At 49.7% G+C, this 143,843-nt stretch overlaps 1 protein-coding gene across 1 annotated transcript; it reads left to right on the plus strand.

The window, feature by feature from the left end:
• The first annotated feature begins 28,677 nt into the window (after positions 1-28,677).
• Positions 28,678-90,265, plus strand: DMBT1 (deleted in malignant brain tumors 1). Its single transcript, XM_075533476.1, has 28 exons — positions 28,678-28,738; positions 40,144-40,167; positions 41,136-41,459; positions 44,516-44,539; positions 45,354-45,379; positions 53,922-53,979; positions 55,659-55,985; positions 56,914-56,937; positions 57,330-57,352; positions 57,469-57,483; positions 58,480-58,498; positions 60,604-60,927; positions 61,857-61,880; positions 64,807-64,956; positions 68,257-68,580; positions 69,708-69,731; positions 70,465-70,788; positions 72,681-72,834; positions 73,247-73,449; positions 74,152-74,472; positions 76,952-76,981; positions 77,257-77,407; positions 80,035-80,240; positions 80,839-81,023; positions 87,144-87,532; positions 88,397-88,662; positions 88,892-88,899; positions 89,936-90,265. Exons 1-28 carry the CDS (start codon positions 28,678-28,680, stop codon positions 90,077-90,079), a joined length of 4,152 nt encoding a protein of 1,383 aa, XP_075389591.1. The 3' UTR covers positions 90,080-90,265.
• The last annotated feature ends 53,578 nt before the right edge of the window (positions 90,266-143,843 follow it).

Genomic DNA, 143,843 nt, shown 5'->3' on the forward strand with positions numbered 1-143,843 from the left:
TGGAGAGAATGGTGTAGGATGCTTAGTGGGGCTTAATCAAGGGCAATATAGCAGCAAGGAATTACTAAATCCGAATGAAGGCTGAACATGATGGTGGGACAAGAGGAAAGTAAAAGGAAACAGAGGAAAGAACCAGGAGGCAAAGGACATTTATAGAGGCCTAAATACAGGCATGTGCATATGTAAATATATTTATATATAACAAGAGGGAACAGATCTATGTACTTATATCTATATGTTACGAATTAAGGTTTCAGATGGACATCAGGCCTCTACTCAAGTACTTCCTCAATGCAAGAACACTTTGTTCTAACAATGGGCATTCCGTGATGCTCATCTTCCCGACACGTTTATTTTTATTATTATTATTTTTTTTCCCCGACACGTTTAATCGCTAAAGACAAAGTGGGTACATAAGCAAATGTGGTGAAGAAAGCTGATGGTGCCCAGCTATGAAAAGATGTAGCATCTTGGGTCTTAAAGGCTTGAATATAAACAAGCGGCCATCTAGCTGAGAAGTAACAAATCCCACATCGAAGAAGCACACCAGCGTGTGTGATCATGAGGTATCATTGGAATCAGGTATCAGGCATCTAAGACCTAGAAAAACAATCATACCCAATGTGGGAGAGGGGGCATGTAGTGGAGATCCCCTCACAGAAGGGTCACAAGGAAGAGATAAGCCAGTCAGGGTGCAGTATAGCACTGAGGAAACATACAACTTTCCTCTTATTCATTAATGTTTCCTCCCCCACACTATCATGACCTCAATTCTCCCTAACAAATCAGAGTAGACCAGAACATGCACACTGCTACAGATAAGAGCCCAAAGCACAGGGAATCCAGGATAGATAAACCCCTCAGGGCCAACAATGAGAGCAGAGATACCAGGAGGATAAAGGGCAGGGGAGTGAGAAAGGGGGAATCGATCAACAGGATCAACATATAACCCCCCTCCCAGGGGGGCAAACAACAGTGGGTGAAGGGCAACAGAGGATGATGTAAGATATGAAAATAATGATCTATAATTTATCAAGGGTTCATGAGGGACAGCAGGCAGGGGAGGGAGAGGGGAAATGAGGAGCTGATACCAAGGGCTCAAGTAGGAAAAAATGCTTTGAAAATGATGATGGCAGCATATGTACAAATGTGCTTGACACAATGGATGAATGTATGGATTGTGATCAGAAATGTAAGCGCCCCCAATAAAAGTATTAAGAAAAGAAAGAAAATGGGGACCCAGGGAGGAAGTGCGGATTGTGACCAATGTCACAAAATAAGGTGAGCATCCCGTGCTGATGTGAAGCCCAAACTACATGACAGAAGAGGAAGGTGAAGAAGATTATCTATCTATCTATCTATCTATCTATCTATCTATCTATCTATCTATCTATCTATCTATCTATCTATCTATCTAGCTATCTAGCTATCTAGCTATCTAGCTATCTAGCTATCTAGCTATCTAGCTATCTAGCTATCTAGCTATCTAGCTATCTAGCTAAATAACTAGAGGTCCCAACTCAAAACCTGTGCAAAAAATGTTGATCAATAATTAGCTAGGGATTGAGGGTCCCTTCACATCAGGAGTAAAAGACATATAATAAAAGAAACCAAGCCCACTGACCAAGAGTTTAGTCCAGTTTACAGGGACCCTGTGTAAGGTTTCCGAAGCTGTAACTCTTTAAGGGAGCAGATGGCCTCACCATTCCCCTTCCCAGCAGCCGGTGGGTTTGAACTAGCACCTTTGTGGTTTGCAATCCCAACAATGATCTCCCAACCAGTGCCATACAAAAGAAAACACAAATACATTTAGCAAGCTTCTGTAAGGAAAACTGAAAGTAGAGGTCCCTGGCTTTGAAAAAAATGAACAGTGGTGGATATATATAAACTTTTCTTTAAACTGAATTTAAATCCCAAAGGACAAAGACCAAGGGTAAGAAGAGGCAGCAGGACCAGAGACTGGGGGGAGGGGGGAAGGGGAGTGTGGCAGAGGCTGAAGGGAGGCAGAAGGTCATGGCTGAGAGGCCAAGGGACTGGGAGGCTTAGCAAACAACTGTGCTCCTTGCACTTGACTCTAAGAGCTGCCAACTCTGATCTCTTTGCATTTAAACTGCTAACCAGCAGTGGCCACTTTAAATATAAGAGTTTGCTTTAAAAGTAGCAAGGTTTAAATGGCCTTTATCCAACCTTCACCACTCACCTCAGGAAAGGAGAGGGAAGAGGGAAGGTAGGAACCATTGTGATGATTATTTCTCCCACCAGGATGAAAGTAAAGAGGACTTGAAATACCTCCTGATGGAGCTCCAAGGCTGCATTTTCATGTATGGTTTGTGCCGTCACGCAAAGATGGCGACATTGCTTGCAGCTGGACCAGTGAGCAGCCTCACGAGGCACAGAGCAATGTACCAAGGGTTCCGTTGTGTTCTGATCCACAACCAACACCCCTGGAAGCAGCAGTCAGAAGAAATCGAATGGCATATTACGTTAGGCCAGTCTGATCTCAAAGACTTCTTTGAGGTGTTCAAAGGCAAAGAAGGGATCTAGAGGACTAAGCTGTGCGTGACCCAGTGGTGGCTTTTGTCTTCCCCTCCCATGCATGGGGATGTCGGACAATGGATGAGAAAGGCTGAAGAAGCAGCCATGCCTCTGAGCTGTGGTGCTGGCAGACTCCTGGATACACCGCACACTGCCCGAAGAACAGACAGAGGTGTCTTGGAGGAAATCCAGCCAGAATGTTCCTTAGAAGCAAGGAGGGCAGAATGCTCTTAGTAGCCAGAGTGACAAGACTTTGTCTCACTCACTTTGGGCATCTTTGCAGGTGGGACCAGTCAGTCCCTGGAGAAGGACATCATGCTTGCTAAAGTGGAGGGTGTGCAACGAAGAAGAAGATCCTCAAGGGGACGGGTTGACACAGCAGCGATGTAAGCATGAAGCAGGGGTGCGCAGTATGTCATTGGGCTGTACACAGGGCCACTGTGAGTCAGTGTTAAGTGCAACAACTGCACTAGGACACGGAGGAAAACCATGGTGTTGGCTCAAGAGCACCCTGCCTGGGGGAGGGGACTTCCCAGTACTGGACGGTCCAAGGACATCGCTTGAATATGTAATCATTTCTCAAAAACCACCTGAAGCACAAGGTCCTGTGAGGATATGAAGGACTTCTGAGGCCAACTCAGACTCCTGGGTAATGCCCAGGTGTGTTAGTCTAGGTAGACTAGAGAAACAAATCCACAGAAACTCATATGTATATAAGAGAGAGTTTTATATAAACGGTAAAGTGTGCATTAAGAAAGCATCCCAACCTAGTGCAGTCCAAACTCCTGTGTCCAAAACCGATTTACAAAGTCCTCAATCTCACAAAGCAATGACGCCGGAATCAGCAATATCAGTACGCAACTGAGTGTGGTTTGAAACACCTCACAGTGGACTTTGGCTGGAAAGCTTTGGGGCATTAGTTATCTGTAGTGATTACAGAACTCATGGAACCAGGTGCTTTCCCACCACCCAAGTGATTGATGACCTAAATGTCAGCCACTTGGATGTTATATAACTTGATAGAACATAATGTTTTATAGCCCAAACGACTGGTAGATTAGTTTTGTGTGGCATATTCCCGGCATATCTTGGCTGTGAAGAAAGTTTGTCAATGGTTAACTGCAAGCTAATGAAGGGCATGCTCCCTCATGTCCCTGCCCTGGGGGACAGGAGGCAGGTACACTTTCTATGTTCATTTCCAGGCAATGGCAATTAGCTTGGTCTGCAAGATTAGACCCCCACCCCCTTCCCCCAGGGGCTAGCTTCTCTGGCTCTAGGTCTGTCTTGTGGCTGAAGATGGAAGTTGACCGGATAAGATGAATGAACATGATGGATGGTAGAATTCTTTTGTAATGCCATCTTAACCAGGTCTACCTTGACAGCTCACTGGCATGGACTCTATTCTCCCAGCTTTGAGTGTTCTTGCTGCCCTCTCCATACCCTTCTACCACCATGAAGGTCAGCTCAGTGCCCCCTGAGCAAATCTCCCCCTCTCCCCTCGACGCCCCTCCTAGTAACCACTCATAATTGTAATCGGCGGTGTCTCTGTATTTTCTTATTTCCTATCAGTGAGGCCGCACAGTCTTTGTCCATGTGCAGTGAACTGATTTCACTCTGTGTGAGGTTCCCCAGGACCACCCGTGTGTGGCGGGCGTCAGGACTTCATGTCTTGTGTAGATTTGAGTCAGATGACACTGACCAGCAAGGCCAGCATGTAGACTCGAATCCTCCCCAGACGGTGGTTCTAGATCACGTGGTGCTCAAATCTAGAATCAAACGGTACATTAAAAACACTGCTTTTTTGGATTTGGAAACAGTTCAGGGCGATGGTTGGCGACTGCCACGAACCTAATTAGAGCCCGGCGGGCGTAGTGGCCAACACGCTGGGCTGGCGATTGCAAAGTTAGTGTTCCGAGTCCGCCAGCCACTTGCCACGAGAGGGATGAGGCTTTTTTCTGCTCCTGTAAAGATTTATAGCAGTCAGTTGTTTTGGTTGCTTGTTTTTTTTTTTCGGTCCCTGTGAAGAATTAAAGAAATGGAAAATGTGCTGTTACCTCTACATTGATTGCAATACAAGAACGGAGTATTTTGAACAGTGGCCTTGGAAGATCACGTCCGTGAGAGCGAAACCAGGTGCTACCATCCTGTGGTGTAAAGACCCGTGAGCTCACAGCAGGGGCAGTGCAAGGAGGAAGGCCTCTGATGGGGGCCATCCAGGCGGGTGCTGTTGTTGGGTGCCACTCACGCCACAGAAGCCCTAGCAGGTGCACCTGAACTGCCCTGGAGGACTGCCAAGGCTGTAAACCTCGATGGGAGCAGACCACCGCGTCTTTCTCCCAAGGAGCAGCTGACCCGTCTGAATGGTTGACTTGCCAAGTAGCAGCTGTACTGCTGCTGCTGCTGCTGTTAGTGCCATTGAGCAGGTCTGACCCCTGGGGACCTTGGGCACAAGCGAAGGAGAGCCTGCCTGGTCCTGCGCCACCCTCACCGTTATTCCTAGGTCGGAGCCCTTTGCTGCAGCCGCGGTGGCCACCCATCTCCTGAAGGGCCTTCCTCGTCTTCCCTATTCCTCTACCCTACCTAACAAACAGGGACTGGTGGCTCCTGACAACATGGCCCAAAGTCTCTTAGATGAAATCTCTGTCCCCTGGCCTCTGAGGAGCACTGGTGGGATTTCTTCCGAGACAGATGGGTTTGTCTTTTGAGCAGCCCGTGGCACTTTCAATATTCTTTGGCACCACGAGTCAGATGCACCAAGTCTTCTTCAGTCTTCTTTCTTCAGGGTCCAACTTTCACAGGCATCTGTGGCACCAGGTCTCCTCAAAGTCACACGGGGAGTGTTGCTTAGGCACAACAGGGAATGAAGTACTAGTACATGCTACACTGTGGATGCAGCTGGTAAACATCCTATTAACTGAAAGAAGGAAATAATATACAGTCCTTAAAATGAAATCAAAAGAAGAGGCGAGTCTATAGAGGCAACAAGTAGATTAGAGTTGCCAGGGCGGGGGGCAGGGGCAGGGGAAGGAGGAATGAGTGCCAGTGGGTGCACTGGCTTTTCTTCAGAATAAAAGAAGGTTTGGGTTAGCAGCCAGACAGTTTTAACCACTGCTCTGCCATGGCTCTTTGAAGTCAACAGATGTGGTCTCAGACGCTTGCCTGGCTACTTACTTCTCAGCTGTATGTCGTTGGCCAACTGTCTCAACTTTAAATAATCTGTAAAGTAGGATTATTTATTTTACAGAGGGCCCCTACTCAGAATTGTTATGGGAGCTCAGCCCTGCATAAAAGACACCAGACCTGGAGCTGGATCTCACTGAATGGAGCTGGCCAGAGTATAGTGCTCTTACACATGGCTGTCATTCTTCAACCAGGTCCCTTAGAAACATTTTGTGGTGTGACATAATCTACTGTCCACTTGAGGGAAGAGGTGGAGTCTAGCCTGTCAATCAGGTCATAGCCAATGAGGCCTCAGTGTAGGCATGTTCTTCTGCTGAGGATTCTAGCAACTCCTGTGTTCTTCCCTGGAGGCGGGACACACACTCACTCCCTGGGAGACATTCCTGTTGACAAGCCACATGGAGCCACGCTGATGAAGCCAGAGCCCTGCAGCTGGAGGAGCCACTTGGAGACCCACACCAGCACTGAGATGCTTCCACCGTCACTGGATCCATAAGACTTTCCACCCACTGGCCTGTGATCTTCCTGCACTCAGTGCCATTGCATGTATTTCATGAGTCTGAAGAGGAATTTATAGACTGGTATCAGAAATCTGGGCTAATATCAGACTTATGGACTTGGCCTGGACTGGGATGCTTTCTCAATATGCAATTGCCCTTTCTTATACACATATGAGTATCTATGAATTTGTTTCTCTGGTCAACCGGACTAACACACATTTAAAGCAATCAGTTACATCTAACTGTATATCCAAGAGCACAGAATGTCTTTTGCCATCTTTACTTCTTACTGGGGGAATGAAAGGAAAGACTATCTTCATCTTTCAGACTATCCGCCCTCCCACAGTTGCCAGGGCCTGTTGCCTTGTAGGTAGTAGATGGGGGCGTTGTATTGAGGTAAATTACAAGCCTTGGCCAAGCAGTGTTGACAGGGGGTGGGGAACTTGGATTTTTACCTTTGAGCAGAACACAATGAAATCGTTGGGTGGGAAACGAGTCAATAGAGCCTATTGTGTTCATCTATTTACCTGCAATTAAAATGAATTATTTGAAATATCACACACTTGAACTCAGAATGCCCAGCACTGAGGGGTGTTGGAGACCTACCTGGCATTCCCCTTTTGTTAAAATCAGATATTGCTAGAGACACCTTTGACATCTTCTGGTTCCCAGGTTTCAACTTGATTTTAGTAACACAGGTGCTTCTTGGTTCCCATAAAATCAAGACTCAGCTCACCGGCATTGAGTTGATTTTTAGGCATAGCGACACTGAAGGACAGGCAGAATGGCCCTGTGGGTCTCCAGGACTGTGACTTTGCATGGGAGTGGAAAGGCTCATCTTTCTCCCAGGAGCGACTGGGAGCTTGGAAGCAGCTGGCCTTGAAGTTAGCAGCTCTGTGTGTAACTTACATGGTCACCAGAGCTCCTCCTGTCCCGTCGAGCATGGCACATACTTCTGGCCTTGAGAAGAGCAAACACAAGGAGTGGCTAAGCCAGTGACCCTGAAACTAATTTAATCTGGGGTTAAGTCTAAGCTCTGTCATTTATTGTTTTTGATAATAGACCAATTATTGAATTTCCCCAAGCCTCAGATTCCTGTCTGTACAGTGGGAGTGATATTAGTAATCATTTACCATCCAGTCAATTCTGACCCACGGCAACGGGGTTTCAAGAGAGAGCTGCCCTTTATAGTATCAGCACTCGCCTTATCAGCTAGGGTGCGGGGGTGGGGGAGGGGAGCATGGAGATAATTAAATGGGACGAACACACGTAGCACCAGCATGACACTCGAGCAAGTTGATGTCCATCATTGTCTTCTGTTAGCGTGTCCTCCCATGGATGACCACAGTGCTTCAGAACATGAACTCACTGTCCCACATCTTGCTTGGTGGGCCCCGACTCACCATGCTGGGTAGAGAGCATTGACCTTTACAGCGCAGACCCTTCTGAGGATTGGAAGGAAGCCACGGATGCTGTTCCCAGGACAGGACACACATGCTCATATACACACTTGGGTTCGTGGAGCCATGGCCGGGCTTGAGAAGCCTGGACAAAGTGGACAACGTAGCTGGTATGGAGCTCTTGTACTGCTCGAGGTGTGCGGTTGGTAGGATGGAGAAGTGCATGGTGCTCACCGCTTCTCACCAGCTATGAGCGTTTCATAGGCTGACCTCCCTCTTCTTGCTGGAGCTGCCCATTCTGTCAGGGTCATCATCGAGGGCCTCGTGCAGAGGAGTTGCTCTCGGCAATTCCCATGGACTGAACGATGTTCCTCTAATTCATGTGTCAGCTTGGCTGGGCCATGAGTCTCAGTTTTGTAATGAAGCGTTTTGTTGGTTATGCCATGATTCCCCATGATGGGATCTGATGGGATAAGCCAATCAGTTGCATGAAGATAAGGGTGGAAGGCAGCCCCTCAATCCGGTCCTAACTCTCATCTGATGTAAGGGGTGTTGCTCTGTGGTGCATTCTGGGACACCTTTCATCTTGCTATTTTATTCTTATTTTGTAATACCCTTTATCTTACAAGAGACAAGAGGAGAGAGACTCGAGCTGAGAAGAGTGAGCTGTTATCACCAAGGAAGAACTGGACACAGAGTGCCTCCTTTGGACCCAGATCTCTGTGATGAGAACCTTCTAGACCCAGGGGCAGATGGGAACCAGGCCACGGAGATCCCCGGGACACCAAGCTCACCTATGTTGAAAGGAGGCAAGGGCTTTCCTCAGGACTAACCCAGGGAGAGAGCCTTCCCATTGACTCCTGACCTCAGAAACGATGAGCGAATGTTTATTAAAGCCATCCGTGTGTGGGCTTTATTATCACAACGTCAGAGGACAAATGTCAAGGGAAGCCACCCCCTAACACATCATTACGGGTCCAGTAGGTGCAATTGTACAGCGATAATAAGTAAAGATCATAGTAAAGTTACAGAGAGCATGAGAGATAGAAGTATAGAAATAAATGGGAGTCAGTCACGATTCATGGTACCATGCTCACCTCAGCTCCACTCAATGGTCCACATGGAGGGAGAGAGAGTTTAATGGTAGCCCCAGCCCCTTTTATATTCTCTGGGGACATGCAAGCCCCCTAATTACAGGTGAGGACATACGTCACAGGAAGGGGCTGTACTATAGGTAATACAGTAATCAGAAGGGGTGGTCTAGGGACATACACGCAATAGGAAGGGGAGGGATTGGGGTTATATATGTGACAAGATGGGCGGACCCTAGATTCAAGATGGTGGCCTAACCTTGGTCATCCTTGGACTGGTTTGACCTCTCTGGGGTCTCCTACAAGGAAACAGACAATTACTATCCTTATCAGAAGGGAGTGGGCCCCATTTGTTGTGGGATAAACAGTGGTAACTACTTGCTCTAGATGGCTGATAGCTCTCAGGGAGAATAACCCCTGACCTACTTCTGATGACCTCCAAGTATAGTCATTCCCAAGCAGCTGTCTGGCATATATTTGGGGGAGACAGTTTGGGAGAAATCCTTCTGTATCCCACAGACAAAGACAGCCGTCTTCCCAGCTTCCCATTGGAAGGGTTTGACTTTCCCATCTGAACATCCTTTTTAATGACCCGAAACCCAAGATCGTGAGCGTGGCACATGATGGGCAGTGTTTCAATGTGCACCCGAGATCGTCAGGAGAGCCAGCTGACAGCAACAGTGACCTGGTCGCTGCCTGGTGGCTCTGGGTTGAAGTCAGGCATTCTTCTGTGATCAAGTTTCAGCATTTAGCTCAACAAGTCGCTTAAGGGAAAGGTAGACACAACCCCTCAACGGCTTATATGATTCCTCCCGCCACCCCAGCAGCTGTTGGATAACTCTGGTGACTAGAGCAGAACAGGGGTTCAGCGGTTCAGGCCTTCTTCGCCCAGGTGTTTGCCTGCTTGAGCACCTCCGTTAGTCTGCAAGCCCGAGGAAGGCAGAGCGCCTTTGCTGCGTGCCCCCAGCCCACCGGAGGGACAGTCACTGCTTGTTGAGTCCACGATGATCTCTGAGCCTCAAGCAGCTCATCCACGGAGGAAAGGAACCATCATCGACCCCGTCTAAGAGCGGTGCTTCCCTGGACGTGTTGGAAGAGCCTAGGATCTGGGAGACGAGCATGGGCTCTCCATTCGCTGCCAGGAAATTTAGTCAGAGAAAAGCACTAGGTTCGTAGAGAGCACTGAGCCCTCCAGTACACTTTCCACGGAGCCTTGGTAAATTCTAACGAGAACAACACAGTTGATCATTAGCGTGCTTTCTTCGTGGTTACAGTTGCCCTGGTGGTGTAGTGGTTAGGAGTTGGGCCCACATGGGCAAGATTGGCAGTTTGAAACCACCAGGAGAAAGAGAGGGCATACTCCTCCTGTAAACAGTTACAGCCTCGGAAACGTTCTCTCCTGTCCTGGAGGGTCACTGGGAATCAGAGCAACGCGATGGCAGGGCATTGAAGACTTCGTGGCTATGATCGGCAACTTTGGTTTGTGCTCCACTCAGGTCCCAGCACCATGGTTGCGTTGGTCTTCGTGTCTGGACACCGTGGGACACTCTGCCTTGAATGCCTTCCTGTCCACACTAGCTCCTCTCTTGCCTAACTCTGCAGGTCCTCCTGACCCGGTGTTCTTCCTCTGTGCCACCCCTGCAGCAGGGTCTCCCCTAGGGGCTCCCACCGCATCCCGGGTGACTCCCCCTTCGGCCCTAAGTCTCCAAAGACAAGGCCTTGCCATTATTCACTAGAATCCATGATACTGGGCTGGGGACTGACACGGGGAAGGCATTCATTTTTGTTCAATGAATAACTGGCTTAAGGAACCCTGGTGGAGTGGTGGTTTAGCACTCGGCTGCTAGTCAAAAGGTCAACTGTTCAAACCCACCTGTCACTCTGCTGCAGTAAGGATTCCAGCCTTGGAAATCCCATGTAGCAGACCTACTGTCATACAGGGGGCCCTGAATCAGAGTGGACAGGACAGCGGTGGGCTTAATGGGCTTAGGAACTGGCTTACAGTAAAGCGAAGTTTGTTTTTTGGCTTTGTTATGTTTTTAATAATTAAATCATTTTATTGGGAGCCTGTACAACTCTTATCACAATCCACACATACTTCCATTGTGTCAAGCACTTTTATGCATTTGTTTCCTTCATCATTCTCAAAACATTTGCTTTCTACTTGAGCCCTTGTAGTCAGCTCCTCATTTTCCCCTCCCTCTCCACTCCCCTCTCCCCCATGAACCCTTGATAATTTATAGATTATTATTATTTTGTCATATCTTACACCATCCGATGTCTCCCTTCATCCACTTGTCCCTTGTCCATCCCCCAGGGAGGAGGTTATATGTAGATCCTTGTAATCTGTTCCCCCTTTCTCCCTCACCTCCCTCCATCCTCCCTGTATCGCCACTCTCACCACTGGTCCCGAGGGGTTCATCTGTCCTGGATTCCCTGTGTTTCCAGTTCCTATCTGTACCTCTGGTCTAGCCAGATTTGTAAAGTAGAATTGGGATCATAATAGTTGGGCAGGAAGCATTCAAGAACTAGAGGAAAGTTGTATGTTTCATCATTGCTACACTGTACCCTGACTGGTTCGTCTACTCCCTGTGACCCTTCTGCAAGGGGATGTCCAATTGCCCACAGATAGGCCCTGGGTCCCCACTCTCCACCTCCCTCCTCTTCCCAATGCTATGATTTTTGTTGGTCTGTGATGCCTGATACTTTATCCCTTTGACTCCTCGTGATCTCACAGGCTTGTAAAGCAATGTTTTAAAGAGAAGAACGTCTGAGACCCAAGGAGAGTGCAGCCTTAGAACAGTGGTTCTCAAGTATTGGGCAAGACCCCTTGGTGTGTTCTGAATTCTTCTCAAGAGGGTTGATAGACGTAGCTAAGCACTCAGCATGCGTCTTTGTTGCAACTGGAAGTGCATTTTGTTACGGTGCTGTTGACCACGGGTGGGATCAGCTTGAAGAACGTTGGAAATGAGGTAGCGCTCTTGTTGATCTCAAGTCAAGGAAGGATCAGGAGGCTTAGTGCAAAATTGAGTTTGAGTCAAATGTATGTCAGAGAAGTTAGGGCAATAAGCATTCCTAATTAAGCAAAACACGTGATGGTAAAGGGTTACCCCTTGGAGGCCACATGAACTATAGGTGTTTCCATACAAGCCCGGGGATCCTCTGGCATGCTACTGCTGGCTGTTTTTATCTTCCAACTTCCTGCCAAGGTTCTAGTTAGAAACCATGGCTCTAGGGAGACCACCCAGTCACTGGCCATTAGGCAGCGTGTCCTAAGGCAGAGACCAGGGCGGTGTCCCTGCTTTATCTGTCTCTAAACTTGACGCCATGTTTCCCAAACCAACAAAACGATTTATCAGAAAAATGATAAAAAGCCAAGGACTTTCTACAAAACTCTTATTGTTGCTTTGTAATTGCCCCCTTTATAAAGGTGTTCTATGTTCCGCAGTACATCATTTCCCCGTAGCAATGAGTTTTTACTACGCATGCTGCTCCCGACTAAATGATTCTGAGGCTGATAAGAGAGAGGACGTAGCCAACGGACTGTATTGTGAAAGAGCCTACCTTGTATGACTTACCTCCATTTGTACTACAGCGATTGGGCTTTCATCATATTTGGGGACTTTAACATCTTCCATAGTCTTACTAATTTTGTGTTGGCTTGGGCTCTCAGTCTCAGACAAAAACCTGCCCACACTCCCCTCCATGGTTGTGATTTTACTAGCTTCTCCTTGTAATCGTGTCCACTTTTGCTTCCTACATGTCAAGATTATTTTGGTAGCTGCAAGCAAGTTTCGATGGAATGCTCCCCTAACAATGTAGCACTCCCTTGGATCCCTATTAATTTTTTGCCATCTTACATTGCATTTTATAAGCTAATACCACCATTGAAGCTTCTGCTGATCATTTCCCAATCTTTACTTTTAATCTTTCTATGACGTTTTAAATGTGTCTTGTGAAAAACTTCGTGGCTACGGTGTTTTGGTTTGTTTTAAGGAGAAATGTCTAAATCTATGACTTTGAGAAAAAGGAGGTTAATCCATTTACATTTATTATGATCCCTCCCTATCGAGCTTATTTCAAACATGGCCACGATCCTTCTTTTTTACCTCTCTCTTTTCTCCTCCCTTTATCCGAGTTGTTGCTGTTGTTGGATGCTGTTGAGTCTGTCCCTGCTGACCATGACTCTCGGCACAGGAGCAGGACACGCTGCTTGATCCTTGGTCCTGCACCGGCCTTGCAGTCATTGTGATGTTTGAGCCATTGTCACGGCCACTGTGCCATTCCATCTTGTCAAGGGCCTTCTTTTCTTTCTTAAACATTTTATTAGGGGCTCATACAACTCTTATCACAATCCATACATATACATACATCAATTGTATAAAGCACATATGTACATTCTTTGCCCTAATCATTTTCAAAGCATTTGCTCTCCACTTAAGCCCTTTGCATCAGGTCCTCTTTTTCCCCCTCCCTCCCCGCTTCCCCCTCCCTCATGAGTCCTTGGTAATTTATAGATTATTATTTTGTCATATCTTGCCCTATCCGGCATCTCCCTTCACCCCCTTCTGTATTGTCCGTCCCTCAGGGAGGAGGTCACATGTAGATCCCTATAATCGGTTCTCCCTTTCCAACCCACTCACCCTCTACTCTCCCAGCATCGCCCCTCACACCCCTGGTCCTGAAGGTATCATCCACTCTGGATTCTCTGTGCCTCTAGCTCCCATATGCACCAGTGTACAATCTCTGCCCTATCCAGTCCTGCAAGGTAGAATTCAGACCATGGTAGTTGGGGTGGGGGGAGCATCCAGGATCTGGGGGAAAGCTGTGTTCTTCATCGGTGCTACATCTCATCCTGACTGACCCATCTCCTCCCCTAGACCCCTCTGTGAGGGGATCCCCAGTGGCCGACAAATGGGCTTTGGGTCTCCACTCTGCACTTCCCCCTTCATTCACTATGGTATATATATGTATATTTTTTTGATGATGCCTTATACCTGATCCCTTTGGCACCTCGTGATCGCACAGGCTGGTGTGCTTCTTCCATGTGGGCTTTTTTGCTGCTGAGCTAGATGGCAGCTTGTTCACCTTCAAGCCTTTAAGACCCCAGACACTATCTCTTTTGATAGCCGGGCACCATCAGCTTTCTCCAACACATTTGTTTATGCACCCATTTGTCCTCGGCGATCGTATCATGGAAGTGTGCAGCCAATGATATGATTTTTTGTTCTTTGATGCCTAATAACTGATCCCTTCGGGACCACGTAATCACACAGGCTGGTGTGTTCTTCCATGTGGGCTTCGTTGCTTCTGAGGTAGATGTCCATTTGTTTATCTTCAAGCCTTTAAGACCCCAGACACTATCTCTTTTGATAGCCGGGCATCATCAGCTTTCTTCACCACATTTACTTGTTCACCCGCTTTGGCTTCAGCAGTTGTGTCGGGAGGGTGAGCATCATAGAGTGCCAATGTAATAGAAGAAAGGATTCATGCATTGAGGGTGGCCTTTTCTTTTGCTGCCCCTCCACTTCTAAACGTGATGTCCTTCTCCAGGGACGGGTCTCTCCTGACATGGCCAAAGTACTTGAGATGAAGTTTCACTATCCTTGCCAGGAAGCAGCATTCTGGCTGTACTTCTTCCAAGACAGATCTGTCTATGCTTTTGACCATCCATGATACTTGTTGAATATTCAATATTGTTTGGGTTAATAGAGATTATTTTTAAAAACATTCTTATTTTCCTTGACCCGCGGGGAAGCTTTATCAATTGTGCATTTATGTTCATTCTTTTTTTTATTTTTTTGGTGTACAAAAAGAAAAAAAAAGAAAGGGCTTTATATACAAGAGCAATTGAATATAGAGAAGCCATCTCAGCCCAGTCCAGATCAAGTCCATAAGTCTGACATTAGCCCCTATGTCTGATACCAATTTATTTTCATTCTTATTGTTCACATGTAACACTTAGCTGTAACTTTTTCTAGGACAATCTGAAGCTATCAAGTGGCTACAGATTACCATCTTCCTGTAATACCCACTGGTATTTCAGTGATTTCTTTTCAATGTACTCATTGTGTGTAAACATGCCTTTCTAGCTCATGGTGGTGCAAATAGTTATGTGCCTGGCTGCTAACCAACAGTTTGGCAGTTTGACCCCATCTCGAAGCTTCATGGAAGAAAGATCTGCCATGCAACTACAGCCCAGACACCTGCACAGACAGTTCTGTTGTGTTACACATAGGTAACATGTGTAGAAAACTGCTTGGTTCTCACCCAACAGCAACGTGGTTCAGTAGTCATGTTTCATGGGCCACCACACCTGCACCCAGACCTACAAATATGAAGGGGTTTCAGAAAGTCCATGGGAAGAGTCCACGATCTTTTGTTTCCATTTCCACAGACACTTTTTGAAGCCCCCGCCCCCCTGTGCTTTATTGTGAGGGAGCCCCTGCTCAGTGAAAATGGTTAAGGGCTTAACTACTCGCTGGGAGAACACCAGAGGCCACACCCTTGAAGCCCCCGTGGAGCAGCTTTGCTCTGTACACTTGGTGTCCCCAGGAACTAAAAGGGAGCCTTGGTGATGGGAGTCCCAGTGGCATAAAAGTGACGTCCTGGGCTCCTAAGAATTTGAAACCACCAGTCAGTCCTTGGGAGAAAGACGAGGGTGTCTATTCCCCTGCAGAGCCCCCGTCTCGGCCGCCCACTGAGGCAGCACTAGCCCATCCTGAAGGGTCCTTAAGAGTCAGATCGACCCAATGGCAGTGAGGTTGAGCCTGAGCTAATAACGACAACCATGCCGAAAGCACTTTGTCTTCAATTCTCTTCACAATAGTTTTCCTCTTGCTCATCTGGTTCCTGTAAAGCATTTCCAGATCCCAAATTAGTTGCAGGGCTGGGGTGGGAAAGCCTGAAGGGACATGGCAGTCCATAGCAACACAACAATCCAGCATGAGAAGGCAGACATCAGCTTGTGGTTGAGTGGGCGTCACCTTGTTCTTAGGGACCCCCAACCAAGGTTAACACTTGACCCCAGCAAACCAACCAAGGTCTTCCCTTGAATTTTCTGACTCAGAACAGAAAAAAAAAGTGGGCCGGTGTAGTCTAGTGACATGCCGAGGGCCACCCAAGCACTGCCAACCCCCTCTCCCCCCAAACCACCCTGGAAGAGTGACGAAGACAGCCAACAGCACTGTGCCAAAGGGCTCTCAGCCTGCCTCCCACCACCTCAGCCAGGAAACAGACCAGGAGAAAGAGCTAGAAAGTCTGGGCAGGTGGGGGGGGCAGTGGTGGCTGTGAGGGAAGCAGACAGGCCTAGGGGATTGCAGGGGGCATCTTACATTTCAGGAGGGTGGGTGGGATTCTCTTAGCACAAAGGATGAATGCTTTCCACGGCCATGGGGAATGGAAAGTTGTTTCCGAATGTCAGTCGTCGGTCTTAAGGAATGGCTTGACTGGGTGTGAGGTCGGGAAGTGGAAAACGAATGCATCCCTGCATGCAGCACACCACCACCTGGAGGAAGATCAGGCACTCTGGGGGCCCTGCAGTTAGTGCATTTGGCCGCTGACTGAAGGAAGGGTCACTGATGGGAACCGCCCGACCGGCGTTCCGAGAGAGACAGAGGTGGCAGTCTGCTTCTGTTGAGATGCTTCACAGTCTTGGAAACCTATGAGACAATTCTACTCTGTCCTGCAGGGTCACTGGGAACCGGAACTGACGCCATGGCAGTGGGTTTGGAAGGTCAATAAAGAAAAAGACTAGAAAGAGGAAGGCTGGAGGGGGATGGGACGTGGATTTATAAAATCAGGAAAGGGGAGGGATAGAGAGGAGAGATTCCCAGGAGCCCGTGAAAGCAGTGAGAACAAGAAAGCCCTGAGAACCAGGGAGATAGCATGAAACAGGTTAGGTGACAGGAGGTCCCTGAAGATAACACGTGGGCCCGAAAGAGGACGCTGCCTAACATGAGTATGTCTTGGAAAGTTTCTGAACAACGGGCTCCATTTGATATTAGACTTTCTTCTGAGAGTCTTCGGGACTGCATGTGTCTGGGTCTGTACACACGGACACATGTGCTTACTTAGAGGAGGGGGGACATCTGGGCCACGCAAGACCTGGAGGAGCCCTGGGGTCTGGAAGTCTCCTGAGAGGTCAAAGGGAGATGGTAGCGTTCCCTTCTTCGTGTTTTAGACAGTACTTGTCGCCTTTGTTCCTCCTGATTTCTGGGCTTTGCTTCCACGTGAAAAGACGGTGAAGGACATTTTTTCAGTGTGACCTTCAAGACAAGTAGTTCTCAGGTCTAGGAGTGGTTTGAAGAGATAACCTGCTCTAAGACTGAGAGTCAAGTGAGTGGATGTCGTAGTGAGTCTATTCTTGCCCAGAGAATCCCCAGGCAGGACATGCATGAGTTCTGAGATCAGCATGGGTGGTGGCCAGAGAGTCCTGGCCTAATACCCTCACGGCGAGCATTTCCCATGCGCACCCCGGAGCTCTGAGCGTGCGTTCTTAAGCCAGTGACAAAGGATGCCGCCACACCCTGGGACACATCCTGGAGGCAAAGGGACACAGAGTGGGATCTCCTAGCAGGTGGTCAAAGGGGCACCTTCCTGGTACATGCCAACAGGAAGGGAAGTAGAACAGAGGCTGGCAGGCAGCAAAGAAATGAGCAAGCCCCAGGCTCTCCAGCAATGCCAACGCTAAAGCCAAGGCGGGCCTGTGCCAGCCGCAGCCTTGGCTGGTGAGCTGCCGAGGAAGGGGGTCTTTGTGCTGGCCAGGTAAACAGAAGATGAGGAAATCCACCTTTGGCCCCAGAAGAGCACGTTGAGAAGAAAGATGGGTCACTGCTGAGCAGGAAGAGGGTGGAGTAAAGGCCTTGAAGAGGAATCACTAGCTATCAGGCACCGGCTGGGACGTAGCCAGATGCCAGGGAGAGTTGGGCAATCGGAGTTGGCAGCCTGAACAGGAAGTGGTCCTTTGGTGGAGACCCGATGGGCTTCTCTGCTCCCAGACTTGGTCACAGCCCCAGTGCTAAGAAAATCCTATCTCAGCCACAGCGCTAAAATACACTTGCCCCTTGCACTCTTGGACCTGGGGTGCTGGGGTGTGGTGGCTCTCGTTCCTAGACCATTTGCTCAGTCATCAGTTAAACAGAACTACACCGCGTGTGGTTCTGAAGGTGAGCAAAATGCTTGCCTCTCCCGGGCTGCCGGGGCTCCACCTCACCTACCTCTCTAGCCTGCTCTACCCGGCCCCCGGCGTTCCCCTCACTGAACTCTCTGGTTGCAACGCAGATTCTGGGGAGCTGCCGTTGGGTCTGCCTTTGGAAGGACGAGCAGTGTGAGCCTCTCAGAAGTGGGATGCTGGGGTGGGGTGCGGGCGCTGGGTCATCGCTCCACACGTGGCTTGGCCTCCCTGGATCTGTTTGCGCATCTGTGACATGAGGACAGCACAGACCTGAGCGGTCCCGGGACCCGTGCTGGCTCGAGGACTCTCGAGTCTTTAAGCGGGACTTAAGGCAGCTCTAAGTCCACACGGACCCTTCCCAAGCAAAGGGGTCATGATCCCTTCCTTGAAGGGGCCTCGTTTGTTAGCAGTTTCCAACTGCCCCCCTGGCACAAGGTCAACCCATTTGTCACTTTGGTTTCTATTTTCTCAGCTTACCTGATGCCGAAGTTGGCAGACGTAGCTTCAAATAGTCATTTTTGTTCACGTCCAAGAGGCGTCCCGATGGCTTCCTCTAAATGGCCACCTTCCTTCTTGCTGTTGTCACTTGTCACCATGGTGACCCCACGTACAGCAGAACAGAATGTCGCCTGGTCCTGGGCCACCTTCCCGACAGTTGATGGATGCGGGTCCTTTGTCGTGGCTGCTGTGTGTTTTGGGTGACCTCCAGGCAGGGGGGCTCTCATCTAGCCCCGGGTCAACGGTCCACCGGGAGCCTGGGAGCTTTCGTTGGCTACTTTTCAGAAAGTGACTTTCCACCCGGGCCTTGCTTCCTCGTTGGCCTTTGTGAGGAAGCCTGGCTGAAACCTGCTCAGCGTCACCGCCACGCACACGCATTCATGGGTGGTGGGCATGTAGCAGGTGCCTCGGCTCCGAGTCAAACTCCGCTGGCCCACATGGGAGGCTAAGATTTAGCCACAGAACCGCCTTTGTGTCCGTCAAGACATTAGCATTTTTAGAAGTGGCTTGTGATCTAACGCAAGACCTGGGAGATGTCAGGGATCGTCTTGCCTCCTGTATCTGGAGGCCCAGCCAGCAGAGGGTCTCAGAAAGGACCCTGAAGAGATGAGGGGGGAGGAGAGAGAAGGGGGCAGCATTGTACAGGGGCTTCCTGTGTGTGACTGAGCTCTCTGTCGGGGTAGAAGCAGGAGAGGCTCCCGTGAGTTTGGTGTGTTTCAAAATAACCGCCAAACCCAAACCAAACTCGCGCCCATCAAGTCAGTGCTGACTCATAGCAGCCCCCTATGGGATTCTGGGACTGGAACGGTTGACAGGAGTAGAAAGCCCAGTCTTTTTTGCGAGAACCTGCTGATGGTTTTGAACTGCCGACCATGTGAATCACAGCCCAACCTGGAGCCACCACACCACTAGGGCTCCGTGTTCCAAAATAGGATGATGTATTGTAATGCACTTGAGGCTGACATTGTGGTCTGACTGTGAAGTGGAAACACAGCTCCTGCCTGGTTCAGACCTGCCCACCCTCAGCATTCTAAGTGTCTCAGAGGAAAGAGAAATGCCTTATGCTGGATCCGAAGCTGATTGTGGCAACCCCTCACCCAGAGGGACCTCAAGGATGTGGGGACATAGAACAAACGCCACTGTCACTCTCCGGGCTGCAGCCCATGAGGCGATCTATGAGAGAGTTCTCCTTATCCTGACTCAGGAGCAGGGACAGGATCGCCTCAAGAACAACGGATAATCTTTCTTCCTCTCCTTTGCCTTCTAGGACACTTCAAACCAACTCACGGCCATTAAGCCGACATCAATGCAGAACAACCCTCTAGGACAGGGTCGAACTCCCCCGGGGGTTTCTGAGACTAACTCTTACCAGGAGGAGCAGAAAGCCTCATCTTTTTCCCCTTAGGAGAGCTGGTGGTTTTGAACTGCTGACCTTGTGGGTCACAGCCCAACGCTTAACCACTATGCCACCAGGGCTCCTCGCTAGGAGGTTGAGCACCACGGCTTTAGTTGCACTCAGTGATACAAGTTCTTGGAGGGAGAGCCTTCTTGCTATCAAGTGCAGGTGTCGAGCGAGGGTCACTTTGTGCTGTGAGCTGCCTGGGGTCTGGCTGGGTGTGCCCTGCCCGGCGAAGAGAAGCGGAGACCCCTGCTCCTGTAGGACCCAACAGGGTGGCGGTGCTCAAAACAATGAGCCCACTCCACCGCGGAGGTACAGTGGGTCACTCCTCGGACGGCTCACCACCAGGTCAGCATTTTGTAACCACCAGCCGATCCTCGGGGCAAAGAAAAGGCGAGGCTTTCTACTGTTGGAAAGAGTCCGGGTAGACTAGAGAAACAAATCCATAGAAACTCATAGGTGTATAAGAGAGAGCTTTATATAAAGGGTAAGTGTACATTAAGAAAGCATCCCAACCCAGTCCAGTCCAAGCCCATAAGTCCAATATTAGCCCATATGTCCAATAGTGATTTATAAAGTCCTCTTCAGACTCACAAAACACATGCAATGACACCGAATGCAGGAGGATCACAGGCCAGTGGGTAGAAAGTCTTTGGCTCCAGTGGTGGTGTAAACATCTCAGCACTGGCAGGGGTCTCCACGTGGCTTCTCTAGCACCCAGGGCTGCATCAGGGTAGATCTATGCAGCTTCTCCTCAGGGATGTCTCCCAGGGAGTCAGCCTTGTCAGTAGGGAGTGAGCAGAGAGAGAGAGAGAGTCTCTCCCGTCTCCAAGGAGGAAAATGCTGGAGTTCCCAGAATTCTTAGGAGAAGGCCATGCCCACCCAGAGGCCTCATTGGTTGCATCTTGATTGACAAGTCAGACTCCACCCCTTCACATGTAATCCTCTCAAATTGACGCCAGATTATGTAAGGACCACAGACACCCACTGGGCAGTTCCACCCTGTCCTGTGGGGTCGCGATGAATCAGCACAGACTCCGTGGCGCTGGATTTGGAAGTGAATGTTCCAATTTTATTGGAACATAATTCAAGAATCATGCAATTTAATAGTTCAATCATTTCAAGAAGAGTTGTACAGCCCTCACCACAATCAATTTTAGACATTTTCTTCTTTCTTGTACTCCTTGTTAGTAGCCCCCCTCCCTGTCCCCGCTGTACCCCCATAGATCCATGAATCCAGGCACTGCCTCTCTAGACCAGTGGCTCTCCACCTTCCTCATGCCACTGCCCTTTCATCCAGTGCCTCATATTGGGGTGACCCCCCCAACCATAACATTATTTTTGTTGCTACTTCATCACTGACATTTTGCTACTGTGATGAATCAGGCGACCCCTGTGAAATGGTCGTTTGACCTCCAAAGGGGTTACGACCCACAGGTTGAGAACCACTGAGCTAGATTCACCCATCCTGGATCATATATATATATATATATTTATGCAAAAAATAAAGCTAACAACAATAACAAAATAAAATAAAGAAAACCCCAGTGAAAAAGAAAATAGACAACACTAGAAACCAGAGCCATTTTAAAATGAGTTGAACTGGAGGTGCAATGACAAGGTGTTAGATTTTTACCTCAGCCTCGTCTGCCACAACCCACTTTCCAGCATGCTCTGTCTGACAACGGGGCTGGTTACATCCTGGAACAGATTCAGAGGGGATTCGCCCAAGGCTTCATCCACCTGTATTTGCCCTTCACATTTTGGGGGGTTGTTTTTGTATGACATGTGAGCTAGACCCCGAGTGAGGGTTGTCTGCGGTGACCAGAGAGGACGGGCTGGGTGGAGGAGAGGTGAGAGGGAGGTACCAGCTGCTGAGCACACGCTCGGCTGTGGCAGACACCAGAACTTGGAATAAGTATCTCCCCATGAGCACAGGAGCATGCCAGGCTCCAGGTGCCTCGGCCCTTCTGCACAAGGAAGGGGCGGGCTGGCACCCCTCCCAGCCAAGAGCCCCTCAGCTGAGCTCGCACATGATGTCTTGGGAAGGACCCCAGTCATGGTTGAGGGCACGGCTATTGCTGGGAGGACCCTGGCCTTGACCTCCTCAGGCAGAGCAAAGCCACTGGCAAGGCTGACTTTTAAGGCAAGAGGAAAAATGTTCTTCTGGCTGCCAGGCCCAGTTGCTGTCAAGCTGACTCTGACTCCTGGCGGCCTCATGCCTGTCTAAGGACATGTGTGCACGGTGGAGGCTTTCAGCGGCTGATTTTTCAGCAGGCGGTCACCAGGTCTTTCTTCTGAGGTGTCTCTGGTGGATTTGAACCTCTGACCCCATGGTTGGCAGCTGGATGTGTGAACTGTTGGCACCACCTAGGGACCCCTTCTTTCAGTTACAACCTCTGAACTGGTTGGTCAGGGGTGGGGGGTGTCTCCTGGATGCTACAACTGTGTGTGTGGAGAGAGAGAGAGAGAGAGAGAGAGAGAGAGAGAGAGAGAGAGAGAGAGAGAGAGAGAGAGAGAGAGAGAGAGAGAGAGAGAGAACACATTCACACGCGCACATGCAGTGGACAGGTGTGCTGGCTCTCTGTAACCCATGTGATAGCCAGGAAGGAGAATATGTTAGATTGGGGAGTGGAATGTGAGCTCACCTTGGGCGCATGGAAGAATTATGACCAGTTGAGATGCAAAAACAGCAAAAGGAGTTTATTTGCTAGCTCGAGCTAGGGCTTCCCACCCTCCACTGCCCAGCACAGCGGGGACCCAGTGTCCAAAGGGAATCAGCCCCGAGTTCTTGTTCTCCAGGCTTTTAGAGGGATGGGGGGCAAGGGGAAGTCCAGGGTTATTATTCTTTAAATTTATTGTAGAATATTTCTGGTGCCAGTCTTGTCCAGCAGTGACTGGCCAGTAGGGTCGCGTGTGTCCTCCCGATTGGTCTGCCGAGGGTGGGTGGTCGCCTGTTGGACACTGCGTCCCATTGGTCAGCTTGGGTCAGGCTACATCAGGCGGTGGTTTATGTCTGTTCCAGGAACCTGAAACTGAACCTTAGACCCTTTCCGAGAAACCGAAACTTAGGCCCACCTCAGACTTTGGTTTTCCACAGCCTCTTCTAGCCCTGACCCAGCTGAACTGTATTTGTGCCTCACAAATATATGAAGAGAAAGTCCTTCACCAAGGACCCGGCCTGCTGGCCCGTGATGGCCTGTGGAACCTTGTGGCGCGGTTTCCTCCTTCTCTGGCCACATGTAAGCACCCGCGAGGGCCAGGCTACTCTGCAGTTGGGGTGTCCTGAGTGGCACTCTTGTCTTTTGCCACAGACCTTGACCAGGTGTTGACTGCTTGTCATCACCCTGTCACACATTTCAAATGCTTCCAGGTTTCAGTTTCTTTGGAATTGCTTTTGTTGTGTTTTCAAAACCACCTGTCAAACCGATGACAAAGCTTGCCCGGTGACTCTGGGCGAACAAATCTGCACAGCCGACTCCTTGCCTTCCAGTCCGAGCGACCAGGCTCTTCCCAGCAGAGGGGCCATCGCAGTGGCTTCCAGGGCCACCCCTCCAAGCTCACTGAGGGACAGCAGTGGGCCTGCAGCCCAGATGCCGCCGCTCTGAAGCATCTCAGTCTTACAAAGCTCTTTCAACCAACATTCTGCTGTAGAGCAGCTTTAGGTCCACAGAGAAATTGTGCAGAAAGGGCAGGGCCTTTCTACAGAGTCCCTCCCTCTGCACAGTGCGTCTCTCTCCTAAGACCTTGTGTCTGTGTGGTTGTCGTGGTTGCTGCTATTAGGTGCCATTGAGTCGGTTCTTACTCATAGCGACCCTGTGTGCGATGGAACAAAACACTGTCTGCTCCTGATGGAGCCCCGTTGCTGCAGCCACGGTGTCCACTCATCTCGCTGGGGTGGGGGACTTCTTCTTTTTCACGTTTGTCTACTGTTCCCACCGTGATGTCCTTCTCCAGGGACTAGTCTCTCCCGCTGACGTGCCCGAAGTACATGAGGCCAACCCTGGTCATCCTCAAGTCCAAGGAGCATTCCGGTGGCACTTCCTCCAAGACAGGTTTGTTTAGTCTACTGGCAGTCCATGGGGTAGTCAAAATTCTTCAATAAGATCCCAATCCAAATGCATCAATTCTTCCTTGGTCTTCCTTCTTGCTCTTGCAGGCACATGAGGCCAATAAAAAAGCAAAAAACACAGCTTAGGTCCAAGCAAAATCAGATTCACTGCCATAGAGCCAATGCTGACTCATAGCACCCATGAGGGTGTCTGAGACTGTCACCCTTGACAGGAGCAGAAAGCCCTTTCTCCCCTGGCGCTGCTGGTGGTTTCGAACTGCCGACCATGTGGATCACAGCTCAACACGCAATCACACGCCACCAGGGCTCCTTCATGGCTTGGGTAGGCATAGCTTAGTCCCCACGGAGACATCTTCACGTGTCAACACTTTCAGGAGGGTCTGTTTATGAAGACTCTGCCTAATACAATGTGCTCTCTCATTTCTTCTTTCCCCCTCAAATGTTGGAAATGAACTTGTCTGGCCTCTAGGACTTCAAATCCACTTCTGTTTCACTTGTCCTCCTTTTTAAGCCACTCTGGCTGATATTTAGATCTGAGGGGTAAGGAATCTGGGGACGGGGGGAAGTTTAGGGTGCAATTTTTACTCAATTTCATTTTTTTTCCAGGTTAAACTGTCCGTCTCTTTTGGTTCTGTCCTCCATGTCTTCTCTCTCGCTCTTCCCCCCCTCTTCCCTTGAGTCATCAGAGTCTTGTCTCCTGGGGCCCAAACCACGTGTGGTCTTCTCTGATCTTCCTCAATAATGGTGATACTCAGTATTATCTTTGTAAGATTGATGGCGTTGGCTAAGCACACCGTTCTCTAGTTTTGCCTATGTCTGTGGCGTCTAGGAGAGTTAGTATTGTGTTTTCAATGACGCATAAAATTCTATCGTATGAATGTCCCAGAGCTTGTTTCTCCATTCCTCTGTTGTTGGGGGTTTGGGTTGTTGGCGTATTTGGGCGGTTGTAGAAATGGCTGCAATAAACACAGGTGTTCCTATGTCTGTAACTGCTGCTTTCTCCATCTCCCTCCTTTCCTCTCCGAGGGCTGCTTCCATGGGTGTTGATTGCACATTGCTGCAACTGATGAATCAATTCTGTTGTTAGAGTGTTACTAACTGGTGCTCATTGTTTGCATTGGGGTCCACTCTTGGTGCCTAATGCATCATGCATGTCACGTGTCCAAGATTGGAGCACCGTAGACAACAGTCCCATGGCCTTTGACCTCCCTGCGGTCCACCCATCAACTTCCCTGCTTACTGCCTATCATTGCTGCTAGGAAGTCACCCGAGTTGGAGTTCTCCATCTTCCAACTCGTCTTCCCGTGACCAGTATGCACCTATGCCCCCCTCCCCCATGAAAAATAGCTTTCCTCTGGGGGGAGGAGTATCCCTGGGGATGCTTGGTTGCCCAATTCACTGTGGGCTTGGACTAGAACCATGGCCATTTTTTGGAGCTCCATTCCAAGGGCCTCCTATTACGTTTATAGTCAGTTGTAAGCCTGCAGCTGAGCTTGCGTGGGCTTTGATGAACCCCCCCGCCCCCATGCCCCACCATCCATCCGGGACTCTCACAATTACTTTTCAGGTGTGCAGACACGTCTGGTTTGGCGTGTGCTTGCTCCTCTTTGACTTGGCCGGTTGTTTGGGTCTATCTAGATTCTACATGGTCATGATTCTAGTGGGTTCCTTGGCTCCCTTTATGCCCTTCAGAGTCAGAATACACGTGTCAGCTGAGAGGGGAGGAGGAGATGTCCTCTGGGTATATATGAACCCACGATCAGCCCCCTTTGGAGCATAAGCAAGCCCTACTGGTGCAGTGGGTTATGTGTGGGGCTGCTAACCCCAACATTGGCGGTTCAGCTCCCCACCTGCTCCTCCGGAGGAAGACAAGGTTGTTCTTATAGAATTTACAGTCTCAGACACTCCGTGGAGCCGGTCCACCCTCTTCTATAGGGTTGCCACAAGTTGGACCCAACTCCATGGCAGCATGTGGGTCTGGGTTTGGGTTGGTGTCTCTGACACAAACACAAGGGGCTGTGGGCTTGGGGCTGGAGAAGGTGTCATGAGGACAAGTATTGAGCAGTGGCCAAAGCAGTTCTTTACGCAGAAACACCCATGTCAAGACAACACAGGCCACATTATCTGATAACAGTTTCTTTTGGATGTCAGCCAGCTTCCTTGTACTCATACTTTGCTCCCCAAGCAAATCATTACTCTATAATCTGATGTCTTGAGAAGACAAATCTCAGAGCCAAAGTATACTCTGATTGTAAATGAATGCACTAGCCTCCTAATTGACTAATTAGTGTCTACTGGGTGTAATTAGGGGAACTGAATTCCCTCAGGTGAATTCAGTCTTGATGAGCGATAACACGCATGAGGCTGAAACCCTACGGGAGGTCCTGCCTGTGACAGCCACCCGTCACCAGCCCCTAGGGCCCGAATTGCACCCAATTCCCTTCCCTCAGTCATTGGAATGCCACTTCTTGGGTTGACCAGTGCAAATTCAGTGACCCCCTTGGAAAGGCACCATCCTGGCTCCATCAACCTCATACGCCTTTGTGTGAGAGGGGAAATGACCTTCAGAGGGTGAGATTGCTGGCGGAGGCCTGCCTCCTCTGCTTCTAAGAGGAGGAAAATGGAAACAAGAGAAGCAGAGAACAACTGGGGCTCCTCAGCTTCGCTCCTCCTTCATGACCCCACTCCGAGTACCAACTCCAGACTGGAAACTGCCCATGTGACTTAGGTGCACGGGATCTTGCAAGTTCAAATCTCAAAAAAGATACTTCCAGGCCCTACAAAGGAGACACTCTCCAAGACAATGACAAAAGACCCTCTGTGAGGCGGTTGCCTCTTGGAGCTGCAGCAGAGCGATGGCTGTGGGGCCGGCAGTGCCACATTCAGTCTGGTGTACAAGGGTCACTGTGAGTTGTGTACCTGACTTGATGACACCTAACAAGTACAATAGCAAGGGTGCAAATGCGACCTCAGGAACTCAATGAAGGAGCAAGGCACAGCCAAGGAGGGCTGAGGGGGCTGGGTAGTGGGGTCTGCACCTGTCTGGAGGGTGGTCAGGGAAGACTATACTGAGGAGAAGCTGGGTTAGAAAAACCTCTGCAGGAAGGGTGGGAGCAAGGGGACAGAACGGGGAGAGAGTCTTCAAGTGGAAGGTTCAGCTGTGCAAAGCCCCAGGCGCTGGGCTTTATTACAACGGGCCAGGCGGCGCCGTCAAGGGACCGATTGTGTGTGTGTGTGTGTGTGTGTGTATGTGTGTTAACAGGGTGCAGGCTCTCCCTGTTACTTTGAGGAGGATGCCCGTCGCTTCCTATGTTGGACCTCAGTGTCCCAAGCTGGAGGCTGCATGTTGGTGGCCCTAGAAGGCCTGGGCAGGTAGGTTGTCCTCAATGGAAGCTAACAACAACAACAACAATAGCAGCAGCAGCAGCAGCAGCAAGTCCATGCTATAACTGCCACCATACAAATCTGTCTTTAAGATGAGGCAACATAGTGCTATGGAGGAAGGACACTTTTTAAGCCCCCTTCTGCTCTGGTGGTGTAGTGGTTACGCATTGGGCTGCTAACTGCAAGGTCAGCTGTTTGAAACCACCAGCCCCTCCTTGGGAGAAAGATAGGATTTTCTATGCCTGTAAAGAGCTACAGTCTCAGAAACTCACAGGGCAGTCCTACCCTGTCCTATAGGGTCACTATGAGATGGCACAGACTCAAGGGCAGTGAGTTTGGTTTGGGCTTGGCTTATGGATATCTAGTATTCTTACCACTACTCTGCACTGCTGTGCTCAAGGCAGACATGGTGAATCTATCATGGTGCTCCCATGACAGGAGGATCCAGTTTCCTACGCATTCCCAGTCCTGCTCTCCCAGGAACCCAGCACCTGGAGTTCCCTTAGGAGAGGAGTCCACAGTGCTCCTCTCCTCTCGGCCTTTGCTGGCCAGGTGTGTTTTTCATTCTAACATTGGTCAATTTTGAGTCTCGAAAAGAGAACAAAAACCAGCGAGCCCGTGAAGAGGAACTGGGGACCGCGAGGAAGCGATGTCGGATCCAAGAGGAAAGCAAAGCTTCCATGCAGCCCAGGCCTCCACCCTGGCTGGGGGCTGACAGCGGCAAGGGCGTATGGGATCCTTCGGAAGGAAGCACTGAGATTCTGTGGACCAACTGTGCTTGATGCAGAAGCCAACCTGCCATCCGCAAAGTTGAAGCTGGACGGAAGGGCTAGAGATAGTTAGGCCACAGTTCCTCTGTTCCTGTGTTGGGAAATTGGGCACGGACTCAGAAGACCTGGCCAAAGCTAGCATGGGCCCAGGTGCCCCATGGATCATCCCTCACGCCTTCTGTTCTCCTGTCACGATCACACTACCGCCGTCTTCATTCCCCCAAGACAAGTCTGAGGGCAACAAGAGAATGCCCTGCCAGCAAAGTAGTCCCCACAGATACTGTTCCCTTTGGCAGCCTGGGCCGTATTTGCCTAGCAGCCCACATCCTGCTGAACTCTGGACCTTGGGGCAGGCTTCCCACAACTTTATTCAAATCCTGCAAGATTCAAACCAAGCCCACATTCAGGACTCACTGAGGAGGAAGTTGGAAACGGTATCACCAAGGCCAGTGCTCTTGCACTTGGGGAAAAGCCAGGTCATCGATAGGACAATCAATCAAGCACACCTAGATGGTTCCCACAGGGGCCACGGACTGCTAGCAAAGCGTCCCACTTCCTTTAGGCTGATTTATTGCGGCAACAGGAACAAACCACCCATAGGCCATGCCCTCTTTGGTCTGGGAACCTATAAATCGTCCGGTGTTTTCGCTGCACTCATGAAGAACCCTGCACCATGGGGCTCTCCCTCCTCATCCTTGAAATGTGCCTTGTATGGAGTCAAGTTCTAGCCACAGGTACTACGTCTACTCCTTTTAGGCCTGAACCCCTAAATCGTTGCAAGTTCTTTGGACTTATTCTTTGGCACTAGACTTTTCATTTTGAAGGGGAGTTTTTTATTTTGTTGGTTTAAAAAAATCATTTTATTGGGGGCTCGTACAACTCTTATCACAATCCATACATCAATTGAATCAGGCATGTTTGTCCATATGTTGCCCTCATTCTTTTCTAGACAGTTACTTTCTATTGAGCACTTGGTATCAGCTCCCCTCATAGCCCCCTGATAGATTGTACATTGCTATTATTTCCATCTCTGACACCGACTGCTGTTTCCCTTCCCCCATGTTTTCTCTTGTTCTTCCTGCGGTAGAGGGGTGTATGGTTATGTGCAGATCATTGTGATCGGTCCCCCCTTCTCCCTTCCTCCCCCCTTCTTCCCCCTACCCTTCTGGTAGCATTATTCCCACTCCTGTTCCTGGATACTGTGTGTCGTGAGCTCCAATCCCTTTTTATACCTTTGTTTCTAGTTCCGGTCTAGTCTGAACTGAGAAGCAGCACTGGGGTCATGGTAGTTGTGGGTGAGGAAGCCTCAAGGAACCAGAGGAATATAGTGTGTTTCATCGATGCTTCACTGCACCCTGGTGACTCAGCCCTTCCCTGTGAAGGGGAGTTTTGTATCTAGGAGGGCTCATGTCCGGGGTCACTGTAACTGTTTGAAAATATTTAGAAGGGACGTCTCTGGTTGCTATTGTTGTTAGCTGTGAAATTCACAAGGATATAGCCCCACCAAACCCATCACGATGCCAACGTCAGTTGTCAGTGAATCAGGAGAGTGACGAAAGGGTACCTTGGTCTCTGAATCTGGGCACTTAAGGAGTGGGCTTGTATTAGTGAGGGGTCCTGAAGCTTTGCCCTGACGGGTGAAGTACACATGCGACCATGATGGGCAGACAAGACCCCCGCCCATCAAGGCTGGCTGCTGCCTTGTGTCTGAAGGTGCATCTGGCTTGAGAAATTGCTCAGGTCCAGACTGAGAGCAGACATGCTCCTGGAGAATCTGAGACTGTGTCTGTCACTCACTGCCTTAGGCTGGTGGTTTGTAGCTGAGAAGCTTATCCCTGTCTGCATGTTCTTGGGGTGTCAAGTGATAAAAATTATAAGGAAGAGCCGTAGGCCCTTCCCTGGCCATTGAGCGGCAATGCCATTTCATGGAGAGCCTAAACAGATGGACTGCGTTTTCCCTCAGTGCTTTGTCCATCCCATCAATGACAAATATCTCCCCAGTTTGTTCTTTGCCTTTCCACTCTGGGTTTTTGTTTTTGCTTTTGTTGTGGTGGTTGTTGTACAAGCATTTTGACGCTTTTATGTGAGTAAATGTATTGTTTTGTCACTTGGAGATTGGACTGATTTAGAATCTAGAAATGCTTGACAGAAATCAGCTACACTTCGAACTAGCTCCTTGACGTTGTTGTTTTTCATTTAACTTTTGGTTCTGGAAGCCGGTTTGCTTTCTTGTGTGAGGTCAAGATCTAGTTGAAATTTTTCCCGATTTTACCTTCTGTAGCTTTATGATATGTGTGCTGCTTTGGGGTGAAGTGTGTGTTTTTAAACATGCCGAACCCCCACTGCGGTCTCGTCATTGTGACGCCTAGGGAGACTCCTGAGCTGCCCCTTAGGGTTCCCGAGGCTGCGCATCTTGACCGGAGCAGACCGTCACACCTTTCTCCTGAGAGGTGGCAGGTGGGGCCAAGACACAGACTTTCTGGTTAGCAGCCTAGTGCTTAACCACTGTCCCACCCAGGCTGTTTTGGAATGGCAACTACATGGAAAATCTGCACTGAACACTTACCGAGCCCATAGGTAGGAAATTTCCCCAGGGACCTCAGTCCCCTGTGCTCTAATGGGTGCCAGGTATGTCTCACCCGCTCGTGGCAAATTTCCCAAGGGCTGTGATGGCTAGAAGAGTCTAGAGCGTCATCTTGGCTGAGGGTCTCTAGCATTCAGCAGGTGCTCACCAAGTGCTTGTTGCAGGATGTGAATAGGTGCTCACTAAGTGATGGCTAAAAGGCTTTAATGGACACTCAGCACGTGTTTGTGAAGGACGTCAGTAGGTGTGTACAGAGTGCTTGTTGAGGAATTATCGTGGATGGTCAGTAAGCGCAGCTGAAGGACTTTAGTAGGTTCTCAGTACGTGGTCTTTGCAGGACACTACAGGTGCTCCGTAAGTGCTTTGTGAGGACCTTAATGGGCGCCAATGAGTGCTTGTTGAGGGCTTGTTTCTGAGCACTGCCTTGCAATGGCTGGCACCTGCAGACACAGGGTCTTCACGTGTGGATCATCAGACTCATCAGCGCCTCGTAAGGACACGTGTTGCTGGCACCACCTCCAGAGGTCCTGATCTAGGGCGTCGGCCTGAGGCGGAAGAAGTGCATTTTTTAACAGGGTCACACTTTCCAGCCCGAGGCTGTTGCTGCGCGGAGCCCACTCTTAAGAACCCTTGCTCCAGAAAAAGCTGGTTACGATGACGGAACAGGTGGCTGGCTGGTGACTCAAGAAGGTTTCAATTTTTTTTTAATAAAGTGAAGTGTCACAAGCCATGATTGATTCTCACCTCAAATATTTCATTTTAACTAAAACCATAAAAATGCAGAGGGGCCCTCACTTGGTGTTTGCTTTTTGTTTTTTCAGAAGCAACCACATCATATACCGTCACCACAAATGACGTTTCTCCGGAGACACAGACCTTCCCTGGTAAGGCCCTTCATTAAGTCCTCTCTCTAGCTGCTGTGGGGTTGGTTCCCACCCAGGCCATCAAATCTTAGTGGGAGCAGAAAGCCTCCTCTTGCTCTGGGGGAGCAGCTGGTGGATTCAAACTACCGACCTTACAGTCAGCTGTTCAGTGAACTGCTCCTTCTGCCCCACAGGGCTCCTTCTTAGTCCTGAGTGCTGCGCTAAGCAAGGTGGTTGACTTTGACAGACGGCAGCATGGTCCTTCACAGTTGGGGAGGCTGGACGTCCTCAGGTCAGGGTTGGCAGGAAGGGAAGGCGTTTTCTCTGTGTTGGCTCTATGCTTGCTCACTTTCTTTAAATCTCAAAAGAGAGTGACTTAAGATAAATTCTCCAAGTAATCCTTCTCCAATAAGAAACAAAGGCAAGCCACTCCCCAAAGAAAGGAGATCCCTTAGGCAACAGAATTCAATCCATGTTGCCATTGTTAGGTTCCCTGGAGTCAGTTCTGACCCATGGTGACCCAACACAACAGAAGGAAACAAGTCCCCAAATGCTGTGTCCTCCTGACAATGGATCCTGTTGTTGAGCTCCTTGTAACCATGGTATCAAGCCATTTCCTTAAAGACCTCCCCCTCCTTCCATCCGTAACACCCTGGAAACCCTGGGGCAGGTAGTCTGCTGGAGGTCTCCCCTAAGGAGTCAGAGAATGGGGCTGGGTTTCTTCATGGCACAGGACAGGGCCCACCTGGACCCTGACCCCCTGTGGGGGTGGCTGGCTCGCTGCCTGAGGCCTCCCTTCAGAGGTCGCCCCACTGGCCACCTGACGGGTCTCCATCCCAGCCTCTGATTTTCTCCAAAGAAAAAATATGAGCGAAAACTATGAAGGGGAACAATGGGCTCTCAGTCTGTGCGTCCATCAGCCTGTATTCCAGTTCAACATGGACAATAGTCTAATCTTTAGCAGGACATGTGCAGACACAAAGGCACCGATTATTAAACGTGGTTTCATTGAACTTGATGCTAAGAGATTGAAAGTTTTCTTTTAAAATATCTCATTTCATGGGACTAGTTTGTTGTTGTTGCTGTTGGTAAGTGCCATCGAGTCGGCTCCGACCCACAGCGACCGCACGCGCACAACAGAACGAAACACTGCCCGGTCCTGCGCCATCCTCATGGCTGTTCGCAGGCCCGAGCTCCCTGATGCAGCCACTGTGTCCATCCAGCTCATGGAGGGCCTTCCTCTTTTTCACTGCCCTTCTACTTTACCAACCACCCTGAACAAGAGTTGGGGAAGTGGTGCCTGCTGTTGGTGAGAGGGGCTGTCCGTCTTTCAGGGCCAGTGGGTGAAGAGCAGGGGGGTGGATGGCTGCAGTCAGATTGGGCTCTGGTTTGCCCTCAAATCTTCACTTAAATCAGGGGTGGGGAACGTGCAGCCCACGGGTCAGGCAAGACTTGCGGAATCCTCAACACCAGCTAACCTCCCATGTCCCACCAATGGGAAGTGGTTCTGGCCGTCGCATTAGGGGTGAGTTGAGAAGTTTGGCCCGTGACGTTAGAAACACCCGACTGGCCCTTGGCAGAAAAAGGGCCCCACGCCTGATCTAAATCAAGATGGAAGCGGGAGAAGCAAGTCTCCAGATGCCGTCTACGCATCAGCCCCTGGAGGAGACTGACCGGGCCGTGAATGGACACCGTAAGCAATGAGCAACCTCTGCTTTATGGCATCCTTCGCTCTGCCACCGTCCGCTCACTCTGACCATTGGTTTGGGGGCAGTGAGACGGCACAGTGAGAGCTCAGATGCGGATTCTATTTGAAAGCTCTTCAAACCCCTCCAAGAGGGATGGGGTCCTGCCCCACAGTGCGGCAGAGTCATGGAGAGGAGGGAGAGGAGGCAGGACCAGGTGCCGATGTGTTCTGTTCTACGTAAGGCCCTGACCAGCAACACGGCAGCAGAGCACGTCCCTGGGATGTTGCGAGAAACTGTGAGCCACTGATACCAGCGTAGAGGTGGACTCTCGGTGACGGATGGCAGAGAAGCCAGACAGCCTTTGAAAGCCACCACGATGAAGAAGTTATCTTGTCTTGGAACAGAGCCGTCCCATTGTTAGAAAGGACAGACAGGATCACCGTCAAGGCATCCGTTGATGGTTACGGAAAGCAGCGTCAGCAAGAACAGAGAAGGACGGGTCCTTGAACATCCGTTTAGTTCAGCGCTGTGGATGAGCTTGGTGCTTCAGAGCTTTGATCTAGTCCTGGCCTTGACCACCAAGGAGCTAAGCCAGAGGCCTGGAGCGTGGAAATGGGATTTGTGGCTGGGTGTGAAGGGCAGCTTCTTTCAGGCATGTCCTGAAAGGACAGGGACAGGGACGGTGTGTCGGAGCAGCTGACCCACATGTTTCCCTTGTCTGTGGTCCCTGTTGAAAGGATGTTCTGAGTCCATGACAAATGGCTTCTGCATTTTCAGTGTGGTGGTGTGTAGCTACCGGCAACCTTCTCCTTCTGCAGGGCAGCTGGGCCGGCATGGCAGACCACACACCTCTTGTGGAGACAGGGAGCAGGGAAGGGGACATCTCTGATTTACAGAGTAAGCCCCCCTCCCCTGCATTTGGAAAGAATTCTCTTGGAGAAATGCTAAGTTCTGAGCCCTGACTGCTGCTCCTGACGGGCCTTGCATTTACAAAGAATCGTAGACGGTCTATCAAATGCCTTCTTCCGGTGCTTGCCCAGAAGGGAATGGGGGCGTGAGGAAAATGGCTTTACGAAAACGTCCCTGAGATCTGTAGCAAAGCAAAGCTCTTTGCGTTCAGCAAATTTGGGCCATAAAATACCACAAACGGTGAGTGCCCTCACCCATCAGCCCTCCTTTTAGCAAAATGTGATGGTTCAGGTTCTTGCTGCCAAACACTGCACGTTGAAGTGATAAGTGACCGAGAGACCCACACCTCCCTTGTCTCCTTCAAAAAGCCCGTCCTATTACTCTTGGAGTCTCGATTTAAGAGACTGTACAGAGAAGATCATTACCTAATGACTCATGGTTTGAGATTCCAATTGTACAGCCAACTCCACCAGCACCGACAGCATCTAGGTTCCTGCACAAAGTTGGCAGCAGAGACCAGTGTCTCTCACACCCTGCCATCGGGTTGATCCTGACTCACAGCGACTCTATGGGACAGGGTAGAACTGCCCCTGTGAGTTTCGGAGACTGTAGCTGTTTATGGGAGTAGAAAATTCCCCCTTTCTCCCAAGGAGCGGCTGGTGGTTTCAAAGTGCCGACCTTGCAGCTGGTAGCTCAACACTGGGCCACCAGGACTCCCAAGCATGTCTAGTCATGTCAGAAGCTCTCCTTGAATTGCAATGCAATACTGGGGGCAATGCCACCAGAAAGCTGGGGATGCGGGGTCATTCCACCATGCCATCTTTACTTCAGTCAAGTCCGCCTTTCTTCTCATTCCCTCTTGTTATTCTAAGTCTGTCTTTGCATAGTTCATAATAACATTCAATGAATAATGGCCCCAAACGATCCTTCCAAGAGCTAGGAAAACCAAAGTCTCTGTGAGCTCCTACTGTATCTCGGATATTTGAAAGGATCCAGTGGATCCAGTGGGGTCCTGGCAGCACATTGGGTCACCCAGTTTGAATTCACCAGCCACTCACTCCTTGGGAGAAAGATGAGGCTTTCTACTCCCGTAAAGAGTTACAGTCTCCGAAACCCACAGGGATAAGCTCTACCCTGTCCTGCAGGCTCTCAGAGTCAGAATGGACGCTGGCCATGAGTTTGGGTTTTTGTCAGTGTGTGAATGGACTCATGTGGTGATGGCAAGAGCAAGTGAGTTTTATTCTAACACGAACAGTGATGGCTGTTCTTTGTAAGTGCTCAAGAGATGCAGGACAGTAGGAACAGATGGACACCCACCAACAACAGTTAGTGTGACTTGACGTCCCGTGGACTTGGGTGTCCTTCTGAGACAGAACCTGAAGGGAGGAGATGCCATTTGGAGAGTTTTTGCCTGACTTCACCTATGATAAAGGGCCAGGGTTCTGGAAATGTCAATTTGCATCAACATCGAATGGAGACTTCTCTGGGTATGAAGCAGAAGGAACGGATATCTCTCATGCAAATGTTTACCTCGGGGTCACCTCCAGCTCACTCTGTTCCGTGTGGACTCTACTCTATCCCAGTTTCAGATGGGAGGATACATGAACTTTCCACCCAGAATCCTTGACAAGAGTTTAAACTGTCTTCTGGTGTCCAGTGCTCTCTGTCTCTCTCTTTTTCTCCTTGCCTCTCTTAGTCCAGAACGATTATTATTTCCTGTTATTTGAAACTGCAGTGTGAGGGGCTCAGTAAAGAGGCATGTACTTTATTACATCTGAAATTATTCAAACACTGCTAGTCAATACACTTGCTTTACTCAACAACGTAAAAAACAAACAAAAAATCAACCAAAAAAAAAATCCAAACCCCAAGTGTGCTAGAGTCACACAGCCCAAGATTGGACCGCGGTGCCCCCTGGTGTGAGTGTCAGGTAAAGCTTAAGCCTGGTTCTGTGGGTGCCTGAGCCTAGATTTAGACCCAAAGACACCTGATGACACCGTGATGGCTCATTGGGCTGCTGATCACAGGTCAGGAGGTTGAAACCACCAGCCGCTCTGAGCGAGGGTGACGGTCTCAGAAACCCACAGAGACAGCTCCACCCTGTCCTACAGGGTCGCTGTGAGGGGACATGGACTTGCTGGAGTGAGTTGGTTTGAGTTAAAGACCTCTTGTGAGGATCAGAGATCATTTATCCACAACAGAACCTCTCTTCTAAGATGAGTGTCACTGAATCTGCTCCTGTATAAGCCGAGTTTTCAGCACATTTTTTGGAGTGCAGTTTTTGTGGAATAGTTAGTTGCCTCTGCTGATAGTCAGGTCGGCTTAGACTCAAGTACATGCGGTGCCTCTTTCTAGCTTGCTCAATGCCCTAGACTACAGACGATGGTAAGACCAGCATTCTTTCCTTCTGGAATTTTCATCCTTTGGGGCAGTGAGGCCCCTTGAGTCTTGGGGGGAGTCTTGAACCACAGTCGGAGTGCCTGCCTTTCAGGGAGTGCAGATGGAAAAGGCACAGGAGAGGGGAGACCCTAGGCGCACCCCGGATGTTCACTCAGCCAGCCCCACCTGACCTCAGTCTGCTCTGCCACTCTGCATTCAGCAAATAGAATTAGCTTCAGCTTGGTGTTGGGAGAGGGGTTATCACGAGGGGAGGAACCAGCCAGGGCCGCCTTTTCTCACCAATAATGACAGATACCTTATTGTGACAAACATTGCCCAAGCACTTGCTATAGGGCCCTGCACGACCCGCTTCCCATGCACCAAATGATTAGCTGTGCTGGGGGGTGGGGGCCTTCCAAAAAATTCATGGGAAAAAACTGGAGTTGAAAGATAATAGAATTTCCCCTTGAAGTCCCCTTAGATATTGAAAAATCAAATATCGGTTGGCATGTAATCAATGCAGGGCTAAGGCACCTATCGAGAGCCCCTGGGTGGGTCACACAGTGAAACCCCTGGAAGGAAGGCTGGTGATTCACATGGGGCCTCAGGGGAGTCTGAAGAAAGGGCGGTGACCAGCTTCCAAAAGGTCCATGGAGCAACGATGTGCTGAAACACACAAGGGCGCCGTGGTCAGAATCAAGTGCAGGGCAACTGTGTGTGTGTGTGTGTGTTTCGGTGCACACAGTGAGTGTCACAATCATGAAGCCTGCTTCAGATGAAAAGACCGGGTCACAGGTCACGTGTCGACAGCTGTCTGTCCAAGGTCACCTTGCTGGTAAATGCTGGGTAGGGATTTGAAGGCAGGACTGGTTCCCTGGGGCTCATGTTCTTTGTCTTGGGTCTCTGCTAACAGGAGAGTATGCAGACTATTGCACCTGAGTTTGATCCAACAGGGTCCCTCGGGTGCTCACCCAAGGGCATCGGACACCTGCCTGAGCTCCTGGCTCTGTCCAGGCCACTCTCCCCCTCACCTCCTGTGGGTCCCAAAATGGCCTAGGAGGCTTTCAAGGGGCAGCTTTCTGACTGGCTGACACCCAGAGAGGAGAGTCTCCTAGGAGACCTAAGTACGCTCAGGGCTTGGACTGGAGAGGTGGGGCTCTGCAGGTGAGGGAGCAGGAGTCCAGGTGGAGAGAGGAGAGCGAAGCAGGCCGGGGGAGGGGAACAGGTGCATACAGCGTCTCCCTCTATCCAATGCAGCTCTGCCTCTGAGGCTGCTGGACGGAGGGAGCCCGGGTCAGGGCCGCGTGGAGCTCCTCTACCAGGGCTACTGGGGCACCGTGTGTGACGACGGCTGGGACCTCCAGGATGCAGGCGTTGTCTGTCGCCAGCTGGGCTGTGGTCGGGCAGTGTCAGCCCTGGGCGGGGCCCACTTTGGTGAAGGCTCAGGGAATGTTCTCCTGAGTGACATGTCCTGCTCAGGACGGGAGCCCCACCTGTCCAGCTGCCCCCACAATGGATGGTACCAGCACGAATGTGGACACAGGGAAGATGCCGGCATCATGTGCTCAGGTAGTACAGCTACCACATGTGCTGTCCTGTGTGCCGCCTGAGGACAGGCCCTTCTGCATGTCCCTCCATGGCGCATTTGAATAGCGAGCCCTGGTGGTGTCGTGGTTACACGTTGGCCTGAAATCTGCATGGCTGGCAGTTCGAAACCACTAACATTCCTGTGGGAGGAAGACTGGGTTTTCTACTCCTGTACACAGCCACCGTCTCAGAGCCCCCTCCCCCTGCCAGGGGGGGCGCTGCGAGTCTGCATTGACTCGATGGCAGTGAGTTTGATTTTCCTTTGGCTCACAAGCAACAGTGCCTTGCTGGGTGCCTCAGGTGTGACTGCCCCTTTTTACAGGGGAAGGGGACTGAGCCTCAGAGAGTTTAAGCGGCACACCTGCTGGTTCCCGAGAGTAGTATGCTGGCCAGCAGCAGCCAGGGATGACCGGACTCCTGCGTGGTGGTTTCTTCCTCGGTAAAGACAGGGAGGGTGTTGGCTTCAGCATCAAATTCTTCATACTTGAATCTGCTAAAATATGTCAGAGCCCTCCCTGGTGGCGTAGTGGGTTACATGTTGGTCTTCTAACCACACGTTCAGTAGTTTGAAACCACTAGTCCCTCCTCAGGAGAAAGGTGAGAATTTCTACTCTTGGGAAGAGTTTCTCTTAGAAAATTACAGAGGCAGTTGTACCCTGTCCTACAGGGCCACTATGCATTGGCATCGATTTGATGACAGCAGTGGGTTCTGGTTTATCCTGAAATCGGGCTCAGGGGTAAGTGAGTTCTCTTTGATGTGGGCTGAAAGGCAAAAGTTAACCTAGGGGGATTCTCCCTGACCTTGACTTTGCTCCTGACCCTGACTCAGGGAATCCCACCACCACATTGCTTACAAGTTCACATGGTGTTCTGGTGTGATGAATTCCCTCAAACCAGACCCCTGGGGTCCATTCTGAGTCATAGTGACCCTAGAAGACCAAGTAGAACTGCTCCCTAGGGGCCCCCAGGTGGGGCCCTTGATGGAAGCAGACCGCCCCATCTTTCTTCAGAGGAGCCAGGTGGATTGGAACTAACAGCCATTGAGTTATCAGCTGACCACTTAACCCGTGCCCCCCTCCTCCACCATGTCTTTTCAAAAATGTCGTCATTGTTTTGTGATAAAAGCACACGTAGGAAAACGTCCCTCATCCCAGCATTCGTCACATGCTGGGTTCCCTGCCCATCATGCTGCTCATCACCATCATTAAATATTTCCCAAGTTCCCCATCACCCCCAAGAGGCCTTTGAATCTGCAGTGAAACCTCCGGGGGAAGGGCCACCGTGTGTCACCCAAGCAGAGCTGCTTGCTTGATGGCCCATCTTCAGACACTGCCACCCCCTGAGCCCCGTGCCATGGGTATCAGGTGTTCAGATCGCAGGGATGGCACTGAGGCTGTGCCAGGCCTCTGGGAGCTGCCACCGGGCATTGGAGTTGACTCTTGGGAGGAAGCAGGGCAGCAGTCTGTGGGTGGGATCTCGGGGAGCAGAGGAGGACAGGAAGGAGAAAAAAAACCACGAGGGTCTGTGATTGGGGTAGGTTGAAATCCTTGCCAACAAAACAAATAGAAAACCAAATGAAGTGCCCAGGGAAAACAAGACACACTTGCAGGTCGAGTTCTGGGGGAGGCAGGTGACTGCTCAGCGGCCCTTTGGCTGGCTTCCAACAAACGGACCGCCCGCCAGGAGGCCTGGAGGTGGGAGTTATGTGTGTGGGAGGACTTGGTCAGGAAAGGTGGCACCAAGAACAGACGCAGTCTTGAGGATAATGCTCTAGGACTACAAGTTAAGAAACATACGCGCAGTGTTCTCCGGCTGGCTTCCGGTGCACCTCGGCTTCCTGGACCACATTGTCAGTCTGTCCAACTGAGTGGGAAACTGGTTCTGGGGCAAGTTGGCTACCATAATTCAGACCTAAGCCTCATCAAGTTGAGATGATAAAGAACAGACAGAAACTGCTTCAGCTTTTACCTGGTGCCACCCTCTCACAGGATGGTGGAGGACCGATGTCCCAGCACCTCTGTCTCAGATAACCATTGACTGAGTTTCTCACTGGCTCAGTCTTATCCCTTTGCTCCCCAAGGTGACATCTGGTGTACCATGTGACTGATTCCGTTTTCTCTCTCTCACAGCTTCCCAGACCACACCCACTCCAGGTGAGTTTTGAGTTCCTCCCATCCCTGCTCACCTGCACAGGCACAATCACTAGTTGGAAGAGGGGTCAGTAAGGCCCTTTTTCATCCTCCGTGACCTTTCCTGACACTGGTCATGGAAGGCGTTGGGCCCGTGGATCCGAGGGCACACCAGTCCGCTCATCTGGTTGGGTGTGACAAGAACATTCTGGCCTCTGCTATGGTTGCTAAGCAGAGCTTCCCTTGAGCTAGGTGAGGAGAAAGAGGTGATGTTCTTGGATCTTCCCTGCTGACAAACCTTACCTGGACCAATACTTATATGTGCGGGAACAGAGATGTCTCCTATCCTACACACCCCATGCACAGAAAAAGGCATGTTTTTACCACAGAACTCTCTGAGAGCAGAGTTTCTCACTGTCCTTCCAGGGAAAGGCCTCTATGCTGACTCTCCAGTCCTTTCTAACCAGATTTCTCTTTCTCTTCAGATTACTGGCAAACAACGCCTTCCTTTGGTAAGCATCGTTCCAGTATTCTATATATTTAGCCATAGCATCAAAGTTTGTCATCCTTCTCTCCTGGACATCATTTGTGGGTATTCAGCTCAGACTGACTAGCTCACAACTCAGGGAACTGAGAGGCAATCCCCCTTCAACAACCAATTCTGAATTGCATGGTACAAGGCTCATGTTCGATTTGAAGGTTTCATACGCTAGTGCTGGGACCTCAACTTAATGAAGGTCGTTACTGGGAGAACTGTCTGCTCTCCGGCTCGATTCATATTTCTAGGACCACCTGTCCGCTGCCCTTTTCCTGTGTCCCCTATTGATACGTGTGGACTGATTGTTGTTTTCAAAGGGAGGATCCCCCGTGCTCTGCACTGGATCTGCTGACCCAGTGCCACTCAGGTCACTGTCCCGAGTGAGAGCCCACATGCTGCAGGATGTTAACCTGAAGTTCAGGTATGGTTGAGCAATTGTTGTGTCTTCTTCTAGGGACAGAATCTGGTTTGGCCCTGAGGCTGGTGAATGGACGTGACCGGTGCCAGGGCCGTGTGGAAATCCTTTACGGAGGCTCCTGGGGCACGGTGTGTGATGACAACTGGGACACCAATGATGCCAACGTGGTCTGCAGGCAGCTTGGCTGTGGCTGGGCCATGTCTGCTCCAGGAAACGCCCGATTCGGGCAGGGCTATGGTCAGGTCATACTGGATGATGTGCGCTGCTCAGGACACGAGTCCTACCTGTGGAACTGTCCCCACAATGGCTGGTTCTCCCATAACTGTGGGCACAGTGAGGATGCCGGTGCCATCTGCTCAGGTGGGTCTCAACCGTAATGGAAACTCCCTCTCTTGCAGTGGGATTTGCTCAGGAAGCAGTTCCACTTGTCACCTCCGCCCCATCTCTCCAAATCTTTTCTATACTTGGCTGCTCTGAAATTTCATTAGTTTTTGTCAAGAATTGTTCATCGTTTGAGCTGCCAGTATTGAGGTGTTCAGTAAGGACCATGAACCACACAGGAAGGAACAATTGATTCTTTGTTTACTTCCAGTGACATGCAGGCAAGAGACCACGGAGCAGCGCTCTGACTCCCTAGGCTTCTGCTTCCTCCCACAGCGCAGCAGTGGGCCACACTCACCCTGCATGCGGTGGAACTGGGGAAACACCCAAGATCCTCCAAAGAAGGACTTGCTATGGAGCTAGGGAAGACGTTAGGGGCAGGCCTGGCTGTGGAAAAGAACTGACCGGGAGTGAGGCAAGGGCCTTTAGCTGAGGCCTCTGAGGAGGACAACGGTGGGCACAAATGCAGATGTGCCCATTAGCTAATGGAGGAACAGAGGTGGTGCCCTTGACTGTGAGGCCGTGCATGTGCCTCAAGTCTGCTGGTGTAGGGAGAAGATGCTCCCTTAGGGGAACGACCAGGCACGGGTTGTCATGCAATGCACTGCTGGATCTGAAAGTCCCACCGAGTCAACCTGGCTGGCTAAGGGGGTTGCTAAAACATTCACAATGCTTTTGGGTCAACCTGGTTACTTTCATGCAAGGCAAAACGCTCATTGCCTTGAGGTTGGAGAGAATGATGCACAGATCGGCCTGGCTTTACCTGTTGTTGCCGTCTCAAAGGGGAAGTGGGTGACAAATGCCTTCCGCTCCGTGCGGGCCAGAGGCTTTGGCTGAGGTTCTGCCCAGTTTCCTAGGATGACATCGTCAATGCAAAGCGTCTGATTTGGTTTTCTTTTCCTTCCAGCTTCTCAGTACCAGACCACGCCCGGGCTAGGTGAGCGCTGCTGCTCCTTGGGTCATGAGAGTCCCCCCTCCCCCTGTTCCTGCTCATTTCCATAGTCGTAGTCAGGAGCTACCCAAGGGGGTCGTCCACACTATTTAGGATTCACTACGACCTTTCTTGATACGCGGAGGGTGTTTTGTTGCTATGAGTTGACCTGTAAAACCTTGGCCATCTCATCTGATATGGGGGGCTGTGACCATTCTGTCCCTGGGCGTGGTTATTAAGTTGAGTTTCTCTGAGTTTTGTGATCTTGGCTCCAAGCCACTGTCCAGAAAAGGCTGCTTTCTCTCCCAGGAAACAGTTTCTCAAATCTTGCTGTCATTGATCTCCAGTGAAAGGTTTCTACATCCAACACGGACCCTTCAGATGCTCCATCCTAACCACCTCACTTTCCTCCCGAGACTGGTGGAATACCACCATTCCTGCCCCTGGTGATCATCCTTTGTTTCTAGATACACCATCCCGGGGTGACATCTTTGTTCCTGGATGAGGTCCTGCACATGGGTGCCGTCTGCGTAGCTCACCACCACTACACAGAATGTATTCTACCATAAAGCGCACATGTCACATATGAAGCTTTAGATGCCAGTAATGGGAACTCAACTCAAGCTTTTTAATAAGAAGAGAATTCAAAGGCGCATATACTGGGATGTTGTTGGTAGAACAGTCTCTAGGCCCAGCTGGGTTCCAATTTCCAAGAATGTCTCTTGCCTGTACTTTCCACCAGTCCATTCCCTTATGCGTGTGGATGGACCGTGGTTGTGAAAGAGAAGGTTCCCTCCTGAAGGGAATCTGCTTGTCTCACTCAAGTCATTGTCTTTGGTGAGAATCCAGACCAGCTGCAGGGACATAGCCTAAAGTGTAGAAATGGAAGAGCAATTCTCTTGGGCTCATCTACAGACAGAATAAGGTTCAATTCTGAGTCTGGTGCATGGTGCTGACTAAGACAAGGTCTGTGGTGAGGTCTTGGGTCCAGGCTCCAGAGGCACAGTTGGTGGTGACACTGGGACCCCAGTGATGCTGGCATAGCCTCAGCTGAGCCAAACCCATTCCAGGAAGTGCCTGCTGATTCAGTCAGTGCTATGCACAGTCATCCAGAATGATGTGTGCTGTCCAGGAGATGAGTCCTAAGAGTGGAGCTGTCCCCAAATGCCTGGTTCTCCCTTAACGGTGGCCACAGGCAAGACACCAGTGTTATCCGCTCAATTAGGTCTCAGTGTAACTTAAATACAATCTGTTGGAGTGAAGTTCATTAGGAAGACAATTTTTTAGACTATGGCCAAGAATTTAATTTTTAAAACATTTCTTGTTCACTGAAATTGTTCCAGCATCTGTCAAGATTCATTGCTAATTATTCCTGAGCTGCGAGGTGTTGACGTCCTCAACTAGAACCGGAGAACCAACTGAAAGCAGCAATCGATCTTTCTCTGAAGCACTATGCCATGTAGGTTAGGGGTTCATCATAAGAGCAGCAACTCCTTTAAGGGTGTGACCACAAGTAGTGTAGATGGAGGGAGTGTTTTATTACCAGCCCCCACCCCTTCCAAAAATAAAGAAGAAGATGTCTTGATGGACCAAAGGCAGAAGGTGAAATGCACAGGTTTTGGGTGATGCACAGTTAGATGGGGGAATTGCCCGTGTTAGGAAGCACCTCGACCAGAAGTGCAAATAGATACAAGACTCAGTTGACCATAATGGAAGAGGCCTGAGTCCCTGATTGTAAACTCCTCCAGAGAACACAGGACCCCAAGTCTTTCTTGGGTGGGACAGATTCTACCAGGAGATTTTTCATGCAAGGCTAATGGTAGTAGGCCAAGGCTGGATCTGAAAGCTTACATGTGATCTAGCCAAGAAGTGAAACATTGGTCCTGGGTCAAGTTGGGAACTATAATCGAGGTTCAAGGTTAATCAATTTGAAGTGATGGTGTTACCTGGTACTACCCCCTGACTGGATGTTGGGTAAACTATGACCCCAAATCCATGTATCATGTACCGATCAAGTGAGTGTCTGGTCAGCTTCTTGAGCCGTTGCTCCCCAAAGTGACATCTTCTGTCCAATGTGACTGATTCAGCTTTCTCCTTCTCTCAGCTTCCCAGACCACAACGACGCCAGGTAGGTTTGATATCCCTTAAATTCCAGTGTCTCCCACTATCTCTGCTCACTTCCAGTTAACAATCGCTAATTTCAAGAGGGGTGTGGTGATGTGATTTTTGTTTCTCAATGACCTTTCCTGATTCCTTTACTGTGAGGAATTGGGGCCAGTTGATGCAAGAACTCACCACTCCTCTTGTCTGGTTCTGTGTGATAACAGCATGCTCACATCACACATGTTTGTTAAGCACAGCTGCCTCTGATCTTGCTGAATGGAAGATGATATTCTTTTCTGTTGGGAAGCCTTGCTTAGCTCCTAATTTATATGTGAGAGGAGAACAGGGATTTCTCCTGTGATGCTCCAAAGGAAAGTCTATGGGATGCATTTGCCATGAGAGCAGAGATTGAGAAGAGGCTCCTTGAGCCCAGGTGTCATAGTGATTCCATGTTGATCTTGTATTCTACAAGGTCAGCTGTTCAAAAACACCAGCCACTACATGGAAGATAGGTGGGGCTTTCTTGTCCCCCTAAGAATTGCACTCATGGCAGTTCACAGGGCGATTCTCCCTTGTTCTATCAGGTCCCAAGGAGTGGGCATCTGCGCCAGGGCAGGGGCCTTCCCCTTTCATTTTCATGCCTTCCAACGCCCCAGTACCGACATTGTAGACATTTAGAGCCAGATGTCTGCATACTCCAACTGTCCACAAGAGGTCCCTTTCTTTCCCAACAAGCACAATTTGCCAAGTTTTTTTGGCTCAGATTCCCAGGTAAAAGTATCCACACACAACACCGACAACTCCCGTAGTCTTTCTCACTTTCTCTCTTTGCTCTGCAGGTTGGTGGCAAACTGAAAATTCTACCGTAGGCAAGTATCATTTGTTTCTAGCCAGAGCCTCAGACTGTCTCACACTGGATCAGGTTGAGGTTCCTGGGTGTTATGTTAAATCCTTGTAGTCCACGGTCTCAGAGAATGTGGAGCGTGATTCATTTCCTATTTCTGACTTCATAGAAAGGTCCCAACTGTTCATCTAGAAGATAATTCAAAGGGGCACATAACTAGGAAGGTTTGGGAGAAAGATCAGCAGTACAGCGGGGTCCAGATTTTCCAAGGAGATCGCTCTCCTGCACTTCTCTTCAGCCCACTCTCTTATGAGAGTGGACGGACCGTGGTGTGAAAGAGAAGATTCCCTCCTGACGGCAATCTGCCTGTCTCACTAAAGGCATTGCCTTTCGTGAGAATCCAGACCTGCTTCGGGGATTTAACCTAAAGTGTAGACATGGATGAGCCATTCTCCTGGACTCTTCTGGGGACAGAATCATGTGTAGATCTGAGGCTGGTGTCTGGTGCAGGCAATGACAGGTCTGTGTGGAGGTTTGTGTCCAGGCTCAGGGAGCAGGGTGGGTGATGACACTGGGACCACAGTGGTACTAGCATGGTCTGCAGGTGGCTTGGGGGCAGTTGGGCCATACCTGCCCCAGGAAGTGGCTGCTGATTCGGTCAGCCATGCACAACTCCTCCAGGATGATGTGCTGTCCCGATAAGTGCTGCCAGGGTGCAGTCCCCAAATGCCTGGCCCCCATACCTGTGCCCCATGCAAAATACCGGGGTCATCTGCTCCATCTCAATCTCTAGGAGTAGTTGCTCCTTATTAAGAGAATTTTTTAGACCGTGACCCTGAAGTGAATTTTTAAGAAATATTTTCTCTTCATTGCACTCTACCAGCCTCTGCCAAGGTTCAATGCTAATTGTCCTTCATCTGCCAGGTGTAGAGGTGGTCAGAGAGGACAGGGGAGGCATCTGAAAGCAACAATCGATGTTACCTTGAAGGACTGGGCCATGCATGTTAGCGCTTCATCCAAAAAACAACAACTTCCAGTGTCCCTATTAGGCTTTGACAACATGCAATATACATGGATGGAGTGTATCATTGCCAGCTTACTCCCCCAAAATGTTTTGATGAGTCAAAGGTAGAAGATGGAATGCCGGGATTAGATGGGTACCCCGTCAGGTGAGGGACGTGTCCATGATAGGAAGCACTTGGATTAGAAGTGCACATATACACGAGGCTCAGTTGACCGAGATGCAGGCGGCTTGAGTCATTGACTAGAAAGCTCGTCAGACAACACAGAACCCCAGCCCTTCCTGCGTGGGGCAGCTTCTCACAGGGGACTTGTCAAGCGAAGGTTAATAATCACCCGAGGGTGGATCTGACAGCTTACACATCATCTGGCCAACTGAGTGCACAAGGGGTTCTGGGTCAAATATGCTTTCAAGACTAATCACTTTGAGATCATAAAGAATCGATCACAGTTGCTTGGGCTTTACCTGCTTCTACCCTCTCACTGGATATTCCATGAGTAATGTCCCCAAACTGTGAATAAGCAACCCATTGGCAGAGTTACTGAGTGGGTCAGCTTTTAAGCCTCTTATTCCCATGGTGATATCTTCTGTACAATACATCTGATTGCACTTCTATTTCTCACAGCTACCCACGCTGACACAACAACTTGGCCAGGTAGGTTAGATGTCCCTTAAACTCCTGTGTGTCCCACTATCTCTGCTCACCTCCAGTTAACAATCACTAATTTCAAGAGGGGTCTGGTGATGTGATTTTTGATTCTCAATGAACTTTCCTGATTCCTTTACTGTGAGGAGTTGGGCCAGCTGATCCAAGAACTCACCACTCCTCTTTTCTGGTTCTGTGTGATGAGAGCATGCTCACATCACATGTGTTTGTTAACCACAGCTGCCTCTGACCTTGCTGAATAGAAGATGATATTCTTTTCTGTTTGGAAGCCTTGCTTAGCTCCGAAATTATGTGAGAGGAGAACAGGGATTTCTCCTCTCATGTCCAAAGGAAAGTGTATAGGATGCGCTTGCCATGAGAGCAGAGTTTGATAAGAAACTCCCTGAGCCCAGGTGTCATAGTGATTCCATGTTGATCTTGTATTCTACAAGGTCAGCTGTTCAAAAACACCAGCCACTACATGGAAGATAGGTGGGGCTTTTTTCTCCCCGTAAGTATTGCACTCATGGCAGTTCACAGGGGCAATTCTCCCTTGTTCTATCAGGTCCCAAGGAGTGGGCATCTGCACCAGGGCAGGGGCCTTCCCTTTCATTTTCGTGCCTCTAACCCCCCAGAAGCGATGCTGTAGACATCTAGAGCCAGATGTCTGCATACTACAACTGTTCACAAGAGGTCATTTTCTTTCCCAACAAGCACAGTTTGCCAAGTTTTTTTGGCTCAGAGTTCCAGGAGAAAGTAACCACACCCAACACGGACAACTCCCATAATCTTTTCTCTCTCTCTCTCTTTGCTCTGCAGGTTGGTGGCAAACTGAAAATCCTAATGTAGGCAAGTATCATATGTTTCTAGCCAGAGCCTCAGACTGTCTCATGATTGATCAGGTTGAGGTTCCTGGGTGTTGTCTTAAGTCCTTATAGTCCAGGCTCTCAGAGAATGTGGAGTGTGCCCTTCATCTCCTAGCTGTGACTTCATAAAAAGGGCACAACATTCATCTTGAAGATAATTCAGAACCGCACATAACTAGGAAGGTTTGGGAGAAAGATCACTGGTCCAGCTGGGTCCAGATTTTCCAAGGATCGCTGTCCTGCACTTCTCTTCAGCCTGCTCTCTTATGAGAGTGGACGGACCGTGGTGTGAAAGAGAAGATTCCCTCCTGAACGGAGTCTCCCTGTCTCACTAAAGGCATTGTTTTTCTTGAGAATTCAGACCTGCTTCGGGGATTTAACCTAAAGTGTAGACATGGATGAGCCATTCTCCTGGGCTCCTCTGGGGACAGAATCAGGTGTAGTTCTGAGGGTGGTGCCTAGTGCTGGTAATGACCAGTCTGTGTGGAGGTCATGTATCCAGGCCCATGGAGCAGGGTGGGTGATGACACTGGGACCCCAGTGGTACTAGCATGGTCTGCAGGTGGCTTGGGTGCAGCTGGGCCATACCCACACCAGGAAGTGGCTGCTGATTCGGTCAGCTATGCACAGCTCGTCCAGGATGATGTCCTGGGCAGATGAGTGCTGCCAGCGGTCCTGTCCCCAAATGCCTGGCCCCCCTACCTGTGCTGTAGCCAAAATACCGGGGTCATCTGCTCCATCTCAATCTCTAGGAATTGGGGTTCCTTATTAAGAGAATTTTTTAGACCGTGACCCTGAAGTGAATTTTTAAGAAATATTTTCTCTTCATTGCACTCTACTAGCTTCTGCCAAGGTTCAGTGCTAATTGTCCTTCATCTGCCAGGTGTTGAGGTGGTCAGAGAGGACAGGGGAGCCTACTGAAAGCAACAATCGATGTTACTTTGAAGGACTGGGCCATGCATGTTAGCGCTTCATCAAAAAAACAACAACTTCCTGTGTCCCTATTAGGCTTTGACAACATGCAATATACATGGATGGAGTGTATCATTGCCAGCTTCCTCCCCCAAAATGTTTTGATGAATCAAAGGTAGAAGATGGAATGCCGGGATTAGATGGGTACCCCGTCAGGTAGGGGACGTGTCCATGATAGGGAGCACTTGGATTAGAAGTGCACATATACACAAGGCTCAGTTGACCAAGATGCAGGGGACCTGAGTCATTGACTAGAAGCTCGTCAGACAACACAGAACCCCAGCCCTTCCTGCGTGGGGCAGCTTCTCACAGGGGACTTGTCAAGCGAAGGTTGATAATCACCCGAGGGTGGACCTGACAGCTTACATATCATCTGGCTAATTGAGTGCACAAGAGGTTCCGGGTCAAATATGCTTTCAAGACTAATCACTTTGAGATCATAAAGAATCGATCACAGTTGCTTGGGCTTTACCTGCTTCTACCCTCTCACTGGATATTCCATGAGCAATGTCCCCACACTGTGTATAAGCATCCCATTGGCAGAGTTACTGAGTGGGTCAGCTTTTAAGCCTCTTATTCGCATGATGATATCTTCTGTACAATACATCTGATTGCACTTCTCTTTCTCCCAGCTACCCACGCTGACACCACAACTTGGCCAGGTAGGTTTGATGTCCCTTAAACTCCTGTGTGTCCCACTATCTCTGCTCACCTCTAGTTTACAATTGCTAATTTCAAGAGGGGTCTGGTGATATGATTTTTGATTCTCAATGATCTTTCCTGATTCCTTTGCTGTGAGGAGTTGGGCCAGCTGATCCAAGAACTCACCACTCCTCTTGTCTGGTTCTGTGTGATGACAGCATGCTCACATCACATATGTTTGTTAAGCACAGCTGCCTCTGACCTTGCTGAATAGAAGATGATATTCTTTTCTGTTGGGAAGCCTTGCTTAGCTCCTAATTTATATGTGAGAGGAGAACAGGGATTTCACCTGTCTTGCTCCAAAGGAAAGTCTATGGGATGCATTTGCCATGAGAGCAGAGGTTGATAAGAGGTTCCTTGAGCCCAGGTGTCATAGTGATTCCATGTTGATCTTGTATTCTACAAGTTCAGCTGTTCTAAATCACCAGCCACTACATGGAAGTTAGGTGGGGCTTTCTTCTCCCCCTAAGAATTGCGCCCCTGGAAGTTCACAGGGATGATTCCCCCCAGTTCTATCAGGTCCCAATAGTGGGCATCTGCGCCAGGGCAGGGGCCTTCCCTTTCATTTTCATGCCTCTAACCCCCCAGAAGCGATGCTGTAGACATCTAGAGCCAGATGTCTGCATACTGCAGCTCTTCACAAGAGGTCCCTTTCTTTCCCAACAAGCACAGTTTGCCAAGTTTTTTTGGTTCAGATTCCCAGGAAAAAGTATCTACACCCAACACGCACAACTCCCATAGTCTTTTCTCACTCTCTCTTTGCTCTGCTAACTGACAATCCTACCGTAGGCAAGTATCATGTGTTTCTAGCCAGAACCTCAGTCTGTCTCACTATGGATCCGGTTGAGGTTCCTCGGTGTTGTGTTAAATCCCTGTAGTCCAGGGTCTCAGAGAATGTGGAGTGTGCCCTTCATCTCCTAGTTGTGACTTCATAGAAAGGGCCCAACTGTTCATCTAGAAGATAACTCAAAGGCACACATAACTAGGAAGGTTTGGGAGAAAGATCACCTGGTCCAGCTGGGTCCAGATTTTCCAAGGATCGCTGTCCTGCACTTCTCTTCAGCCCGCTCTCTTATGAGAGTGGACGGACCGTGGTGTGAAAGAGAAGATTCCCTCCTGAAGGAAATCTGCCTGTCTCACTCAAGGCATTGTCTTTCGTGAGAATCCAGACCTGCTTCGGGGATTTAACCTAAAGTGTAGACATGGATGAGCCATTCTCCTGGACTCCTCACGGAACAGAATCAGGTGTAGTTCTGAGGCTGGTGCTTGGTGCTGGCAATGACAGGTCTGTGTGGAGGTCATGTATCCAGGCCCATGGAGCAGGGAGGGTGATGACACTGGAACCCTGTCGGAGCCAGCCGACGAGTCGAACAATCCTGAAAGGGGAAGTGAGGATTGAGAAAGAAAAGAGAGACTGAAAGTATTGGGAGGGTAACAGTCTGATGGACTGAAGCACCTGAGTATATTCTACACAATCCTTATATCCATGCAGAAACAACCCGGGGTTAATTATCTCATGTTAATCAAGCACATTTGATACAAATAGCAACTTTCTCTTCTGCCAAATCAGACATCCTTGAGAAAACTAATCCACCTGTTTTTCCCAGACCTTGCTTGCTTTCTTGTCCTTGACAGTCTGTTCAAAGTGGAAAGTCACAGAAGAAATCAGCAAACACTTAGGTCATGAGACTTCTCAGCCGTTTCAAGGCTGAGTCTTAATGGCCTTCAACAGGACCCCAGTGGTACTAGCATGGTCTGCAGGCGGCTAGGGAGCAGCTGGATCATACACGTCCCAGAAAGTGGCTGCTGATTCGGATGATGTGCTGTGCAGATGAGTGCTGCCAGCGGTCCCGTCCCCAAATGCGAGGCCACCCCTACCTGTGCCCCAGCCAAAATACCGGGGTCATCTGCTCCAGCTCAATCTCTAGGAGTAGGGGTTCCTTATTAAGAGAATTACATAGACCATAACCCTGAAGTGAATTTTTAAGAAATATTTTCTCTTCACTGCACTCTACCAGCCTCTGCCAAGGTTCAAAGCTAATTGCTCTTCATCTGCCAGGTGTTGAGTTGGTCAGAGAGGATAGGGAGCCAACTGAAAGCAACAATCGATGTTACTTTGAAGGACTGGGCCATGCATGTTAGCGCTTCATAAAAAAAACAACACTTCTCATGCCCCTAATAGGCTTTGACAACATGCAATATAAATGGATGGAGTGTATCATTGCCAGCTTCCTCCCCCAAAATGTTTTGACGAATCAAAAGTAGAAGATGGAATGCCGGGGATTAGATGGGTACCCCGTCAAGTGGGGACGTGTCCATGATAGGAAGCACTTGGATTAGAAGTGCACATATACACAAGTCTCAGTTGACCAAGATGCAGGGGACCTGAGTCATTGACTAGAAAGCTCGTCAGACAACACAGAACCCCAGCCCTTCCTGCGTGGGGCAGCTTCTCACAGGGGATTTGTCAAGCGAAGGTAGATAATCACCCGAGGGTGGACCTGACAGCTTACATATCATCTGGCCAACTGAGTGCACAAGGGGTTCTGGGTCAAATATGCTTTCAAGACTAATCACTTTGAGATCATAAAGAATCGATCACAGTTGCTTGGGCTTTACCTGCTTCTACCCTCTCACTGGATATTCCATGAGTAATGTCCCCAAACTGTGAATAAGCAACCCATTGGCAGAGTTACTGAGTGGGTCAGCTTTTAAGCCTCTTATTCCCATGGTGATATCTTCTGTACAATACATCTGATTGCACTTCTATTTCTCACAGCTACCCACGCTGACACAACAACTTGGCCTGGTAGGTTAGATGTCCCTTAAGTTCCTGTGTGTCCCACTATCTCTGCTCACCTCCAGTTAACAATCACTAATTTCAAGAGGGATCTGGTGATGTGATTTTTGATTATCAATGATCTTTCCTGATACCTTTGCTGTGAGGAATTGGGGCCAGCTGATCCAAGAACTCACCACTCCTCTTGTCTGGTTCTGAGTGATAACAGCATGCTCACATCAGGGATGATTCCCCCCAGTTCTATCAGGTCCCAAGGAGTGGGCATCTGTGCCAGGGCAGGGGCCTTCCCCTTTCATTTTCATGCCTTCTAAGGCCCCAGTACTGACATTGTAGACATTTAGAGCCAGATGTCTGCATACTCCAACTGTCCACAAGAGGTCCCTTTCTTTCCCAACAAGCACAGTTTGCCAAGTTTTTTTTTGCTCAGATTCCCAGGTAAAAGTATCCACACCCAACACGGACTACTCCCGTAGTCTTTCTCACTTTCTCTCTTTGCTCTGCAGGTTGGTGGCAAACCAAAAATCCTACCGTCGGCAAGTATCATTTGTTTCTAGCCAGAGCCTCAGACTGTCTCATGATGGATCAGGTTGAGGTTCCTGGGTGTTGTGTTAAATCCTTGTAGTCCACGGTCTCAGAGAATGTGGAGCGTGATTCATCTCCTAGTTCTGACTTCATAGAAAGGGCCCAACTGTTCATCTAGAAGATAACTCAAAGGCACACATAACTAGGAAGGTTTGGGAGAAAGATCAGCGGTACAGCTGGGTCCAGATTTTCCAAGGAGATCGCTCTCCTGCACTTCTCTTCAGCCCACTCTCTTATGAGAGTGGACGGACCATGGTGTGAAAGAGAAGATTCCCTCCTGACGGCAATCTGCCTGTCTCACTAAAGGCATTGCCTTTCGTGAGAATCCAGACCTGCTTCGGGGATTTAACCTAAAGTGTAGACATGGATGAGCCATTCTCCTGGGCTCCTCTGGGGACAGAATCATGTGTAGATTTGAGGCTGGTGTCTGGTGCGGGCAATGACAGGTCTGTGTGGAGGTTTGTGTCAAGGCTCAGGGAGCAGAGTGGGTGATGATACTGGGACCCCAGTGGTACTAGCATGGTCTGCAGGTGGCTTGGGTGCAGTTGGGCCATACCTGCCCCAGGAAGTGGCTGCTGATTCGGTCAGCCATGCACAACTCCTCCAGGATGATGTGCTGTCCCAATGAGTGCTGCCAGTGTGCTGTCCCCAAATGCCTGGCCTACCAACTGTGCCCCATGCAAAATACCGGGGTCATCTGCTCCACCTCAATCTCTAGGAGTAGTTGCTCCTTATTAAGAGAATTTTTTAAACCGTGACCCTGAAGTGAATTTTTAAGAAATATTTTCTCTTCACTGCACTCTACCAGCCTCTGCCAAGGTTCAATGCTAATTGTCCTTCATCTGCCAGGTGTTGAGGTGGTCAGAGAGGACAGGGGAGCCAACTGGAAGCAACAATCATTGTTACTTTGAAGAACTGGGCCATGCATATTAGCGCTTCATCCAAAAAACAACAATTTCCTGTGTCCCTATTAGGCTTTGACAACATGCAATATACATGGATGGAGTGTATCATTGCCAGCTTACTCCCCCAAAATGTTTTGACGAATCAAAGGTAGAAGATGGAATGCCGGGGATTAGATGGGTACCCCGTCAGGTGGGGGACGTGTCCATGATAGGAAACACTTGGATTAGAAGTGCACCTATACACAAGGCTCAGTTGACCGAGATGCAGGTGGCCTGAGTCATTGACTGGAAAGCTCGTCAGACAACACAGAACCCTAGCCCTTCCTGCGTGGGGCAGCTTCTCACAGGGGATTTGTCAAGCGAAGGTAGATAATCACCCGAGGGTGGACCTGACAGTTTACATATCATCTGGCCAACTGAGTGCACAAGGGGTTCTGGGTCAAATATGCTTTCAAGACTAATCACTTTGAGATCATAAAGAATCGATCACAGTTGCTTGGGCTTTACCTGCTTCTACCCTCTCACTGGATATTCCATGAGCAATGTCCCCACACTGTGTATAAGCAGCCCATTGGCAGAGTTACTGAGTGGGTCAGCTTTTAAGCCTCTGATTCCATGGTGATATCTTCTGTACAATACATCTGATTGCACTTCTCTTTCTCCCAGCTACCCACGCTGACACAACAACTTGGCCAGGTGAGTTTGATGTGCCTGAACTCCTGTGTGACATTGTTCTATCTTACCTCCACAGTCCCCAAGCAATAATTACAAGACGGGGCTGTGAACATTATTTCTGATTCCCCGCGACCTTTTCTTACATCTTTGTGTTAAGGTGGTGGTGCCAGGTCAGCCTGGGAAACAGTGGTCATCTTATCTATTGAGGGTGATAAGACCTTTCTAGGCTAGGACATGGTTGCTAAGCACAGCTTCCCTTGGGCTTTCTGAGTAGAAGGAGGTAATATTTTGGGGACTTTTCTCCTTGGAAGCCTTTCCTGGACCAAACATTAAATCTGAGAAGAAGACGAAGAATTTTCTAATCAAACATTCCAAGGAAAAGCGCAGGATGTTCTTCCCAAAGTGCAATCTGAGAGCAGAGGTTCCCAATGGCTTTTGTGCCATCTGGCACCTCCATGTCATTGTCAAAGACACTAAGGCCATGACGTTTGTCCATTGCAACTATCGGAAGAAGTCACTTTCTCTCTCAGCAGACGGAGTCTCAAATCTTTTCATTTCTGATCCCCAGATCAGTCCTTTAGCCCAATCCTGACCCCCTCCTCGAGTCCTTTATCCCCTTCCGTCTTTTCCTCTGCAGAGTGGCGGCAAACAGAAAGGCAAGAATCATTTGGTTCTGCCCACAACCTCATGTTGTAACTTTATGGATCTGGAGGCAGTCCCTGGGCACTCTGCTAAGTCTCCGTAGTTCACTAAGTCAAGGAACGTAGAGTTTCCCCTTCAACTGCCAGGTCTGAATTGTAACACGTTCATATTAAGGAGGATGTTTTAGTTAGCCTGGGCGTGGAAGTCAAATCAAGTGTTGTTAACCTAGAAGGCTATTGGATGGCTCACATAACTCAGGACTTTTTGATAGAACCAGGTCTAGATTCAGCAGGATTCAGGTGTCTGCTTCCTATACTTTTCTCAACGGCTCTCTTAACTGTGTGTGTAGATTGTCATGGAGCAACAGAAGAGGGCATGGTCTCTGTATCTTACAATGCCACTCAGGTCACTGTCCCGAGTGAGAGCAGACATGCGGCAGGATGTTAACCTGAAGTTCAGGTATGGTTGAGCAATTGTCATGCCTTCTTCTAGGGACAGAATCTGGCTTGGCCCTGAGGCTGGTGAATGGACGTGACCGGTGCCAGGGCCGCGTGGAAGTCCTGTACGGAGGCTCCTGGGGCACGGTGTGTGATGACAACTGGGACACCAATGATGCCAACGTGGTCTGCAGGCAGCTTGGCTGTGGCTGGGCCATGTCTGCTCCAGGAAGCGCACGATTCGGGCAGGGCTATGGTCAGATCGTACTGGATGAGGTGCGCTGCTCAGGACACGAGTCCTACCTGTGGAACTGTCCCCACAATGGCTGGCTCTCCCATAACTGTCACCACACTGAGGATGCCGGTGTCATCTGTTCAGGTGAGTCTCCGGTATTCCCTGAGCTCCATCTCTGGGAGTGCAGTTTCCTTACCGAGAGATTACTTCTTAACTTTCACCCTATTGCCTCATTGTAAAAATACATTTCTCATTTCACTGAATTTTTTGGCTAGCTTCAAAGTTCATTTTCAACGATCCACCAATTTGAAGGCCCCCTACTTCAACAGTGAACCCAACTGAAAGCAGAAATCAATTTCTACCCCTTCATTTCTTGCGACATGCGTGTCATGGGCTAAGGAGAAAAGCACCAGGCCCCAGTGTTCCTTTATGGGTTTGAGAACCTGCTTTAAGGGCAGTGAAATGGTTCCTCTCCTGAGCTCCCAACACAAGGCTGTTAGGAAGCAGGGTGGAAGGGTAGAAGGCTAAGGAGTAGCCTGGCACCCAGGCACAGGAATGAGAGTGTCTCAGCCAGCCCATGATCAGGAAGCCCCTAGATGGGAAGTGCAGGCATGCAAAGACTCTGTTGGCCAACCTGGAGGGGTGCAGGCTCTTAATGTGCAAACTCACCCCAAGCACACAGAACATCAATCTGCTTTGGGTAGGACAGCCTATCACAGGAGGCTTGTCAAGCACGGCCTGACCATTGTTCATGCTGACAATTGCCTGACTGCTTACACACCCACTGTCTGGGCACCTGCGTGGGACACTGGTTCTGGGTCAGGTTGGCTATCTTTATTCGGAACTAGTGAATCTCTTTGAGATGGTGAAGAGGTGATAAAAGACAGACAGAAATTGCTTAGCTTTCACTTGGGGCCACCCTCTCACAGGAAGTTGGATGATCGACATCCCACCTTCTGTGGATCAGATAACCATTGACCAAATTTCTCACTGGCTCAGTTTCTTAAACGTATGCTCTCTGAGGGGAAAACTTGTGTACAAAGTGCCTGATTCGGTTTTCTCTCTCTCACAGCTTCGCAGTCCACACCTATGCCAGGTAAGTCTGATCTCCCTGGCGTTCTGTGTTTCCTGTTTATCCCTGATAAACTCCACAGTCCACAATTACTACTTACAAGAGAGTCTGTGAAGTGACTTTTGATTTTCCATGACCTCGTGACACCATTATTGTAAGGAGGTGGTCCCAGCTGAACCTACAGTACACCACTCCTCTTGTGTGGTGAGAAAATTCTCACCTCAGACATGGTGGGTAAGCAACGCTTCCCTTGAGCTTGCTGAGTAGAAGGAGCTGATGTTCTCTTCTGTTGGGAAGCCTTGTGTGGATCAGAAGTCACATGTGAAAGGAGAGTGGAGACTTCCTTGTCAAATGCCATAGAAAAGGCGATGGGATGCTTCTAACAAAGTCAACTCTGAGAGCAGAGGTGAATACAGGCTCTTGGAGCCCTGGTGCCATAGTGATTCCATGTTGAGCTGTAGTCTACAAAGTCAGCTGTTCAAAACCACCAGCCACTACATGGAAGAAAGGTGGGGCTTTCTACTCCCATAAAATTTCAGTTATGGAAATCCACAGGGGCTGTTCTACCCTGTCCTTTTGGGTCACCGTGGGTAGGAATCTAATTAGTGAGTTGGTGCTCTGTGAATCTAGGACACACTGATCCTTTTGTGTTGTGTGTGATAAGAACATTCTGGCCTCTGAGGTTGTTGCTAAGCAGAGCTTCCCTTGAGCTTTGTGGGGTTAAGAAGGTGATGTTCTTGGATTCTCGACATCCCACCTTTCCTGAACCAATAGTTGTTTATGAGAAAACAGAGATGTCTCCTCTCATACACCCAACGCAAAGACTGAGGCATGTTCAAGTCACAGAACACTCTGACAGCAGAGTGTGTAGCTCTTCTTTGTGCACTGTCCCCCCTTAATTACTTAGTGTGGTCATCGAGCAGTGTGATTTGTGTTCATAGCTCCTGTCCAGAGAGGCTGTTTTCTCCAGCAGAGGCAGATTTCTCAAACCCTACTGTCCTTCCAGAGAAAGCTCTGTGTGCCCAACACTCCAGTCCCCTCTAACCAGCTTCCTCTTTCTCTCCAGATTATTGGCAAACTACTCCGCCCTTTGGTAAACATCATTCCATTCTTATATTTTTTACTATTACATCAAAGTTTGTCACCCCTGTCAATTTCTAACCAGCTTACTCTTTCTCTCCAGATTATTGGCAAACCACACCGTCCTTTGGTAAGCATCATTCTACTCTTATATTTTTTACTATCACATCAAAATTTGTCATCCCTGTGACTTTCTTTCTAACCAGCTTTCTTGTTGTCTCCAGATTATTGGCAAACCACTCCGCCCTTCGGTAAGCATCATTCTATTCTTATATTTTTTACTATCACATCAAAGTTTGTCATTCCTGTCTCTTGGATGTCAGTCGTGGGTTTTGAGTTAAGTCTGTGTACATTATAACGCCGGGAACTGAGAGGCAATCCCCATTCAAGTACCATTTCTGCACAGTAAGGTAAAAGGGTCTTCTTAAATTTGAAATTTTTGAAAAAAATCATATCATTGTGAGTGAGGGGAAGCGTGGAGTGGAGACCCAAAGCACATCTGTAGGCAACTGGATATCCCCTGACAGAAGAGTCATGGGGAGGAGAAGCACCAGTGAGGGTCCAGTGTAGAAATGATGAAACAGAAAATATATCTGGTTCTTTAATACTCCCCCTCCCCCACTCCCCACTATCATGATCCGAATTCTACCTTACAAATAGTAACTGGAAGCACAGTGAATCTAGGACAGATGATCCCTTCAGGACCAGAGTGACAATACCGGGAGGGTAGACGGAGGGTGGGGTACAAAGGGGAGAACTGACTACAAGTACCTACATATAACCGCCTCCCTGGGGGATGGACAACAGAAAAGTGGGTGAAGGGATATGTCAGACAGTGGAAGAAAGTACAAAAATAACAATTTATAAATTACAAGGGTTCATGGGGGGCGGCTTGTAGGAAGGGAGAAGAATGAGGAGCTGTTACCAAGGGCTGAAGTAGAAAGAAAATATTTTGAGAATGATGATGGCAACAAATGTACAAGTGTGCTTGATACAATGGATGGATGTGTGGTTTGTGATAAGAGTTGTGTGAGTTGCAATTAAATGATTTTAAAAAAATTTAAAAACAATTTATTAGGGGCTCATACAACTCTTATCACCGTCCATACACATACATACATCAATTGCATAATGCACATCTGTACATTCTTTGTCCTAATAATTTTCTTTTTTTCCCTCTATTCTTTTTTTACATTTTATTAGGGACTCATACAACTCTTATCACAATTCATACATATACATACATCAATTGTATAAAACACATCCATATATTCCCTGCCCCAATCATTCTCAAAGCATTTGCTCTCCACTTAAGTCCTTTGCATCAGGTCCTCTTTTTTATTCCCCCTCCCTCCCCGCTCCCCCCTCCCTCATGTGCCCTTGGTAATTTATACATCGTTATTTGGTCATATCTTGCCCTATCCGGAGTCTCCCTTCTCCCCCTTCTCCGCCATCTCTCCCCCAGGGAGGAGGTCACATGTGGATCCTTGTGATCAGTTCCCCCTTTCCAACCCACTCACCCTCCACTCTCCCAGCATCGCCCCTCACACCCTTGGCCTGAAGGTATCATCTACCCTGGATTCCCTATGCCTCCAGCCCTCATATGTACCAGTGTACAGCCTCTGCCCTATCCAGCCCTGCAAGGTAGTATTCAGATCATGGTAGTAGGGGGGAGGAAGCATCCAGGATCTGGGGGAAAGCTGTGTTCTTCATCGGTACTACCTTGCACCCTAATTAACCCATCTCCTCTTCTAAACCCCTCTATGAGGGTATCTCCATTGGCCGACACTTGGGCCTTGGGTCTCCACTCTGAACTTCCCCCTTCATTCAATATGGTATATATATATATATACATATATATATACGTACATACACACACATATATATATACATATACTGACATATATATATATTTTTTTTTGCTTGATGCTTTATACCTGGTCCCTTTGGCACCTCATGATCGCACTGGCTGGTGTGCTTCTTCCATGTGGGCTTTTTTGCTTCTGAGCTAGATGGCCGCTTGTTCACCTTCAAGCATTTAAGACCCCCGACACTATCTCTTTTGATAGCCAGGCACCATCAGATTTCTTCACCACATTTACTTGTTCACCCACTTTGGCTCCAGCAGTTGTGTCGGGAGAGTGAGCATCATAGAGTTCCAATTTAATAAAAGAAATTATTCATGCATTGAGGGAGTGTTTGAGTAGAGGCCCAAGGTCCTTCAGCCACCTTAATACTTAACCTATAAATATAGACACATAGATCAATTTCCCCATGCAATAAAATGACTTTAAAATGAAAACATATGTTTGAAGTTTTCATATGCTAGTGTTGGGACCTCCACATAAATGAAGGTCATTACTGGGAGAACTGTCTGTTCTCGGGCTTGATTCATATTTCTAGGACCACGTGTCCACTGACCTTTTCCTGTGTCCCCTATTGACACATGTGGGCTGATTGTTGTTTTCAAAGGGAAGATCCCCTCGGCTCTGCACTGGATCTGCTGACCCAGTGCCTCTCAGGTCACTGTCCCGAATGAGAGCCCAGTGTGCAGCAGGAGGTTATCCTGAAGTTCAGGTATGGTTGAGCAATTGTCGTACCTTCTTCTAGGGACAGAATCCGGCTTGTCCCTGAGGCTGGTGAATGGACGTGACCGGTGCCAGGGCCGCGTGGAAGTCCTGTACCGAGGCTCCTGGGGCACGGTGTGTGATGACAACTGGGACACCAGTGATGCCAACGTGGTCTGCAGGCAGCTTGGCTGTGGCTGGGCCATGTCTGCTCCAGGAAACGCCCGATTCGGGCAGGGCTATGGTCAGATCGTCCTGGATGAGGTGCGCTGCTCAGGACATGAGTCCTACCTGTGGAACTGTCCCCACAATGGTTGGCTCTCCCATAACTGTGGCCACACTGAGGATGCCGGAGTCATCTGTTCAGGTGGGTCTCCGGTATTCCCTGAGCTCCATCGCTCGGAGTGCAGTTTCCTTACCGAGAGATTACTTCTTAACTTTCACCCTGTTGCCTCATTTTAAAAATACATTTCTCATTTCACTGAATTTTTTGGCTAGCTTCAAAGTTCATTTTCATCGATCCGCCAATATGAAGGCCGCCTACTTGAACAGTGAACCCAACTGAAAGCAGAAATCAAATTTTCCCCTCTTCATTTCTTGTGACATGCGTGTCATGGGCTAAGGAGAAAAGCACCAGGCCCCAGTGTTCCTTTATGGGTTTGAGAACCTGCTTTAAGGGCAGTGAAATGGTTCCTCTCCTGAGCTCCCAACACAAGGCTGTTAGGAAGCAGGGTGGAAGGGTAGAAGGCTAAGGAGTAGCCTGGCACCCAGGCACCGGAATGAGAGTGTCTCAGCCAGCCCATGATCAGGAAGCCCCTAGATGGGAAGTGCAGGCATGCAAAGACTCTGTTGGCCAACCTGGAGGGGTGCAGGCTCTTAACGTGCAAACTCACCCCAAGCACACAGAACATCAATCTGCTTTGGGTAGGACAGCCTGTCACAGGAGGCTTGTCATGCACGGCCTGACTATTGTTCATGCTGACAATTGCCTGACTGCTTACACACACACTGTCTGGCCACCTGCGTGGGACACTGGTTCTGGGTCAGGTTGGCTATCTTTATTCGGAACTAGTGAATTTCTTTGAGATGGTGAAGAGGTGATAAAAGACAGACAGAAATTGCTTAGCTTTCACTTGGGGCCACCCTCTCACAGGAAGTTGGATGATCGACATCCCACCTTCTGTGGATCAGATAACCATTGACCAAATTTCTCATTGGCTCAGCTTCTTAAACCTATGCTCTCTGAGGGGAAAACTTGTGTACAAAGTGCCTGATTCGGTTTTCTCTCTCTCACAGCTTCGCAGTCCACACCTATGCCAGGTAAGTCTGATCTGCCTGGCGTTCTGTGTTTCCTGTTTATCCCTGATAAGCTCCACAGTCCACAATTACTACTTACAAGAGAGTCTGTGAAGTGACTTTTGATTTTCCATGACCTCGTGATACCATTATTGTAAGGAGGTGGTCCCAGCTGAACCTACAGTACACCACTCCTCTTGTGTGGTGAGAAAATTCTCACCTCAGACATGGTGGGTAAGCAACGCTTCCCTTGAGCTTGCTGAGTAGAAGGAGCTGATGTTCTCTTCTGTTGGGAAGCCTTGTGTGGATCAGAAGTCATCTGTGAAAGGAGAGTGGAGACTTCCTTGTCAAATGCCATGGAAAATGCGATGGGATGCTTCTAACAAAGTCAACTCTGAGAGCAGAGGTGAATACAGGCTCTTGGAGCCCTGGTGCCATAGTGATTCCATGTTGAGCTGTAGTCTACAAAGTCAGCTGTTCAAAACCACCAGCCACTACATGGAAGAAAGGTGGGGCTTTCTACTCCCATAAAATTTCAGTTATGGAAATCCACAGGGGCTCTTCTACCCTGTTCTATTGGATTACCATGAGTTGGAATCTAATTAGTGAGTTGGTGCTCTGTGCATATAGGACACACTGATCCTTTTGTGTTGTGTGTGATAAGAACATTCTGGCCTCTGACGTTGTTGCTAAGCAGAGCTTCCCTTGAGCTTTGTGGGTTTAAGATGGTGATGTTCTTGGATCCTCGACATCCCACCTTTCCTGAACCAATAGTTGTTTATGAGAAAACAGAGATGTCTCCTCTCATACACCCAATGCAAAGACTGAGGCATGTTCAAGTCACAGAACACTCTGACAGCAGAGTGTGTAGTTCTTCTTTGTGCACTGTCCCCCTTAATTACTTAGTGTGGTCTACAAGCAGCGTGATTTGTGTTCATAGCCCCTGTCCCGAGAGGCTGTTTTCTCCAGCAGAGGCAAATTTCTCAAATCCTACTTTCCTTCCAGAGAAAGCTCTGTGTGCCCAACACTCCAGTCCCCTCTAACCAGCTTCCTCTTTCTCTCCAGATTATTGGCAAACCACTCCACCCTTTGGTAAGCATCATTCCATTCTTATATTTTTTACTATCACATCAAAGTTTGTCATCCCTGTCACTTTCTAACCAGCTTTCTTGTTGTCTCCAGATTATTGGCAAACCACACCATCCTTTGGTAAGCATCATTCTACTCTTATATTTTTTACTATCGCAGCAAATTTGTCATCCTTGTCTCTTGGATGTCAGTCGTGGGTTTTGAGTTAAGTCTGTGTACATTATAACTCAGGGAACTGAGAGGTGGCAATCCCCCTTCAACTACCATTTCTGCACGGTAGGGTAACCGGGTCTTCTTAAATTTGAAATTTTCGAAAAAATCATGTCATTGTGAGTGAGGTGGGGTGTGGATTGGAGACCCAAAGCACATCTGTAGGCAACTGGAAATCCCCTGACAGAAGAGTCATGGGGAGAAGAGCCAGTGAGGGTTCAGTATTGCAATGATGAAACATACAATATACTCTGGTTCTTTAATACTCCCCCCCCCCACTACCCATTATCATGATCTGAATTCTACCTTACAGATCGGAACTGGAAGCACAGGGAATCTAGGACAGATGATCCCTTCAGGACCAGAATGACAATACCAGGAGGGTAGAAGGAGGGTGGGATAGGGGAGAACTGACTACAAGGATCTACATATAACCGCCTCCCTGGGGGATGGACAACAGAAAAGTGGGTGAAGGGATATGTCAGACAGTGGAAGAATGTACAAAAATAACAATTTATAAATTACCAAGGCTTCATGGGGGGCGGCTTGTGGGAAGGGAGAATAATGATGAGCTGTTACCAAGGGCTGAAGTAGAAAGAAAATATTTTGAGAATGATGATGGCAACAAATGTATAAATGTGCGTGATACAATGGATGTATGTATGGATTGTGATAAGAGTTGTGTGAGCTGCAATAAAATGATTTTAAAATGAAAACATATGTTTGAAGTTTTCATATGCTAGTGTTGGGACCTCCACATAAATGAAGGTCATTACTGGGAGAACTGTCTGTTCTCGGGCTTGATTCATATTTCTAGGACCACCTGTCCGCTGCCCTTTTCCTGTGTCCCCTATTGACATGTGTGGGCTGATTGTTGTTTTCTTTTTTTTTTTGAATTAGTGAGAGAGTGAGTGAGTGTGAGAGAGAGAGTGAGTGAGTGAGTGAGTGAGTGAGAGTGAGTGAGTGACTGTGAGAGAGAATGAGTGAGTGAGTGAATGAGTGAGTGAGAGAGAGTGAGTGGGTGAGTGAGTGAGAGTGAGTGAGAGAGAGACTGAGTGAGTGGGTGAGTGTGTGAGAGTGAGTGAGAGAGAGACTGAGTGAGTGGGTGAGTGTGTGAGAGTAAGAGAGAGACTGAGAGGGTGAGTGAGTGAGTGAGTGAGAGACAGAGAGTGAGTGGGTGAGTGAATTAGTGAGAGGGAGTGAGTAAATTAGTGAGAGAGTGAGTGAGTGAGAAAGTGAGTGTGAGAGAGTGAGAGAGTGAGTGAATGTGATAGAGAGTGAGTGAGTGTGACAGTGAGAGAGTGAGTGAGTAAGTGAGAGAGTCGATTGTTGTTTTCAAAGGGAAGATCCCCGTGCTCTGCACTGGATCTGCTGACCCAGTGCCACTCAGGTCACTGTCCTCAGTGAGAGCCCACATGCTGCAGGATGTTAACCTGAAGTTCAGGTATGGTTGAGCAATTGTCGTGTCTTCTTCTAGGGACAGAATCTGGTTTGGCCCTGAGACTGGTGAATGGAAGTGACTGGTGCCAGGGCCGTGTGGAAGTCCTTTACAGAGGCTCCTGGGGCACGGTGTGTGATGACAGCTGGGACACCAGTGATGCCAATGTGGTCTGCAGGCAGCTTGGCTGTGGCTGGGCCATGTCTGCTCCAGGAAGCGCCCGATTCGGGCAGGGCTATGGTCAGATCGTCCTGGATGAGGTGCGCTGCTCAGGACATGAGTCCTACCTGTGGAACTGTCCCCACAATGGTTGGCTCTCCCATAACTGTCGCCACACTGAGGATGCCAGTGTCATCTGTTCAGGTGAGTCTCCGGCATTCCCTGAGCTCCATCGCTCGGAGTGCAGTTTCCTTACCGAGAGATTACTTCTTAACTTTCACCCTATTGCCTCATTGTAAAAATACATTTCTCATTTCACTGAAATTTTTGGCTAACTTCAAAGTTCATTTTCATTGATCCGCCAATATGAAGGCCGCCTACTTGAACAGTGAACCCAACTGAAAGCAGAAATCAATTTTTACCCCTTCATTTCTTGCGACATGCGTGTCATGGGCTAAGGAGAAAAGCACCAGGCCCCAGTGTTCCTTTATGGGTTTGAGAACCTGCCTTAAGGGCAGTAAGTTGGTTCGTCCCTGAGCTCCCAACACAAGGCTGTTAGGAAGCAGGGTGGAAGGGTAGAAGGCTAAGGAGTAGCCTGGCACCCAGGCACCAGAATGAGAGTGTCTCAGCCAGCCCATGATCAGGAAGCCCCTAGATGGGAAGTGCAGGCATGCAAAGACTCTGTTGGCCAACCTGGAGGGGTGCAGGCTCTTAACGTGCAAACTCACCCCAAGCACACAGAACATCAATCTGCTTTGGGTAGGACAGTCTGTCACAGGAGGCTTGTCAAGCACGGCCTGACCATTGTTCATGCTGACAATTGCCTGACTGCTTACACACCCACTGTCTGGCCACCTGCGTGGGACACTGGTTCTGGGTCAGGTTGGCTATCTTTATTCGGAACTAGTGAATTTCTTTGAGATGGTGAAGAGGTGATAAAAGACAGACAGAAATTGCTTAGCTTTCACTTGGGGCCACCCTCTCACAGGAAGTTGGATGATCGACATCCCACCTTCTGTGGATCAGATAACCATTGACCAAATTTATCACTGGCTCAGCTTCTTAAACGTATGCTCTCTGAGGGGAAAACTTGTGTACAAAGTGCCTGATTCGGTTTTCTCTCTCTCATAGCCTCGCAGTCCACACCTATGCCAGGTAAGTCTGATCTCCCTGGCGCTCTGTGTTTCCTGTTTATCCCTGATAAGCTCCACAGTCCACAATTACTACTTACAAGAGAGTCTGTGAAGTGACTTTTGATTTTCCATGACCTCGTGACACCATTATTGTAAGGAGGTGGTCCCAGCTGAACCTACAGTACACCACTCCTCTTGTGTGGTGAGAAAATTCTCACCTCAGACATGGTGGCTAAGCACCGCTTCCCTTGAGCTTGCTGAGTAGAAGGAGCTGATGTTCTCTTCTGTTGGGAAGCCTTGTGTGGATCAGAAGTCACATGTGAAAGGAGAGTGGAGACTTCCTTGTCAAATGCCATGGAAAAGGCGATGGGATGCTTCTAACAAAGTCAACTCTGAGAGCAGAGGTGAATACAGGCTCTTGGAGCCCTGGTGCCATAGTGATTCCATGTTGAGCTGTAGTCTATAAGGTCAGCTGTTCAAAACCACCAGCCACTGCATGGAAGAAAGGTGGGGCTTTCTACTCCCATAAAATTTCAGTTATGGCAATCCACAGGGGCTGTTCTACCCTGTCCTTTTGGGTCACCGTGGGTAGGAATCTAATTAGTAAGTTGGTGCTCTGTGAATCTAGGACACACTGATCCCTTTGTGTTGTGTGTGATAAGAACATTCTGGCCTCTAAAGTTGTTGCTAAGCAGAGCTTCCCTTGAGCTTTGTGGGGTTAAGAAGGTGATGTTCTTGGATCCTCGACATACCACCTTTCCTGAACCAATAGTTGTTGATGAGAAAACAGAGATGTCTCCTCTCATACACCCAACGCAAAGACTGAGGCATGTTCAAGGCACAGAACACTCTGACAGCAGAGTGTGTAGTTCTTCTTTGTGCACCACCCCCCTTAATTACTTAGTGTGTTCATCGAGCAGCATGATTTGTGTTCATAGCTCCTGTCCAGAGAGGCTGTTTTCTCCAGCAGAGGCAGATTTCTCAAACCCTACTGTCCTTCCAGAGAAAGCTTTGTGTGCCCAACACTCCAGTCCTCTCTAACCAGCTTCCTCTTTCTCTCCAGATTATTGGCAAACCACTCCACCCTTTGGTAAGCATCATTCCATTCTTATATATTTTACTATCACATCAAAGTTTGTCATCCGTGTCACTTTCTAACCAGCTTTCTTGTTGTCTCCAGATTATTGGCAAACTACTCCTTCCTTTGGTAAGCATCATTCCATTCTTATATTTTTTACTCTCACATCAAAGTTTGTCATCCTTGTCTCTTGGGTGTCATTCGTGGGTTTTGAGTTAAGTCTGTGCAGATCATAACTCAGGGAACTGAGAGGTGGCAATCCCCCTTCAACTACCATTTCTGCACGGTAGGGTAACCGGGTCTTCTTAAATTTCAAATTTTCAAAAAAATCATGTCATTGTGAGTGAGGGTGAGTGTGGAGTGGAGACCCAAAGCACATCTGTAGGCAACTGGACATCTCCTGACAGAAGAGTCATGGGGAGGAGAAGAGTCTGTGAGGATTCAGTATTGCAATGATGAAACATATAATTTACTCTGGTTTTTTAATGCTTCCTCTCCCCCCACCCCCACTCCCCACTATCATGATCCCAATTCCACCTTATAAATCCAGCTAGATTTGTGGATGTACACTCAAACAGATAGGAACTGGAAACACAGGGAATCTAGGTCAGATGATCCCTTCAGGACCAGAGTGGCGATACTGGGAGTGTAGAGGGAGGATGGGTAGAAAGGGGGGAACTGACTACAAGTATCTACATATAACCGCCTGCCTGGGGGATGGACAACAGAAAAGTGGGTGAAGGTATATGTCAGACAGTGGAAGAAAGTACAAAAATAACAAGTTATAAATTACCAAGTGTCATGGGGGTGGGGGAGCTTGTGGGAAGGGAGGAGAAAAATGAGCCACTGATACCAAGGGTTGAAGTAGAAAGAAAATATTTTGAGAATGATGATGGCAACAAATGTACAAATGTGCTTTACACAATGGATGGATGTGTGGTTTGTGATAAGAGTTTTGTGAGTTGCCGTAAAATGATTTTAAAAAGAAAAAGTATTTTTGAAGTTTTCATATATTAGTGTTGGGACCTCAACTTAATGAAGGTCGTTAATGGGAGAACTGTCTGCTCTCCCGCTCGAATCATATTTCTAGCACCACCCGTCCCCTGCCCTTTTCCTGTGTCCCCTATTGAACCACACTGATTGTTGTTTTGAAGGGGAGGATCCCCCGTGCTCTACACTGGATCTGGTGACCCAGTTTCCACTCAGGTCACTGTCCTCAGTGAGAGCCCGGCGTGCGGCAGATGTTAACCTGAAGTTCAGGTATGGTTGAGCAATTGTCGTGCCTTCTTCTAGGGACAGAATCCGGCTTGTCCCTGAGACTGGTGAATGGACGTGACCGGTGCCAGGGCCGCGTGGAAGTCCTGTACCGAGGCTCCTGGGGCACGGTGTGTGATGACAACTGGGACACCAATGATGCCAACGTGGTCTGCAGGCAGCTTGGCTGTGGCTGGGCCATGTCTGCTCCAGGAAGCGCCCGATTTGGGCAGGGCTCAGGGCAGATTGTCCTGGATGATGTGCGTTGCTCAGGATATGAATCCTATCTGTGGAACTGTCCCCACGGTGGCTGGCTCTCCCACAACTGTGGGCACAATGAGGATGCCGGTGTCATCTGCTCAGGTGGGTTTCCAGCATACCTTAAGCTCCATCTCTTGGAGTAGGGCTTCTTTTATAAGAGATTTTATCCTAGATCCCCACCCTATATGTCAATTATTTTCTAGTATCTCCTGTTCCACTGACACATTTCCAGTCATCTGCCAAGATTCACTGTTAATTGTTTTTGAGGTGGAGGTGTTGAGATGGTCATCTAGACCTGTGAACCACACTGAAAGCAGTTGTATTTTCCTCTCTTATATTTTTTCCACTGAATGTGACCTACGTGTAAGGAGTTCAGGAGGTGGTTCTCCACCTAACTAATGCCGCAACTTATAATAGAGTGCCTCATGTTGTGGTGACCCCCAACCCTAAATTATTTACGTTGCTACTTCATCACTGTAATTTTGCTACTGTTGTGAATCAGGCGACTCCTGTGAAAGGATTGTTCGACCCCAAAGGGGTCGCGATCGACAGGTCGAGCATCACTGAGTTAGAAGAAAATCATCAGGTGCCGGTGTTCCTTTCAGGATCTAACACCATGCTGGGTGGATGAGGGGAATGTGCCCTTTCCTGGGAGCTCCAGCACAAGGCTCTTAGGGACCGAGGATAGAGAAGTGTAAGGCTTAGGATTAGAATTGTACTCAGTCAATTGGATGAAGATGCGTCACCTTAGTCAATGAGAAGGAAACATGATTCAGAGTACAGATAAGTATAAGAATCAGTTGACCAAGATGGAGGGGGTCTGATTCATTGACTACACATCCCTCCGGAGAACAGAGAACATCAAGTCTGCTTTGGGTAGAGCAGCTTGTCTCAGGAGGTTTCCCAAGCAAAGCCTGCTAATGGTTCAAGGCGGAACTTGAAAGCCAACACATTGTCAGTCTATCCAACTGAGTGGAAACTGGTTCTGGGGCAAGTTGACTGCCATAATTCAGGCCTAAGCCTCATCAAGTTGAGATGATAAAGGACAGAAACTGCTTCAGCTTTTACCTGGTGCCACCCTCTCCCAGGATGGTGGAGGACCGATGTCCCAGCCCCTCTGTCTCAGATAACCATTGACTGAGTTTCTCACTGGCTCAGTCTTATCCCTTTGCTCCCCAAGGTGACATCTGGTGTACCATGTGACTGATTCCATTCTCTCTCTCTCACAGCTTCCCAGGCCACACCCACTCCAGGTGAGTTTTGAGTTCCTCCTACCCCTGCTCACCTGCACAGCCACAATCACCAGTTGGAAGAGGGGTCAGTAAGGCCCTTTTTCATCCTCCGTGACCTTTCCTGACACTGGTCATGGAAGGCGTTGGGCTCGTGGATCCTAGGGCACACCGGTCCGCTCATCTGGTTGGGTGTGACAAGAACATTCTGGCTTCTGACATGGTTGCTAAGCAGAGCTTCCCTTGAGCTAGGTGAGGAGAAAGAGGTGATGTTCTTGGATCTTCCCTGTTGACAAACCTTACCTGGACCAATACGTATATGTGTGAGAACAGAGATGTCTCCTATCCTACACACCCCATGCACAGAAAAAGCATGTTTTTACCACAGAACTCTCTGAGAGCAGAGTTTCTAATTCTTCTGGGTGCATTGACCCCCCTGCCCCCCAGGGCTTAGTGTAGACATCGAGCAACATGGTTTGTGTCATTGCTACTGTCCCAACGATGCTGTTTTCTCCAGTAGAGGGCCAAGTTTCCCAAATCTTACTGTCCTTCCAGGTAAAGGCCTCTATGCCGACTCTCCAGTCCTTTCTAACCAGATTTCTCTTTCTCTTCAGATTACTGGCAAACAACGCCTTCCTTTGGTAAGCATCCTTCCAGTATTCTATATATTTAGCCATAGCTTCAAAGTTTGTCATCCTTGTCTCCTGGACGTCATTTGTGGGTATTATGGTTGAACAATTGTCGTGCCTTCTTCTAGGGACAGAATCCGGCTTAGCCCTGAGACTGGTGAATGGAAGTGACTGGTGCCAGGGCCGTGTGGAAATCCTTTACGGAGGCTCCTGGGGCACGGTGTGTGATGACAACTGGGACACCAGTGATGCCAACGTGGTCTGCAGGCAGCTTGGCTGTGGCTGGGCCATGTCTGCTCCAGGAAGTGCCCAATTTGGGCAGGGCTCAGGACAGATCGTCCTGGATGATGTGAATTGCACAGGATACGAGTCCTACCTGTGGAACTGTCCCCATGGTGGCTGGCTCTCCCATAACTGTCACCACAGTGAGGATGCTAGTGTCATCTGCTCAGGTGGGTCTCAGATACCTGGAAAACTTCCACTCTTGGAGTAGGCTTTGCTGAGGAAGAGAATTCTTAGCTCTGACCCTCTTCCTGAAAATGCCTTTCTATTTCTTGCGTCATTGAATTCTTTTTAGCCATCTGCCAAGATTCATTGCTAATTTTTTCTTGAGCTGCCGCTTGTCCAGGTGGTCAATTAGAACTGGGGATCCAACTGAAAGCCACAGCCTACCGTGCTTCCCTGTCATTTGCTGGCCCGGCAGGAACAGAGGCTAACGGGCAGCACCATGCATGTCAGAGGCTGCAGAGAAAGGCATCTGCTGCCAGGGTCCCATTAAGGATTTGACCCCATGCTGTGTAGACAGAGGGGATGTTTATCTCTCATGGCCCCCAACAAGGGGCTTCTCATGAACCAGGGACAGAAAGGTGGGAGGCTGAGGATTAGGATTGTGCTCGCCCATTGGGGAAAGTGCCTCTGCTGAGCCCTTGATAAGAAAGCACCTTGGCTCAGGAGAAGGCATCAGACTCCATTGATCCTGATTGGGTGGGGGCGGGGTGGGTGAGGTGGTCCTGTGAATTCTTCCAAGAAAGGGTGTCTCCTGTGCTTGCCTGCTCTCACCACAAGCATCCCTGGGAAGCAGGAAAACTCTCCAAAGCTTTAGGCTTCTACCAGCCACCCTCACCTCCTGAATTGTGTGGGTGGGCTGCTGCAACTTCATGCTAAACATCATTAGGCAAGAAGATCAACAAAGGGATTAATACACTTTTTGATCTCCAAAAACACAACTCACTGCTACTGAGTGGATGCCCACTCACAGCGACCCTATAGGGTAGGGCAGAACTGCCCTTGTGAGTTTCTAAGCCTAACTCTTATTATAGTAGAAAAGCCCCGTCTTTCTCCCGCAGGGCAGCTGTTGCTTTTAATCTGCTCACCTTGCGGATCCCACCCCAAAGCACAACCAGTACTCCAGCTGGGCTCCTCTCAACGTTCAGCTGTGAGGATACATTCCCCTCCCTCTCTTGGGGGGCAGTCTAACCCCCAAGGCTTAAGTCTTCTAGGCGACTCTCCAGGATAGAAGCAGTCCCTAGGTACCGCTCGTTTCTCTGGCTCTGGGTGCTGAATGGTTTGTTCAAAAGCACCCCGGGCGCCAAGACAAACTCTGTTTTCTATCTCCTTTTTTCCAGCTTCACAAATGACGACTCCTACCCCAGGTGAGTCCGATCCAGCCCAGCCAAGCAGTGTTCCTCAGTAGGCTTTCCACCCTCGCATTTGCAGAAGCAGCAAGAGGAGGACCGTCCCTCCTTGGCAGTGACTGCTCTAAGAGGGTGAACGTATCATTTCATGTATTACCCAGTGCTTATCCTCACTTGTTAGATGTGGACATGGAGGAAGAAAAGGTTAAGTCGCTTGCTTGAGATCCAGGCCCTGAAAAGGCAGAGCCAGGATACAAACCCAGGCCTCCTGCTGCAGCCTCGCTGCTCCTGACCCCACTCGGGAAGTGGCGACATCTCAGGGGATGCTGGGAGATGAGAGAATGTCATGAGCGCCCCCCCCCCACGTGGCCCAGGCGTAGCTCACTGTCATTGGACAGTGACAACGTCTTCGTTGCTTTCTTGCTACTTGTGGTCTCCGGGCCACGTGATCCCTCTGATGCCGGCCACCTTCTGTGAGAGAGTCAGTGTTCAGGAGCCAAGGGGCAGAGGGGAGACGCTCGGTTGGATGTGGGGCAGGAGAGCTGATGGCTAGTAGCTTAGAAGCAGCCCTGAGAGACTGGACTTGCTTACAGGAAAAGTGAAATCCTGTTATGAACTGAGATGCTTGTACCCTGAAGCCATTTCCTGTATAGTTTGCCGCGCTTCCCTGGAGCATCAAGCCGATGGTTGTCCCTCTCTGTCTCCTCTAGGGCCTTCACCAGGTTGCGGTGGCCTCTTGCTCAACGCCAGTGGGACATTTAATAGCCCGTCATACCCTGGGTTCTACCCCAACAATGCTAACTGCATCTGGGAGATAGTAGTGGCTTCAAGATCGCGTATAAACCTGGCCTTCAGTTACCTTCAGTGAGTACCAACCAGGTCACCTGGCAGGGGTGGGGGTGGGATCCCCGGTGGGATCCCCCCCGGCTGAGACGCCCAGTGATTTCAGCTCCTCCCTGGGCTGCGCTTCCTCTGCTCCGGTTCCCGGAACACAGCCTGACGTTGCTTTATTCCCTACCAGGACGCATCAGGCAATATTGGGAAGTCTGTGGATTTGCTTGAAAGGAAGAGCTAGTATGTGTGTGTGTGTGTGTGTGTGTGTGTGTGTGTGTGTGTGTCTGTGTGTGTCTGTGTGGGGGGGGTGTGGGGGGTGTGGGGGCCCCTCAGGTCCAACAGCATCACACAGGAGCTCCAGCTCATCTAGAAAATACCGGAGCCACGGGAATTTCTATATCAGCCGGTGGCTTCAGCTCCTTGGCCCCATCTTTGTGCCCAGGTTGGAGATGCAGAGTGCCTGCAGTTATGATTACGTGGAAGTTTTTGATGGGCCACTCAATAGCAGTAACTTGCTGGGGAAGATCTGTAATGGAACCGGCCGAATATTCACCTCTTCTTCGAACCGAATGACCGTTCGATTTCGAAGTGACATTAGCTTTCAGAACACCGGCTTCTCTGCTTGGTACAACTCCTTTCCAAGTGGTAAGTGCCAACCAGACCCGACCACGCGGCTCGGGGGCTGAGGCAGTAGGGGTGGGGAGTCTTGCCTCTCCAAGGCAGTCTCCGTGGGGAACCGCAGAAGGTCCAGTGACAGCTTGTCCCTTCTCTTGTATCATAACTGCTGGCGGCGAGCTCCTGAAGGAGAAGGCGGTTAGCCAAGGCAGTGTGGCTCGGGGAATAGGGGATGCAGCCTGGCTTTGGGATTGCCTTGTATAAGCTTTGGGGGACTCTGCGTAAGCTACCTCTCCTTGATGAACAAGCCCCTCCCCTGAGAAGGATGAGAGCATCTAAGCCCCAGCACAGCCCATCCCGGCTTCACCATGGAAACAACGCGGTCTCTGCCTCTAGGCTTCATTGCTGTCAGTCGCCATTGGTCAGCTCCAATGTACGGCGACGCCACGGACAACAGGACAGCTTTGCTCATCTTATTTGACAAACTCTTGGCTCCGTAGGCTTTCCATTGGCTATTGTACTGGCACATTCGCAGGTCTTTCCCCCACAGCTGCCTCTGCCTGGACACTGTGGATGCCAGTCCACCCTGGGTGGCCCTTCAGGCCTTTGAAATACTGGCGGCGGGGTAGGAGAACTACCTGACTGATGCTGTTGGTCAGGGCTGGCAATTCGTTGGCCTTGCAGGCTCGGCGTGGGACGTGGCCGTGACTTCTTACGTCCTGTGTCTTTCAGATGCCAGCTTGAGATTAGTCAATGCCAGCTCCCCCAACAACAGCTGTGCTGGGCGTGTGGAGGTCTACCACAATGGACGCTGGGGGACGGTTTGTGACGATCAATGGGACCTCCAGGATGCCCAGGTGGTCTGCAGACAGCTGGGCTGTGGAGATGCAGTATCAGCCCCAGGCAGAGCCTATTTTGGCTCTGGCTCCGGCCCCATCACTCTGGATGACATGCAGTGCACAGGGAGGGAGTCTATGCTCTGGCAGTGTCCAAACAGAGGGTGGTTCGCCCATAACTGCGGTCACCAGGAAGACGCTGGTGTCATCTGCTCAGGTAGGCCATGGCACGGCACACTTGACCTGCCACTTCCTATGAGATGAAAACATACAGCTGCTGGTGGGTGCACTTCAGGGCTGGGCATGGGCAGGAGGTAGTCAGCATAGCCCTCTTGGTCTATTTTAGAAGGCTGTGCAGGGGCCACTTTATCTTCGGCCAGTTTCTGGCCTTTGCCCATCAGGCTGGCCACACACAGATCACTATGTGCCCTTCCTCTCCCACTTGTTTGAGAACCTTTAGAGGTGGCCTCTCCAGCATCAGTGTCCTTCAGGGAAGATGTGATGATAGTACATGCTCCCCACCGCAATTGAGAGGAGTAAGCGGAGGATGCGATGTTAGGGCCTTCGCGGTGCTGATGTTGTTAGTGACCAGCGAGCCAGCCTCAACCTATGATGACTTGCGTATCCCAGAGTGTTGCATCACCTTGTCCTGTGCCGTTTCCATGGTCACTGGTGTGGCTACGTCCAGTCGGACAACGGTCTGCTGTAACCCAGGGGTTGTTTGGGAGCAGATTGAAGGCCTTTCTTCCCCATTTGCTTGAGTCTGGAAACTTTGCTCAAACCTGTCTGCCATGGGTGACCCCACAGGTACTTGAACTACCAAGTGGCAGGACAACAAAAGCCACCACAGTAGGTTGGTGCTGATGGCTCTGGAATAACGACAGGGCACAGGAGCAGAGGGGGAGACCCAGTGAAGTCTCCTCTTGGGGACAGTAACTCGGTGGCCCACGAGGTCAGGTTGTGAGTCACCTGGGTGTGTTCCGCTGATCTTCAGGACACACTCGTTCTTGGTCGCATTTCTGTGACAGACATATTGCTTTTCTCCCTTTGCAGGGCTCAGCGGAACCATACCTCGTAAGTATCAAGATTTCCATCTCCCCTTGGGCGGCTCAGGGTGGGTGGTTCACTCTTGGAGAAATTGGCCAGTGTGGCTTCATGAGGGCAGGTGTGTCATCCTGCAGCCATGTCCCAACCTGGGGGGAGAACCTGGGTCTCTCTTGGGCTCTGTTTCTTGAGCATCTTGGGGAACCCTCATCTCTCTTCGCAAGCCTGGTCAGGAGGCTAAAGTCCAAGGAGGGGCTGCCGCTTGTGTAGGGCCCTCCGACTCTCCTGGACAGCATGACCTGGGTGGGGAAGGCCAACTGAAGCCTGCTTCAGGGCAGCATAGAATGACTCTTGTCGAGTGTTCCTGAGTTCCTGTCCACCTCCCTGGAGAATTTCCAGCACCCTCCTTCTCCTGACGGTCCTTATTCCATCCCCCTCCACTTCCCTCCCACTGTGGCTCCCACACGTGGCCCTCCTACCAGCCCCAGTCACCTTTACGTAACACAAAGTTCATCCTGACTGCATTCAAGCCAGAGCTCCCAGCTGGTCCATTCAGGTTCGATTCCCTGCTAAGGACTGCAGAGAGACTGCAAAGGGATCTAGTTTAAGCAGGTCCTGAGGGGATTCTTACAGATCCCCAGTTTATATCTGATTCTTTTGTGCGCACGAGAAACACCTGGGGTTCTTGCTTAAGTTCAGATTGGGATTCAGCAAATCTGGGGGTGGAAATGCAAATTCCCAGCAGAGAGGGAAATCAGCATGAGCAAGCTGAGAGCCCTATCCATAGCACAGTCCCCTCCCGACCTCCAACAGAGCCCCATCTCTGCATCTCCTCATGATTCCATCCACCTGGGCCAGCTACTCTCATGTCTCAGTCAATCCCTTTGCACCTGCTTTTTCCTCCTCCTGGAACACCTTTGCTACCTTCCTGCTAGGCCCTTCTTGCTTACCTGCTCACTCCTCTCCACCCCGTCCAGGTCAGGAGCTAACCCTCAAGCTTCCCTCTTCCCTACTTCCCTTTGAGCCTCATCCCACTGCATGGGACGCATGGCCTCTGTTCAGGCTCTGATCTTCCCGGTAGGGAGGCTTGGATCCAGTTGACCTCTGTCAAATCCAGATGGCCACAGCACCTGGCACAGAGCAAGAATGAGCTCAAATGTGTGTCAAATGGATGGGGAAAAATGGATCATGATTCCCAATAGGCCTCCTTGTTGGTGCTGTAAAAGACATACGTGTCCAAATTTTTTGACAATTCAAGATTTGTCACGAATATAATTTCATTACTCACGGCCAATCCTTGCCAATATCCAGGTAGATTTTACTTTGTTCAGCGCAGTTTTCGGTTTGCCAAACTATTGAACAGGAAGCAGAGAGATTCCACATGCATCAGTCTTCCACCGACACAGGAAGTGGTGTCGCAGGGGGCTGCCAACCACCAGGTTGACAGTTCGACACCACCAGCCACTCAGTTGGAGAAAAACAAAGTTTTCCACTCCTGTAAAGAGTCACAGTCTTGGAAACCCAGAAGCAGTTCTACCCCATCCTATAGGGTTACTCTGAGTCGGCATCGACTCGATGGCAGTGAGTTTGGGTTTGGAGTTTCCAACAGGGCTCCCTCGTTGCTGACCGGTCTGTTTTCTCTTTGCCAACAGCTCCTGCTCACAACACCACTGGCCCATCCGGTAAGTTCTGAGGCCCCTTGCCGGTGTGCGGAAGAAGAGCCCTGGAAATGCCATCTCCTGCCCCCTCAGGGGTGATGATACTGTGGAGGAAAAAGAATGAGGATGGGGGTGCCCCACCCCATGCCTGCCCCACCTCCCTCACAAAAGACCCTTTACGGTCTTGAACCAGTCACCCATCATTTCTGCTGATTTCCTGTCTTAGAAACCGTTCAGAGAAATCGTCCCCGAGGGCCTGTGCAGTTGGTCTCACGGGTCACTCCGTTTTGTCCCGACAGCAAATTACTCCTGCGGAGGCTTCCTTTCCCACCCATCAGGGCAGTTTTCCAGCCCGTTCTATCCTGGGAACTATCCAAACAATGCCAGGTGTGTCTGGGACATTGAAGTCCAGAACAACGACCGCGTGACCATCATCTTCAGAGACATCCAGTAAGTGTGCTGAGTCAGAGCAGACGCACAGAGACCACGCGGGCCTTGGAAAGGGAATCGATGGACCAGGGAACTCACTGGGAGACAGTTGCCTGGTTGGCAATTTTTAATTTTGTGAACTTAGCGTGGGGGCAGCCCATGGAGATGGGGTGGGGGGAGAAGTCCCAGCACCATCATTCATCTGCTGTGTGGTCACAGGAAGTCACTGGATTTCTCTTCACCTCAAAGGAGCTCTGGTGCATGGTGGGTGAGGCGTTGGGCTCATGGCAAGGTCACTGGTTCAAATTGACCAGCTGCTCCAGCAGGGAATGATATGACAGCCTGCTTCTTCTGCAAAGATTAAAACCAAGCACACGGCTATTGAGTCCCTACTGCCACTGAATGAACTTTAACTCATAGGGACCCAATATAGGAGTCTGAGGCTATCCATCATTATGGGAGCAGACATGCTCTTCTTTCAGACGCTGGAGGATTTGAACCACTGACCTTGTTAGCAGCCCAAGGCCAACCTAGAGCACATCAGAACCCCTTGTCGACCCTACAGGGTAGAGTAAAACTTCTCCGTGTGGTTCCCGAGACTGTCACTCTCTATGGGAGCGGACAGCCTCGTCTTTCTCCCACGGAGGGGGTGGTTGAATGGCCGACCTGGTAGTTAGCATCCCAACGCTTAACCAAGGGTACCACAAGGGCTCTCCCATAAAGATAATACCCTGGGAAAGCCTATGGCGCAGTTCCGCTCTGTCCTCTGGGGGCGCTGTGAGCCCGTGTGGACTCGGTGGCTGTGGATTTGTGGCTTTCATTTGTTTATTGACCTCACCGCACTGGGTTACTGAGAGGGTCACGAGAGATGAAAATGTTATCCTGTGGGAGGGATTTTCTTAGGAGCCAGACTTTGTTAATCCTCATTAACAAGCACCGCAGTTCTGTTAACCCTTTCCCGCCTCCTCCTTTTGTCCATCAAGAGATGCAGAAATCGCTGAGTTCAGGTTTCCTCCATCAGGAGATGCTGTTTCATCATTGGTTGAAACAGCGGGGGTTGTTGCTGTAAGCTGTGGGACATTGCTGAAAGCACATTGATAAGTGATTGATCCGGGTGTGTGCGGCCATGGTGCCCACAGACAGGCACGAGGACGTGGACAAGGGGCAGCATGCGGGCTTCTCATGCACAGCCTCTGCTGAGGAAATGGTTTCTCCCCAGGTCCAGTTGCAGGGTTCTGGGGTGTCTCTGCCTCGGACATGCTTGTGGGGTTTTGGAAAAGATCAACTGCTGGGCTCATCCCCTCGTCATTGCCATCCATTTTGGATTGGGGGAGGGGTGGCACTGACACCCTCTGGAGGGAGGCTGCCCCAGGTGGCTCTGGAAGCAGCAGCTTAAGAACAGCAAGCACTGTCCTGGGGCCTCTGAGGGAAGTGCAGATTCCACCCATCCAGAGGCCCTGCAGAAGCAAGGCCTGGTGATCCCCGGGTGAAACACCAGCTGCTGAAACTGGTGGAGGACATTTCTACTGCGACACTCGGGGGATCGCCGTGAGCTGGGAGCAGCCGCGCAGCAACTTGTTGCTATTGTGTGACTTTATTGCTCCTGCTGTGCCATGCGTCATTTCATTGCCGTCTCACTCTAGCGCTCTTGGTAGAGGCATAGATGGCTTATGAAGTGTTTGTAAATAAGAAATAGGAGTCTTAGAGAGGTTCCATGAAGTGACTAATACACCTTCCACCAGTTAGTTCCATCCCTAGGAACTCATGAATATTCATTTTTTCTCTGTGGCGAGCTGGGTCTTTTTGACTGAAGGCCGCCGATGGCCCTTTCGCCTCAGGATGTCCCATATTTTTTTTTTTACACAAATAGTAGGTGCCTTCTACATTCGTTTTCATTTTCCCTGTTGCCCTTTTTGCACCGAGCCGTGTGAAACCATGGCCATGGTGAGGCTTACAGAAATGCCTCCCTGGGGAAGGGAGCGGTTGGCAAGCCCTAGGAGAAGCTGTGTGTTGTTATCATAAACGATGGCAAAGGACATTCGGAAGAGCAGTTGTCATATGTGTCACCCAAGAGGCAGGGGTGCAGGCCGTGGGCAGGGGCATCTTTGCTCTGTTTGAGGACACAGTGGCTGCACACTGGGTGGTTAAACTGCAGGGCGGGCAGTTCAAAACCACCAGCTTTCCCACAGAACCAAGACGAGGCTTTCTACTCTCATCAACAGCTACCGTCTCTAACACTCAAAGGCGGTTCTACTCTCAGTTGGGGGGGGCTATGAGTCACTATGGGCTCGATGGCAGTGAGTTTGTTGGGTTTGGAGCATATGTAGGTGGTGCCGATGGTTAAGTGCCTGGTACTAACTGCAAGGTTGGAGGTTCAAATCCACTCAGAGACACCTCGGGAGAAAACAGTTGGTGCTATGCTTCCAAAAGGTCAGAACCATTGAAAACCACATGGGGCTGAAGCTCTAGTGTAACACACACGGGGTCACCTAAGTCAGCGTCCACTCAATGGCAACCCGTTTAGTGGGTGAGGTGCCAGTCTCCTCATTCATCAACCTGTCTGGGTTCTCTCAGATGCCCTCCTTGAGACTTGAGGCTCAGCATTCACCCGGAACGGACATAAAGGTCATGCGTGCTCTGTCCCACAGGCTGGAAGGGGGCTGTAACTTCGACTACATAGAAGTCTTCGACGGCCCCTACCACAGTTCCCCTCTCATCGCGCGGGTGTGTGATGGCGGTGCATCCTTCACGTCGTCATCAAACTTCATGTCTGTCCGCTTCATCAGTGACAGCAGCATCACCAAGCGAGGCTTCCGCGCTGACTACTACTCCAGTCCTTCCAACGACAGCACTAGTAAGTGCCCCGGGCACCTCGGGGTCCCGCTGTCAGGAAAGGAAGACACCAGAGGAGCCTCATCAGGTCTCAAGAGGGACAGTGGGTCTTGGGTCTTGGAGTCTGCCAGCCTCAAAAGGCCGTCATGAACCAGACGAGGCAGAGGGGAGGTGTCTGAGCCTCACCCCGGCCCAAGAGACAAAGCACAGGTGTGAAAGGCTGTTCTCAGAAACTGAAAGTGTTTTACACACATGGCGGCTAGTGCCTGAAGGGTGGCCACTGCCGACTTGTTTCTCATCCTGGTCCCACAATTCCACTCTCATTTCCTTCACTTAACGGTGGTCACTTGAAGAGACACTTCCCTCAGTGGCTGCCTGTCTCCATTGCTCCCGCAGAGAGAGCCAGCGTTCCCTCGTGGGGACCCCATGAGGATGGGCCTGACTTAAGCCATCAGGCACCTTGGGTTGTGGGGAGCTGTGGCCTGATGGCTCACCCCAAGTGCGGCCATGTTTGTCAGCCATCTTGACCTGCCCACCTTTCTATGGCGCATGCACTGGTCGGACTCACCGAGGCTCAAACACTGACTGAGTGCCCTGTCTGCCTCCGTCCCGTCCCGCAGAGCTGCTGTGTCTGCCCAATCACATGCAAGCCAGCGTGAGCAGGAGCTACCTCCAGTCCCTGGGCTTTTCACCTCAGCACATCTTCATCCCCAACTGGGCCGGGAACTACCGGTGTCAACCCCGGGTGACGGCCAGCGAGGTGGTGTTCACGATCCCCTACTCGGGCTGCGGCACCGTCAAGCAGGTATGCCTTGGCCTTCCCAGGCTCCTTCCTGTTGGAATGGGAACCAAAGGGAAGCTGAGGCAGAGTGTGGGTTTCAATGAACGGGATCATTAACGAACGGCCCACCTGAGTGCTTAGATTGCAATGAGAGTAGGGAGCGCAGGGTGAGGGGAAATCGGAAGACGGAGTTGAGAGAAGAGTCAAAAGTAAGGCGGGGGACACTAGAGAGAGGAGGGGACAGGGAGACATGCGGGCCCACGAGAAGGGGATGACAGTCGGAGAGCTCATGACCAAAGGAATCCCGTGTTCAGACACTTCAGGCACAGAAATAAATGATTATGCTGCAAGGAGCCTGCACGTCCCCCCAATTCGCGGTGGCACCAGCAGAGCGGTGACTGAGAGAGGCAAAGTTTTCGCAAGGTGTCACATTCCACTCAGCGGGGACAGAGGACTGGTGAGAGACACTGGCTATGGCTGAGAACTGTAGTGTCACTGCGGACCCGGGCGAGGAGAGGAACAACCTAAAATTGTCCTCTCGCAGCAGGGTCCAGCGAGTGCTTTCTGGGTTGGAATCCAGCCATATACTGATTCATGTAGGTCTGATTGGTGACGGCACGGACACTTTTCTGCAAGAAAAATTTGAAAACAGTGAAACAAAATATACATATGACAATGAGAGGCCGTAGGAGGGGCACGGATTGATGTAGGATGGATTGACGAGGGCTTTTCAAAGTCTCCGGCGTGATCTGGAGCACTGAAAAAGTCTCCGGACACATTTCCCATCTGTGATTATTTGCACCGGCACCCACATTCTGCCGGCTTTTTCAAATGAGAACCCTGCTTCCAGAGAAGTCTAGGCAGCATGTGGCAAGGCGTATACTCAGTGCGCAATGAGAGCATGTGGCGCCGAGTGCAGTCTCATCTACTATTTCATTACCAACAGCGAATATGTAAGGCATCTTTACCCAGGAAACTGCATGCAGTGGTTCATTCTTTTGGAAGAAGTATATAGAACCAGACTCATTGATAGCAACAAAACTTACATAGTCACATGATATAAAACCAGTTATCAGAGGCGCTGGGGAAAATAAGCCCAGTAATTCTGATGAGCTATTTGAGAGCAGTAGCTTTGACAGGTTTATAGATAGAAATGTAATTATTCTTAGCTGCAGAATTGGGGTGTTGCTGGTAGAGGGGGGTGGCCTCAACAGACCCGCCCCAAGGATTTTTGAGATGACAGGTTTTAGGTGTCTTAAGTGTTGGAGGGCGATAGGGTACTGAGGCATGTTGGGAAATGTCAAGGAGTCTTTAACCTGATGCAAACAGACTGATGATGCAAACAGACTGATGATGCAAAGCAGCCCAAGGTGGTGTGAGCCCCCCCTCCCCCACGGGGTTAACGCGGGCAGGTAGGAAAGGAGGGCAATTGGGAGGGAGATGTCAGGGCATTAGAGCCTTTGGGAGCAAGTGAAGGCAGGTAGGGTGCCTGGCGGTACTTGCAAGAGAAGGATCAGGTATTGAGCCTTTTAGGCCCCTGACAATTGCATAGCGCTCACTGTTCTGTTCTGAATTTAGTAAGACCCGCTGTGCCAAGTAAGGGGGTGAGGCAGTTTGGAACAGTCAGAAGCCGGTGTGAGGAGTGTGCATAAGACAAAAGTGTGTGTGAGAGGGGTGACTGTCCTACTGCACCTGTGACTTCTTGAATAGTGGCGGGTGCGAAAGTAGTTTGTCAACTATGCGGAAAGGAAAGAGATGGGCTCCCCTGGGATGGCACTAATTACCCTGGGCACAGATGGGTAGTTTCCGTTGGTCTTCGGCCCTGGACGGTACTGCCGTTTCTTCAGAGCTGAGCCCAGGAGCCGGGACAGCAAGGTGTCTTGAGCAGGTCACTCTGGAGACATCGTGGAAGAGGTTGTCTTTCCCACTTTCTGGCAGAAAAGGCAACCAGCTTCCTCGCGTCCCCGCTGACTGCATTCTGGGTCAGGTTCTGGCAGCAAGCAGAGTCTCAATGGCTCGCCCACTTGTGACCCAGCGTTGATTGATCCACATGTGCCCATTGCGCTTTGAAGGGTAATTGCCAGCACATTGGTAAGCTCTTTCTGCATGTTGGGAGCTAGGTGAGATCAGGTGTGCTTAAGGTGATGTAGTATTACCTAGCGTGGAGGACTAACCCTGCTGAAGTCATGAGAAGTCTTCGAGAGGCCGGGTTTTCTCTTGGGTTCTAGACCTTAATTCTATTGCTTCTCTGTAATGCCTCTACCTGGATGCTCTCCCTGTCTCTGGGATACAGAATAGTTACAGGAATAATACAGATATCTTGCCAGGTAAGTTTAAGACTGAGTGAGATTTTCAACCTCTTGACATACGTGTCCAAGTCAGAGGCAGAATGTTCCAGACATCTTCCTAGAACAGATAAATCACAAATCTGAGAAAGGAGTGGACATTTTACCAGCCCTTCTGCTCCCACGACTTTACAGAGAGGGTGGAGGGGAACAGGGTTTAAGGATGGCATCTTTGGATTCAAAGAAGCTGCTTCTGTGCAGGCAAGAGTAGAACACAAATGGTGCGACGGTGCCAGAAGCAGGGGAGAGTGTCAGATCAGTGGCAGATTGCGTAGCTGGGAGGGGGCTCTGGGCATAGAACAAGGAGTAAGGATGACACAAACAGTGTGTGAGAGGGATGAGCTGCAGAAGCTGTATGTGGTAGCAGGATAGGGGTCTCAGCTTGTAGCTTGTTGGCTTGAAGGTGGTGGGAGGAGATGAAGACGGGGCAAGGTGGGAGTTAGAGGGTTTAGAGCAAAGAGTGAAGACATTTCTAAGGAGGAGGGCATGGTAACAGGGCTGAAGGAATTTGGGTGAGCCCACAGGCATAGAGGCTGTCTGTGGTCTAGCATGGTCTGAAGGGTCAAAGGAATTCCATTGTTCAGAAGGGACATTTTTTTCCTGGGCTAGCAAGAATTGAGGAGAGATGGGGAGAGGGTATGAGTGAGTATTTAAGTTCTAGAGAGGATAACTCACTTCAAAGCGCATCCCCTTTAAATTTGTTAACCTTGCATCCCATGAAGGGAGAAGTGGGGCTAGCAAAACAGTAAGGCATCCCCCTCTGATTGCCCCACGAGGCAAGGCGAGGCGAGAGAGTCAATCTCGCACTGTGGACTTCTGAGATGAGGGCCTATTGGGGCTGACAAGAGCAAATGACCCCAGGATAAAGCAGGTACTTAAATATTCATGCTCACCCAGCTTTTTGTAGTTGCAAGATTTCTAACTGCAATTGCAGACCTGGGAAGAGGCGGCCAGGGAAGTGGCTGAAGGGAGGTTAATGCTGGGACAGTCCTGACCATAAATACCTCTCCTTGTTTGGGCCACCATTGTGTCAGAACCGGAATCAAAGCTAAGAAGAGCCAGAGCTTGGGTTTCAATGAACAGGTTTTATTAGAGTTCGTGACCTGCCTGGGTATTTAGATTGGAATGAGAGCTTATAAGGGGGCAGGGTGAGGGGAGCTTGGAAGACAGAGTGAAGGGAGAATAGTGGAAAATAATAGTGAGAAGAAGAGACAGAGAGAAGAAGAGACAGAAGAGTCTAGTGGACACACGAGAAGGTGAAGAGAGAGCACGGACAAAGGAATCCCACCTTAATAAACTTTGGAGACAGAAATAAATTATGTCTAAAAGGAGCCCATACTTCCCTCTGATTGGCTGTGGAGGAATGATGAAGAGAGGAGGTGTGGCTTCCGTGAGATGTCTTGAGAAGCCGAGGTGTCATGTTGTGCTCGGTGGGGACAGAGGAGAAGGGGTTAGACACGCCAGCTACGGCTGAGTCAGAATGGACCCAATGGCAGTGAGTCTGGTGTGAAGTTGTTGTTTTTTTTTTTTCCCTAGAGCCCAGAGTCGATTGTATGATTATGTTCATGTTCATAAACAGAATTGAATGAACGAGGGACAACATGACACCACTAATAGGGCTTATTGAGATGACATATGAGCTCAATGATCATGTGAACATTTCTGTTTAGGAAGTTTAAAGGCACCCACGCCATATCGCTGTGTGGGCTCAGTGGGTCTCAAGTGTGGGCTCGGGCTCCCCCTGCAGGTCAGGCTGTCCCCTGTCCCAGGCCCTTGTCTGTATGGGTGGAAAGCAGAAACTGGGACTGGACAGAAGAGGAAGGGCCAAGAGGTGGAAGAGCACTTCATGTTTCTTGTTAAACTTCCTATTCTTAAATGTTTTGTCTGGAAGGGGTATATTCAGAGTAGAGTTCTGTAATCACCAACACTAAATGGAAGTCTCTTGGAATATTCCGTTCTGGAAAATCATTAGATTTAAGTGGGACGCGTTCTCACTTAGGAAGGAAATTTCTCTAACGTCTCAAAGGACCTGGGACAGAGTTTTGCTTTGGACAGGATACGTCACAAACTTTGGGAAGCATTACCTTGCTCGACATCATGGGGCTTCTATTTTTGCTGCCAGGGGTTCCGGAACCATCGTGAGCTAGGCATTGGGTGGCCAACTTGAAGGGCGGTAGTTTGTTCCACCAGCCACTTGTAGGACAAGTGAGGTGACAGTCAACTTCAGTGAGGATGTACAGCCTGAGAAACCCACAATGCATTGGGTTTGGGGTTCATTTAGGCCATTCTGTTGCTCTCTATGGGAGCCCTGCTAGTGCAGTGGTTGAGTTGGGTGGCCCACCGCCAGGTCAGCAGTTAAACCACCAGCCGCCCCATGGGCAAAAGATGAGGCTTTCTACTCCTGTAAAAAGTCAGGCTTGCAAACTCATAGGGACTGCCCTACCTGTCCTGTAGGGTTGCTCCGAGTCAGCATCAATTCGACAGTGAGTTTGGTAGCTATCCATGGAGTTTTCATCAGCTAAGTTCCAGAAGCAGCTCATAAGGCCCTGCTTCATCATCTGTCCATCTGCAAGCTCCTCCATGTCCTCCATGGTCACTGAGCAGCCCCACAACATCGACACTGTCACAGAGCAACACCATGATAGATGGGTGCCTCTGGCATCTCTAAGGCTGCACATAAGGTTAGGTGCTTCTACCTCTACCACCACCACCACCACCACCACCACCACCACCACCACCACCACGGGACCATGTGCTTTCCTTTTATTGATTGTTCTTGCAAAAGCACTGTAGTACTCTGGGACTCAGACCTAGGCCAGAGCAGTTCCTTCTACCACACTGAATTTGGGAGGAAACTCTGGCCACAAATTCTCACTTCCCGCACCTGCAGGCCAGGTGATCATCAAACACTGCCCCTCCTCCCTTCTGGCCCCTGGACCTATGGTTCAGCTCCCCTGACACACTCGGTGGTACTGTTGCTTCCAGACTCCTTGCCAAGGTCTAGGAAAAGAGAGATTTCAATATCATCTTCTCGCAAGATGCTCAGCAGCCACCAGGTGTAAGGTCTCATCTCCCCAAAGGGCACAGCCCATGGCATGAGGGAACAGTGTTCCTGACCGCAATTGCTCCGTGCAAGACAGCAGAAGATGACCTAGGGCCCAGGGAGGGAAAGAGCAGGTAGAGTGGGACACCCCATCATCACCATGGCCCCTCTGTGTCCGTATGAGTCTCAGAAAAGGCCCTGCCCTGTGGGGTCAGAGACAGGCAGCAGTTTTCACTCCTATTGGTGTCACAATGCCTGAAGCTTCAGACACCAAACTTCCCAGCTCTCATCCAGCAAACAGCAGGGAGCATGACCCCACCAAGCTCCAACTATGGGGCTGCCTCCCCCAGGGCCCCACGAGCACAGTGGGGGTGAAACAAGCAAGAAAGGCTCAGAGTCTTGAAGTCAAACTCAGCCTAGTTAGAAGGCACAGTAAGGGGTTAAATGAATTTACCCATCTTGCCACCAGGAGGAGCACCTCCTTTGTGCCAACAGCTGCCCTGCCCTGTGGTCTCCCTGGTAAGGGAGAGGAAGAGGGACGTGGGGAAAGGGGGTCTTGCTAGTTAAACTGGGTGTCCAGCAGGTTATTAACTGGAGCCATGACAGTAGGTCTGCACCATCTTTGTTTCGAGCTGGAAGACTTTGGGGAGAGTTGTTGAGCCCTCCCATTTTGCTCCCCCCCATACCACCCCCAGTTGCAGTCAGATTTCTTCCCAGGTGGCACTGGACTGACTGTCCCCTGCCTGCCTCTCCTAGGTTGACAAGGATACCATCGCCTACTCCAACTTCCTCAAAGCAACCATTTCGGGTGGCGTCATCAAACGGAAGAAGGACCTGCACATTCATGTCAGCTGCAGGATGCTGCAGGACACCTGGGTGGATATCATGTACATTGCCAATGACACTATCGAGGTCAAGGAAATACAGTACGGCAATTTCGACGTGAACATCTCCTTTTATACATCCCCCTCGTTCTCCTACCCTGTGACCAGCTCCCCGTACTACGTGGACTTGAACCAGGAACTGTACGTTCAGGCTGAAATCGAGCACTCGGATGCCTCCTTGGCCTTGTTTGTAGACACCTGTGTGGCGTCACCGGATCCCAGTAACCTCACATCTCTGACTTACGACCTAGTCCGCCGAGGGTAAGGAGTGTCTTAGGCAGATGAACTTGGATCATTTTTTCAATGGCACAAACATTGGTAGACCAAAAGATTTGAGGATTCTGGGGAATCAGATGGTTCAGTAGCTCAGTCTCAGCCACATCCTCTTCCCCGACAAAGTCGCTACTATTCGGTAGTTTGTTCCATTGGAAGCAATTTTGCGTTGTGTGCTGTATTACTGGGGGTTGGTCTCTGCAGTCATCTCTGGTTAACAACCGGAGAAACCAGTGTCCGGAGCCTTGGAGGACTCTCCAGCGGTCCCCAGCAGAGTATCTGCCAAAGCACGATTCAATCCCACAGCCCCGAAGCCCAAGCACGTCATAGCGTTGGGTGGACAGCTGTGTGGGGAGGCGAAGGCACCGGTCTTGGAGCTGGGCAGACAACGATGGCAAGGCCAGCTCTGCCGCATGCTCGTGGTATTGCCTCTGAGTCACAGTTCTGTCATCTGTCAAATGGGGGTCGTGATGCCCACCTCATAAGGTCACTGGGAGGATGAAAGGGGATGAAGCAGCTGGCAGCTAGACACAGCATAGCCAGCAGGTGGGCTTCCCGGAATGTCTAACCCCGAGCGGACGGGAGGTCGTCTTGGTCATCATCACCCAGAGCGCGGTCATTCCCAGGTCCATGTTTCCAGTCAAGCTCAGAAGGCACAGAGGTAGCAAGGCCCTGGCTGACATCATTGGGACTCAGGTCAGCTTGCCCTCCATAGTCAGGATGTCCGTGTGACTAACAGCGGATGGGCCTTGCCTTCCTAGGGGAGACGAGCAGGCAGTGCACGAGGCATGGGCAGCGGGTGGGCTGGGCCGTCCTTGGTGCGAGCTGATGGCCGCCTCTCTCTTCCCCCAGGTGCACCAAAGATGAAACCTATTACTCCTACTCCTCACCCTCCCCACACAAGGCCCGCTTCAGATTCAGGTCCTTCCACTTCGTCAACCACTACCCCTCGGTGTACCTGCGGTGTCAGATGGTGGTGTGCAAGGCCTACGACCCCTCCTCCCGGTGCTCCAGGGGCTGTGTGGTGAGATCCAAGAGGGACCTGGGTGCCTACCAGGAGAAGGTGGATGTCATCCTGGGCCCCATCAAACAGCGCACCCCAGAGAAGCGGAGCCTAGGTAAGTGGTCACCCTCTGAGCCTGCTCTCCATTGGGGAGACAGCCCCTTGAGCCCCTTGAGGACTTCCAATGTCTCTGCTGCTTCATCTTTCAGCCTCAGTTGAGCACCCACTTGTAGGGCGCGGGGCCTGGTAAGATTGTGGAGACAGGTGTTTGTTCTTCCTGCCCACTCCCCAGTGGAAGGGGAACTTGTGGACGTTTGCGCTAGAGATCCTGACCCAGGAGACAGAGGGCCCGGTGTCCCCTATTCCTGTGGACTCTGGATTCTAAGCAGCCCATGCTCCTCACCTGCGAGGTGCAACTACTAATCCTTACCTCCAAGGGCTGTGGAAAAGGTCGTGTGTACTATGTCACATTCCCATGGGACCCAGCCACACTGGGCCCGTGGGGGGGGGGTGGTGGTGGATGAATCCCCCTTGCCCCCACCCCAACATGGCCCAGAGTTCACCTGTGCAAATTAAGCCAGCCATCTCCCCTGGAGCCTTCTTAACACCAAGCAAAAATGAAGCTACACCAGTAAGAAGATGCCTGCCCTCCTTAGAGGGCCTCTGACACTTCTCTGCTTCCCGTCCTTGATGGAGATGGTCCCCCAAGTCTAGCAGACTCAGACCTCCCTCCTCCCAGATTCATGTATCCGGGGCATAGGCAATGAAGTCTGGCATGCGCCAGGCTGGTACAAATCAATAACACACTCGACTGCTAACTAAAAGGTTGGGAGGTTGGACTCCACCCAGAGTCCTGACGGAAGAAGGGCCTGGCAGTTCTGAAACGTCCGCCTTGGGAAACCCGAGAGCGCGTAGTCCTCCCGACACATCAGGGGTCACCACGGGTCGGAACGGGCTCGCCGGCACCGGTGCAGGCAGTGTGCGTCAGGAAACAAACGGGTAAACAGAACCAGACGCAGAGCCGGCCCTTGTGGGCTTGCCTCCCCGTGGAGGAGATGGGCTCGAGCAGCAGCCGGCGGCCCCAGACCCAGTTCATTCTACTTGCCATCAGCCCAGTGCCTGGGGACAGCTGGTTCTCCTGGAGGTCAGGCCTGGTTTCCTGCTCCACAGCCTCCCCAGACCTAGTTGACATGGTCCTCTATGATGTAGCCTCAGTTTCCCTCTTGGGACCTCTATCCCTGCTGGTTTTTCTCTCTGGGGCCTCCCATCAGACCACAATTCTCAGTGTACCCACTGGGCAGTCCCGCTTCTCACCTCCCTCGTCCCAGCTAAGCTATCACCGTGCTCTCCTCTCCTCCCCAGACCTGTCGGTGGCTGGCAGGAAGGAGCAGGCTGGCTTGAAGGAGCAGGCTGGCTCCCAGGGAGCCATCTTCGCGGGAGCCTTCTTGGTCATGGTCGTGGTCTTGGCGGCCTTCATGCTGGGGAGAAGGACACGCTCATCTAGTGGCGGGCCGCTGAGCTACAAAATGTGAGGCTGGGAAGTGAGCACATGGCAGGACCTCTGACATCGACCTCCGCATTCTCAGATGCCAGAGCAGGGAGAGAGAACCAAAGGCCCCAAGAGCACCCACCACCGCTGTCTGCCAGGCACAGGCGTGTGGCGGGGACACAGCAGGGATAGCGGGCAGCCAACCTGTTCCCAGACCCACAAGCCATGTGACGGGACCAAATGTGGCAGCCTCTCCAGACTTCCCTGCAACCATCAGTCACACACTGCTAGCACCAGAGCTTGCGGGCCTGTGGCACAAACCCGACCTTTGCTTTAGGGTGGAGCAATCTGAATAAAAAAGACTGTTTTCAAAGCAAGTGTGGGGTTGGTTGCTTAGTGATTCCTCGTGGTCCTTCCAAGCACAACTTGCTACTCGTTCAATACACAGGTAGGTTGGGCTATCAGGAGGAATGGCAGAGAGCAGATGGCTGGCTCAACCCTGTGGCTTCCAGAATCTTCCAGGGAATACAAACTGGATTCTCAGAATCCTTGCAATATTTTGACCCCACCCAAAGCAGGTGAGAGTACAGGAGCTTTCATATGGAAGATGCTGGCCCCCACTTCCCCAGGAATCTGTGTCTTCTGGTGTCATGTCTAGTGTGTGGGGTGAGGAGTGTCTCGTGAAGGAGCGTCCTCCACAGGGACCTGAGGCCTGTGGGATTGAGACTGGGCCACCAGGATGCCTGTGTGTGTGCCATCTCCAGGGAAAAATAGGTTGAGAGGTGGCCCCCCAAGAGCTCAGGTGGAGCAAAGAAGTGGGATGGGTCCCAAGGAGACAGTAAGTTTCCTGGGAGGTAGGAGAGAAGCCAAACCATGGGACCTGGGGTCACATACAGTGGGAGGGGGAACTCCAACAAACTGCTGGCAATGGAACCTTTACCCCCTGAGATGGTCTAAGAGCAGTAGGGGGTTGCTGAGATGAGCAGACAAGACCTTGGTGAATCAGGGAAGCTGGGGAACCCTACACATGAAGACTCAGAGAATCGTTCCCACAGAGGCATCCCAGGGCTAGGGTGAGATGTTCAGCCACATGGGCTGCGGTGAGCCTCTGATCCTGCCAGAGTCAGAGAAGCTCAGGGCCCAAGGGCTCAAGGTTGCAGACTTCCCATGATCCCTGCTGCCCCACCTGTCCTCATGGCTGTCCTGCCCCCCGCACTCCCTCTAGACCTAGCCTCCGGGGTCCCCTGTGACAGACTGAGAGGGAATCCAATGCATTGGACGGCAAGCACCAGGCCAAGGCCGGAGAGGTCTAAGCAGATGGGGAGAGCTGAGTCTCTGGAGCTGGCATTGAAGATTTGAATCAGTCACCAAGGGAAGACAATGGCCAGGCAGGGAGCCGAGACCTGCCCCAGGAGCAGAGTCAGGGTACCCGCAAGTGACACTGAGTCCATGCACTAGCTGGCTCAATTGTTGTTCACGACGTCCTTTGTTTCCAGTAGAAGGCCGCACAAGGTTGCCAAGGCAGTAAATCCTTATGGAATAATTCCATCACCTTCTCTTTCTCCCACAGGGCAGTGAGCGGGTTCACGCCGGGGACCCGTAGGTTAGTGGCGAGCACTTAACCACTGTGCCACCAGGGCTCCTTGATCTAATGGCATGGGTGCATTGTAATATACAGACGAGTGGTGGAGCATCTGCCAAAGTGTCTCGGTGGATTTGTCCATCCTGGTGACCTGTGGGCAGAGGTGTGTCAGGGAAATGAGACCGCAGGCTCCGTGGGGGACGGAGCCTCGATCTCTAGCATGGTTTCTGTGACGGAAACACTCCCATCAAGGCCAATGGAAGGCTGTCATGTGATGCCTCTACGTGTGGAGCAGGGGAGAGGCACAATCGCAGCCCACTGAGTAATAGACCCACCGGATGCCCGAGGTGTCTTGACCGCTGACGAGGGTAGGAGGGAAATGCAGTGAGCCTGAGGAAGGCAGGAGTGTGGCATTGTCCTGACACTCCCTCTTAACAGAAATTATGGGACTGCACGTTTCCACCATTGAGCTCTTTAGAGCGGCCATGGGAACAGCAGGCCGGCAACATTGCTGAGTGGGAATCCCAGGGAGCTGAGTGGAGGGTGGGCTTGCCGGCTGCCCTTCCCCCTGCCGTCACCAGATCCCAGGTGACATGTAGGCCCACGTGGGGCTGCCTGGGTTACGCTGCCACGTGTGCCCTTTGGTTTTGTTTCACAACTTCAAGGTTGGCGGCAGCCTACCTGGCACCATTTCTCCACCCGCACGTGCTCACTTCCTGTTTCCATGTCACGGTTGGTCATTCCCACAACAAGGAAACGTTCTTGCGTCATTCTACCGCAGCTTCATAGACCCGAGTCTCAGCATTCCTGTCACATGCAGTGGACAAGGACAGGGCTCACGTGGCTCATGTGGGGAGGGTAGCTGCTTTATTACAGTCATCTGGGCGCCATGCGCACAAGGCCCAAGGGGAGGAGATGCTGAATCCAACCACTGGGGGTTTGCACTGGGCTCACAGAGGCACACTGGGGTCTCTAGGGTCAGCCCCCGAGTCCCTGCTATTTGCAAGATCCTGTGTTAGACGCTTCGGGGTCCTTGAGCCAGGGACAGCACAGGCAGGCAGAGAGAATTTGGAATTATCTAAAAGAAACAAGAGATCATGCAATCAACCATTACCCTCGAGGGTCTTGCTGCTTTGCCCAAAGCACCGCGCTGCCCCCCAAGCAGGTTTCAGCAAGGACGCGAGGCACTTGTCTTTGTTCTCTCTAGAGCGCTCCTCGAGCGCAGCTGAGAAGGAGCAACCCCTCTTTCACCCCCACGACGTCAAAGAAAAGAACGTGCCCAGAGAGACATTGCACACCCTTCTGTGAAGAGGACGAACAGGAAGAGAGGAGCAGGATTCTAGATTCTGACAGGGCTGGGGGAGTTGGACTCATAATGGGGTCTCCCACGGGTCTTTCCACGATGTTCACCTAGGCATGCTCTCCTCAATCAGGAGTCAACCAATCGGGAATGTGACTGACTCTTCTAAGGACACAAGCACTGTTCCTTCTCGGTCCCTTGTCTTTCAGGTGGCACAAGTCAACATGGCGTCTTTGGTGGGGAGACCTTGAACCTCTCATTTTGCTGAGAGGGTGTGTGATAGATGAGCACTCTCGCTCCTCTTTGATGGCATTCATGCCCCCAAACTCATGCAATGCACAGGTTGCTTGGCGTGGCTTGGTAGGAAAGTCTAGTCAAGCTAGTTTCACTCTGTCTGGTAGACTCCAGAGAGGCAATAGACTAAGGCAGTTGATAAAACTTCTCAGCATTTTCATAAATGTAGGTCCTGTGAAAAGCAGTGGTGAGAACTCAGAAATCTGAATTTTTCAAAGAGACTCCTTTCCAAGTGTTAGGCAGGCGACTTGCGCTGTCACTCCCAGACGCCAGCACCTGTCCCCCATAGGAGGGAGTGTGGCTTCACAGTGGCCTCTCTGAGCTGCCCACCAGATGGTGCAGCATGGCCCCCACCCCTGACAGTGAGAGGCAATTTGTGACAGACAGAGACGCAGAACATTCTGTCACGTTCTCTCTCATTCCAGACATCACTTGGGTAACCTAGTGGGAGTCCTGGCCCTATGGCAGGTCGGAAGAGGCCAGGCGGCTGGAAACACAGAGTCCACATCAACCCTTGTGTGCTGTGTTTGGCTTTGCTCTGGAATCTAGGGAAATATGGTTCTCATGTTAGCCGTCTATGCAGACTGCTCAGACATAGACATAATGTAACATCTTGTTCCATTGCCCATCACCTGATTATTTATCCACTCCTCACCCTGAGACATAGTTGAGCCCTGAAGGTCGAGATCCATTCTAAGAGAAGTATCAGATCAAGAAACCCGGGCGCTATTCTGCTTGTTCCTCAACGTGGAGGCTCGTGTGGCCACGAGAGGGAGCGAGAAGCAGAGCGAGGTCTGTCCACTGGATGAGGTGTCAGGAAGACTGTGGGAAAGGCTGCCCTGTGAATGGAGCTTCCTGAGCGGTGGGGAGAGGGGCTGGGGTGGGCAGGACACATTCCAGGCCAAGGCGACTCTGTCAGCAAAGGCACGGGCAGCTGCGTCTCCAGAAAGTGCAGCTGGCTGTGCCTCACGCACATAGGAAGGGTGCTGTGGGCACAAGGCACCACCAGGAGAGACACAGATGCTGCTCAGGAAGGGATGTGAGAGCCCACAGCAAAGTACAACGTCCTGCCGGCGGTGTGCAGCCACTGCGGGGTCTCATGGAGAATGAAAGAGTCATCTCTTTCCGATGAACCTCATGGCAGGTGGAAGCTACAGTGTAAGAAAGATGGCCCCTGTCCCAGAAAACTACACCCACACCCACTGCATAGACTCTGACCCCTCACACGGGATAGGACGTTCTAGAAGGATCTTTGGAGGCAGCTTCTCCTGGACGGCCTCGACAAATGTCATTCAGGGACCAAGATAGCTGGCCAACTACCGAAGGTTGGTGATGCTGCCTTTATTGAGGACTAAAGTCCTAATATTAAGGGAATAATAAGTCTCTCCAAAGCAGCTCCAGGCCCGGCCCGTGAGGGCTTTCCTGCTTCTTATAGCAGCTCCTTGCCAGTTAGGAAATGCAAAACGTTCGTATTAGGGTTTATTTTTCATCTCCAAAATGTGAGCAAGTTAGAGCACTCACCCAAGTTTCTTAAAAAAAACAACCTGGCAGTACCAAATAAAAAAATCAATCTCTCTCTCTCTCTCTCTCTCTCTCTCTCTCTCTCTCTCTCTCTCTCTCTCTCTCTCTCTCTCTCTCTCTCTCTGTCTCTCTCTCTGTCTCTCTCTCTCTCTCTCTCCCTCCCTCTCTCTCTCTCTCACTGCGTTTTTGTTCCAGCTCGCATGTTCATCTGTACTGTGTGGTAGGCTTTGTATGAATTTGACTCAGGGAGCTTCCCTGAACTAGGGTCCTCCCATCGCTTGTCAACAGTTGGAAAGGTCAGATAGAGAGTTGGAAAATTGGCACATGTAGGCGGATGGCCATCAGAATGTACTGAGTTTGTATCTTTGTATATATAATCTATCTATTGTACATACTGTGTATGTTATTGCTGTCGTTGGGGGACCTTACTCTGAATTGCACAGCTTGATGCTCATGTCATACATCATGTGTGCAGCTTTTGATATCAAACTTCATCCTGGTCGCATTTGAAAGCAAATGTAGTTCCTAGGTTTCTGCAGATTGAATCACACTAAGAATAGAGACAGTGCAAGGCTTCTATTTGTGCTGTGGGTGAATCTGTGCTCACTGCGGACTCTGTAAGGGACAGCGAGTGGAGACAGCATTAAAGAAAGCCTCATAGACACCTGCGCCTGGAGGCAAGAGCAGGGCTGCTCCCGGGCATCGCCGAGGCTGCCAATCCTGACCGGAGGAGAAAGCAGCTGTATGGGCTGTGGAGCGGCTGGGGGGCTTCAACAGCTGATCTCTGGTCAGCAGCCCAATTCACAACCCGCTCGACCCCCAGGGCTCCATTAAGATGATACTGGTGTGAAATCTGTGATTTCCAAACTTCTCAAAGGAGGTTTCAACAGAAGCGGTCCAGTGGAGCTCTGTCCACAGTCCTCGGTTGCAGTCCAGCTGAGACCACCCTCTGACCCCTTACCCCATCATTGACGTGGCCAGTTGGGCCACGCTTGTCAGTGCTCACCTACTGTTCCTAGCACAGAGCTACACACGTCAGTAAATGAGAACACTGTTTGGAAAAGAGAGGCTCAGACCAGTCTTTCAACAGGGACTGCAAACATAGGGAACATGTGCAGCAGTCTCCCACCTCATTTCTGACATACCCTCATGGCTCCCACAGTCAAGCACAAGAGGACAGACCTGCTTACAGAAGCATGCCACTCAAGTCCAGTCCAGAGGAGACCCCCAATCCCCATTCCCATGACCCAGGCCACTAGCTTAGTCACATGGTGCTCAATACCAGGATCAGGATCGAATTAATAAACTTTGAACTTCAGTCTTGACAACCGTGCTCATCATCAACACTGGACAATCCCACATTATGGGACAACCATGATGACTGAGGAAGGGACCTTCAGAAGAGCCCAACCCTCCCCCCTCCACTCACCAGCTGAGTAGCTATGGTAACAGCCTTCGAGTGAAGATGGTTCAGTCTCCTCACTCACGTCATCCCAGACATTCTCAGGAGGCTCAACCAGCTCTTTGGTAAAGCAATTTGCTCTCCCTGCTTAGTCAGACTGTGCAGACTTGGCCTAGAGATGGCTCCTCATGACTGTGGGGTTGCTGTCTGTAGGGGTTGTGGTCAAGGGATGGCGTACCATAAGGGTAAGCCCTGAGAAGCTTGTCCAGGCAGGTGAGATGGGACCTTGTAAGGACTGTGTCAATGGCAACGTCTAGATGCCATTTGAGGTCAAAGTCTACCCAGTCCATGAACTGCCTGTGGACTCGTTTGATACCTGGGGAAAGCCAACCTGTCCGTGTGAAGGGAAGGAAAGGGTGTAATACCACTGCCCATAGTTACCTTCATGTAGTGCGCTTGTTGGGCTGATCGCGGCTAAAAAGACACCTGAGTGGAGAAGTCAAATGGAGAGTTGTCAGTGACTCCTTTGTGAGAGAAACAGAGGAGGGTCTTGTTAAAGAGGAAGTCGGAAGCAAAGGGAGAAGCTGGAGCATGGACAGGTGACAACAACATCTCCTCCCTGGGATGATCGCAGCCGTGAAGGGAAAGCAGAGAAAGGCTCACACAGAAACAAACTAACCCGTTCACCCACTTTCTGCTCCTTTCCTGACTCCACTCCGTTAACACGCAAGGTTCCCCGGAGTCAAAGACAGAGACACCAGTCTCACCAGGTGGCCAGCTAGTTGACTTGCCTGTGTTGCACTTTGTGTCATCTCTGATTCTCACTTCTGAGCTCCCCCCTCATTTGTGAGCAAACCAGGCAGTTCACCACCCTAACTTTGACCCGAACTGTTTTCCTGGTCAATTCTAGAACATGGTTGATTATGAATTTTTGAGTAAAGCAATTGAATACAATGTCCAACATTGGACAAATCAACCAGCTTAAGATACAAAGTATTTTCATTTCAGGAGTAGGTATTTGGGAGCCTGATAATGGAAGGCCAACCACATAGTGTCCCATGGAGGAGGGGGCAATGTGACCTGTCCTTGTCAGGAGGCAAGTAGTGGGAAGGCATCAACTGTCTGGGAAAGTGAATCACTCTTTTTCACCCTCAGCTGAAAATCAGGATAAACCAATCCCAGGGGGTGAAGGGTGATGATCCACACAAACCCTAAGTCATGTTTTCAGTGAGTGATGCTGCCACCGAAGGGACCACCTATGGCTGACAGTTTTAATCAAGGGAAGATTCACTAATTGGGGAGCATCCCTAACGCTGCTCTCTGAGATGGAAATTGAGCCTTTCAGAAAGCTGGTCTCTGAGCAGAGCCCAGGGATCCCAGAAACAGCAGGAGAATACCGTGCTCTGGACCCACCTCAGCGGGAAGCAGGCCTCCAGGCCAGCCTCACTTGTTTGACTGCTGTGATGTAGCTTTTTCAAAAAAATAATTTTATTGGGGGTTCGAACAACTATTATCACAATCCATCCATCCGTCCATCCATCCATCCATCCATCCATCCATCCATCCATCCATCGTGTCAAGCACATTTGTACATTTGTTGCCATCATCATTCTCAAAACATTTACCATCTACTTGAGCCTTTGATATCAGTTCCTCATTTTCCCCTTCCCTCCCCACTCCCCCTCCCTCATGCACCCTTGATAATTTATCAATTATTTATATTTTGTCATGTCTTACACTGTCCGATGCCTCCCTTCACCCACTCTTCTGTTGTCCATCCCCAGGGGGATGGTTTTATGTAGATCCTTGTAATTGGTTCCCCCTTTCCACCCCACCTTGCCACCACCCTCCCAGTATCCCAACACTCACCACTGGTCCTGAAGGGATCATCTGTCCTGGATTCCCTGTGTTTCTAGTTCCTATCTGTACCAATGTACATCCTCTGGTCTAGCCAGATTTGAAAGGTAGAATTGGGCACAGATAGTGGGGGGAGGAAGCATTTAGGAACTAGAGGAACGTTTTATATTTCATCATTGCTGCACTGCACCCTGACTGGCTCATCCCTCCCTGCCACCCTTCTGTAAGGGGGTGTCCAATTGACCACAGATGGGCTTTGGGTCTCCACTATGCACTCACCCTCATTTACAATTATATGATTTTTTGTTCTTTGATGCCTGATACCTGATCCCTTCGATACCTTGAGTTCACATAGGCTGGCATGTGCCTTCCATGTGGGCTTTGTTGCTTCTGATCTAGATGGCTGCTTGTTTACCTGCAGGCCTTTGTGACCCCAGATGCTATATCTTTTGATAGACGCCGCCCCAGCTTTCAGCTTGGAGAAGAAGCTGCTTTTCATCACTAAGTAACCAAGCAACCTTTGGACCACACTATCTAGAATCCCCAAAGGTTACTGACTCGAGCTGTGTCACCTCTAAGTCTACATCCATCACATTCAGACCTTTCCACGCGATTCCATGCTTCAGTCACTCTCAGGAAAGCCCAAGTGTCTTCCTTCTTCTGTCAAGAGGCTCAAAATCTCCCAGCCATCAAGTAGATGCTGCCTGGTTGTGACCCTATAGGACATGGTAGGACTGCCTGTGGCTTCAGAGACCCTCCCCTGCAATGATCCATGCAGTCTCATTCATAGCCAGGACCTCCATGTCAGCCCCTGCCAGCATCAACAGCTTTTGAAAATGCCTCCCCAAACCAGACCGAGTTTGACTCACCTGGGCCACTGCCTGCCTATAGTCAGGTGGTCCACCCAGTAGCACCTTAGTCAGAGTTTGCATAAGGAGAGAGGGGATAGGAGGCCTATAGAACACATGTCATGAAAGAGGATCTGAGACTGGAGACAGCAAATGTTGAAACCCAGAGGGCCACAGATGCCTCTGTACACCCTCCCCCAGCAGTCAGGGATGGCTGTACCTTTTCTTGGTGGAGGAGAGTATGACGGAGCTTATCAATATGGGTTGTCTCTCTTGGTAATAAGAGACCTGGATACGTGGGGCAGCAGAGAGAGGTCAGAGAAGAGGATGAGGAGTCATGAGTTACCTATTCCAAGGGTCAAAGTCCAAGGCAAGGCACAGATCACCTTCATCTTGACTTGTCCTGCTCCAGCCTCAGGAGTGAGGAGGCTCTGCTGGCCTGTGATATATAGAGCTGCCCCTGAAACCTGATCCCTCCTCTGCCCGAAGCCAAGGCAGCTCTGCTGCAGGTGAAGAGTGATGCGAGGTGATTGCCCGTTTCTGCAGAGGAGAACATGGCCCACTGGCCCTGGTGCTAATCAACAAAGACTTCAAGCACAGGCTTTTATGTCAATGTTCATTGTAGAATTATTCCCGATTGCAAAACGCTGGGGAAATCCTACTGTTCCACCCACAGATAACTGGATGTACAAAATGTAACCATCCATACAATGAAACCTTACTGAGCAGGGAGGAGAGTTGAAGCTCAATACTTGCTACATTCCACATGGAATTTGAGGGCGTTATGCCAAGGGAAACAGCAGCAATATTCCACAGCCTCAGTTATATCCAGAGAGGAGGTAAAGCAAACGCATAGAGACGGAAGTTCCTCAGTGGTTACCAAGATCAGGAGGGAGAGGGAAATGCGTGCTGTCGGCGATGGAGTCCTCACATTTCTTTAGGGTAGAGTTGAAGATTCATTTATCCTAATTGATGTCCATTCATTGTAAATCCATACAAACTTGAAGGTGCTACTGCTCTGTATTATTTTTCATGATGTATATGTATTTATAAATGTGTATATATACATTTGTGTGTATACATAAGCATACATTTATGTGTATACATAAGCATAAAATATGAGTGTATACATAAACACACACACATATATATATATATATATATATATACCATAAATATGGACACATTTGCATGGGCCCTGTTTTGGACCATACGTCTACCGGTCATGACCCAGAGAGAACAGTGAAAAAATCTTCATGATACAGGGTACGTTTCCGGTGATACTGTTGGCTGGAGTGCATAGGAATAACTTGTCCAGAGACATGAACTTGCAGCTCCTAAGGCCCAGAGGGGCCAGACCATTGTCAGTGACTATGGCCACTTCATAGGCTGAGAGGAGGCAGCACTGGATTTGGGTTTGGCCCTGAGTGCCTGAGTAGGATGAATGCAGGTTCCAGGTGCCAGGGTCATGTGTAGGTGCTTTCCTCGAAATCCCTGGGCCATGATGTGTGGTGACTGTTGAGATACTGGTATTGCTAAGTAGTCTGCTGGAAGTTGGGCTGTGGCCGGCCTCCCTCAGCTCCATAAAGTGCCAGTTTCAGTCAGGACGCAGGACAGAGTTCTCTGGGTGATTTGCATGGCTCAGAAGGTGAGTCCTCCTATGGAGTTGTCATTATGGCTCCCTTCCTCCTACCTTTGCACACACTGAGAACATCAGTGTCACCTGTCAGGGGAGTCCCTAAATCAGTGGGAGTGGTAGAGGACTGGCCTCCAACAACAGCATACTTTCCCCACCAGGCTGCCATGTGTATCTTCAACCAGGTACCCTGTTCTTTTTACTGTTGCTAGGTATCCTAGGGTGGGCTTGAACTCACCGCCACCTTTATGTACAACAAAACAAACCACTGCTCAGTCCTGCACCAGCCTCACAGTTGTCACGTGGGAGTCCCTCGTGGGCACTCTGTCAATGCTTATCACTGAGCGCCTTCCTCTTTGACGCCGACACTCTCTGTTACCAAATGACGTCCTTTTCCAGGGACGGGCCTCTCCTGATAGCATGTTGCATGAAACAGTGGGGATTGTTTCTTTAAGCTGTGGGACACCCTGAAAGCACACTGATAAGTGATTTATCAGAGTGTGTGGCCAAGGTCACCACAGACATGCACTAGGACGTGGACAATGGGAAACACACAGACTTCTCTTTCACAGCCTATGCTGAGGAAATAATTTCTTTCCATCTCCAGTTGCATGGATTTGGGGAACTGTGCCATGGACACATTTGTGGGGTTTGGGAAATGATGAACTGTTAGGCTAATCTCTTTGTCATTATAGTTCACTTTGAATTGGGGGAATGGCCAGTACATCCTTGGGAGGGATTCTGCCATGGGTGGCTTTGATTAGAACCCAATGTCTGGGCTCTCATAGGCTAGATACGAATATATTGACTTACATGACTAAGATGGGGACTGGTTGATTTGGCTTCAGCTTCAACTGGATTTGGAAGTTCCCAAACTGTCTGTGCCTTGAATATTTCTTACTTCTTCTTTATATTGGTGGCAAGACATCAGTTGTCAGTACAAATCTTTGTTCTATAATATTAAAGCCAGGGGCAAGAGAAGTCAAGGTGGGGTCCAGTAGGATCACACTCCAATTCCTCCTGTTGTTAGACAAGAAAATTAAGAGCTCCAAGTTGCTAACATGGGTAATAACAGCTAATTAGACACTGTTTTGCAGCAATTGAAGACCCCCCTGGAATATATACCTGTGATGGAATGCAGATGCACTAAGCACAACCTGCAGAGCTGTACAGGAGAGGGCCAGGAGTGACACAGGAGTGCAATCAGGGTGAGAATTCATGTAGAGTCAAGCTAAACCCACTCAGCTCATCTGATGCCTCTTCCCTGGTGGACAGCCTGGCACAGCCCCGAGAGCAGGGCACCACACAATTCCATTATAAAAAGGAAAAAAAAACACTTTTAAGAAACCCTTTCGATTCCAGGCTGTGTTCCTTTGTGTAACTTTGAATGTAAGCTGCCAGAAGTCCATCCATTAGCATAGCATTAACATAACAAGACATTCGAACTCTAATCCCTGGAGCACAGCCTGGGATATTAATGTGATAAAATAGGAAAAGCCAACAAGTTCTGAGAGCCACAGCTCAAGCCAAAAACTTTCTCTTCCAGTTTGGGGCTCCACAGAGAGTCTTTAAAAGACAGAAAATTATGGCCAGACTGTCCAGCCACGGTCATGCCTGCACTTCAAGCCTGCCCCAACTTGGCCCATTGGCATACCTATAGTCGCCAGCCTCAACCCACCGCCTGAGGTCCCGCACTGCAGCTGGCCACTGAGTCACCACAGCACCTCTCCTACACAGCAGTCCGGCCTATTACCACAGTTGGACACAGGTAGTCCTGAAACCACTCTTACCAGTCACACAGAGAAAGAGCTCAGAGCCCCTCAGGCTTCCAGCAACATGGCGCCAAGTTCTTCCACAACAACATTCAGACAGCAACATACCTCAACACCCTCAACAAGAAAAAAAAAAAACCACGAAATGCAACAGCAGAGAAAGTCCTAAACTAACAATCCTCATAGCAAAATCAGACGTTGATCAGCCACAAAAAGAAATCTTCAGAATGCTGCTTGGAGTCATACAGGATACAAGGGGAGCAACACAGAATAAGGATGCAGTGATAGAGGAGATGAAGCCACCACAGAAGGGATGAAGTCCATGCACTAAAGGGAAAGACAAGAACTAAATGGATGAAGTAACAGACGCAAAACACAAATCACAGATCTCACTAACAGACTAGAAGAGGCAGAGAATCGTACCAGTGATTTTTTTTTCCCTAGGACAATCAGGCAGACATCAACAAATGGGAAAGACAGTCAAACAAGATAATCAAAGATGCAGAAATAAACCTGAGAACAATGACAGAAGCTATAAAGAGGTACAATATTCAAGTAACTGGTTTAGCAGAACAAAGACACAATGAAGAATTTAACAGTTAATTAGCAAGGGACAATGCAAGAATACCTTGTTCTATTAAACTGGCATTCCATGACACTCACCTTCCCAACATGATCACGAAAGACAAATGGGTGCATTTGAGGAAGTGGGAAAAAGACCTGAACAGAAATTTCAGTAGGGAGGAGACTCGCATGGTCAATAAATATATGAGAAAATGCTCCCGATCATTAGCCTTCAGATAAATGCAAATTAAAACATGAAATATCACCTAATAACAAAATTTATAAATTATCAAGGGTTCATGAGGGAGCGAAGGATGGGGGAGCGAGGGGGGAGAATGGGTTGCTGATACCAAGGGCTCAAGTAGAAAGAAAATGTGTTGAGAATGATGATGGCAACAAATGTACAAATCTGCTTGACACAATGGATGGATGGATCGTGATAAAAGTTGTAGAAGCCCACAGTAAAAATGATTTTTTTAAAAAGAAAGTGCCAAGAAAATATACACGCAAAAAATTTTAATCATAAGAAAAAGAAATACCACCTATCACCCTTGAGGATAGCTCAAATGAGAAAATCAGAGAGCAACAAATGTTGGAGGGGACGTGGTGCATAGGAACTCTCCTCTACTGCTGGGGGTTGTGTACACACTGACAGCCCTGAGGAAAGCAATCTGGCAATATTTAAAGCAAATGGAAATTGAGTTACCTGATGACCCAGCAATCCCTCTACTGGGTGTATACCAGAAGAGGTAAGAAATAGACCACGACCAGTTGTCTGTGTGCCAATGTTTATTGTGGCGTAACTTGAAATGCCAGTTTGCAAGCAACCTAAATTTCCATCGATGTACAACTGCATTAGAAACCTCTGGCACATGCACATGGTAGATTGCTACGCGTCACTGAAAAGCACCGACGACCGCATGAAGCATATCATCTCATGGGCAGAGTTGGAGGAGATTATGCTAAGTGAAATTAGCCAGTCACAAAAGGACAAGTACAATGTGAGTCCACTGAGGTACGTGTGGTCAGCACAGTATGGATAGAAGAAACGGCACTCATTTCACACTATATGGGTTTAGGGACAGGAAATCAAGCAGGAGACAGGCCAAACCCAAGGATGTGCATGCCGCACCAACACAAAAAAAAGGGGCAAGGTTGGGCAGGGAGAAAGGGGATAAAAAGAGGGAGATGGTGGCACTGGGGAGCAGGGCACTAGCACCATACACCCAGGGGGAGGGTGCTGTTTATGAGATGGGAGTATGAGTGCAGACCTCACCACAGCATGTCAAACCCCGAGGGCACCGTAACCACATGGAGCAGCTCATGCACAGAGAGGCCTATAGAGCCAGCCCCAATCAGAGCCAAACTGACCGGTTTCCTAGAAGTCTGCGCTGCAGAGGACAGCACTAAGCCTACAGGCTGGGGAGAGGGCCTGGCCTGCCACACCCACAGAAAAGCAAGATAAGAAGGAAAAAGAGAGAGCGAGGGACTAGTCCCCAAGCCCGCACACCAAGCTCTAAGAACAACATCCTTGCACGGAGCTGCTAAGGCACAGAGGGGACCGTGAGGCTGACAACTCGAGACATGAAGGCCCTCACTGGAGCAGTCCTCGACAGAGGACAATACTGGGGACACATGGTGGGGAGTGACCCCGTCTGACCCCATACCCCACACCGCCCAAAGTGGGGCAAACCGAGAAGAAACATAACAGATCAGCAACGGGAGCAAAGCAAACCCACATAGCCCCTGAGGAACCCCGCAAATAGACTTCAGATCCAGAGGGGTGGTTCCTGGAACCCAACAGGATCGGTGCGGAGCTAGTCATAAAGGTCGGCGGACAGTCCTGGAATTGTGTATGCTTTTTCCTTTTTGGGGGGGCTAGTTTTTTTTTCTTCTCTTTTTATTCAATCTTTTTTCCCTTTTTTGTTGTTGTTGTTGTTTTGCCTACCTATATAAGATAGGCATGGAAGCAAGCCTGAGGAGAAAGCAATGGGACCGATGGCTCCTGAGGGACTTGGGGAAGGAGGAGGTGGTGGGGAGGGAGAGGTGAGCAAACAATGGCATAGACAGAGGAGCCACTAGGAAACTAAAATCAACAATGAAGAGGATGTAGAGATCCTAGGGGTGTTGGAGCAATAGCAATCTAGTTGAGAGGAATGACTAAGAGGAAGAAGGGTGAGCGTGATAGTGGGACAGGAGGAAGGTAAAAGGAAACAGAGAAAAGATCTAGGAAGCAAAGCTATAGACAGAGGTATAAACATAGATCTGTACATGTGTAAATCTATTAATTCATAAAGATAGAGGTATTGACTCATGTACATATATTTACATGGCAATACATGGAGGAAGTGGACGGACTTGGGGCCACTGCTCAAACCCTCCCTCAATACACTTTGTTCTTACAACCTGACATGCTGTGATGCTTACCCTCACAACACTACCACTGAAGACGTAGTGAGTGTATAAGTAAATGTGGTGAAGAAAGTTAATGGTTCCCAGCAATCAAAAGATATAGCATCTGGGGTGTTCAATGCTTGAAGTTAAACAAGCAGCGATGTAGCAGCGAAGCAACAAGTCCACCTAGAAAAAGCACACCAGTCTGTGCGATCATGAGGTATAGATGGGATCAGAAAGAGGCATCAGAAGACCCAAAATAAAACAACAAAAAAACATATTATTGAGAACGAGAGGGGTCAGAGCAGAGACCCAAAACCCAAAAAAGGTATGAGCCAACCAGGGCACAGTACAGCACCAGTGAAACACAATATTCCTCTGGTTCTTTGAGGCACCCCCCACCCCCCTCTATCATGACTCCAGTCCCGCCTTTCAGTTCGGACTAGACCGGAGCATGTACACTGGTGCAGATAAGAGCTCATGACACATGGCATCCAGGTCAGATAAACCCCTTAGAAACAGAAATGGGAGTAGCCGTACCAGGAGGGTAGGGGGACAATAGAGTGAGGAGGAAACGAAGGGGGAAACTGATCACAATGATTGACACATAACCCCCACACCCCAGGGGGCACAAACTACAGAAACTTGGGTGAAAGGGAGACAGTGGTCAGTGTAAGATATGAAAATAATAGTTTATCATTTATCAAGAGGGTGGGAAGGTGAGGAGGGAGGGAAACAAGAGGAGCTGATGCCAAGGGATCAGCAAATAGAAAGTAAATGTTTAGAGAATGATGATGACAACATATGTACAAATATGCTCCACACAATTGATGTATAGATTGTTAGAAGAGCCCCCAAATAAATGATCGTTAAAAATATATCAAAAAGCAAACAGCACATATTTTGGATGCAGAAAGAAAGAGTAAAGTCAGGGCTGCCTTCTGCCCCTCCTGACAAGTCCTGGGAGGGTCTGCTTTTCTGTGGGCTGATGGAGCACCCGGGCCTCATGCCCTTCCTTCCGTTCCCCAGGAACACACTGGAGGATGTGCGGGTCAGCACCTACCTGAGCCTCGTGCCGTGTGATGGTTTCTTCTTGTTTGTTTGTTTGTCTCCAAGACAAAGGAGTGTGACTATCACAATAAGCACCGGGTCGGGTGCTTGGGAATACACACAGAAAGCACCCCCATGGGAGTCTTGCTTTCCCGTGATCCTCATTGCTGGCTGCCTGCCATCACTCCCTCCCACTGCCCCTGGGTGGATGCTGGGCTCTCACTGAGGACTCAAGCTCCTACCTGCACTCTGTTCTTGCCCTTCCCTTGGTGGCCTGGCTCAGAGTCTGAGCTGAACTAGATTGTCCTTAGGAGAACACTGGAGGTCGCATGGAGCTTCTAAGCCTGCTTTTACCTTCCTCAAGGGTCGTGTAAGTCACAACTAACTGTTCCTCCCTCCAGGCCTGCAGGGACATCAGGAGCCTGGGCTTTGTGAACCAGGTCAGAGAAGGTGGTCTCGGTCTTGCACCTCCCTGTCCTTTGACGCCCTGAGGTTCCGCGCCTCCTCTGGAAGCCTGCTGTGCTTGCTGAGCTCTCCTGGCTCTGAAGCCAAACCGAGAAGCCACAGGCTCCCTTCCTCCAGAAGGAAACGACTGAGGTAGTGTTTATCCTCCCTGAACAAACCCTGTGCACTCACATTCGCTGTCTGGAGTCACGGGGAGCCTGGTCCCTGCACACGTCTGCTCACAGTCTCATGGGCCCTGCTTCAGACGACAAGTCTACCCGTCATGACCCAGAGAGGACAGGGAAAACTTCTTTATGTCGAGGACACATTCCCAGTGAGAGGAAGGACTTGTCCAGAGACTTGAACTTGCAGCTCCTGAGGCCGAGAGGAGCCAGACCATTTTCAGTGACTGGAATCACCTCACAGGCTGAGAGGAGGCAGCACTGGATGCAGGTTTGGCCCTGAGTGCCTGAGTAGGATGAATGCAGGCGATGGGTGCCAGGGTCAAGTGTAGGTGCTTTCCCGAAGTCCCTGGGACATGGTGTATAATGACAGTTGAGATACCAGTGTTGCCAAGTGGGCTTTGGCTGGGCTCCCTCAGCTCTAGGAAGTACCAGTTTCAGTCAGGGCCCAGGACAGATTGTTCTGGGTGATGGACACGGCTCAGGAGCCGAGTCCTCCGTGGAGCTGCCCCTTTGGCTGCCTTCCTCCTACCTTTGCACATAGTGAGAACACCAGCGTCACCTGGACAGGGAAGCTTCTGAATCGGTGGGGGCAGTAGAGGGCTGATCTCTAACAGCAGCACCCTGCAACCCCCAGGCTGCCGTGTGCATCTCCAAGGAGGTGCCCTGTCCTTTCACTGTTGCGAGGGACCCTAGGATGGGCTTGACCTCACTCACTGCCACCTTTACGTACAACAGAATGAACAACCACTGCCAAGTCCTGCACCAGCCTCACAGCTGTCATGTTGGAGTCCCTTGCCGTGGCCATTGAGTGCCTTCCTCTTTGTCATCGACCCTCTCCGTTACCAAATGACGTCCTTTCCCAGGGACCGGTCCAAAGTACATTTAATTTTGCATTGGTTGGTTTCCTCAGCCCACTAGTGTCCTGAGAGCGTCCCGAGAGATGAAGACGGTATCCAGTGGGAGGGATTTTCATTGAAGTCACCATCGCGCTAAGAGCGCCCTTCACAAACAGCACAGTTCTGCTCTGTCCTCTCCCCTCCCTCCTTCTCCCCTGGAGAAATTCTTGGGTCCGAGTTCAGTTATGGATCCTCGTCAGATGGAACAGTGGGGACTGTTGCTCTAGCCATCTGTTCTCAACCTGTGGGTTGCGACCCCTTGGGGGGGCGAACGACCCTTTCACAGGGGTCGCCCGATTCATCACAGTAGCAAAATGACAGTGATGAAGTAGCAACGACAATAATTTTAAGATTGGGGGATCACCACCACCTGAGGAGCTGTATGAAAGGCTCACGGCATCAGGAAGGTCGAGAACCGCTGCTGTAAGCGGTGGGACATCACTGAAGCACATCGATAAGTGATTTATCTGAGTGTGTGCAGCCAAGGGGATCGCAGCCAGGCACTAGGAAGTGGACAAGGGGCAGCATCCGGCCATCTCATGCACTTGCTTTGCTGATGAAATCCTTTCTCTTCATCTCCAGGTGCAGGCTCTGGGGTATCTCTGCTATGGACATTCCTTGGGGGGGGGGGTTTAAGAAGATGAATGGCTAGGTTAGTCATTACAATCTCCTTTGATGGGGCGGGGGGGGGGGTTGCACTTACATCCTCTGGAGGGAGGCTGCCCCAGGTGACTCTGGAAACAGCATCTTAAGAACAGCAAGCCCTGCCCTGGGGACCCTTTGAGGGGAGTGCAGTTACTGTGCTCAGTCGCTAACCAGAAGCCTAGAGATTCGACCCATCCAGAGGCCCCGCAGAAGCAAGGGAAGAGATATCCCCAGCCCCAATTCTCCATCCGAGAAAGGCAGCGTTGCTCTAGGCCACCTCCTCACCTGGATGGAACTGACTTCAACCATTAGCTATCATGGGGTTTGGAGAGATGTTACCTAATGGTACCCCCCCAAGTGTCGACCATGCTGGTCAGTCATCTTGATCTGTCGACCTTCTGTGGACAGGGTACTAGTAGCACTTGCTGAAGCCTAGACATGGAATCTACACTGTCTACCCTTGTCCCTCATTGATGCTGTTGTTGCTGAGTCATATGCAAACCAGCTGATTCCAATCCCTGGCTGTTTGTCTCACAATCTTTTTATCCTCAGTTGGGCTGAGAGATCCGAGTATTTGAGCCAACAAATAAAGGCAAGTCCTTCCCATAAAGATACCGCTTACCTAACCCACATTCAGTCCTACATCAGAGATGCCAAATCACTGGGAGACAATGATGCCAATCAGGCAGCATGGGAATGATGGGTTGTACCCTGAGTGCATAGATCCTGGTTAAAGTCCACAGGGTATAGGTAGGTTGCTAAGAGACAGAACATGGGTATTAATTAATAAGTTTTATTTGGGGGTAATGGGACTAACAGAGATCAAAGGAAGTGAGGCAAATGGTATTGGAGTAGATGAGGGAGGGCAAAGCCAGGTGAGAGAGGAGAGAGCTGGCTTAAACGGCATAGAGGCCACACGGACAGCTCATACCTGAAATGCCCGCAGCTTCCCCTGCTTCTGCCTGTAAACCTCTTTCCTGCTCTTTGGCTCACCCCCCAGCTCCCTCTAATAAAAAGTGGCTTCCAGCAATAAAAAGTGGCCAGCTGTGGATCTGGAGCCAATAACTCCGTCCTTGCTGGGCTCTGTTGTAGTTTGTTAATGGTCTGTATTCAACCCGGTTTCTCTCTTCGTTTCTATGCCGTTTAAGCCAGCTTCCTCCATCATCCATAGCTTTCTGCAAACTGACTATTCACAACTTAAGCTCAGAGATCATTCCCTCCTTTGGATTTGGGTCTTATTATTTGCCATCCTTGAATCACACAGACTGGTGTGCTTCTTCCAAGAGGATTTAGTTGATGCCCCACTTAGATGGCTGGTTGTTTAAAGACAAGCCTTTAAGATCCCAGATGCTGTTCTTTCTGATAGTTGAGCACCATCTGGTTTCTTCAGCAGGCTTTGCTACCACACACATATCTTCAATGACCCCTTCATGAGGACGAGTATCCAGTAAGGTATGCCATAAGAACTGATTATTCTTAGGTTGGGGCTAGAATTACTTGTGAGTCCCCAATCCATTCCTCTATCTGTGATTTAGACACATCTCTGGTTGTCCTTTTGTGATAGAGAACATAATCATTCATCCTCCTAGGGCATGTGGTAATTCTGCTAGAGTCATTCATTTAGCCAATTGTGTTAGGCTGGTTTGACTAAAGAAACAAATTCATTGACCATTTATGTGTAAGGAAGAGCTTTATATCAAAGAGCAATTGTATATTAAGAAAACATCCCAGCCCAGTCCAGATCAAGTCCACAAGTCCAATATTAGCCCAGAAGTCAGATACTAGTCCATAAATCCCTCTTCAGAAATAGAGGAAAGAACTAGGAGGCAAAAGACATTTACAGATGTGTGTGTATATATATAGCCATGTACATATGTAAATATATATAGCCATGTACATATGTTAATATATAACAATATATTAATATATAACAATAGGGATATAGGTCTATGTACATATATTTAAATGTTAAGTATTAAGGTAGCAAATGGACATTGGGTCTCAACTCAAGTACTCCCTCAACACAAGAACACTTTGTCCTAATAACCTGATATTTTGTGATGGTCACTTTCCCAACATGATCGCTGAAGTCAAAATGGGTGCATAAGCAAATGTGGTGAAGAAAGCTGATGGTGTCCGGCTATTAAAAGATATAGCATCGGGGGTCTTAAAGGTTTGAAGTTAAACAAGTGGCCATCTAGCTGAGAAGCAACAAAGCCCACATGGAAGAAGCACACCAGCCTGTGTGATCATCGGGTGTCTACAGGACCAGGTATCAGGCATCAGAAACCCAAAGCAATCCATTATATCGGTGCTAATGGTGGGGTTCAGAGAGGAGATCCAAAGTCCATCTGTAGGCAATTGGACATCCCCTCACAGAAGGACAGAAGGGTCACAAGGAAGGAACGAGTCAGCCAGGGTGTAGCATAGCACCGACAAAACACACAACATTCCTCTAGTTCCTTAATGCTCCCCCCACCTCACTGCACTATCATGAGCCCAGAGCTACCTTACAAATCTGACTTGACCAGAGCATGTACACTGGTGCAAATAAGAACTCCCAACATATAGAATCCAGGACAGATGAACCCCTCAGGAATAGTAATGGGAGTGGTGATACCATGAGAGTAGGGGAAAGGTGGGGGGAGAAAGAGGAGAATTGGGGAACCGATCACAATGATAGACATATAACTGCCACCACCACCCCACCATCCCACCCCCACCCCCGCCAGGGGAGGTTCGAACAACAGGAACATGGGTGTAGGGAGACAGTGGATGATGTAAGATATGAAAATAATAATAATTTATAATTTATCAAGGGGTCACGAGGGTGGAAGGGTGGGGTAGGGAGGGAAAAAAGAGGAGCTGATACCAAGGGCTCAAGTAGAAAGAAAATGTTTTGAAAATGATGATGGCAACATAGGAACAAATGTATTTGATACAAGTGATGTATGGGTTGTTATAAGAGCTGTAAGAGCCCCCAGTAAAGTAATTTATTTTGAAAAATTAATAAATCCCTCTTCAGACTCATGCAGCACATGCAATGATGCCGAATGCAGGAAGATCACAGACTGGTGGGTGCAAAGTCTTGTGGATCCAGTAATGGTGGAAGCATCTCCAGGGCTCTTGCAGGTCCCAGTGTGGCTCCATGTGGCTTGTCAGCAGGAAGGTGAAAGAAGAGAGAGAGAAGTGCTGGGCTCCAGCAAGCCATTTATCTCAGTCTCCTTCCAATCAAGTTGTAACCTGATTGACAGGTAAACTCTGCCCATATGTTCCTATGGCATCTATGTTGGCACAAGAAAACCTAACTATTATAGCAATGTATAGAATTTAAAACATTGTTGAGAAAAGGAAATTATACAAGTGTAAGCCAGCTTCAGACTGCAATTCATGAATTGTTGATTTATACAGATTAAACTCCTAAGTGACTGGACACTATTTACACAAACAGCGAGGGTTGGTGATAGGGAAAATCTTTCCACAGCACTCATTCACAAAAGTAGAATCATGCCTACCAGACTAATACATATCATTAGAAATCAAGGAGGGCATTAAAATAGTAAATATATGGTCATCCCAGGCCACCTCAAAGCAAGAGTTCCAAACCAGTTTGGTGACCACCAAGTCCATAGCCTGGGGATAGCAGCCATCTGCTTCTTGTCACACGAGGACATTTCAACCTTAAGTCCAAGTGAGTATGTCAGTTCCTTAAATCTACAAGTGAGTTTGAGGTAAAGCCTGTGTTAGACCAGAGAAACAAATCCAGAGACACTCATATGTGTGTGAGAGAGAGTTTTATATCCAAGAATAATTGTATATTAAGAAAACATCCCGGCCCAGTTTAGATCAAGTCCTTAAGTTCGACATTAGCCCATATGTCTGATACTAGTCCATAAATTCTTCTACAGACTCACGCAGCCATGCAATGACGCTGAAAGCAGGAAGATCACAGGCCAGTGGGGGGCGGGGGGAAGTCTTGTGGCAGCATCTCCTCACTGCTGTCCTTGTGGCTCCTCAGCTCCAGGTCTCTGGCTGCCATAGCATAGCTTCACGTGGCTTGTCAACAGAATGTGAAACAGAGAGAGTGTGTGTCCTGCCTCCAGTGAGGAAGACAGGAGTTCCCAGAATCCTCAGGAGAAGGTCATGCCCACACAGAGGCCTTATTGGCTACGACCTGACTGACAGACTAGACTCTACCCTTTTGCTCAAGTTGACAGGAGATTATGTAACCACCACAAGCCCAATTCACTTTGTGTGGTTTTCACATCAAATCCTTCAGGTGTGGCCTGTGAAGGGTGTTGTGTGCCTCAAAAGAGCACAATCTAAAGCCCCAGGAATCTATAACACATGGCGTGGGTCCTCTAGGGCTGGATAGAAACGAGGTCAAAAGTACCAGCAATGTGAACTATTTCCTACCCTACTTCCCATGCGAGGTTGCTCCTCCCAGCTTATCTACCAACATAAGTATCATCAACTTCTCTGAGACATACATCGTCCCCTCTCTGCATTTTGACTTGAATTTCCAGGAAGGCTCTTGTAGGAGTGTCTTGATTTGGGCTGATCTTAGCACCATGTTGTACTCCTCGTCCCTTTGAAGACAAGTTGAAGTGTTTTCAGTTTACCTCTGTACATGAACATGAACTTTTTCATAGACTCCAGGCTGGACTATGGTCTCAGAGTCAACTAAATTCTAAACGCAATGCAAACAAGGAACGTGGAGTGCAGATTTACGTTTTTGATTCATAATAAGACATTCTCATTTCAGTTATATGATGGTCCACATCTGAGTTACTTGGATGGAAATTGGCTGAGGATGAAGTGGAATGTCTTCCAGACATTTCCATTGAGAGGGACTCCTCTTGCCCCAATGGAACCCTCTTGTGTGGAGGGAGACGTCACCGACTCAACCTCAGCAGCAAACGTGGTTAGAAACCCACCACATGGGGCAGCCTGAAAGATGAAACTCCCCCCCACTGTGGCTCCCCTGTCCTGCCTCTGAGTCCTTGCTCTACAAGGCATGCCTGGGCAGCCTTCAGCCAGTGGCTTAACTTCCTCACGCTGCAAGAGGAATACGGCGGAGCCATTCTTTATCCCCCTCTCTCCTTCCCCCTTGCCCCCCACCCACGCTGCCCCCTGCTCCTCTCTTCTCTTCCTACTCCTCCTCCTCTCCTTCCTCTCTTATCTCTCCGGCTCTGTGTCTGGCATATGGATGATTAGCAAAGGAGTTCCCACCTATTCTGACTCAAGGTGACCCCAGTGTTGCTGCATAGACGTGTGCTTCAGAGGGATTTGGGGGTCGGAGTCAAGGCTGTAACCTTGACGGGCACAGTCTGCCACAGTTTGTCTTGCACAGCAGCTGGTGGGTTCAAACTACCAACCTTCCACTTAGCAGCTGAGTGGTTAAAATTGGTGCAGACTTAAGGTTTTGATTTATAAGAAGTTTTTGTTTATGTAAGAAGAATATATGATAGGGGGGGGGTGTTATTCTGAGGCATCTCTGGGTGGGTCCAAGGCCTTCCCCCATCTCATCACATACACCCATTGATGTTAATAATCCTATAGCTTAGCCTATGGTTGTACTGGGGACAGTGTGGGTCTGCAGCGGTCAAGAAGGCATTGGCTCTGACCTTGAGGCATTCCATCCTTATGAGAATCATGAAGGTTAGATAGGTGTGCATTCTTCTGCTGCCCCGGTGGCCGCAATGTCTATTGCAGAGATGCTTGGTGGACTGCCCAGCTCCCTGTTGGCTGGACACTCCTGTAGAAATCCTGTCTGCTGGGCTTCCTTCCTCCAGACCAGGTCAGAGACCCTCCTCTCTATCTGTCATGGCCACAGCCAGGTCGTGGCACCAAGGACAGGTTGACAGCTTTCCACTCCTTGGAATCCCTGGGGGGCATGACGAACCACTCACTGAATGATTGGTTGTTGGAACCCGTCAGCTGCTCCCATCAGGAGACAATTGAAATAACAATCTTGGAAACCCTTGTCCTATGGGGCTACCATGCATCAGAACAATCAACACCATGGCAACGGTGTCCACGTCTTACATCCTGATCCTACTGTAGCCCCACCTCCTGGGTCCCCAGAATGCAAGATATGTGTGTGGTGCCTGTCACAATCAGCAAACTTGATCACTAGGAAGGAGCCTGGGAAAGCCAAGGCATACCTGTTTGACGGTGCCACAACCCAAGTAAGGATTGTGAACACCACCTTGCTGGCTGTTATCTGGGATTGACACCAGTATTTCCCGGCCCAGTTGGGGATGAAGATGTTCTGAGGTGAACTCCTGCTCACGCTGGCTTGCATGTGATTGGGCAGACACAGCAGCTCTGCGGGACGGGGCCAGACAGGGCACTCAGTCAGTATTTGAGCCTTGGTAAGTCCGACCAGCGCATGCGCCATAGAAAGGTGGGCAGGTCAAGATGGCTGACAAACATGGCCGCACTTGGGGTGAGCCATCAGGCCACAGCTCCCCACAACCCAAGGTCAGGCCCATCCTCAAGTCAGGCCCATCCTCATGGGATCCCCAGGAGGGAACGTTGGCTCTCTCTGTGGGAGCAATGGAGACACGCGGCCACTGAGGGGAGTGTCTCTTCAAGTGAACAGGTCACTGTTAGGTGAAACGGCTCTGCAGTATGTCCAGAGGAGAATAACAAGGAGCCGTGCTAAGCAAGTGCTGGGCTGATCATCTCAAGGTCGGTGGCTCAAACCCATGAGCAGTTCCTTGGAAGAAAGATGACTCTAACCACTGTCCCAAAGATTGACCGCGCTGGAAACCCCACATGGCGTTGGGAAAACTCAGAATGGATCATGTCGCCTAAGTTCTAGCCCAAGAGCTGCACTGGCAGCAGGGAGGAGGCGGTCGGTGCCTGCAAAGATTTACATTCTCACCAGTTCGGTATAGGGAGCGACCGGTTAGCCCATGCACACACATCTCTCCCTGGAAGACAAGAGGCTGGCTAGGAAATACAGAAGAGGCGCACTATTCTTTGTATCCAAATGCACGCATCTGAGCGGAAGGGTCCATATGCTGCCTGAGTTCACATTTTTACATTAAAAAAATAAAACCCTCTCCGCACAGAATAAAATAAATATCCATAAATCCTTAGTGATGCAAACAATTGAATGAATTGGACCTTCCCAAGCTCAAGGGTCGTATTTACAAAGGGGAAATAGCCATGCCATGCCTCTACCAAGAGCGCTAGAGTGAGACGGGAATGAAATGGCGCATGGCACAGCAGGAGCAATAAAGTCACACAATAGCAACAAGTTGCCGCGCAGCTGCTCCCAGCTCACAGAGATCCCCCGGGTGTGACGGTAGAACTGTGCTCCACCGGTTTCAGCAGCTGGTGTTTCACCCGGAGATCACCAGGCCTTGCTTCTGCGGGGCCTCTGGATGGGTGGAATCTGCACTTCCCTCAGAGGCCCCAGGACAGTGCTTTCTGTTCTTAAGCTGCTGCTTCCAGAGCCACCTGGGGCAGCCTCCCTCCAGAGGGTGTCAGTGCCACCCCTCCCCCAATCCAAAATGGACGGCAATGACGAGGGGATGAGCCCAGCAGTTGATCTTTTCCAAAACCCCACAAGCATGTCCGAGGCAGAGACACCCCAGAACCCTGCAACTGGACCTGGGGAGAAACCATTTCCTCAGCAGAGGCTGTGCATGAGAAGCCTGCATGCTGCCCCTTGTCCACGTCCTCGTGCCTGTCTGTGGGCACCATGGCCACACACACCCGGATCAATCACTTATCAATGTGCTTTCAGCGATGTCCCACAGCTTACAGCAACAACCCCCGCTGTTTCAACCAATGAGGAACCATAACCTGAGCTCAGCCCCAGTGATTTCTGCATCTCTGCCTGGTCCCCGGGCACTGGACAGAAGAAGGAAGGCAGGGGAAAGAGGACGGAACAGAACCGCTGTGCTTGTGAAGGACGTTCTTGGCAGGATTGCTGCTTCAACGAAAATCCTTCCCACTGGACACCGTCTTCATCTCTTGTGACGCTCTCAGAACTCTAGTGGGGTGAGGAAACCAACCAACCAACCCAAACCACAATGTACTTTGGACATGTTATCAGGAGAGACCAGTCCCTGGCACAGGATGTCATGTGGTAAAGGAGAGGGTCAGTGACCACAAGGAGAGGTCAAGCCCACCTAAGGGTCCCTCACCGCAGTGAAAGGACAGAATACTTCGTTGGAGATGCACGCGGCAGCCTGCTGTTGTCAGAGATGAGCTCTCTAGCGCTCCCACTGATGCTGAGGCTCCCCTGACAGGTGACGCTGGTGCTCTCACTGTGCCCAGGGGGAGGAGGAAAGCAGCCAAAGGGGCAGCTCCACAGGAGGACTCAGCTCCTGAGCCATGCACATCACCCAGAACAATCTGTCCTGGGCCCTGACTGAGCGGCCAGCAGACTGCTTGACAACATCAGTATCTCAGCTGTCGTCACACACCGTGCCTCAGGGGCTCCGGGAAAGCAGCTGCACATGACCCTGGTGCCGGCCACCTGCATTCATCCCACTCAGGGCCAAACCCGAATCCAGTGCTGCCTCCTCTCAGCCTGTGAGGTGGCTCCAGTCACTGAAAATGGTCTGGCTCCTCTCGGCCTCAGGAGCTGCAAGTTCAAGTCTCTGGACAAGTCCTTCCTCTCACTGGGAATGTGTCCTCGACATAAAGAAGTTTTCCCTGTCCTCTCTGGGTCATGACGGGTAGACTTGTCGTCTGAAGCAGGGCCCATGAGACTGTGAGCAGACGTGTGCAGGGACCAGGCTCCCCGTGACTCCAGACAGCGAATGTGAGTGCACAGGGTTTGTTCAGGGAGGATAAACACTACCTCAGTCGTTTCCTTCTGGAGGAAGGGAGCCTGTGGCTTCTCGGTTTGGCTTCAGAGCCAGGAGAGCTCAGCAAGCACAGCAGGCTTCCAGAGGAGGCGCGGAACCTCAGGGCGTCAAAGGACAGGGAGGTGCAAGACCGAGACCACCTTCTCTGACCTGGTTCACAAAGCCCAGGCTCCTGATGTCCCTGCAGGCCTGGAGGGAGGAACAGTTAGTTGTGACTTACACGACCCTTGAGGAAGGTAAAAGCAGGCTTAGAAGCTCCATGCGACCTCCAGTGTTCTCCTAAGGACAATCTAGTTCAGCTCAGACTCTGAGCCAGGCCACCAAGGGAAGGGCAAGAACAGAGTGCAGGTAGGAGCTTGAGTCCTCAGTGAGAGCCCAGCATCCACCCAGGGGCAGTGGGAGGGAGTGATGGCAGGCAGCCAGCAATGAGGATCACGGGAAAGCAAGACTCCCATGGGGGTGCTTTCTGTGTGTCCCAAGCACCCGACCCGGTGCTTATTGTGATAGTCACACTCCTTTGTCTTGGAGACAAACAAACAAACAAGAAGAAACCATCACACGGCACGAGGCTCAGGTAGGTGCTGACCCGCACATCCTCCAGTGTGTTCCTGGGGAACGGAAGGAAGGGCATGAGGCCCGGGTGCTCCATCAGCCCACAGAAAAGCAGACCCTCCCAGGACTTGTCAGGAGGGGCAGAAGGCAGCCCTGACTTTACTCTTACAGAATAAAGACTTGGTCCTGAAAACTGCTGGCTCACCACCCCTAGGACAAAGGAGAAGAAAGAAAAAGGTGGGTCCCAGATAGTTTCAGAACTTGTGACTCCAGAGGAACCTGAAGTCAAATCTTAGTTATGTGAGTCAATCAATTTCTGTCTAGGTGCAGAGAACGCACACATCGGGGTCTAATTACAAACGTACAGAGCATCATGGATAGGAAACCCCTGGACTGTAAAATTCAGAGCCAGTCGGCTGCAGGCAAGGTCGGGGAAGAAGAGCCTCATCTATGGGTAATCTTGACCCAGAAGGGAAGCAGGACATCTTGAGGCCCACCTGAGCAGGTGATGCTCATCACCTTGCACTGTCTACATTTATGGTATGTATGTGTATATATATATATATACACTCATATTTTATGTATACTTATATGCATATATTTATGTTTATACATGTATATTTATATATACATATGCATCGTGAAAAATATTATGAAACACTCACTCCTTTCAATCTTATGTATTTACAATGGATTGACATCAATGAGGACAAATGAGTGCGCAACTTTACCCTAAAGAGATGTGGGGACTCCATCTCTGATAGCACCCATTTCCCTCTCCTTCCTGACTCTGGAAAGCACTGAGAAACTTCCATCTCCATGCAGTTGACTTTGTCCTCTCTGGGTCTAGGCAAGCTCTGGAACGTTTGTGTTGCTTCACCCAGCACAGTGCCCTCAAGTTGCATTCATGGGGTAGCAAGTATCAAGCCTCAACTCTCCTCCCAGCTCAGTAAGGTCTAATTGTATGGATGGTCACATTTTGTACGTCTAGTCATCTGTGGGTGGAAAGATAGGATTTTCCCAGCGTTTTGCAATCGGGAATAATTCTACAATGAACATTGACATAAAAGCCTTGTGCTTGAAGTCTTTGTTGATTAGCACCAGGGCCAGTGGGCCATGTTCTCCTCTATAGAAACGAGCAATCACCTCGCATCACTCTTCACCTGCAGCAGAGCTGCCTTGGCTTCGGGCAGAGGAGGGATCAGGTTTCAGGGGCAGCTCTATATATCACAGGCCAGCAGAGCCTCCTCACTCCTGAGGCTGGAGCAGGACAAGTCAAGATGAAGGTGATCTGTGCCTTGCCTTGGACTTTGACCCTTGGAATAGGTAACTCATGACTCCTCATCCTCTTCTCTGACCTCTCTCTGCTGCCTCACGTATCCAGGTCTCTTATTACCAAGAGAGACAACCCATATTGATAAGCTCCGTCATACTCTCCTCCACCAAGAAAAGGTACAGCCATCCCTGACTGCTGGGGGAGGGTGTACAGAGGCATCTGTGGCCCTCTGGGTTTCAACACTTGCTGTCTCCAGTCTCAGATCCTCTTTCATGACATGTGTTCTATAGGCCTCCTATCCCCTCTCTCCTTATGCAAACTCTGACTAAGGTGCTACTGGGTGGACCACCTGGCTAAAGGCAGGCAGTGGCCCAGGTGAGTCAAACTCGGTCTGGTTTGGGGAGGCATTTTCAAAAGCTGTTGATGCTGGCAGGGGCTGACGTGGAGGTCCTGGCTATGAATGAGACTGCATGGATCCATGGAGGGCAGGTGCTTCCCTTGAGAAGCCCCAGGGGGGAACCCCACACCATTGAGTGCTGTCGTCTCTTACCAGGACCCTTGCAATGTCCCACTCCCACCCCTGCGTGCCTGCCTCCCTCTGCAGGTCAGCAGTCCACAGGCACATGCTGGTCTCCAGTGCCCACAGTCACCACCGTGGATTGGGCCGTCCCAAAGCTATGCTCTCAGCAGGACCCCGAGGCCACGGGTCCTTGGAGGCTCTGCAGCGGGGTTGGGGTGGATATGCACTGCACGTGTCTTTGTTCCTGGAGAAAAGCTGGAAAGTATCCAAGACCTCAAGCAGCCGTCTGTGGCTGGGTGACCTTGGCCAAATCAATTAACCTCTCAGAGCCCTGGTGGGGCAGTAGGTATGCATTGGGCTGTGATCGGCAGCGTCAGCAGATTGAAACCACCAGTTGCTCTGCAGGAGAAAGATGAGGCTTTCTACTGCCACAAAGAGGTGCCGTCTCTGAAGCCACAGGCAGTCCTACCATGTCCTATAGGGTCACAACCAGGCAGCATCTACTTGATGGCTGGGAGATTTTGGGCCTCTTGACAGAAGAAGGAGGACACTTGGGCTTTCCTGAGAGTGACTGAGCATGGAATTGCATGGAAAGGGCTGAATGTGATGGATGTAGACTGAGAGGTGCCACAGCTCGAGTCAGTGACCTTTGGGGATTCTAGATAGTGTGGTCCAAAGGTAGCTTGGTTACTTAGTGATGAGAAGCAGCTTCTTCTCCAAGCTGAAAGCTGGGGCAGAAAAGGCTACATCAGAGCAGTCCAACAGGTGAGGCTGGCCTGGAGGCCGCTTCCCGCTGAGGTGGGTCCAGAGCATGTCGTTCTCCTGGTGTTGCTGGGATCCCTGGGCTCTGCCCGGAGACCAGCTTCCTGAAAGGTTCTGATTTCCATCTCCCAGATCAGCACTGGGGGATGCTCCCCACTGAGAGCATCTTCCCTTGGTACCCACACACTCCATTGGCGCCGCAGTGCCCAGAGACCAGAGCTCAGTGGACCGTCAGTCCTGGTTGAGGACTCTACAAATCAGCTCCTACAGCACTAGTTTCATTTTTAACTTCAAACTTGGGACATGAAGTAAATATTAAAACGGGCAGCAGTAAGATGGGACATCGGTGGCGGCATCACTCACTGAAACCATGACTTCGGGTTTGTGTGGGTCATCACCCTTCACCCCCTGGGATTGGTTTTTCCTGATTTTCAGCTGAGGATGAAGGGGAGTGACTCACTTTCCCAAAGTCACAAAGTGATGAAATGCCGATCAGGAATGCATTCCAGACTCTGGTGATAGTTGATTTATTCCCACTACATGCCTCCTGACAAGGACAGACCACAGTGTCCCATTCAACCATAGGACACTATGTGTTTGCCTTCCATTCTGTGACTCCCAAACACCTACTCCTGAAATGATAATGCTTTGATCGTTAAGATGGATAATTTCTCCTGTGTTGGACACGGCATTCAATTGCTTTACTCAGAAATTCATAATCAGCCTTCTTCCAGATTTTACCAGGAAAACAGTTCGGGTCAAAGTTAGGGTGGTGAACTGCCTGGTTTGCTCACAAGTGAGGGGGCAGCTCAGAAGTGAGACTCAGAGATGACACAAAGTGCAACACAGGCAAGTCAACTAGCTGGCCACCTGGTGAGACTGGTGTCTCTGTCTTTGACTCCGGGGGAACCTTGTGTGTTAACGGAGTGGAGTCAGGAAAGGAGCAGAAAGTGGGTGAGCGGGTTAGTTTGTTTCTGTGTGAGCCTTTCTCTGCCTTCCCTTCGCGGCTGTGATCATCCCAGGGAGGAGATATTGTTGTCACCTGTCCACGCTCCAGCTTCTCCCTTTGCTTCCGAGTTCCTCTTTAACAAGACCCTCCTCTGCCATCTCTGTTTCTCTCACAAAGGAGTCACTGACAACTCTCCATTTGACTTCTCCACTCAGGTGTCTTTTTAGCCGCGATCAGCCCAACAAGCGCACTACATGAAGGTAACTATGGGCAGTGGTATTACACCCTTTCCTTCCCTTCACACGGACAGGTTGGCTTTCCCCAGGTAGCAAACGAGTCCACAGGCAGTTCATGGACCGGGTAGACTTTGACCTCAAATGGCATCTAGACGTTGCCATTGACACAGCAGTCCTTATGAGGTCCCATCTCACCTGCCTGGACAAGCTTCTCAGGGCTTACCCTTATGGTACGCCATCCCTTGACCACCACCCCTACAGACAGCACCCCCACAGTCATGAGGAGCCATCTCTAGGCCAAGTCTGCACAGTCTGACTCAGCAGGGAGAGCAAATTGCTTTTCCGAAGAGCTAGTTGAGCCTCCTGAGAGTGTCTGGGATTTTAGGAAGCGGAAAATCTTCGTTATGTTTGGAGTAAGGACCTGAAGGTCGTACAGATGAAGAGTACCGAGGGCAGTTAGGGGAGAAAGGTTTCCGCAAGATGCAGGAGCCTCAGGAATCACGTGTTTGCCTAGTGTTTATAGAGTGCAAGTTGTGGGCCAAGCACCTTAGACATGTGAACTCATCGGGCCTCATAGCACTTCAGAGGGTGATGTTACCGTTTTCATCTTTAATGAACACTTGGAGTCTCAGGCACCAGTGTGAGTCACGGTAGAAGCCGTCTGGCAGGTGTTTCACTGACTAGGTGCCCCCTGTGTGTGATGAGCTCGGTCCACCATCAGGCAGGAGAACTGACCGCTCTGCCATTGCTCTGTTCTCATACAGGGGAGCATCTTTCAAGGTGCACAAAGAGGCCTTTGATGAGTGGGCTTCTCCGTGACCCTATGTCCTTGAGAATGTTTTCTTTAAGTTGCCTCTCTTTGTGAGCGGTCGAAACAGGAAATGCAACTACAGATGTGTGAGGGCTTCACATGTGCTCTTCAAAGAGCGAAACCCAAACATGTTCAGACTTGGGTGCTCACACTGTTCCTCTCATTTGGGGGGATGGAGGGTGAGGACGGACCACAAGCACAGGGGCCCCGAGAAGGGCAAAATGTGCATGGACTGGACTTGCCAGCGTCTCTAAATTTCCCCTTCTTCTGGTTGCAGTGAATCCTAAGTGTCGCCATGTCATCACCAAACCTTCAGGGAAGCTATCCTTCAAAGCCATCCCCCGCAGCATATGTTCCTGGACAATCGAGGCGGATCCGTCTCATAGAATTGTTCTGGTAGTGCCCCAGCTCAAGTGAGTGCTCACCATGTATGTGTATTCTTTGGAAGTGGCTGCAGTGTTCTAGGAAGGAGGGATGTGAGCCTCCCCAGCTTATCCTATAGCCCCAGCTGCAACTCCACTCCAATGTCGGACTCATCTGACAACAGGCCGCCACGTCCTCGCTTGCTGAGAACAAGCTTTGCAGGATGCGCTGACCCCTCGGTGGAGACCCTCTCGTGTGCTCAGTCCTTCATCACCAGCCTTCCCCCGGCGGTCACTTTCTCTGGTCAGGCAGCTTGTGGACGTGATCCAGATCCGCCTTGTTTGCTGCGTACACAAGGCTGGCATCCCCTCACTCTGTGCTGACACCTCTGCGGAGCCAGGCGTGCGTCCTACACACGTCAACACCTCTGCTGTCTGCCCTGTGCTTGGGGTCAGCTACTCACATTTCAGGATTCACTATGAGCCCCAAGGCAGCCACACTGTCCCCTGGACTTCCTCCCTGATTGATCCCCATGCATGATCCCATGGAAACCCTTATGCCCTCTTGGAAGCCCTATTCCTTTCTCTCTCCTCAGATGAGAGAGCTAATGTTGAAGGTTTAAGTCTAGATTTTGAAGGAGCGAATGAACGTAATGACAGCATAGAAGCAATTTCTAATACAGCAATGCTGCTGCTGCTGCTGTTGTTGTTCTCAGGTGCTCTCCTGTTCTGACTCAGTAACCGCATGTGTACCCGGAGGAAACACAGCCTGGTCCCATGCCATCCTCACAATAGTTCTTGTGTGATGTTATTGAATCCGTCGTTGCAGCCACTGTGCAGAAACCCAGCAGTTCCATTTCAGGGCAGCGTTCACACTTTGAGGATGGGAGCTTCATTTGCATCAACTCCACACTAAAGTCAAGAACCGATCACCATGAAGGATTGGTCGCTTGATGCAATGTGTCCGCCTACAGCCTCTGTCTACTTCTCTTCTCCTCTAGGGCCAGAACCCAGACTGCATTACTCAGCTGGTCTTTGTGGGAAGGGGCACCTTACATACAATTGTCTTAAAATTTGACTTTGTGCCAAATCTGTTACCAAGGATTATAAACCCTAGTTGCAAAAACTCCTGCTCAAGAAGACCATGTTTGGGCAACAGGAGAGATGTATATACAGAAGTCCCAGGATGAACTAGATGATTTTATCCTACATCCCCATTTCTCTGTTGTCCCGATGAACTCTTTCTGGGGTTTCTGTCCATGGCCCATTGTCCATTACACAGATTCACTGTGGATCTGATTGTCCTGGGAATCAAGTAATAACTTGGAGCTGGACCAATAGACAAAGGGCACCATGTGATGATCAGAGGTTCACACAAGTTGTCTCGTTAAAGCCTCAAAGCCTTCTGCTTCTGCAGTGGCACCAGGAGTTATGGTGAGGCCACACGGTTGAGGAGTGGGAAGGTCATGCAGGGAGGAGTAGATGGAAGACAGAGAGACTGGGATCTCCCCAGGAGCGAAGGCTTCTCACCTGTAGCATCTACACTAGAAAGAAATGGGTGCTGTCTTTGCTCACCATGAGCCAGAGAGGGCAGGTGGGACTGCTGGGCCAGGATGTCCATGACCTGCAGCACCTGGGAGTTGAGTGAACAGAAACTCACCGAGTCATGTCAGATGCTTTGACCCGGACACTTAAAGCAACACAACACTGCATTGACGATTCTCTCAAGGTTGAAAGCTGAAACTCAGCCAGCTGCCTGCAAGCAACCCTCCTATCCTTGATCCCAGAGCCCTAGGATAGGCATCATGGGACACTTGAAGGTCAACAGCATCTCAGTTGAAGGGAGCTACTTTAGGAGGGCTGCGCAGGTCTGGGTGGACTGACATCTGCTCAGAACGAATAGACTGTCTTTCCCTTTTTCTTGACTGGCCTTTCAGTTCTTCTTAGGGGAAGAGATGAAATGGGACTTCCGTTGATTGCGGGGTGGGGGGGTGGGGGGGGTGGATGGGATTTCCAGAGGGAAGGCATTTTCAATAACCCAACTGTCTTTTATTTGATGAAACAGAATCAAGTGTTCTCAAGAGAGTATGCATCTGGTTGATGGACCCCTTCAACATTGGTATTCTTGTTTTGACCGGAATATTACCTACGTATCTTCTTCCAACCGCTTGATCTTGGAGTATGACGTGAGTGAGGAGACTGAACCATCTTCACTCGAAGGCTGTTACCATAGCTACTCAGCTGGTGAGTGGAGGGGGGAGGGTTGCGCTCTTCTGAAGGTCCCTTCCTGAGTCATCATGGTTGTCCCATAATGTGGAATGAGTGTCGTTGATGAGCACGGTTGTCAAGACTGAAGTTCAGAGTTTATTAATTAGATCCTGATCCTGGTATTGAGCACCATGTGACTAAGCTAGTGGCCTGGGTCATGGGAATGGGGATTGGGGGTCTCCTCTGGACTGGACTTGAGTGGCATGCTTCTGTAAGCAGGTCTGTCCTCTTGTGCTTGACTGTGGGAGCCGTGAGGGTATGTCAGAAATGAGGTGGGAGACTGCTGCACATGTTCCCTATGTTTGCAGTCCCTGTTGAAAGACTGGTCTGAGCCTCTCTTTTCCAAACAGTGTTCTCATTTACTGACGTGTGTAGCTGTGTGCTAGGAACAGTAGGTGAGCACTGACAAGCGTGGCCCAACTGGCCACGTCAATGATGGGGTAAGGGGTCAGAGGGTGGTCTCAGCTGGCCTGCAACCGAGTACTGTGGACAGAGCTCCACTGGACCGCTTCTGTTGAAACCTCCTTTGAAAAGTTTGGAAATCACAGATTTCACACCAGTATCATCTTAATGGAGCCCTGGGGGTCGAGTAGGTTGTGAATTGGGCTGCTGACCAGAAGATCAGCTGTTGAAGCCCCCCAGCCGCTCCACAGCCCACACAGCTGCTTTCTCCTCCGGTCAGGATTGGCAGCCTCGGCGATGCCCAGGAGCAGCTCTGCTCTCGCCTCCAGGCGCAGGTGTCTATGAGGTTTTCTTTAATGCTGTCTCCCCCCGCTGTCCCTTACAGAGTCCGCAGTGAGCACAGATTCACCCACAGCACAAATAGAAGCCTCGCACTGTCTTTATTCTTAGTGTGGTTCAGTCTGAAGAAACCTAGGAACTACATTTGCTTTCAAATGCAACTAGGATGAAGTTTGATATCAAAAGCTGCACACATGATGCATGTCATGAGCATCAAGCTGTGCAGTTCAGAGTAAGGTCCCCCAACTGCAGCAATAACGTACACAGTATGTACAATAGATAGATTATATATACAAAGATAAACATACAAACTGGCTACATAATCTTCAGTCCGGTTGAGTCTGGAGAAACCTAGGAACTACATTTGGTGCTTTCAAATGCGACCAGGATGCAGCTGGATCACAAAAGTGGGGTCCAACCAGCATGCCATGAGTCTCAAGCTTTGTGATTCAAGAAAGGGTTTCACGGAGATAGCATGGACTTCTCGGGACAGAGGGGCCTGTTGGATCACTGCATCAGTTCCTCATTTCAAAGCAGAGCAAGCAGATCTGCGACAGGTGGCTCTCCGGGCTCATGTGTCTTCTAGCCTAGACATTGTCCCCTGAGAACCTCGCCCCGTGTTCTCTCTCTCTCCATTCATCCTAACACGAAGACCATCATTGAGTGACTGCTTCCATTTTCCACTTTGTAGATATTCTGGTCCCCACAGAGGAGCCCCTGTCTGCAGCAAATTCGTCAGCAGGTAATGTTTTGTCTTGTGGGATATCTTGGGCTCATTACCACTATACAAAGAGGTGTAGAAGGGAGAAGAAATGAGTGTGCTCAACTGCCAAGAGGGAACCTTCTGAAGAAGTCCTCTGGCCTGAACCAGCCTTTCTCCCCAGACTGTCCACCTGTGATTGGGGGGAGGGTTAGGGGGTGTGCAAGATAGGTTCTTGAAGTCTCCCGGGAGCTCCAAGGGGGAAGTTGGCCTTCTACCTTCAGGGGCTCCTGTTGTCCTTTCTCAGTGCCTTGAGTGGCCTTGCTCAGGTGCTGGGGCCTCATCTACACAGAATGACTTCTGGTCAGCCTGGGCTGCTGGCTCCCAACTGCAGGTTCTAAACCAGCGGGTAACCACAGCTGGAGCAGCATCCATCCCCACAGTCTTTCTCTGCATCCATCTCTTGCCCATCTGGCTCTTTCTTCACACAGCGAATTCATGATCATTGGGCCTGTCGGCATCAAAGAACAAGGTCTTTGGAAAGTGTTGTCCTAGGCCACGTACTCAGTAAAAACCACGCTCCCTACAGAACAAGGTAGAAGTACCCCTGAGTTGCCGAGACTGTAATGGCTTATGGGTGTACAAAGCCCTCACTTTCTCCTGAGGAGAGAGTGTTGGTTTGGAACGCCTGCTCCTTGGGGTGGCAGCACAAAATGTGACCTCCACTCCATCAGGGATCAAGTACAGGGACTAGGCATGACCATGCAAGGGTTCAACTTCAGCCCACTATCCTGGGTTCAACACCAGATTCCTTTACCGGCTCCTCTTTGCTATCATATGGAGGTCATTGGCTCAACTTTGATCTCTGACCGCGGGCCTTCTTAGTGACAGGCAAATTCTCCCTGGGACTCTACACCTGTGTGAGGTAAGGAGTCCGGAATATCTGTCCTGCGCTGAAATGGGGAAGAAAACACCATTGACATCAGAGATAAACAATTGTACAATCGAATATCTAGAACACTGAGGCTCCACGTGTCTCATTCCACGTGAGAGCCTCATATGGGTGCCCCTCTGGCGTCAGAATCTACCTGAGTGCTCAGCGCATGTCTGCTGCTCAGAAGGAAAGAGGAACCAAGCTGGCATATTTGTACCTTCTCACTTCCTCTCCCACCATATTCAGATTGCCCCTGACACCTGCAACTGCACCTCCACCGTCACCTCCACCTCCACTGTCACCTCCACCTCCACTGTCACCTCCACCGTCACCTCCACCTCCACCGTCACCTCCACCTCCACCGTCACCTCCACCTCCACCGTCACCTCCACCTCCACCGTCACCTCCACCTCCACCGTCTCCACCTCCACCGTCTCCACCTGCACCACCCCCTCCTCCACCACCCCCTCATCCACTACCCCGTCCTCCACCTCTTCCTCCTCCACCACCACCACCACCACCTCCACCACCTCCACCCCAACCACCTCCACCACCTCCACCTCCACCTACTCACCCTTGGTTGTGGCGTAAGCAATCCCAGCGGTGCAGTGACTTAAGTGCTGGACTGCTGCAAACAAGGGGGCAGTTTGTTCTTCTTGGAATAAAGGTGTGGATATGCTCTTTCATGCAGATTACAGACTCGGAAAAACCCCGTAGCCAGTTCTGCTCTGTCCTTGAGAGCTCCTAAGGGTCAGAATCACTCAAGGCTATGGCCACTAGGAGTTGGAATGGACTCCAAGTGCATGGGTCAATAAGCTCGTCTCCCATTCCGATGCTGCATTCTTTGCTTACCATGTCGAGTGACTGCGTCTACTGGAAGGAGATAGCCTGCTCTCTGGATGTCCGTACACAGGCTTCACATGAACACCGTGCAGCGTTCTGGATAGCCCTGCTCTCTGGATGTCCATACACAGGCTTCACATGAACACCGTGCAGCGTTCTGGATAGCCCTGCTCTCTGGATGTCCATACACAGGCTTCACATGAACACCGTGCAGTGTTCTGGAATTCCTGTTCTTTACAGGGCTGCCACTGTCCATGACAATCTACACAGTGTCCTCTCCTAGTGTCTGGAATTGTCCCCAGGGATAAAGAGAGCTTGCTCTCTCCTGTTCCTGCATAAGCACCTTTCCTTTGCATTCAAATTCCCCGTGGACAGGTTACTTATCTCTTACCTTCGTTTCCTTGACACATAATTTTAGTGGTAAACAACCCAACAGCGGCAAGGGAAAGGTGTGCAGTGTGATTTTACTCTTTCCCTTTCCTCGAATAGAGAATTTAGGCTTTTCAGTTGGCATGAAAAAACCCAGCAGGAAGGTCATATTATTGGGAGCCATTTGGATCCCAAAGAAGGTGGCATCTGACTTTGCCGTCTATGTTCAGTCTTGACCACGTCCCACCTCACCTCCATGGCCAACCCTCTCGAGGTTGTCTTGATGTTACACCCCACCACCACCCACTCACGGGCACCACCCCTATAGCATCAGGCGTTCTATGCTTGATCAGCAGGAAAACCAACTTTCATGTCCAAAGAGCAGCTTGAACCTCTTGAAAGTGCCTGGGCTTCTTGAGGCCTCCTTTGACCCTAGGGCAGAAGAACTGGAGATGTTGCTATTTCTCTGAGCTGGTGTTGAGGAGCATCTTCAGCGGGGCACAACCAAGTCGAGCATGTGGTTTTCTGCTCATCCACATTTCAATGTATTTGATGATGACAATTTAGTTGAAATGAAAATTGCTTGTCTTTTCAACTAGTAGTAGAAGGTCAATGATACCACAAATGGGTGTGGGCTTCATAAAATGCCCCGAGAAGGGTGAAACAGGAACGGTCTTTTCATTTCTGGCTTACCAGACTGGGTCCTTACTGGTTCCTTGCATTTGTGAAGATGGAGGGTCAGGGGTATGTATCAACAAGACAGGAGTCCTGAGAACAGCCAATCTCTCAGTGGCCGGCAGCTGTCCCAGAGCTCCTTACCTCTCTCTTCTTCTGTTGGTAGACACTGGGTGTGGAGGCCTGCTCACAAAGTCTGCCGGGAAGATAACCACCTCTAATGCAACCTACCCTTTTTGCATGTGGACCATCCAGTTGGCCCCACCTCTGAAAATCTTGCTGAATTTTCCTGAGCTCCGGTGAGTGTGCAGGATACAAGCTGTGGCTATTGGTATAGGTCCTGTTTTCTAGGAAGTAGGGTGTCTTTACATCTTCCAGTATGCCATCTAATCCCCACTCTCCCCTCACCATACTCCCAAATATTTGAAAACACAATTCAACATCTTCTCCCTTGCTGTGATAAACCATTCCATGATTCCCTGACTTGGGGTTAAAGGTTAGTCTCCTTTTCAAAATCCCTCAGTATCATGTTTTGGGGGCTGCTCCCTTTGAAGGACTCTTCACTGCATCCCATTAGTGTGCCTCGCTCTGAGGTGCCATCATGGTTTGGACACACAGACGGGAGGCATCCCACTCCTGCGCCGACACCATCCGCTGGGCCTGGCGTGCATCCCACCCACACCAGGACCTCTGCACACTGACCTCTGCTGGGGAGCCCCCATTCATGTTTCAGGATGCACTTTGAGAGGGAAGGTGGCCACCAAGACCCCTCGACATCCTCTCTGATTTTTCACTCCTTTCTGCACCGTCTGCTGTCTCATGGAAAAAGCCGTATGTGGAATGTCAAGCATTCGTTTGCATGTACTTCACACTTTGTCTCTTCTAATCTGGGTGAATGAATCTAATGATAACAGGACAGAACTCATTTCCAATGCAGCCATGACATACAGCAATTCTATTTCAGAAAGGGTGTGCAGAACTTGTCATTCGGAACCTTGTTTGCATCAATGCCACACCAAAATCAAGAACTTCTCACAGTGATGAATTAGTCAAGTTATTCCACTTGTCTGACTGAGGCCTCTCTGCTCCTGATCTGCTCCAGGGCTCCAGGCCAGACCACATTACTCGGTTGGTCTTTGGGGGTAAAGGACACCCTTAGAGATAATTAGGATTTGTACCAAATATTTCCCCATGGATTATAAATCTTAGTTTTAAAAGCTATGGACAGAAGACTATGTTTGGGCCACAGGGGAGATGTAGACCGAGGAGAGGGCCAGAGATGAAAGAGCTGGCATTTACTGGTTCCCCCTTTCTCTGGCTGTTGGCAGGATGAACTCTTTCTGAGATTTCTCTACAAGGTCTTTTGTCCATTACACAGACTCATTTTCGATCTGATAGGCCTCAGCATCAAGAAATAACTTGGAGGTGGTCCATAGCAAAGAAATGGTACAAAGGGTGCGCCTGTATGTGTCCTGGTATGATGTTCACATCCATTGACTTCTTAATCCTTTGGAGCCTCTGCCTCCTCCGTGAGCACAAGCAGCTGTAGTGAATGCATAGGGCTGAGGGTGTGCAAATCATGCCATGAGGTTAGATGGAAGACAGAGCGGTGGGGACATGGCATTTCCTACATAAGTTATCTCCACACTACAAAGAGTTGGATACTATCTCTACTCACCTGAGTCAGAGAGGGCAGGTGGAAGTGCTGGACTGTTTCCCAACTTCCTGCCCCACCTGGAATATGAGGGGACAGAAACCCCCAAAGTCACGCTAGTATAGTTTTTGACTCCGACACCAGGATGAGGCCCGAAGCAACCACACATGGCATTGGTTGTTCTTTCTGGGAAGGAGGGACTGGAAACATAACCAAGTCCCTGAGAACACAGTTCTTCTGCCCAAGTCCCTGAATCATGGGCGGGGCATCAGGGGCCACTAAGTCATCACCAGGGGTGTGACTTCGATGGGTCTCGGGTGACTGTGTTCTGTTCAAAACTAATTGAGTCCCCTGCCTTCATCCTCAACTAGCCTCTGCCTTTTCCCAGGGGAGCAGAGGAAGCGAGCTTCCCATCCATGCCAGAGGGAGACTGCTGGTGGGGACCAGTTGTCTACAACCCCAATCTGCCTTATCTTTGTAGACTCAACTGTAAAACTGAACGCTTGATCATCTTTGACGATGAATTCCGTATGTTTGGGTCCATTTGTGGACAAAACTCTGTAACCTTCAGAACTCTGTCCAACTCCGTGAACGTATTGTACAATGGAACGCTGAACTTCATGACGACACTCTTTGAAGCATCTTACCGTGGTGTTTTAGAAGGTAAGTTGCAAGGTATTGTCCAGATGGTCCCTTCCCAACCGTCACTGGTGTGCCCTGATGGGCCTGTACCTCGAGGTGCGACTGTTGAATAAAGTTGCATCAGGCTCTGCTCCGCTATCCCTACTGAGGGAGCGACAATATTTTAGAGCGACCCTCTTCAGAACGAGGCCTCGGGTCTATCATTTCATACACACTCTTATCCCAGCATTTCTACCTCCGCAGACTTTGGGAGATGATTGGCCTCAAATTATCTCTCTTTGCTAATGGCTGGCTTTCCTCCAGATGGCAGGCATACCCACCTAAGGAAACATAGTGTTTTCTGTATTGCACATTACTGTAAACCCTTTAGAATATCCTAATGGCGTGCACACAAGCACGCATATTATATATTAGATGCTTATGTTGACACGATGGCTACAACAGTAGGCTGGAACATCGGAATAGTGAGGAGCGTGCAGATTTCATTCTGTGGTACGTAGGGATGCTGGGAGTTGGAACTCTGAGAGCAAGGGCACCCAACCACAGCAAGAGCAAACAATAAGTCTAACAGATAGACTGTGGATATACATAGATATCAACTCGCCACATTCCGATGGCCCTCCAGCTGCAGGTGCCCACCTCTGTTTTCTGCCATCTCCAAGTGTTGACAAGAGATCGGTGGACATAGTTCAGAAAGGTTCCCTGAGCCAAACACAAACAAAGCCTAGCACAGAGTACAGATGAACATGCTGGCTGGGCCTACTACACACACACACACACAATCCTTTTTCTTTTTTATTTGCTCCTGCCAGGCTGGTTTTTTTTTTTTTTTTAGATACTTTCAAGAGTGCTCAAACGCACGGGCATTTTAGAGACAGAAAATAAAGTCCAGTGTGAACCTTTTTGGATTTTCTAACTGGCAAGGTGCAGCACCAATGGTGTCGATCAAAGAAGCAGGAAAGCCCTCATGGGCCTGGAGCTGCTTTGGAGAGACTTATTATTCCCTTAATATTAGGACTTTAGTCCTCGATAAAGGCAGCATCACCAACCTTTCGGCAGTTGGCCAGCTGTCTTGGTCCCTGAACGACCTTTGTCGAGGCCGTCCAGTAGAAGCTGCCTCCAAAGGTCCTTCTAGAACGTCCTATCCTCCTGTGAGGGGTCAGAGTCTATGCTGTGGGTGTGGGTATAGTTTTCTGGGACAGGGGCCATCTTTCTTACACTGTAGCTTCCACCTGCCATGAGGTACATCAGAAAGAGATGACTCTTTCATTCTCCATGAGACCCCGCAGTGGCTGCACACCGCCTGCAGGACGTTGTACTTTGCTGTGGGCTCTCACATCCCTTCCTGAGCAGCATCTGTGTCTCTCCTGGTGGTGCCTTGTGCCCCCAGCACCCTTCCTATGTGCGTGAGGCACAGCCAGCTGTGCTTTCTGGAGACACAGCTGCCCGTGCCTTTGCTGACAGAGTCGCCTCGGCCTGGAATGTGTCCTGCCCACCCCAGGCCCTCTCCCCACCGCTCAGGAAGCTCCATTCACAGGGCAGCCTTTCCCACAGTCTTCCTGACACCTCGTCCAGTGGAGAGACCTCGCTCTGCTGCTCGCTTCCTTTGGTGGCCACACGAGCCTCCACGTTGAGGACCAAGCAGAATAGCGCCCGGGTTTCTTGCTCTGATACTTCTCTTAGAATGGATCTCGACCTTCAGGGCTCAACTATGTCTCAGGGTGAGGAGTGGATAAATGAATCACGTGATGGGCAATGGAAAAAGATGTTACATTATGTCTATGTCTGAGCAGTCTGCATAGACGGCTAACATGGGAACCACATTTCCCTAGATTCCAGAGCAAAGCCAAACACAGCACACAAGGGTTGATGTGGACTCTGTGTTTCCAGCCTCCTGGCCTCTTCCGACCTGCCATAGGGCCAGGACTCCCACTAGGTTACCCAGGTGATGTCTGGAATGAGAGAGAACATGACAGAATGTTCTGCGTCTCTGTCTGTCACAAATTGCCTCTCACTGTCAGGGGTGGGGCCATGCTGCACCATCTGGCGGGCAGCTCGGAGAGGCCACTGTGAAGCCACACTCCCTCCTATGGGGGACAGGTGCTGGCGTCTGGGAGTGACAGCGCAAGTTGCCTGCCTAACACTTGGAAAGGAGTCTCTTTGAAAAATTCAGATTTCTGAGTTCTCACCACTGCTTTTCACAGGACCTACATTTATGAAAATGCTGAGAAGTTTTATCAACTGCCTTAGTCTATTGCCTCTCTGGAGTCTACCAGACAGAGTGAAACTAGCTTGACTAGACTTTCCTACCAAGCTAAGCCAAGCAACCTGTGCATTGCATGAGTTTGGGGGCATGAACGCCATCAAAGAGGAGCGAGTGTGCTCATCTATCACACACCCTCTCAGCAAAATGAGAGGTTCAAGGTCTCCCCACCAAAGATGCCATGTTGACTTGTGCCAGCTGAAAGACAAGGGACCGAGAAGGAACAGTGCTTGTGTCCTTAGAAGAGTCAGTCACATTCCCGATTGGTTGACTCCTGATTGAGGAGACCATGCCTAGGTGAACATTGTGGAAAGACCCGTGGGAGACCCCATTATGAGTCCAACTCCCCCAGCCCTGTCGGAATCTAGAGTCCTTCTCCTCTCTTCCTGTTCGTCCTCTTCACAGAAGGGTGTGCAATGTCTCTCTGGGCACGTTCTTTTCTTTGACGTCATGGGGTTGAAAGAGGGGTTGCTCCTTCTCAGCTGCGCTCGAGAGAGAACAAAGACAAGCACCTCGCGTCCTTGCTGAAACCTGCTTGAGGGGCAGCGCGGTGCTTTGGGCAATGCAGCAAGACCCTCGAGGGTAATGGTTGATTGCACGATCTTGTTTCTTTTAGATAACTCCAAATTCTCTCTGCCTGCCTGTCCTGTCCCTGGCTCAAGGACCCCGAAGCGTCGTCCAACACAGGATCTTGCAAATAGCAGGGACACGGGGTGCTGACCCCAGAGACCCCAGTGTGCCTCTGTGAGCCCAGTGCAAACCCCCAGTGGTTGGATTCAGCATCTCCTCCCCTTGGGCCTTGTGCGCATGGCGCCCAGATGACTGTAATAAAGCAGCTACCCTCCCCACGTGAGCCATGTGAGCCCTGTCCTTGTCCACTGCATGTGACAGGAATGCTGAGACTCGGGTCTATGAAGCTGCGGTAGAATGATGCAAGAACGTTTCCTTGTGGGAATGACCAACCGTGACATGGAAACAGGAAGTGAGCACGTGCGGGTGGAGAAATGGTGCCAGGTAGGCTGCCGCCAACCTTGAAGTTGTGAAACAAACAAAACCAAAGGGCACACGTGGCAGCGTAACCCAGGCAGCCCCACGTTGGCCTACATGTCACCTGGGATCTGGTGACGGCAGGGGGAAGGGCAGCTGGCAAGCCCACCCTTCACTCAGCTCCCTGGGATTCCCACTCAGCTATGTTGCCGGCCTGCTGTTCCCATGGCCGCTCTAAAGAGCTCAATGGTGGAAACGTGCAGTCCCATAATTTCTGTTAAGAGGGAGTGTCAGGAAAATGCCACACTCCTGCCTTCCTCAGGCTCACTGCATTTCCCTCCTACCCTCATCAGCGGTCAAGACACCTCGGGCATCCGGTGGGTCTATTACACAGTGGGCTGAGATTTTGCCTCTCCCCTGTTCCACACGTAGAGGCATCACGTGACAGCCTTCCATTGGCCTTGATGGGAGTGTTTCCATCACAGAAACCATGCTAGAGATCGAGGCTCTGTCCCCCACGGAGCCTGCGGTCTCATTTCCCTGACACCTCTGCCCACAGGTCACCAGGACGGACAAATCCACCGAGACACTTTGGCAGACGCTCCACCACTCATCTGTATATTGCAATGCATCCATGCCATTAGATCAAGGAGCCCTGGTGGCACAATGGTTAAGTGCTCGCCGCTAACCTACGGGTCCCTGGTGTGAACCCGCTCACTGCTCTGTGGGAGAAAGAGAAGGTGATGGGATTATTCCATAAGGATTTACTGCCTTGGCAACCCTGTGCGGCCTTCTACTGGAAAAGAAGGACGTCGTGAACAACGATTGAGCCAGCTAGTGCATGGACTCAGCGTCACTTGCGGGTGCCCTGACTCTGCTCCCGGGGCAGGTCTCTGTTCCCTGCCTGGCCATTGTCTTCCTTGGTGACTGATTCAAATCTTCAATGCCAGCTCCAGAGGCTCAGCTCTCCCCATCTGCTTAGACCTCTCCGGCCTTGGCCTGGTGCTTGCAGTCCAATGCATTGGATTCCCTCTCAGTCTGTCACAGGGGACCCTGGAGGCTTGGTCTAGAGGGAGGGCGGGGGGCAGGACAGCCATGAGGAGAGGTGGGGCAGCAGGGATCATGGGAAGTCTGCCATCTTGAGCCCTTGGGCGCTGAGCTTCTCTGACTCTGGCAGGATCAGAGGCTCACCGCTGCCCATGTGGCTGAACATCTCACCCCAGCCCTGGGATGCGTCTGTGGGAATGATTCTCTGAGCCTTCATGTGTGGGGTTCCCCAGCTTCCCTGATCCACCAAGGTCTTGACTGCTCATCTCACCAACCCCCTCATTCTCTCAGACTGGCTCAGAGGGCAAGAGTTGTCATTGCCAACACCGTTTGCAGGAGCTCCCGCTCCTAGTGTACGTGTCCCAAGACCTCATAATCTGGCTTCTCTCCCACCTCCCAGGAAACTCACTGCCGCCTTGGATCCCACCCCTTTGTTCCTCCCGAGCTCTTGGGTCTTACTTAACAATCCATTCTTCCTGGAGACCGCATGCACGCACAATCCCAGTGGTCCAGTCGGAGACACGTAGATCCCAGGTCCCTATGAAAGCTGCTCCTTCCCAAGACACGTCTGGACATAACACCCAAAGCCAGAAGACACAGGGTCCTGGACACGTGGAGATCGGCTTCTGCCATTGGAAAGCTCCGGCACGGACGCAGATGACACAGCCGTGTTCCTGCCTCTCCTTCTCCTTCTTCTTGCAGTTCCTTCTTTAGCTGGGTGAAAACTTCCCAAGGGCTCTGGGAGAATGATCGCTCTGTTCCATGGAAGGTTCTGGAAGCCACAGGGCGAGGCCATGGGGTATTCTTTCTGACAGCATACCCTACCTGTCTATACGTGTGCTTAATTGGAAGTGATAGAATGCTTGGATGAGCCTCTATGATACACTCACTCCCTAACTCCAAACTCGTTTGTAAAAACCTTCTAGATTCAGTGTCCTCTACCCTAACGCAAATCTCAGATTTGTTCTGTGGGCCTAATCGCTCATGTATAGAAGGCCAGACAAGAGATTCCATCTGGAGAAAGCTCTGGTGCCAACCGTGTTTGACTCATTGTTGCATGAATGTCTGGAGCCGTGGACACATTTGGTGCCAGAGCTTGGCCTGTGGGTCTTGGGACAGCTAGGCTTCCCGCCTTCCTCCCCTGCACCCCAGCTGTTCCCATGATGTGTGTGTTCCAGACAGACAGAGGAGGGTGCTGCTGTTAGCTGTTAGTTATTAGATGCTAGGTGGGGCCTTAGCCACCCTACGCACAGCAGACGCAAACATTGTCCAGTCCTGGGCCAGCCTCACCCTTGTGGTTATGTTTGAGCCCATTGTTGCAGCCACTGTGTCCATCCACCTCTTGGAGAATGATGGCCTGCCCCAAGGACTGGGAACATGTCCAAAGAAAGGGAGAAGTAGGTGCGCCAGCCTCACTTCTTCCAAGACGGAGCTCATTGTTCTTCTGGCAGTGTGTGGTTTCCCTATTCTTCACCAGTGTCGTAATTCAAATGCATCCATGATTGTGTGGTTCCGTGGTCAATGTCCAACTTTCACACACCCACGGTGATTGAAAATACCCTCACAGGGGTCAGGCGCATCTCCGAGTGACAGCCTTGCTCTTCAACTCCTCCAGTCTTGTTTCTGGCTAATCCTTCATGGAGCTCAGACGTTGTTCTTAGTATTATTGAGTCATGATTACAGCCTCCCTTGTCAACTGGCTGTATGTTGACCAGTTCTTTTGGTAAAGTGACTCTGTGTACTCCTTTCTTCCCCTTTGGATATTTCCTGGAGTGTTCAAAACTTTGCCCAGAGAATCTTTCAATACTGCAACTTGCAGCTTGCCTTTTTCTTCAGTCCTTTCGCCTTGAAATATGCTGTGTGTCTTCTTTTTGGACTTGCTAACGGTAGCTCTTTGCACATTTGACGTTAACACTTTGCTTTGTCTTCTTGAGCTGCCCGTTGACATTTTCTGCTCAGCGCTTTGACTTCAGCATCTCTTCCAGCCGCGTTAGCTGCTCTCTGCTAAGAGCCAATTCCAGAATCTCTTCTCACATCCACCTCCACCTTTTCTTTCCCGTCTTCTTAGTGTCCTTTTGGTCTCTTCGTGTCTGATGCTCCTCACATCGTCATGTTATCAGGCGTCCTGTTGTTAGTGTTCCAAGACTCAATTCTGTTCTGAGATGCTCTCGAGACATACTCAAGGTCATGTTTGGGGCTCCCCTGAACTTAGTTTCATCCTCAACCTGAACTGACGTATGCCATTGATAATGTGTCCCACAGTCAACCCCGGCCTGGTTCTGGCTGCTGTCTTCAGCTTCTCTGTCTTTGCTTCCCTCAGTTATGATTAATATGATCCCTGTGTGGATGCTGTTGGGTACCTTCAATTCCATCTTCCTGGAACCAGGGTCTGAGTGTATGGAGGCTGGTGTCTGCGAACTCTGGTGTTGGGTTCTCCTGGCTTCACAAGGAGGTTAGCCACTAGGGTGCATGTCCTCTTCCCCAGCATGAAATTCACCAAGACTGGGATCAGGACCAAGAAGACTCCCGCAGAGATGGTAGGAGGGCAGAGCTCAGCAATGGCTTGCAATGGGACAACCCAGGGGGGGAGAGAAGTGTGGCCGCACCGTGTTGTGGTGGCAGCCATGGGCACTGGAGTCTGGTTGGCGTGTCCAGAGAAAGAAGAGATCCCAAGTGGAAAACCCCAGAGGGCCATGTCAGCTAGGTCAGGCCTGTGATGGCAGAGAATCCACTGGCCCAAGGCACCAGGCTGATGGCCAGAGAGAGTCTTGGGGCATTTTAGTCTAAATAGGAGATTATTACAAGTGGGCCAGGTAAGAGGAAGCCAGGATTAAGCCATTGAGGAAGTGAGTGAGTACAGTATGTGTACTCTAGTCTAGCTGGATTCGTAAGGTAAAACTGGCTCTGATGGGCCAGCCCTGATGTCTGAGTGATTCCAGGGCCGAGCAAAAGGGACCAAGCTTCCAGAGCTCTGGAGACCAGGGAAACACCCCCAAATACGAACTCATTTTCCACTCCACCTTCATTGGCCTAGCAGCTGCCAAGAACAAAGGCCACATATCCCCATACCTGACAAGCAAAGGCAGTATTGCCCCTCGGATTGACTGTTTCTCTGAGGTGCCCACAAGTATATTCGGGGAAAAGCTCCGAGAGCAAGAGGAGCGACTCTCCTTCTAGGAGACTGGGGAGGTCCCTCGGAAGAATCTGGATGGGATGGAGGGGGCAATGGTTCCAGTGGAGGAGGCCGCTGTAGAGATGAGTAGGAAGCTGGAGAAGTGGGAGAAGGAACTCTTGAAAATCTAAAAGAAGCGATTGGCTGCATTTGCATCTCAGGAAAACAGCCGTGCTCCTGAGGAGTGTGAGGTCGCAGGCAGGAGACCCACGGGGAAAGGCCCCCAAAGAAGAACAAGCAGAGGGCCCAGGAGGCTCCACAGGGAAATGGATTGGCAGATCCAGCCCTCTCTGTTCTCCCCAAACCCAAGACAAAGAGATCTAAGGAGGAGGTGGCCAGCAGGGATCCAGAAGGGACGCCTCTCCCCAAGAGGACGAAACTGAAATCTCTCCCCAAAGAGGAGCCTGCATGGAGTGTTCAAGAGGCAGCAAAGGGCAGGAGCATCCCAAAGAAAAAAAAGAAGCTCCCCACGAAAGGGGGGGGCACCGGCAGTGGACCCGAGGAGGCGGCTGCTAGCAGCAAGGGCAACAGCACTAAGAAAAAGAAGAAAATTAAAAAGCCAGTCTAGGAAGATTAAAATGGAAAGTCCTTGGTGCTCCCCAACCCTCTCAATAAAGAAGCAACTCAACAACAACAACAAAACTGGGCCATGGTAGTGGGGGAGGAAGCATTCAGGGACTAGAGGAGTGATGTGTGTTTCGTCGGTGCTACACTGCACCCTGGTTGAATTATGCCTTCCTTGTAACCCTTCTGCGGGGGATGTCCAATTGTCTCCAGATGGGCTTTGGGTCTACACTCCAACCCCCCTCTTTTGCACTGACATAATTGTTTGTTTTGGATCTTTTGATACCTGATACCTGATCCAGTAGACACCTTATGATCACACAGGTTAGTATGCTTCTTCCATGCGGGCTTATTTGCTTCCCTGCTAGATGGCTGCTTGTTTAACTTTAGACCTTTAAGACCACATAGCTGGGCACCATCCACTTTCATCACCACATTTGCTTGTGTACCTACTTTGTCTTCGGTGATCATATCAGGAAGGTGAGCGTCAAAGATTACCAGGTTATTAGAACAAAGTGGTCTTGTGTTTAAAGAGGCCTTGAGTAGAACCCCCAGGTCCATCTGCTATCTTAATATTTAACATATAAATATATGTACACTTCCCTCTATACCTGTCATTATAAATTAAGATATGTACATGCCTATAGTAATATCTCTATTAATAGTGCTTGTCTCCTACTTCTTTCCTCTATTTCCTTTCACCTTCTTCTTGTCCCATTATCATGCTCACCTTCCATTTGGCTCTCAGTAAGGCAGGGAGGGTGGGAGACAGGGAAATGAGCTGATACCAGGGGTTCAAGTGGAAAGAAAATGTTTTTAAAATGATGGCAACATAGGTACAAATGTGCTTGACACAATGGATGGATGGATGGATGGATGGATGGATGGATGGATGGATGGATGGACGGACGGATAGATGGTGATAAGAGCTGTAAGAGCCTCCAATGTATATTATATTATATATAGTATATTATATATATAATAATATATAAACTTACTTCAGCAGACTCATGTTATACTTATCCTTTTGTGCTTGGCTTACTTCACTTAGCATAATTTCCTCCAGTTCTTCCCATGCGGCAATATGCTTCATGCGTTCATCACTGCTTTTTAGCGATGCATAGTACTCCATTGTATGTATGTACCACAGTTTTTTAATTCATTCATCTATTGATGGAAAGTTGGGTTGTTTCCAACTCCTTGCAATTGTGAACTGTGCTGCAGTGAACATTGGAGTACAGATGTCTGGCCGTGGTTTGTTTCCTGCCTCTTCTGGGTATATGCCCAGTAGGGGGATTGCTGGGTCGTATGGTAACTCAATTTCCATCTGTTTGAGAAATCGCCAAATCAATTTCCATAGTGGCTGTACATACCTACAGGTCCACCAGCAGTGGAGGAGAGTTCCTATCGTACCACAGCCTCTCCAACACTTGTTTTCTGATTTTTTTGAATTGGGCTATCTTTGAGGGTGTTAGGTGGTATCTTATAGTTGTTTTGATTTGCATTTTTCTTATGGCTAATGATCGGGAACATTTTCTCATATGTTTATTGGCCATTTGAATTTCAGATTCTGTGAAACTTCGATTCAGGTCCTTTGTCCACCTCCTCAGTTGGCAATTAGTTTTCTCTTATTGCAAGCTTGCAATGTATTGTAGATTTTAGTAATAAGGCCTTTGTCTGATGTGTCATTGCTAAAGATGTTTTCCCAGTCTGTGGACTGTCTTATTACTCTCTTGGTGAATTCTTTCAATGTACACAGGTGTCTTATCTTCAGTATATCCCACTTGTCTATTTGTGACTCCTCTGTATTTGTATCCTTCCCTATTTCTGATAGCCTGTGTATTCTCTGTGCCAAGCTTCTCAGGTTTGTCCCAGTTCCTTTATTAATGGTCCTAACTGTTTGGGGTTTTATCTCAAGGTCTGTGATCCACCTTGAGTTTATTCTTGTGTATGGAGTGAGGTAAGGGTCTTGCTTAATTTTTTCTGCAGGTAGATATCCATTTTTTTCAGCACCATTTATTGAAGATGTCATCTGCTTCCCATTTAATATTTTTGGGCCCTTATCATGCTGATGCTTTTATTTCTGGGTCTTCAGCTCTTTTCCATTGGTCTAAATTTCTGTCGTTATACTAGTACCACACTGTTTTGACTACTGTGGCCATATAGCATGTGCTAAAGTCAGGTAGAGCAAGCCCTTCCACTTTGTCCTTCTTGAGTCGTTTTCTGCTAATTCTGGACTTCTTCCCCCTCCATATGAAGTTGGTAATCTGTTTTTCCAATTCTTTGAAGAAGGATGGTGGTATTCATATTGGGATAGCATTGAACTTATATAGTGCCTTGGGCAGAACTGACATCTTTACTATATTCAGTCTTCCAATCCAGGAGCATGGGATATTCTTCCATTTGTTGAGGTCACTCTTGATTTTTTGAAGTAGTATTTTATAATTTTCCTTATACAAATCTTTCCTTTTATTTAGTCAGGTATATCCGTAGGTATTTCCATTTGTGCTCGGCTATTGTAAAGTGTATTACCTTTTTAATCATCTCTTCTGTGATCTTATCTGATGTGTAGAACAGCTCAATGGATTTCTGTTTGTTGATTTTGTATCCTGCCACTCTGCCATATTCATCTATTGCTTCCAACACTCCGCTTGTGGAGTTTAAGGAATCTTCAGTATATAGATTCATATCGTCTGCAAATAATGATAATTTTGCCTCTTCCTTCCCTAGTCGAATACCTTTAATATCTCTCCTTTGTCTTATGTTGTTAGCTAGGACCTCCAGTACAATGTTAAATAGGAGTGGGGACAAGGGACATCCTTGTCTGGTCTCCATTTTCAATGGAATTGTTTTCATCTTTTCTCCATTAACTACCATATTAGCTGTTGGTTTTTCATATATGGCTTGTATGATATTGAGGAATTTTCCTTCTATTCCTATCTTCTTAAGTGTCTTAAACAGGAATGCGTGTTGGATGTTGTCAAATGTCGTTTCCACGTCTATTGATATTATCATGTGGTTCTTATAATTTTTCCTGCCAATGTGGTGAATAATATTGAAGGTCTTTCATTTGTTGAACCATCCCTGCATCCCTGGTATGAATCCCACTTGGTCATACTGAATTATTTTTTAATATGCTTTTGTATTCTATTGGCCAGTATTTTGTTAAGGATTTTTGCATAGATGTTCATTAGGGATATTGGTCTATAGTTCTCAATTCTTGTGGCATCTTTGCCCGCTTTAGGTATCAAAGTTTTACTAGCTTAATAGAAAGAATTTGGGAGTTTTCCATCTTTTTCTGTGTTCTGGAAGAGTTTGTATAGGATTGGTGTCAGTTCTTCCCTAAATGCTTGGTAGAATTCTCCTGTAAAGCCATCTGGCCTGGGGGATTTTTTGTTGGTAATCCCTTGATTACATTGTCTATTTCTTCCATTGCTATGGGTCTGTTGAGGTTGTTGACATCCATCTGGGATAGTCTAGGGAGGGATTGTTTCCAAACATTTGTCCATGTCTTCCAAAATGTTGAATTCATTAGAATACAGACCTTAATAGTACTGTGTAATTATGCTTTTGATTTCATTAGGGTCCGTTTTAATGTCCCATTTCATCCTTCATCCTTGAAAATGTCATTTGTTCCTTCCTTTCTTTGGTTAGGTTTGCCAGAGGTCTATCAATTCTGTTAATTCTTTCAAAGAACCAACGTTTAGCAGCATTAATTTTTCCATAGTTTTCTTGTTTTTCTCTACTGTATCTCAGCTCTAAGTTTTATTATATCTATCCTCTTTCTGTTAGTAGAGTTGTTCTGTTGACTGCTCTAATTGGTGTAAGTTTTGTTGTCAGCATATCGTCCACAAGTCTCTCTTCTTTTTTAATGTGTGCATTTATTGCTATCAGCCTTCCTTTGATAAATGCCTTTACTCTATTCCACAGGATTTGGTAAGTCATATTTTTGTTCTTATTGGTTTCTAGAAACTTCCTGATTTCATCTCTGATCTGGGTCAATACCCCCTCCTTTTGCAATAGGAAATTGTTTATCTTCCAATTGTTTAACCTTATTTTCTTCACTGTCCTGTTAATTTCCAGCTATATGGTGCAACGATCAGAAAGAGATGGCTTTATAACCTCTATGTGCTTGATTTTGCTCAAGTTCAATTTGTGTCCCAGCATGTGGTCTATTTTCGAATATGTGCCATGTAGCCTTGAAAAGAAGGTGAAGTTTTTGCATGTGGTTGAAAAGCTCTAAAAATATATATCAA

This window comes from Tenrec ecaudatus, chromosome 16 (genome assembly GCF_050624435.1).
Source record: "Tenrec ecaudatus isolate mTenEca1 chromosome 16, mTenEca1.hap1, whole genome shotgun sequence".
NCBI classification, from domain to species: domain Eukaryota; kingdom Metazoa; phylum Chordata; class Mammalia; order Afrosoricida; family Tenrecidae; genus Tenrec; species Tenrec ecaudatus.

Excerpts from the sequence above, each read along its gene's own strand:
- DMBT1 (XM_075533476.1), top strand. The coding sequence starts at position 28,678 with ATGGGGCTCTCCCTCCTCATCCTTGAAATGTGCCTTGTATGGAGTCAA. Across the intron at positions 28,739-40,143 it reads GAGTCAAGTTCTAGCCACAG|CTTCCCAGACCACACCCACT; the intron begins GTACTACGTCTA and ends TCTCTCTCACAG. Across the intron at positions 53,980-55,658 it reads ATTGCCAGCTTACTCCCCCA|TAGGGACAGAATCTGGCTTG; the intron begins AAATGTTTTGAC and ends CATGCCTTCTTC.